At 60.4% G+C, this 115,566-nt stretch overlaps 13 protein-coding genes across 15 annotated transcripts; 5 read left to right on the top strand and 8 right to left on the bottom strand.

Annotated features, from left to right (window-relative positions):
- Nucleotides 1-8,251: 8,251 nt before the first annotated feature.
- On the bottom strand, nucleotides 8,252-18,547 carry ZMAT2 (zinc finger matrin-type 2). Its single transcript, XM_086470811.1, has 6 exons — nucleotides 18,462-18,547; nucleotides 15,678-15,771; nucleotides 15,061-15,184; nucleotides 13,843-13,916; nucleotides 10,570-10,715; nucleotides 8,252-9,087 (listed from the first exon to the last, which is right to left on the bottom strand). The coding sequence occupies exons 1-6, from the start codon at nucleotides 18,477-18,479 to the stop codon at nucleotides 8,944-8,946; spliced, it is 600 nt and encodes a 199-aa protein (XP_086326937.1). The 5' UTR covers nucleotides 18,480-18,547; the 3' UTR covers nucleotides 8,252-8,943.
- Nucleotides 18,548-18,646: 99 nt separating this feature from the next.
- On the top strand, nucleotides 18,647-23,439 carry LOC104343845 (histidine--tRNA ligase, cytoplasmic-like). Of its 2 annotated transcripts, XM_086471264.1 has the most exons (12): nucleotides 18,647-18,853; nucleotides 18,946-19,065; nucleotides 19,489-19,584; nucleotides 20,300-20,425; nucleotides 20,594-20,701; nucleotides 20,855-20,953; nucleotides 21,279-21,372; nucleotides 21,486-21,613; nucleotides 21,714-21,956; nucleotides 22,203-22,319; nucleotides 22,591-22,737; nucleotides 22,957-23,439. In XM_086471264.1, the coding sequence occupies exons 1-12, from the start codon at nucleotides 18,647-18,649 to the stop codon at nucleotides 23,011-23,013; spliced, it is 1,542 nt and encodes a 513-aa protein (XP_086327390.1). In that variant the 3' UTR covers nucleotides 23,014-23,439. The 2 variants fall into 2 exon arrangements, with proteins under 2 accessions (XP_086327390.1, XP_086327391.1); XM_086471265.1 differs by lacking the exons at nucleotides 18,647-18,853; nucleotides 18,946-19,065; nucleotides 19,489-19,584 and having other exon boundaries at nucleotides 19,725-20,421.
- A 389-nt stretch (nucleotides 23,440-23,828) lies between these two features.
- On the top strand, nucleotides 23,829-40,625 carry HARS1 (histidyl-tRNA synthetase 1). Its single transcript, XM_086471266.1, has 13 exons — nucleotides 23,829-23,906; nucleotides 24,788-24,877; nucleotides 26,652-26,771; nucleotides 26,953-27,048; nucleotides 27,389-27,514; nucleotides 30,965-31,072; nucleotides 32,593-32,691; nucleotides 35,310-35,403; nucleotides 35,517-35,644; nucleotides 35,745-35,987; nucleotides 37,274-37,390; nucleotides 38,928-39,074; nucleotides 40,129-40,625. The coding sequence occupies exons 1-13, from the start codon at nucleotides 23,829-23,831 to the stop codon at nucleotides 40,186-40,188; spliced, it is 1,506 nt and encodes a 501-aa protein (XP_086327392.1). The 3' UTR covers nucleotides 40,189-40,625.
- A 1,085-nt stretch (nucleotides 40,626-41,710) lies between these two features.
- DND1 (DND microRNA-mediated repression inhibitor 1) lies at nucleotides 41,711-44,620 on the top strand. Of its 2 annotated transcripts, XM_086470950.1 has the most exons (4): nucleotides 41,711-42,545; nucleotides 42,666-43,127; nucleotides 43,880-44,278; nucleotides 44,556-44,620. In XM_086470950.1, the coding sequence occupies exons 1-4, from the start codon at nucleotides 41,957-41,959 to the stop codon at nucleotides 44,570-44,572; spliced, it is 1,467 nt and encodes a 488-aa protein (XP_086327076.1). In that variant the 5' UTR covers nucleotides 41,711-41,956; the 3' UTR covers nucleotides 44,573-44,620. The 2 variants fall into 2 exon arrangements, with proteins under 2 accessions (XP_086327076.1, XP_009948055.2); XM_009949753.2 differs by lacking the exon at nucleotides 44,556-44,620 and having other exon boundaries at nucleotides 43,880-44,441.
- Nucleotides 44,621-46,681: 2,061 nt separating this feature from the next.
- On the bottom strand, nucleotides 46,682-48,401 carry LOC147414730 (UDP-glucose 6-dehydrogenase-like). Its single transcript, XM_086471189.1, has 6 exons — nucleotides 48,332-48,401; nucleotides 48,186-48,246; nucleotides 47,743-47,800; nucleotides 47,539-47,576; nucleotides 47,107-47,279; nucleotides 46,682-46,854 (listed from the first exon to the last, which is right to left on the bottom strand). The coding sequence occupies exons 1-6, from the start codon at nucleotides 48,399-48,401 to the stop codon at nucleotides 46,682-46,684; spliced, it is 573 nt and encodes a 190-aa protein (XP_086327315.1).
- Nucleotides 48,402-50,272: 1,871 nt separating this feature from the next.
- On the bottom strand, nucleotides 50,273-52,267 carry WDR55 (WD repeat domain 55). Its single transcript, XM_086471188.1, has 8 exons — nucleotides 52,250-52,267; nucleotides 52,033-52,175; nucleotides 51,820-51,920; nucleotides 51,652-51,739; nucleotides 51,256-51,435; nucleotides 51,030-51,129; nucleotides 50,759-50,928; nucleotides 50,273-50,588 (listed from the first exon to the last, which is right to left on the bottom strand). The coding sequence occupies exons 1-8, from the start codon at nucleotides 52,265-52,267 to the stop codon at nucleotides 50,273-50,275; spliced, it is 1,116 nt and encodes a 371-aa protein (XP_086327314.1).
- Nucleotides 52,268-52,772: 505 nt separating this feature from the next.
- Nucleotides 52,773-61,868, bottom strand: IK (IK cytokine). Its single transcript, XM_086471281.1, has 20 exons — nucleotides 61,822-61,868; nucleotides 60,936-61,002; nucleotides 60,613-60,705; nucleotides 60,072-60,131; nucleotides 59,344-59,511; nucleotides 59,145-59,259; nucleotides 58,837-58,907; nucleotides 58,678-58,724; nucleotides 58,263-58,426; nucleotides 58,035-58,143; nucleotides 57,569-57,608; nucleotides 56,911-57,172; nucleotides 56,546-56,564; nucleotides 55,988-56,066; nucleotides 55,675-55,755; nucleotides 55,113-55,170; nucleotides 54,585-54,673; nucleotides 54,172-54,280; nucleotides 53,443-53,477; nucleotides 52,773-53,017 (listed from the first exon to the last, which is right to left on the bottom strand). The coding sequence occupies exons 1-20, from the start codon at nucleotides 61,835-61,837 to the stop codon at nucleotides 52,990-52,992; spliced, it is 1,710 nt and encodes a 569-aa protein (XP_086327407.1). The 5' UTR covers nucleotides 61,838-61,868; the 3' UTR covers nucleotides 52,773-52,989.
- Nucleotides 61,869-62,055: 187 nt separating this feature from the next.
- Nucleotides 62,056-64,128, top strand: NDUFA2 (NADH:ubiquinone oxidoreductase subunit A2). Its single transcript, XM_086470899.1, has 3 exons — nucleotides 62,056-62,162; nucleotides 62,251-62,357; nucleotides 63,935-64,128. The coding sequence occupies exons 1-3, from the start codon at nucleotides 62,056-62,058 to the stop codon at nucleotides 64,024-64,026; spliced, it is 306 nt and encodes a 101-aa protein (XP_086327025.1). The 3' UTR covers nucleotides 64,027-64,128.
- Nucleotides 64,129-64,317: 189 nt separating this feature from the next.
- TMCO6 (transmembrane and coiled-coil domains 6) lies at nucleotides 64,318-73,206 on the bottom strand. Its single transcript, XM_086470898.1, has 12 exons — nucleotides 73,125-73,206; nucleotides 72,323-72,447; nucleotides 71,962-72,071; nucleotides 71,648-71,831; nucleotides 70,292-70,396; nucleotides 69,577-69,662; nucleotides 68,892-69,008; nucleotides 68,106-68,217; nucleotides 67,843-68,017; nucleotides 67,603-67,697; nucleotides 65,113-65,280; nucleotides 64,318-64,605 (listed from the first exon to the last, which is right to left on the bottom strand). Exons 1-12 carry the CDS (start codon nucleotides 73,204-73,206, stop codon nucleotides 64,441-64,443), a joined length of 1,524 nt encoding a protein of 507 aa, XP_086327024.1. The 3' UTR covers nucleotides 64,318-64,440.
- Nucleotides 73,207-76,460: 3,254 nt separating this feature from the next.
- On the top strand, nucleotides 76,461-77,810 carry CD14 (CD14 molecule). Its single transcript, XM_009956981.2, has one exon. It carries the CDS (start codon nucleotides 76,461-76,463, stop codon nucleotides 77,808-77,810), a length of 1,350 nt encoding a protein of 449 aa, XP_009955283.2.
- An 8,954-nt stretch (nucleotides 77,811-86,764) lies between these two features.
- SLC35A4 (solute carrier family 35 member A4) lies at nucleotides 86,765-87,782 on the bottom strand. Its single transcript, XM_009952122.2, has one exon. The coding sequence runs from the start codon at nucleotides 87,766-87,768 to the stop codon at nucleotides 86,821-86,823; it is 948 nt and encodes a 315-aa protein (XP_009950424.1). The 5' UTR covers nucleotides 87,769-87,782; the 3' UTR covers nucleotides 86,765-86,820.
- Nucleotides 87,783-87,829: 47 nt separating this feature from the next.
- LOC147414729 (SLC35A4 upstream open reading frame protein) lies at nucleotides 87,830-88,955 on the bottom strand. Its single transcript, XM_086470998.1, has 3 exons — nucleotides 88,934-88,955; nucleotides 88,715-88,813; nucleotides 87,830-88,548 (listed from the first exon to the last, which is right to left on the bottom strand). Exons 1-3 carry the CDS (start codon nucleotides 88,946-88,948, stop codon nucleotides 88,351-88,353), a joined length of 312 nt encoding a protein of 103 aa, XP_086327124.1. The 5' UTR covers nucleotides 88,949-88,955; the 3' UTR covers nucleotides 87,830-88,350.
- A 10,501-nt stretch (nucleotides 88,956-99,456) lies between these two features.
- Nucleotides 99,457-104,783, bottom strand: STING1 (stimulator of interferon response cGAMP interactor 1). Its single transcript, XM_086471187.1, has 6 exons — nucleotides 104,539-104,783; nucleotides 103,742-103,922; nucleotides 102,731-102,839; nucleotides 102,335-102,573; nucleotides 100,531-100,717; nucleotides 99,457-99,650 (listed from the first exon to the last, which is right to left on the bottom strand). The coding sequence occupies exons 1-6, from the start codon at nucleotides 104,781-104,783 to the stop codon at nucleotides 99,457-99,459; spliced, it is 1,155 nt and encodes a 384-aa protein (XP_086327313.1).
- Nucleotides 104,784-115,566: the final 10,783 nt, after the last annotated feature.

Raw genomic sequence — 115,566 nt, 5'->3', positions numbered from 1 at the left:
ACAGGATAGTCCTATCCTGTTCCTTTTCCTCACCTTTGTAAAGCTTGGGATCTCTTCTTGCCCCCCCACCCCAGCCACCACGATTCCGAGGGACCAAGGTCAAAAGCGGGGGGCTTGAGAGGGGATACAGGCTTATCCCGAGCATCCCTTTCCTGAAGGAACCGGCACGGGCTGGAGGTACTGCAGAGGGATGTGGGATCCAAAAAAGAGCCTTGTTGGGGGTGGGGGGTGGGGGGGCACAGCAGAGGAGGGTGAATAGCAGGATGGGGGACATGGCACAGGGACAGTCCGGCACCCCAGCTAACACCCCACTTCATGTCCTGTAGATTTGAAGTCCCCTCTTGTGATGCAGGGGAGTGTTCAGCTGCTAGCCCTGTTCTCTCTGGGTAAGGAATCAGGACGCAGCTAGAAGCTTGTTTTTGGAAGATGCTGGAAGGTAGAACTGTGTGTGAGGGGTCTCTCTGAGATGTCTTGGCACAGGCGGACGGGTGGCTGGTTGCTGCAGGTCAGCACTGATGTGCCTTGGCAAGGCCAGCCAGAGAGATCAGGGTGGGATGTAGCAGGAGATGCCGCAGGTTGAGCTGCCTTGGAAAAGCCACGCAGAGAGCAAAGGGTTGGGGGATCGTCACCCAGCTGCCTGCAGGCACCAAACCTCACCCAGCCACCGTCATCACTCCATTTTCCTGCCCACTGTGTTCTGGGGCGGCAGGAGGGTCTGCCAGAAAAGCTTTCCCTGCCAGACCACACAGCCCTTCCCCCAGCTCCCCAAGGCGCCCATCTGCCCAGCCGTGCATGTGGGTTTGCTGGTCCCTTCTTGCTCAAAGCGAGAGCAGTTATAGTTTGCAGTGCCCAAGAGGGCAACCACAGCGGAGGTGGGGGGTGTCTCCTGACTGGAGATGAGAGCAGCCCTGGCCCTGTGGCTGGTAAGTCACTCCCGGGTTGCTTGTCCAGGGTCAGGCGCCCGGGGCTCGGTCTTTGAAGTCACAAAGCTCTGTGCAGCAGGATGCCCTCATCAGTGCTCCTTCCCCTTGGAAGCTTTGGCTCCCTGCCTTCCCTCGGGAGGAAAACCCAGTGCCCTGAAGGGGATGCTGGCCGCCTCCGCGGGTTTAGCAGGGATGGTGGGGCACTCTGCCTGCCCTTGGGTGCTGGGATGCAAAGCATGAAACACGCCCAATCTCCTTTCAGAGGTGCGCAGGGACAGGATGAGAAGCCACGAGCATGAGCTGCAGAAGGGAAATTCTTACTTGATATTAGGGAAAAAAATCTTCACCATGAGGGCGGTAAAACACTGGCACAGGAAAGGGGCAGGAATTGCCACCCTTGGAGATCGTCCTCAGCTTTGAGCAGGGGTACACCAGGGACCTCCAGAGGTCCTGACTGACCAAACCCATTGGGTGATTCGGAAGGCCCCAGTCTGTAGCAACCCACGCTCAGCAGAGGTGAGGTGGTCACCAAGGCAAGGGAGATCGCTGCCCAGAGAGCCTTGGTTTCAAGAGAGCGCAGATCCTCCGTTTGTCAAGGGACCTTTTCTTTTCACAGATGCCTTGCCCAGAAGTGGGGTATGGAGCAACGAAGGATACTGGGGCTCCATTCCTATTGGAAGTTCTAGTCCATGGGCTCTGTCCTGCAAGGTGTTTGAGTTGCTCAGCACTCTCCTATTCGCTGGCAGGGGCACAGGTAGCCCTTTCACACCAGGCAGGTTTGGAGCCAAGGTGTGTCAGTAAAGTTTTCCTGAAGTTCCATGTGGTTTCTAAGTGAGAAAATGTAGCTGAGGTGACCAACTCAAGGACCATGCCTGGTAGACTACACTGGGTTCTCTCAGCCAGCAACACATAGGAAAAAATCCCCCAACCTATCCTGCCTGGGATAGACAGAGGCTGAAACACGGGCTCGGCTCCAAGCAGACCCTCTGTAGCCATCATCGACTTTTGAGTATTTTCAGGGCACGGGGGGCCAGGCCTGCTCAGCTTCTGCGTGAGCCCGTTCCGGCTCCTTGTAGGACACCAACTTCACTGGCAGCTCAGGAAGCCATCTCTGCTCCTGCTTCAGAGAGGGGGATTTTCTTGCAAGCCCAAGCCTGCAAAGGGAACTGCTTTCATGGTTGGTGTCTTGTTCCTCTTGAAGTAAGAGACCTTGGACCCAAAGCAGAAAGGCTGGGTCCCCATTATCCTGAGAGCTGGAGCCTGGGCATCGTCTTAGAGGCTCTCCCTGTCCTGTGGGAACGTCTCTTCTCCTCTGGACAGGACTGAGAAGGAAAGGGGGTTGGTGAGCAGGAAAGTACGGGTGGGCAATGGTGTGATGCTTGCATGGGGGAAAAGCAGAGGCTTTGGGAGAGAGGAGGTAACACCTCTCCTCTGTCAGGCACCTTTGTGACTGATCTTAGAACACTGCGTGTAGCGCCTGCGCCTGAAGTTTTGAAAGAAGATTAAAACAATTATTTAAGGCTTGGAAAAATACCTTACAGGGAGAAGCGTAAGTGAAACTGCCTGAACTCTGTGCAAAAAGAAGCTGGAAGAGGTTTGATGGTAAGGCCAGGGAGGTGTCACAGGAGGGAATCCTGGGGATGGCAGGACAGTTAAAGGCCTCAGACCCGCGTCCGAGGCAGCTTCATGCCCTGGGCAGTGAGAGGGGATCGAGCTGCCAGAACTGTTGATGGTGTCTTTGTCTCTTGGTGTCTGCAGATCCACATGGAACAGAAGATGTGGGTTGATGAGGCCCAGGGTTCCATAGTGTGTCCTGATGAAATGGGAAGACTGGCCCTGGGGAGAGGGGTTCTGATTGACCTCACCTCCTCTAGCCAAGAAACCACTGCAGCTCTCCCCTCCATGTGGGTGATCCTGCGAGAAACTTGACCTGCTCTTTCCTATGAGAAGAAGGACCTGTAGCCACAAGGAAGCATCCTATCAGCTCCCAAAGGGCTTCAGGGAAGGGGCTGTAACCCTAACGAAACCCAAACATAACACTAACAATGTCCCTTGGCCTCTCCTCTCCTCTCCTCTGGCAATGTGCTAAACAGCAGCTGGACATGTTGGAGCTGGGACCCCAGCGAGGTGGCCAAGAGGTGGGAGTTGGGGTGGATGTTTCCTTGTCATCTCCCCACACACGCCTCCTCGCATCAACGCCCAAATAACAAATGGGTGCCTGCATTTCACTTTGAAGTCCCACACCCCTGGGCTGTGTTGGTGGTTTCAGAAGGGAAAGGTAGAAAAAGGCATGTTCTCCTCAGTCCCATCTCTGGTTTTCAGCCATCTGCTTTTATGGAACCATCCTGGATCTCTGGGGATGCATCTCTGGCGAAAGAATTCCAATTCTTCCAGTCCTGGACAGATATGGGGATGTTCCCCATCTCCCCTTTCACTTAATTTCTCTGTCCCCACTCCTAGGATAGGGACCACTACCTTCCCACCCTCCCCTAGCCCCTGCTGGGGACTGTGTTGCCCACTGAGACACCCCCAACACCCCCATCTGCTCCTGGGAGCTTTGCAAATCCTCCAGGTCTCCCTTTTCTCCCCCACCAGCCCTACTTCTTTCCTCTCTGTCTGGGAGATCAGTCATTGAGGGTGTCGACACGCACGCACCCGACTCCCCCGGGAGGATGGGGAGCGTGAAGCTGGGGGTGGTGTTCTGCTGCAAGAAGGCAAAGCTGCCATCAGCAGGCGCTTTGATCTACAGACAATTACAGACGAGTGTAGGACCTCGCTCCGCTCAGCCAATAAATAATGGAATTTGTGTGTTGACACAGACAGATTTCCCCCAAACTGTCAGAGAAGGGGAGACGGAGAGTGAGCGAACGGGAGCCCGAGCAGCTGGAGGGAAGGGGAGAGGAGCGGGCAGGGGAAGGGACGAGGAGGGCCTGTGGTAGAACAGGGAGAGGGGGCAAGGAAGGCAAAAAAGAATAAGTTTTGGGAGGCAACGCTGATGGAGGAGCTGGGCAGGGAGGAGAAGGAGCCTAAGGAGCATATATTTGTAGAGGAGAAGGAAAACCAAGACAGAAACTGTGGGTGGAAAGGGGGGGGAGGGCTGCATACGCAGCAGGCTGGATGCAGAGGGGGAAAAAAAAAAAAAAAAAAAAAAAAAAAAAGTGAAGGTGGAAAAGAAAGAGAAGGAGGAACAAAGGCATGGCAGTGCCCCCCGGGCTCCCCGGCTGCCTGGCAGATCACACGCTCTCCGAGCAGGGACCATACTCCCGCAGCCCTCCGCAGAGCGGCCCTGACCCCCCTCGGGTGCTCAGCGCTGGGAAGCTGGCGATGGGGAGGCACGCGTGAGTTGGTGAAATGGTGCCACTGGTGCGCAGCCAACAGCAGAAATTCGCTCTGAGATCACAAGTCCCCGAAAAACCTCCTGCGGATGCCCTGTCCCCACGCTCCCCCCCGCTCCTCCCCGCCACCCTCCCCGTCTCGCCCTCTCCCTGATCCTTCTCCAGCCTGAAGCTGTTTGTTCTCTGGCTGATGATGGTTTTTTACTTTGCTTGCGACAAAGAAATGCCTCCCCTTTGCTCAGGAGCCCCACCACCGAGCCCAGCAGGAACCATCCAGCCTTCCAGCAACCCTCCAGCCCAACGTGGCGGGGGCAGCAGATCTGACAGGGATGGGGGGAGCCACAGGGACCATCTCCTTCCTCCCGGTTTGGAGCACTCGAGCAGTTTGTTCCCTCTTGGCCCCATCTGTGGCCTGACCTGGCTCAGCCCCGAATATTGAGCCTGTGGAGAGTAGCCCAACTCGGCGAGGTCTCCAGGCCAAGCGCCACTTCGCTGTCGGTGTCCCCCACTCCCTGCTTGGCCCTTTTTGAAAACCGGGTGTCCAAGTTTCCCATCCAAGCTCCAGATGGGAAGCAAACACCTCCCAGCCCAGAGGACCATGACACCCTCCCCCCCCCCCAAGTCTCTACCTTCCCCTACCCCAGCCCTCAGTCCTTTCCTGCTCCCTTCTGCAGAAACACCAGCTCCAGCCAGGGGCTGGACCTTTGCCCTGGCACGGATCAGTCTCGCCCCTGGGGACCCCTTGTCCCCCCAGGTGAGGAAGGCAGGACAGGTCACAGGTTGGGCCAAGAGGTGACTGGTCGGGGTGGCACTTAATAAACTGGGTGTCCACAGAGCTGGGGGCGGGCAGCAACACTGGCTCCCGGGTTGTGTGGGATGGTGCGGCAGCAGAAGGTGGGCTGACGGGGTGGGGGAGCCCCAGGACGCCCCCAGCAGAGCCGGGTTTGGCGGTACACCCTCCCGGCACCGCCGCACCGGGTCAAAGCAAAGCAGGAGTGGGGGGTTCCGGGGATATCGCCTGAGGATGTTGTTTAGCTTCATGATGGCAAACGGCAAGAACGGCTGCCTAACTGGGGCAGCAGTAGCTTATGGCCTGAGCAGTGGGAGGACTGGAGCTCCTGCCAAGCTCTTAAACCTCTCTTTTGGGAGGGCGGGATGCGAAACTGGTGTAAATCACTACAAAGCTGGGCCTTTTTGCTAATAAAGTCACTGGAGCAGGTAATGATTCAGCTGGCCAAGGCAGAGTAACGCAGGGGGTCAGGCTGGGACCCCTTCTTCTCCAGAAGCACTCCAAGTCCCTGATCCCAGTCATTTTACTGGGATGGTGGGAATGCTGGGCTGGATCCAGCGGCTGTTGCTCTAGTCCTGAGCAAGACCTGAAGAGTGAGGGGAAGGTGGGCCAGCAGGAGAGGGCAGGGTTGAGGGGGTGCCCAACAGCCTCCCAGGTTCCTCTGAAGGAAGCGAAGGGGAAAAGCAGCTGGGTGGCGGTGCTCAGCCCCTCCGTGAGGCTTCAGCCCTCCTTCCCAGGATGAGACTCGGGAAGACAATGATGGCTGGGAGAGAAGCGGTGGGGGCAAGAGAGATTTGTGTTTTCTCTAGGGTCTGCCGTGATGCCTGAGCACTTCTCCAAAGACTGCCATCCATATTTAATGGGATGGAGCCATAGCAGCCTGGCTCAGGCTGAGCACGGTCCCCAGCTTGGCTGGGACAGAAAGGGTGCAGGTAGGTCTGCTGAACCAGGAGAGCCTTCCCCCGGGTCCTCCACACGCCACGGGGAACCGCTCTGTGGGCAGGGCAGAGCTTTGCACTCTCTGCCCAGGCACCAAGAACAAGCACCAAGTGGCTCCAGGCACCTCACCACACTTCTGCAGCGAGACCAGGCAGGATGTTCCAGCCTGGCTGTGGGAACCACGAGAAATGCCCCCCCCCCCCCCCCTTACACCATCAGATCCCAGTTTTAACGCGTGGAAGAGCTGCGTCCCCTTTTGGCAAGAGCGAAGGGAGAATCAGCAGGCACAGAGCACCCCGGCCCAGTTTGCTGGTGGGGGGAAGCGGGAAGCAGAGCTGGGGCCTCCCTCTCTCCCATTAAAACCCCAAGCCCAGACCTCCTCCTCCACCCCGGGGACATCCAGCACCAGCAGCCTCACAGCTCAGTGTGGAGATGGCGAGCGCTAACGAAGAGTCACGGGGAACCACTGCTACAGCGCTGGGGCAGCGAGCAAAGGGTTAACGCCCCCCAGCAGCACTAAGCAGCGGTGGGAGCAAGGGGTTAACGCGGCTGGTGCAGGGAATATTATCTGCCTCTTCTCTAAATATTATTTCCTCCCATGAAACCAGCTTTTCATCCTTGGCTAGAGGCAGCTCCCGCTGCTGCTGGGAATCCAGCGAGAGCTTCTATCTGCTGCCGCACACCCCAGTGCTCCCAGCAAGCCGCCGAGACAAAGAGCTGCGCTCCCCCGGCGAGAGCAGCCCCAGCTCTGGGCCCAGGCGGCGGCGCGGAGATGCTGGGGCTTCGGCCCAGAGGACGCCGATGGCCTCGGGATGGAGCCTGGGGGCGACGGGCTTTTCTCCCCGCCGAGGCATCTCGCTCCCGAAAGGCCTCTCCCGCTCCGCTGCGCCGCCGAGGGATCGCCTCCCCCTCGCCCAGGGACAAGGGCAGCAGGGTCGGGCCTGGGCAGCGGCGGCAGGAGGCCCCAGAACCCCGGCCGTCCCCCCGGGAAGGGTCTTTTGGGGGGCCACCCATTTCATCCCCCACCCCTTGGGTGCGCCGGGATGGCCAAGAACCTGCGGGACGTTCCGTGGGGAAAGCCGAACAGCAGCCACCGGCTCCAAGGGCACCCGCTGGGGAAGGGGGAGCGGGCAGGGCAGCCTCTGCCCCTTCCCCGGCCGCACAAACCGAGCTCAGGCCGCGGCGAGGGTCTGGCTGTGTGCAGAGCTGGTGGCTGGGATAAAATGGCCGCTGCTAAACCTTCTCTGAAACGTCCTGAACTTTTAATGCACACAAAACCACAGCAGCTTCCCTTCTGCACCCCGGAGGGCACAAAGGCACGAGCGTCTCCTCTCCCCCATCCAGCCGGAGCCACGTGCTGCAGTCTGAACAGCGGCAGGGACGTGGCTGGAATGAAAGTCGCCCTTCCAGCTCGTGTGCTCAGAGAGCGTTCGCCGAAGTCAAAGGATTGCCAAGTTAAAAGGGTCAAACCTCCAAGGACAGTTGTATCTGACTGGCTATATATCATTTCAATAGCATCTTCAACGGGGATTATAATCTGAATTGAAGCGGAAAGACCTGAGGCAATGAAGCTGTCAGCAGTCTAAGATTAAGGAATTAAAACAGCAGCACAACATTACAGGATTTGTTCTAGATGTATTAGAAAGAGCAGGCTAAACACACGGCAGCCTTCCTCGGGTCGGAAATTTCATACGAGTACAGAGAAGGGCAAGAGCAAGGATTTCATCAATAGACATAAAAAGAGAGGAGAGTGAGACAGAGCTATGGAAACGCAGCCACGCAAAATACCAACCCTAACTGCAGAGGCACATGAGTCACACAAGGTCTGACCGAGGTAAATAAAAGCAGAAATGAGGTGGATTTAGGGGAGGGCAGAGGTGGAAACACTCCGATAGCCAGCAGTCAGGAAAAAAGTGACCCTTGATATACTAAGGCTGGTAAATTCTGGAAGGCAGCCCAGCCTGCTTTTGGGTTGCCCGATGGAAATGTGGGGCCCCAGTCCTGTCCTCCCTTTCCCCTTCCCTTCCCCCCGTTCTTCCCCCCATCTCCAGAATGACTGCGAAAAGCCAAGAACGACGGTAACCGCCTGCGCAGGGCGGCTGAGCCAAGGGAGAGGCGGGGGGCACAAGCCTTGCCTTTGCCTCTGTCGAGGTGCCCAGGCGGCCGCCACCAGCTCTGCGCAGCTCGGGAGGTTCCGGCAGCTCTTGCCGGTGGGAAGCAGAAGCTCTCAAAACAAAGAAGGAATCAAACTCCCACCACAGGACTCATTAAAACGATCCATTTATTTCTGGCAAATTGCACACACCTTCCTTTCATTCGCTCTATCCTAGCTCAGCTGTGGGGAGGAACTTCTCCCCTGCCTTAAAGAGACCAACGTTACGGGAGAAAACACCAAGAAAGCAGGGAAGTGTCCCCGGCAGAGAAAACACAGAGGAAAGTTTCGGCGACCCAGACTCCATGCAGCCCCCAGCTCTGCTCAGCACAAGCCGTACAGAGGCAGGTCGTTCTGCTCCACCCCGCTCGCTGCAGCTCGTTCCCTTCAGTTACAGGATCCAAAAGGACCCGGAATCCCTCGGCCCGGGTGACAAGGAGAACCACCGGGGCCCGGCACCGCGCTGCCCGGTGACAGCGAGAGGAACGCTGAACCCGGCTGCCTGCACAGAGCTGCTGCGCTCGAGTGACACAAAGCTGTACCCGGCAGAACACCTCCCTGCACACACGAGGCCACAGAGCAGCGACGAGCAGCCAGATCTAGGACGCGGAAGGAGACGGGAAGCTAATGACAGGCGGAGCTTCTTCTGCAGCACACGTAGAGCACGGAATCGCTTTTCGACTCCTCCAGCCAACTTCTACTGGGAGATTTACATACAAGTCCTCAATCAAGTCTTTTAAGAGTTATCCAGAGTCCCCTGGGTAAAAACAATCTGTTTCAAGAAAGAGGAGAGTCCAGAGCTGCTCAGTGATTCTTTTTGGTTGAGCCGAAACCAGAGAAACCCATCACAGCCGCCATTTCATCATCCTCTTCGAATGTCAAATCTTCCTCCGCTCGCCTTTTCTTCTCTCTTTGCTTCTCCTTCTTGTAGGCTTTGGCCTTCTCCTCCTGCAGCAAGGGACAAAACGGCAAAATGATCTGAACGCCCCGAGCTGAGCAAGCTTTTGGGAGAGCGGGCACTGCAGCGCTAACCCAGCAGCACCCAAGTTGTGTCTGAGGGACAGAACGGCCAGCAGAAGTCCTGGCCTGCAGCCTCTGAGGAGGAGGTTTCCCACTGTCTCCAGACCACCCCACGAGCAGAGTCCCCCGCACAAGACGTAGCCAACGAGAAGTGTCGCGGAACAAACGTCACAATTCCCATCGGGATCAACGCCGAGGCCGAAGGAGCTGGTTGAAAGCAGGAGGCCTCCCCCTCACACAACGCCCCTTCCAGCGGCCGCGACGCGGAACGTCGCTGCCCGTCGGCTTTCAGCCCGGCAGAGCGACAGCTGCTCGCTGGAACCGCCGCGGAAGCTTTGAGCCGCTTGGGGGGGGGGGGGGGGCGGTTTGGCATCAAAGAGTTTGCGCTGCTCTCATCAAAGCGGTTCGCTCCGCCAGGATCACAAGCCCTGGAACAGCGCCGGGCTCGTACCGGGCGACGCGGGAGCATGGATGGCTTCGGCTCCCGACTTAGCAACTGCCCCGCCACTCCCACCGCCACGGCGACTGGAGACAGCTCTGCCCTGCAGAAAGCTACACCGAGAGCTGCTGCCGAGCTCTTCGTTGCCACACGTTGACTGGCAGGAGGTCTCCAACCCACAGCCCTCCCCCCGCTGCTGGGGCACCTCTCTCCTACCTCCCCCAAACAGGCGGGGTGCAGCAGCACCCAAGCCTGCTCGAGAGCAGAGCAGAGGGCTGCTCTGGGGGCACCCGGCAGGGCACCCCTGTGGTGAAGCAAAGCTCAGGGCTGGGGCGGGGAGGCTCAAGCGGGCAGCAATTTTTAATGTTTCATCGTTAACGCGACGGCTGGCGGAGGAGAAGCAGCCCTACGCGCTCCTCAGCCGTCAGAACTTTGTCAGGTTTTCAAACAAACTTGATCTTCCTGTCAGGGAGCTGATACCCAAGCCCAGGTTTGGGAGGAACCTGCTGTCTCTCACTGCCTCCACACACCTCTCACGCCACAGCACACCACTCACAAAGCCCTTCCACGCTCAGGGAGGCCACACGGAAGCAATGTCCCATGTGGAAGAGGATCCCAGCAATCCTGGGAACCACGGAAGATAAGGAAAAAAGACACAGATCTGCTTATCAGAGCACGCAAGTTCAAACACAACTAACGTGAGACAAAAAATGCGTGTGCTGTCAGGCTTGTGCTGCTCTCAGCGGAAACACGAAGCATCAAAAGTTATCCTCACACAGACAGAGGGGAAAAGGGCTTCCAAGGACAGCAGCAGAAACCTATTCAAAAAGCAAACAAGGAAACAAACCCCACTCCTAGCAGCAGACGAGAAGCCCTAGGCTTCTGAGGAACAAGATTAGGAACCAGCGCCGATTTCCTCACAAAACGTGTTGGGAGGGGGCTCTGCTTCCCCAGCTGTTGCCCAGACTCACCTCCTCGCGGAGTTCCTTCATCCTCTCCTCAAAGTCATAGTCCTTCTGCTTCTCCTCCATCTTCTTCTTGTTCACCTCAAAGCGCTTCTTCACCTGGTCCAGCGTGGAGCGCTCCACCCGCATGGACATGCCCAGATTTCTCTGGTCTAGAAGACAGGAGCAGCACCAGCCGTGTCCAGCCATGCCCGCAGCCTGACGGGCTGCACACAGTCCCCGTCCCCGATCCCAGCTTGAACCCCTCAGCACAGCAGCCTCCGCCTGCCTGTCATCCGTCCCCCCCCCAGGGCCGCTTCCCGGGCCAGGCCACACACCCTCCAAGCTCCGTGCTCCAAGCCCACCCGCAGGCCGCCCACCACTGGAGGCACTGGGAGCAGCGCTCCCCGTGTCCCTGCGCAGCAGAGCCCGGCACGGCAGGTACCCCTGTGCAGAGCTGCAGCAGGGCCTCCTCCCGCCGAGGGGCAGGCGCCTCCTGTCCTCGTCTGGTCCCACGCTCCTATGCAGGTTGGGATTTTTTGGCATTCCCCAGGGATCGGTGCTGGGACTGGCAATGTTTAACATCTTTGTCGGTGACATGGACAGTGGGAGCGAGGGCGCCCTCAGCCAGTTTGCTGACGACACCAAGTTGGGTGGTGAGGTCAGGGTGCTGGAGGGAAGGGATGCCATCCAGAGGGACCTGGACAGGCTGGAGAGGTGGGCCCAGGCCAACCTCATGAAGTTTAACAAGGCCAAGTGCAAGGTCCTGCCCCTGGGTCGAGACAATCCCAAGCAGAGTTACAGGCTGGGCGATGAGTGGATTGAGAGCAGTCCTGGGGAGAAGGACTTGGGGGTGCTGGTGGGTGACAGGATGAACCTGAGCCAACAGGGTGCGCTTGCAGCCCAAAAAGCCAACTGTATCCTGGGCTGCATCAAGAGAAGTGTGGCCAGCAGGTCGAGGGAGGTGATTCTGCCCCTCCACTCTGCCCTCGTGAGACCCCACCTGGAGTACTGCGTCCAGCTCTGGAGTCCAGCTCAGGGGCTGGAGCAGCTCCCCTGTGAGGACAGGCTGAGAGTTGGGGGTGTTCAGCCCGGAGAAGAGAAGGCTCCGGGGAGACCCTGGAGCGGCCTTCGGTGCTGAAAGGGGGATGCAGGGAAGGTAGGGAGGGACTGTTCATCAGGGAGGGTGGTGATGGGACGAGGGGTGACGGTTCCAGATGGAAGAAGGGAGATTCAGGTTAGATATTGGGAAGAAATTCTTCCCTGTGAGGGCGGTGAGGCCCTGGCACAGGCTGCCCAGAGCAGCTGTGGCTGCCCCCTCCCTGGCAGGGCTCAAGGCCAGGCTGGATGGGACTGGGAGCAACCTGGTCTGGTGGGAGGTGTCCCTGCCCGTGGCAGGGGGTTGGACTGGATGGTCTTTAAGGTCCCTTCCAACCCAAACCGTTCTGTGATTATTAAGTCAGAGGGGATGGGCTCTAGGGGGACACCATAACCTAAACCAGGCAGTGACTACAATGATCTGTACATTACTTGTAACAAGAAGGAGGATGCAGTGTATTCTTTTAAGGTTCCCTGTGAGGATGCTCCCCATCACGCTGGTGTTCTGACGCTTCAGGAGATTTAATCTTGGACCAGTGGGAAAAAAAAGTTGTGGTGTTGAAAAACGGGCCAGAACAAAACTGGCAGGCTGGCATCTCTCAGCTGGGGGAGGAGCTAAGCGAGGTATCCGTGGCTCTCAGCAGGAGCTCCTGCTCACACGGGACATTTCTAGCCAAAGCAGAGACACGACACACCAAGCCAGGCCGCTGGTTCAGTGGCTCTTCAGAGCAGATTGCCAGGTTTCTGCTCGTGAGTAAGCCCAGGTTGAAGGGGCCACCCCCGCAACGTCTCCAGCCCACACTGCCTGGTGGATCCCCCCAGCCTGTTGACCCCAGCAGCCGGGCACAGGTTTGTCCCAGGGATGCAGCAGCACTCGGAAGCTCAAACTAGGCACCAGGAACGAGTCAAAGGGCTGCCCAGAACCAGCAGGTTTCAGCCAGACCGAGGCACTGGATCAAAAGCTCCCAAACTTACTCTGTAAATCGTATCGTACCAAAGAGCTGGGCACCAGCCACTTCCCAACCCCAGCTCGAGCCTTCACCACAGGCCCACGCACAGTCAGGCCAGGGTTTTTGATTCCAGCTGCTCTCATCCGGACTCACTGCCAACCTCCCAACGCGCCCAACAGGGCGCTTGAGCATCCTCCTCCCACTCACATAAAAGCACGGGGCTTTAACACCTTGGGTTTTCTTTTCCTCACTACAGAAAGCGGGCCCTCGGGTCCTCTTCTGCCCCTGCCCCGCCACTTCTCAAAGGTTCCAGCAGCCAGGCGTGCCGGTCTGGGTCACATACATCACCGCCTTTTTGTCACGGAGCCGTTTCTGATTTCCACAGGGAGCCAAAACCATCCTCAGGAGTGGAACAGCACGGCAAGAGTGTGTCAGTGGGTCCTGCTGCTCCTTTGCTTTCTCCGCTTTCCCCGCTCTCTGAACACGCCAAGGAGAAGCGATGCCCACAGCCGTGAAATCAGAGCCAGTCCAACGAGGGCACAGCCCTCTTCTTCAAGTTCAACGCAGCACAGGAACAGACCCACTAAACTGCTGATTTTTTCCCCATGCCTCTACCTTGGTCTAAGCTAACTGCACCATTACAGCAACGGAGAGAAGAACCAGAGATGGGTAGAGGACAGTAACACCACCACACCGCTGGACTCCCCTGCAGGGTCAAACTGCCCCACTCCTGTCTCCACGCATCCTCAGCAATCCACAGCCTCCACCCTGGAGCTCAGAGACCAGCTAGTTTTGAGCTTCATACTCAACTTCTACAAAGAGAAGCTCCTGATCCAAAAACGGGCTAGTCCCATACCTTTTACTGATCCACGAATATCTTTAAAGTTTCAGCTGTAAAAAAGCCTCTCTCCCAGCTTTCAGGAGACATCGGGATGTGCTGACCCTGGGCTTCCCACAGTGCGGACACTCTGAGTGGGGAAGATACATTCCCCTAACCACAGTAAACCCATTACTGTTTCTTCTGGGCTTATTCCATGAAAATGGTCCAGCACCCCGGAAGGTGCCAGGAGATAAAGGCAGCGCCCTCACAGCTCTCACAAGAGAACACTGCCTCCACCCTCATCTCCAAAGCACACGTTGATCCCTGGGTCAGTCCCCGGACACTGGTGATGCACGAAGGGAACAGCCCGGAGTGCTGCAGCAGCCCTCCCACTCAACCAGCCCTGCAACAAGACAGAAAAGTTCTCCTTACGTTTCTTGCCATTGATGTGATCCAAGAAGTTAATGGAGTCTTTCACCACGCAGTCACACACGTTACAGTAATATCTGGCAGGAGGGAGAGAAAAGATTAACTCCAAAGCACGAGACAAACCTCATCTCACAGAACAACTCTCTGAGATAATCCACAATGCGAAACCTGCGTGTCACACGGGATACAGGTCCCTTCCCCAGGGAAGAGGGAGCCTCCTTCCCTGACAGAATGCCCCAGGGAAAAGAAAAGCCCAAGGGCACAGCCCGGACTGGCAGAGCTGCCCGCGTTAACGCTGGAGGTCCCACCCCTTATGGTGACGCCACTCTGACCGATGACAGGAACCCAACGACGAGCTGACCTCTCACACGTCACCCACAGCATCTTCCCCTTCCAGTGCCAACCAGAGGGTGGGACGGGCTGTGACAGCGGGCTGTGACACTGCAGGCTGTGACACCGCAGGCTGGGCTGCCCTCCCCCGGGGCGGGGCTGGCCCCGCACCCGCGTTTCCCAACGGCAGCCTGCTCAGGGCTCTCCCCTGGCGGCGAGGTTCCTCCCCCCCTACCGCCCCGCAGCAGCAACCCCCCGTGGGGGGCGGCAGGGCCTGCTGCCCCTCTTGGGAGCTGCTGCAAAAACCCAGCCGGGGCCTGTGCTGCCCCCCCCCCCCCCCCGATGCCGTTCAGGGCCGCGCATCCCGCTGGCACCAGGACGGCGAGACCCTCAGGGGCTTGCCCTTAGGATGGCACGAACCTACCGGACTCTTTCCAAACCCTGGATGGCTTAGTATGAGCTGAGGGTCCCTTCAGCCTTCAGCCCAACACGATCCACACAAACAGCGCCCAAACACCATTCCTAAGGACAGGCATTTGCCCGTTTCTCCCGCTCCCAGCGTGCTCCGACCCAAACCAGAGACTCCAATCGACAGCAGAGCGGGTCTGACGGCACAGCGGCCTCCTGGCTGAGCAGAGATCTGCCCCCGCTGTTTCCGCAGGGGGGCAAAGCAACGCTGGTATCAAGCCGTAACACCGGAAGGGGCTCACTCTGCCACCTCTCTTCCGTACGCTACCCCAGAAGCCCCCGTTTGGGGGTACCACAACGCAGCCCCAGGCTCAAAGCGCGGGGGAAACCTCCGCCCGCGGCACCGCAAGGTTCCTGCCGCTGCGTCGCAGCCCCTGCTCTCACCAGCACAACTCAGACCCCACCACAAAGCCCAGGACCTACCCTCCCATCTCCGACTGAGGGGTAGTTTTGGTGATGACGATGGTTTTCCCCAGCTTCGATTCCAGGTCCACCTTGTAGTCTCGGTGCCGCAGAAGCTCCCTTTTGACGGGCTGAGCCGGTTTGCCTGGAACGAACGCAAAAACCCAAACGGTTTCTCAGAAAAGGTCAAGCTCGACATGCTGGATTTCACGTTGCCCTGGACGAAAAGAGGGGCCTGCTGGGAACCTGGGAATACTTGAAATTGCACCTTTTTTTAAAATCAGTAAAGGACACATCATGTCCTCCCCACTATTTCCTGGTTCTTGTTAGAACCAGGAAAGTATCTCCAGCTCTGACGTGGGTCATACTCCGAGATCTCCTTGTTTCCAGCAGCTGAGTGTTCCTCTCCCTCCCCAAAGGACAGGCAGACAGAGGCAAAGGGTCTCAGTAATTACTTTTGCCAAACAAATATATGCAGTGGCAAGCACGGGATAAAGGACTGGAGCACACCGGCCTTGAATTGCCGCTATTTCCCTCCGGGATTTCCCTTCTAGCTGCTGTCTCCCTCTCACGCTCAGAGGGCCGGGGTGACTGCTGCCAGAGGAGCGAGGCTTGCCTGCCGTCAGCACGCTACTCACCATCTTTCTTTTCTCTCTCTTCTGTGAGGCGCTTCTCTGCGAGTTTCTCATACTCATCTTTGTCCCACTTTCGGCGGAAGTCCAAGTTCTTCGTCTGAGAAGGAAACAAAGGCGTGAACATTCATTACACCGTCTGACCAGCTCTGAGGGGAGACGGGCTCAGAGGTGGGATCACTCGGCCTGAGGCCACAGCAGTGAATTAGGGGCGCTACGTTACAGCCCCCCATGTCTTCTGTTTTCATCTCTAGGAATCAGGGATGCAGCTTTAGAGAGCAACGCTCAGCACGCCCGGACCTACTGCTTCGAGAAGGGTTTCAAAGCACCGAGGAAAGTAACGAGTTTCTCTTCCAAGCTCCTGCGACGATCACCCAGGCCTGCGCTCTGGAAAGCGGGCACAAACGGGACCGAAACCCGCTGACCGGAGACCTCGGAAGCGCCCCCTGACGAACCCGGCGCAGTCAGCAGCAGGTTACACACGCTGCCTCCAGACGTCAGCTAAACCCAGGTTGCAACTATCAAAGGAGGAAGCCCTGAAACACGACATGAGCGATACAGAGCCTGAAGAAACGCCCCTGAGGCAGACTGGCCCTTCGGCAGCTCCCCAGAGCTGGGGCCGCGAGGGGAGAAGCCGCAGGAAGAGAAGCTGAATTCAGCTGAAGTTGGCACTGAGGAATACAAAATTCTTTCTAGGGGGAATTTTTACCGAGTCACCAACGCTGAGGAAAGAAGCGATCGGACGAGGATCCCATTTCTGTTCAAGTCTACTCTCAGCAAACCAGCACGGCCTCCTCCCAGTGTCTGCCCCGTGCAGCCAAGGCCCCTGCACTCAGTAATGGCCATGGCTTGCAACTCAGACACTGTTTTCTTGAGAAATTTCTACAAAGCTGCACTGCACTCGGCACAGCAGCGAGAGGCTCTCGGTTTCATATTAAAAAAAAAGGCTGGATGTATTTTAAAACACCTCTGGGAAAGAAGGACACCCCCCCCCCCCCCTCCGCCTTCTCCGTTCAGCCAAATCAAGAATCCAATCACAATCCAGAGGAAATAAATCCCATTTGAAGCTACAGCAGCAGCACAGTCATTTAGCGTTTTCTCCTCTGGCAACCCTTCAAATGGAACGAACAACTACTGATAGGAATGAAAACGCCCTAGGGAGGCGTAGAAAAATTCTCATTTATTCCCAGAGCTTCTTAAGCACTTTAAGCATGTCATAGCAGGTTTTATTAACCACCCTGAGCAAAAGAAAAGAAAATATCATGGAGTGTAAATTAATGTTTGGGGGTATTTTCCAGAACCGAGGCTCCCCTGCCTACCAGTGCATTATCACAAATCATAGCTGGTGGGGGCCCAGGGAAGGGGCGATTTACTTGCTGCTTCACTCTCCTCTTGTAATAAAAGGAAAGAGCCTTTTGCAGCTCTTTCCCAATCTTCCTCGTTCAGGCACAGGGAAAGAAATTAAACCCAACTGCCTAACGAGATCTTGGCGAGACATTATGCAAAGGAACTTCTCTTAACTGGTCTGGTGGAGGCAGGGGTGGCTGCAAGCCCTAAAATCTTCATCTCAGAACTGCTTTGAGTGACACAGCGCGTCTCCCAAGTAAGTAACAACAATTAAAACCCAGAAGTGCCCCGTAGCCTCCTGCTCCCTCGAGAGGTGGGCACTGAGTGACCGGCCCAATATCATCATCAAAGCCTCAAGTCAAATGAATAAAACAACACAGGAGCCTCAAGTCCGGCTTGATCCAACAGGAACACAACCTGCAGCAGGCGAGAACCAACCACAGGCCCCATCTCCCTCCCAGGCAGACCTCCTGCTCTCGACCTCTCCCAGCACTGCTCGCTTCTCAGCGAGCGGCTTCAAGGGAAGGCAAGATTGGCCAAGAAAGCAGAAAAACACCGACCCTGCGGTGCTGGCAGCTGCTGCTGGAAGGGTTTAAACTGGTCTGGCTCTCCAGCCGGGTTACACCAATGGCATCCACCTCACTCATCTGGTCTTGGCATTGCCCGCATCAAACCCTGTGGGTCCACAGAGGCAGAAAGACCTCACTGCCACACCACACAAACTGAGCGATGCCAATAAAATAATCAAGTCCCACAGGAGCCGCTGGAGACTCCAGGTCACGGAAAGGGCGGGTTTCCCACACAGGGCAGAGGGCAGCGAGGGGCAACTCCAGCAGGGCGGCGTGAGAGCCAGCCGGGAAACAGGCACCCCCTGCCCAGGGGAGCCGAAAAGCAACGGGGCAGGACGAGAGGGAATGGAAGGAGGGAGCTGCCTCCACCCCCTCATTGCCCAGCCCCAGGAGGCCCCTGGGATGGGCTGGTCCCCCCCCGGGGGGTGGGCTGAAGGTGCGTGGGCATCCCCATCTCGGGGGCTGGGGCAGGTTGGGCTCTCCCCACGCTGCTTGGCCGAACGAGGGGCTCCCACGGGGGAGGCCTGGCCCTAGGAAGGGCAGATCGGGGTGGGATCCGCCTCCTTTCCACCCCCGAAGGCATCGCGGCCTCTCAGGAGGTCCCCGAACCTCCCACCGCCCCCACACCAGCGGTGTGAACGGCAGGGAGGGGGCCTCCCCGCCCACCCGGGCATCCCCGGCCCCGCCACGTCCCCACCCGAGGGGGTCCCTCACCCCGCGGCCTGGCAGCAGGCCCCGAGCGCGGCGCGGCCCTTCCCGCCGCCCGCCCTCCCGGAGCGGCCTCGGCCGGCGCAGCCCGGCCCCCGGCACAGCCCAGGGCCTACCGGGCACGAGAGAACGCGGCGGGTGCGGCCCCGCCGCCGCCAGCACCTACCCCGCTGCCCGACGCCATGTTGAGGGTGAAGGCGACAAGGGAACGGAAACCGTCGCGCGGTGCCGCCCCGGCCGTAAAGCGAGGCAGTCCGCCGGAGCACCAACGAGTGTCCGTCGCTCTGGCCTAGAGCGCCGCCAGGCGGTCACGTGGCGCCCCGGCCACTTCCGGGCTCCCCGGGACCGGGCATGCTGCGGCTGGGGCCGCTCGCCGCCGCCGCCGCCGGGCGCCTGCTGCCCGCAGGGCCCCGCCTTGGGCCGCCGCCGCGGGGCCGGGGGAGTCTCTCCCGGTCCTGGCCGGGGCCGTTCGGTGACCGGGGCCTCCCGTCCCGGCAGGTGCGGGCGGCAGCGGGCTCTGCCGGCGGCGGGCGCGGCCCGGCTCTGAAGACGCCCAAGGTAACGGCGGGGAGCGCGGGGTCGGCGCCGGCGGTTACCGGGCGTTGTTCCCCCGTCCCCGCCGCTGACGGCCGCTCTCCGTCCCGGGCCAGGGCACCCGCGACCACCCCCCCGCCCACGTGGTGCTCCGCGACCGGCTCCTCGCCGCCGTGGTGGCCTGCTTCAAGCGGCACGGGGCGGCCGCCATCGACACCCCCGTGCTGGAGCTGCGGGTGAGGCGGCGCCGGGGCCCCCCGCCCCAACCTCCTTGGTGCGGGGGGTGAGCCCCACCGGTGCTGTGGGATCGCTCTCTGCTCCCCCGGGGGGTTGCGGGGTCCCTCCTCCTCCTGCGGCGCTGGGGAGCACCCCCTTTCCCCGGGGCTGAGGGGGCAGGGCGACCCCCCCGTGCTGGGGGCGGGGGGGGGGGGGGCAGCCGTGACAGTCCCTCTTGGGTCCCCGTTGTGTGTGGGGGTGGGGATGTGGACCCCCCTTCTGCTCCAGGTCAGAGGGGGCTGGAGGGGGGATGTGTGTCATGCCCCCCCCCCACACACACTGTGCTCGACTTTTGGGGCTGGGGGGAGGTGGAGGTGGGGGTGGGCTGTGAGCTCTGTCCCCCCGCCCCAGCGCCACCCTGCCAGCCCGCTGCCTCTCCCCAGGAGACGCTGACGGGGCGGTACGGGGAGGAAGCGAAGCTCATCTACGAGCTGCAGGACCAGGGCGGGGAGCTGCTGGCCCTGCGCTACGACCTGACCGTATCCTGCGGCTGCCGCCGAGGCGGCGGTGGCACACCGCGGTCACTGCCGCCTCTGCCCTCTCGGGTCACCCTTGCTCTGCCCTGCCCGCGGGTCCCAGCGGGGTGATGGAAACCCCCTTCCTGCCCAGCAGCGGAGACCCCAGCTGGTCCGGCTGTCGTCAGCGTTACCCCACCTCAAACCGCCCCACAGCCAGTCCGGGATCCGCAGCAAAGCGCCCCTTTCTTCCGCGGGCTGTGGACGCGCACCAGTATGCTCCACTGTACTGGTTTCACCCCCTCCCAGTTACAGTCCTCACCTCTGTGCGGTCCTGTCCTGTCCATCCCTCTTTTCCAGTGCCCCGGGAGTTGTTGGGAGAGAGCAGCAGGCTGTGCTGCAGGTACAAAGCAGGATTCCATCCCGGGCCTGCTCCACCTCCATGTCTCACCAAAATCTCGCCTCTCTAACGTCTGATCCCACCATAAGAGGGTGAAGTGACCTGGCGAACGTCTGTGTTTGGGGGTGTTGATGTACTGCGCTTGGGAAGGAGAGGGAGTTGTCCCGGGGTTGGAGGAGCTCCGCGTGGCTCACCGTACCCGCCGTCACCCTGGGCTGATCTCCCGAGCGACCGGGAAGCCGCTGGCAAAGCAAAAGGGGGGATGGGGGCGCCCGGGGTTCAGCTTCCTGCAGCTCGGGGGGGTCTCCACGTTCCTGCCCTTAACTCGTCAGCCCCCAGGTGCCCTTCGCTCGCTACTTGGCCATGAACAAGATCACCACCATGAAGCGCTACCACGTCGCCAAGGTCTACAGGCGGGACAACCCGGCCACGACCAGGGGCCGCTACCGGGAGTTCTACCAGTGCGTGAGTGCTGCGGGGGCTGTCGCACGAGGGGCAGCGGCTGCTCGGGGCAGGGGGGGCGGGTGGGTTTGTACTGGGTTGCCTCCCGCCGCTGCGGGGCGGCGCGGTGTCTTGCGGAGCTGAAGCACCTCGAGCTGTGCCGGGAGCCTCCGACGCGGCTTCTGCCCCCAGGACTTTGACATCGCCGGGCGGTTCGACCCGATGATTCCCGATGCCGAGTGCCTGAAGATCGTGCACGAGATCCTGAGTGACCTGCGGCTCGGGGACTTTCTCATTAAGGTGAGATCAAAGCTGAGCGGTTTTCCTGCCTCTGCGCCTTGCCTTCCCGTGGGAGCGAGGTGCTGGGGATAAGGCACAAGGAAGCGCCGGCAGCTGCAGCTCCCGGCCCCTCTGGGGATCCCCTGCGAGCCCAGTCTGCCTCTCCGCCCCCAGGTCAACGACCGGCGGATTTTGAATGGTGTGTTTGCCGTCTGCGGCATCCCGGAGAGCAAGTTCGTGACGGTGTGCTCTGCCGTGGACAAGCTGGACAAGGTGGGCGTTGTGCTCGGGGCAGGGGGGATGGCTCCTGGGCGCGGGGGGTGGATGTCTTGGGCCGGGCAGCGTTGTGGCTGTTCTCATCATCAAGAGGTTCACAGCGGCGCAGCTGTTGGTGTTTGCAAAGGCTCCGGGGAGCTTATGGGTGTGGTTAAGAATGAAGACTGGTGTTCCCAGCGGTTTCTGCGAGCAATTCCTGTGAGAGAGATGCAGAGCGTCAGCGGGGTTGCTGCCCGCTGTCCTCCCGCACGCGGTGTGCGTACGTGGGCCAGTGGAGAGACCGTCCTGCAGCGACAGCTGGTGTTCTTCTGTCCCCTCGCAGGTGCCGTGGGAAGAAGTGAGGAGCGAGATGGTAGGAGAGAAGGGGCTCTCCCCCGAGGCTGCGGATCGCATCGGGGCCTACGTCCAGCTGCACGGTGAGCGCGGCGGGGCCGAGCCCTTGGCCTCGCTCTGCCGGGCCGCGCCGGCCGGGCCCGCGGCGGCGGGGGCGGCTGCGCTGGCGGAGCTGAGGCAGGGCTGGTTCCCGCAGGTGGCCTGGACCTGATCGAGCGGCTTCTGCAGGAGCCAGAGCTGTCCCAGAACAAGGCGGCCAGGGAGGGGCTGGGGGACATGAAGCTGCTGTTCGAGTACCTGACCCTGTTTGGCATCACCGGGCAGGTGAGGAGGGGCGGGGGCGGGAGGGGGCGCTGCCGCGTGGCCGGGCAGCCCGGGCCCCCCCGAGCGCGCCCGGTGACGGGGCTCCCCTCGTGTCCCCCAGATCTCTTTTGACCTGAGCCTGGCGCGGGGCCTGGACTATTACACGGGGGTGATCTTCGAGGCCGTCCTGCTGCAGCAGGAGAAGGACCACGCGGAGGAGCCGGTCAGCGTTGGGAGCGTGGCTGGCGGCGGTCGCTACGACGGGCTGGTGGGGATGTTTGATCCCAAGGGACGGAAGGTGCCCTGCGTGGGGGTCAGCATCGGGATCGAGAGGATCTTCTCCATCCTAGAGCAGAGAGTGGAGGTAGGTGCTGCAGGCAGCGCGTGGGGGAGGGCTCTGGGAAGCCACCTACCATTTATTAGAGCTCTACAGCTCCGCAGTCTTTGAGGGGAGAGAATTTTGGAGGAGAGGGTGGCTCTTCTCATGCCTGAATGTCTGTGCACAGAAGACAGAGCCCTTTTCTGCAGCCCATTGGGATGCAGGTGTGGGCAGCTGAGAGCAGCGTTGCCTCAGAGCCAGTCCTTCCCATGAGCGTGTCTGTCCCTGCAGGCCTCTGGGGAGAAAGTTCGAACGACTGAGACGCAAGTGCTGGTGGCGACACCTCACAAACACCTACTCGCTGCGAGACTGAAGCTCATCTCTGAGCTGTGGGATGCAGGGATCAAGGTAAAGTAAGGACTTGGGCTTGGCAGAGGTACAGGTGAGGGAGGAAGAGCCTGGAGGGAGCTGTATCGCAGCAAGACCAACTCCGCTACTTGTGTGTCTCTTCAAGATTTGGGCCTGCCTGAGATCTAGCAGGCAGGGAAGGAGAACAGCCGAGAGCACTAAAGGCAGAAATAGTGAGGCAGAGTTTTCTGTGGGGTTTTGGTGCTGGCTGTTTTGCTCCAAGAGTCTGCAAATTTTGTGTTAATGATTCACCTTTTCCACTCCCTCCTAGGCAGAGATGCTGTACAAGAAGGATCCTAAACTGCTGAAGCAGCTGCAGTATTGCGAGGACACGGGGATCCCCCTTGCTGCCATTGTAGGAGAGCAAGAGCTGACAGATGGAGTCGTCAAGCTGCGCGATGTCGCAACAAGAGAGGAGGTGAAAATGCCTTTTTACACTGGGTTTCAAAGGTGTTCCCAAAATCTAGAGATTACTGAAAGGCTCTGGGTTTTCCCTCAGTGACGTTGTTCCTTTGGGGAGCCGTAGCACAGATCTGTCAGGTGACTGCTCTACCAAAGCAGTCCTTAGGACCAGCTCAAACCATGCTATGCTCGGGGTTCCGGTGTTGCTACCTCCTCCTCTCCATTTGCTTTGTAGGTTGATATCCCAAGGGAAAAGCTTGTTGATGAGATCAGAAGGCGGCTGGAGCCCTAGGACTTCTCTGGCCAGAGCTGCTTGACTGAACTTCTGGGCAACTGGAACCCTCTTAGCCATTCACTTCCTGCCAAAGTCTGGTCACCAGCCTGAGACTCATCTGCCTGGTCTGAGGCAGTGTCGACAGAGGGTGTCCGCTTGGAAAGGAGCAAGCGGGTTCTAAAAGCCAAGGACGGTGCTGTCACCAGGTTAACCTTTGGTTAACTGCTCTGAAGGATGGGTCAAGCTTGTGGGTTCCTCGTGTTGCAGTCCCTGTAACTGTACAGCTGTTTCCATCCGCTGTGGGTGGTTGCGGTGGTGGGCCGGATGGATGGGGTGCTACCCACGCAGGATCAGGCCGAGCTCCGGGGTTCCGTGAGGGGGAATCCGGCGTGTTGGGCACCCACAGGCTCGGGACGCAGGGAGCCGGTGGCAGTGGAAGGCCGCCCCCACCCCTCCGAGGGCCAAGGGCCAGCCCCGGCCTGCAACCGGGCTCTGCCCTTGGGCGCGGGGCCGGGAGCGCTGGGGGCTGCTGGCGCGGGGGGGGGGGGGGGGGGGGACGGACACGGCGAGGCCGGAGCTGCCGCCGGGGCGGGCGTGGAGGGACACTGTACTTTTATATATTAAAGAAACCGAACCGAACGGCCGCACTCGCCCCCGGGCTGCCTTCGAGCTTCGCGGCGGCGCCGCCTCCCGCCGCTGCCCGCCTCGGCGCCGAGCTTGAGGCGCGGCAGTGCGCAGGCGCGCGCCCGTCGCCGCGGCAACACGAGGGCGCAGGCGCAGCTCTCGGCGCGCGGCGGGGCGCAGGCGCGGCGGGGCGCAGGCGCGGGCCGGCAATGGCGGAGGAGGTGGCGGTGCGGGCGCAGGCGGAGGCGGTGCGGCGGCTGAAGCAGGATAAGGCCGATAGCGACGAGGTGCGGCTGGTGCCAGAGCGCCTCCTCCCCCCCCCCCCCCCCCCCGCCCCCGCGAGGTTTGGGAAAGGGTTGGCGGGGTTTCGGTTGCGGGCTGGGGAGGGAGGGGCTCGGGGTTGTTGGGAATGGGGTGCTGGGGGAGGACCAGTGTGACTGGGGGACTGGTGTGGTTGGGGGAGGGGGGGGGGGGGGAGCTGGCCTGAGGCGAGGGGACTGCGGCACTGGGGGTGTTGGATGGGGAAGAGGGGCTCGGGGGTACTGGTGCTGGGCTGGAGAGAGGGCTGCTGAGGTGATGGGGGTTAGTGGGCTTAGCGGGAGGGTGCTGTGGGGAACTGGGAGTACTGCGGCAGGTGGTGCTGGGCTAGGGGCGGTGGCACTGGGAAGAGGGGCGTGGAGCAGATGGGAGTACTGGTCCGCGCTGGAGAGCGGAGGGGCTGAGGTGCCTGGGGAGAGGGTGCAGCGGAGACTGGGAGTGGGAACTGGTGACACCAGTGTTAGATTGGAGAGAAGGATGCTTGGGGCTGTTGGGATTGAGAGGAGGACGCTGGAGACTCCCGGTGCTGGGGTGCAGGTAGCAGGAGCTGGTGGTGCAGAGCCTGGTAGGCCGGGGGGGTGTGGGGGCTGGGGTGGCAGGTGTTGAGGTAACGGAGGTTGTGGGGGCCGGGGAGTGGTGGGGATGCTGAGACTGGGCTGCTCGCAGCAGAAGTGGGACGTACTGGAGAGGAGCAAGGAATGCCCCTCTGGGTGCTGTGGGAGACTGGGAACAGCGGATATATGGAGGCTGGGGAGTCTGGGTGTGCCGAGGCTGAAGGTATCAGGGAAGGCCCGTGGGCTCGGCCCGGCGGGGAGGCTCAGCCCCAGCTCCCGCCTTGTTCCCTCCCCAGATTGCGAAGGAGGTGGCGAAACTGCTGGAGATGAAGGCGCAGCTGGGGGGAGATGAGGGGAAACACAAGTTTGTGCTCAAGACCCCGAAGGTAACTTCCCCCCGCACCCACCCTCGCACGCCTCTCTGCATGCCCGACCTCTTCCCTCCACGCACCTCTGCGTGCAAAACCTCGGCACAGACTTGCCTGTCTTTGGCCTCGTTTCTGTTTCCCTTTTAGCAGCAGGGGAGAGAGGGGTGAAAGTGTCCCTGAGAACATCCGACCCAGACAGCCAGGCTTTCTGGTGCTTCTGTGACAAGGCAACCGCTAGCTGGTGTGGTCAGGAAATTAAATGCCCTTTTGGTCAGGCTTTGCCTTAGCTGCCCGGTGTGAGAGGTCTCATCTCTGCTTGGGTTGTGCTGTTTGAAGTAAGGTCATGACTTGTGTTGCCCCGGTGAGTTTAGGGTTAGGGCTCTGCAGCTCTAGGAGCACCGACCCCATGGGTACCTGCAGCCGTTGGCCCTCACGGATCAGGGATCCTCAGGCTGGTCCCATTCCCTGTTAACCTGGGCAGAGGATGGAGCTGCTGGGGGGTGGGGGGAGCACGGGGCGCAGCTCTGCTGGTGCGAGGCTCGTTGCGGGGGGGCCGCAGGGCACAAGCCAGCCGAAGGAACCCAGGGGCCCGGCGGCGTTTCCCGGGGGTGCTCAGCACGTGGTGAAACGTGGGGAGCGAGAAAGGTCTCGAAGCTCTTGATCTTGCCTTGGCCCGTGGGGGTGGGTAATCCCGTGTGCCGAGCGGGCCTGGCCAGCTGCTGGCATTTCTGTGCCCTCTTGCAGAAGGACCCTTCCTACAGGGGCAGCTTGGCAGTCTTCAGGCCCCTGCAAACAGTGTCCACAGTGTGATTTGTGCTGAAATTCTTTTGTAACCTGAACATCTCATCGCTAGCAGCTGACCAGAGACCAGCTGTGCTTCCCCACTGGGGCAGGGAGGCAGTTATGGGTGTTGCTCACAAATAAACAGGTTGTGTTAATGCTGCTGACTTCGGAAATGGCTCAAAACTGTCTCCCTTGTCCATTTTCTTTATCGTATCTTCTGGTAAATGTGATTGTAGTGTGAGACCTGGAAAGGGGAAGGGTATTTCACTGTTTAAAGATGTGGAGAGAGGATTTTGCAGCTCTGTAAGTGCCAAGGAGACACAGCTTGGGTTTCCAGCCTGTCTCAGCCACGTCAGTGTACTGCTGAAAGCTGCTCTTCACTGTGCGACCTGCAGGTGGGGTGTTACGAAGTGCCTGCCCTCTGCTTCCTCCTGCCTCACTGCCCGTCCCTGGAAAATGAAAGTGGGAGGTCTGGTTAATTAGCAGCGATTTACGCGTTGCTGAGGGCCTAAAGGCGGTCACCGCAACAATTCAGTGACTTAACAGCGATTGAAAGGGAGCACGTCCCAGTGAGCAGTAGGTGGGCACCTCACAGGTATTGCCCTTTGAAAAGATGGTTTCTCTGGGTGTGTTTGGAAATTGTGGAGCTGCTGGTTGTTCCACAGCTCCAAAGGGTGCCTGTCCTCTGATGCCGCCTCTCAGGGTGGCTTGTTCTGCAGGGGTCTGGCTACTGCCTCTGAACTGGAGCTGTGGACAGATCCTAGCTGCCCTGCCCTGAAAGCACTGAACTCTCGACTGTTGGATCTGTGTTAGCTCCTTTGTTTCCTGCATCATCAAACTCCTCCTGACGTAGATTTAGCTCTGCAGACCATGGCAGATCGTGTCCGAGTTGTGTCCGGACGTTTTCCCGTGGGTTTTGGTGCTGCTTTTTACTGTCTCTCCTGATAATCCGGGGTCTGGACCTGATCTCTCTGGTGATCACACCTGGCTCTTCCTTCCCTCACCCCAGGGCACGCGGGACTACAGCCCCAAGCAGATGGCCATTCGCGAGAGGGTCTTCAGTGCGATCGTCACCTGCTTCAAGCGCCACGGAGCAGAAGTCATTGATACTCCAGTGTTTGAGCTGAAGGTGAGGGAGGGCACAGCACGCTGGCTGAGCTGATGAGGATCCTGCAGTTGAAAGCTCTCCATGTGTTGAGGGCTCAGTTTCCTTCTTCCACCTCCTCCCTTTCTCTCCCTGTTTTCTGTGTGCCCCGGGACTGACCCCTCTTATTGAAGATGCTGTTTGTTCCTGTGTCCTTTTGTTGTAGGAGACGCTGACAGGGAAGTACGGTGAAGACTCAAAGCTCATCTACGATCTGAAAGATCAAGGAGGAGAGCTGCTGTCCCTGCGCTATGACCTGACTGTATCCTGCCACGGCCGGTGCTGAGGGGGCTTGTCACCCTTGCTGCCCTCCTTTGGGGCAGCGCTGCCCAGAGGGCAAGGAAGGAGGAGGAGGAGGAGGAGGGAGGACGGTCTCTTGGCTCTGACCCCGTACCGACAGGGAGAGCGTGAGCAGGCGGGGTGGTTCGGGGGGGCAGAGCCCCCTGTGGCAAGTCCAGCCGTCTCTCAGCGGGTGCTTTGCCCGCGGGTGTGCACCCCCCTGCGCTGGGTGGTGGGGAGATAGCGAGGGCCCAGCGCTGCCTGCGCCTGATAACCAGGCGGGGCGAGCCCTCCCGGTTCCCACCCTTAACCCCCCGGCTCAGGTGCCCTTCGCTCGCTATTTGGCCATGAACAAGATCACCAACATCAAGCGCTACCACATCGCCAAGGTCTACAGGCGGGACAACCCGGCCATGACCCGGGGCCGCTACCGGGAGTTCTACCAGTGTGTGAGTGTGGCCGTGGCAGGGCCGCTGCGGGGCGAGGCTGTGGGCTGGGCGGCGCTTGCGGGGACGTGGTGCTGTGGAAACGTAGGCCCAGAGGCTGCGTTCCCTGCGGGGGCCTCCCCTGGGGCTGGGGAAAGCCTGGGAGGATCCGCTGATCTTCTCCTTAGCGCGTGCCCTTGGGGGTGTGAAAAGCCGCTTAAGAGCGGGAGAGCGAGGACGGCTGTGACAGAGGGTGCTGGTGTATCGGGGAACTTTGCAGTGCAGCCCCCAGGTGTCTGGCCTGCTTCGCCCTGTGAGAAGAGCAGCTCCTTGCTCCGTCCCGCAGTACTTGCCACCTGATGGGGGAGAAAAATTTCCTTCTGATCCCAAATCTGACAACAGTTGAACTCCTGGGGGTGTTAGCGGGGCAAGTGAACCAGGCGAGCGAGTGACTCTGCCACAGCCTGTGCTACTTCTGTCCTGTGCTCAGTCGGTCTTAATTCAAAAGAAGGGCCAGAGGCCAAATCACAGAACAGGTAAGAAAGCAATTTCCTCTGTGGCTTTCTCAGCTGAGTGGTAGCCCCAAGGAATGGCTTTGTTCCGCTGTACTGACAGTCCCCAGGGCATCGTACTGCAAACGAGTTCCTGTTGGAGAATGTTCCTGTTCCAGCATACAACCCCTGTGGATACCTTCCAGCTCCAGCTTGGTGAATTCCCATTTCCAGACAACTGGGGGTCTTCACTTGCTGTCTCATCTGAAAGGCTGTTCCAAGATTTCACTCCTAGGATAGTCTTCTATCTAGTCTAGTCTTCTATCTAGAAATAGTCTTCTAATATCCAGGCTAAACTTCCTTGTGTCTGACAGTTTACTTTTCCTGGTGCCAGTGTGGCTTTTTAAATGGTAGCTGTTGTCCCTTGGTATGGATTCTTCCCCTTTCCCAGATAAACATTTGGGAAATGTTTAGAGAAATCTTCCCCCCCCCCCTCCATAAATCCAGCTCTGCTACCTTCTCTCCCTGGAGATACTTTGCTTCTTTGCTCAGCCCAGCAGCTTCTTCTGCATCTTTTCTCAGACACAATTCACCAGCCCTCGGTTGGGTTTTTTCAGTGAGATTTCACCTGTGCTACGTACAGTGGTAGTGGCACTTCCCTGACTGTACCAGCCCTTGCCCAACTTCCATGGGGATTGCATCAGCCTTTCTTGCACTGAGCTGAGGGGGATTAGCTGATGTGATCTCATCTCTTTCCTTCTCCATTGCCCCAAGTGATTTTTGGAAGCTTGGTGGAGCCGTGTTGAAATTTACCCACTTAATTAAAATTATTCTTGTACTCAAAATCTCATTGAAGACTTTGCATTTGGGGATTCATAAATGGGAGTCTGTTGCTTCTGTGTTTTACTTCTCTCTGAGCAGTGATGTTGTCTTTGCTGTTTTCCATTCATGGGGTACCAGCCTATTGAAACGTCTCCTGTTGATCTTTAGTTCTACGTGCTAGTTCATCTGGTAATCACTGGTGGACACCACCCAGGCTTTCTGATTTCTTTTTCTGTCTTGACAGCTGAAACTTTAGCTGTACCTCAGTTGAGATCGCTTGCCTTGTGTTCTTCCCTGATCATTAACTTGATTGGCGTATGTATTAAAAAAAGAACATCCTAAGAATCATATCATGGAATCACAGAATGGCTTGGGTTGGAAGGGACCTCAAAAATCATCTAGTTCCAACCCCCTGCCGTGGCAGGGACACCGCCCACCAGACCAGGCTGCTCAAGGCTCCATCCAGCCTGGCCTTGAGCACTGCCAGGGAGGGGGCAGCCACAGCTGCTCTGGGCAACCTGCACCAGTGACTCGCCACCCTCAGGGTGAAGAACTTCTTCCTTGTATCTAGTCTAAACCTGCCATCGCCCGGCTTCCAACCATTACCCCTCATCCTGTCACTGCAGGCCCTTGTAAGAAGTCCCTCCCCTGCCATCTTGTAGGCCCCTTCAGGTACTGGGAGGCCACTAAGAGGTCTCCCTGGAGCCTTCTCTTACCAGGCTGAACAAGCCCAACTCTCTCAGTCTATCCTCATAGGAAAGGTGTTCCAACCCTCTGACCATCTTGGCAGCCCTCCTCTGGACTCTCTCCAACAGCTCCATGTCCTTCTTGTGTTGGGGGCACCAGAGCTGGACGCAGGATTTCAGGGTGGGTTTTCACGAGGGCAGAGTAGAGGGGCAGAGTCGCCTCCCTCGACCTGCTGGCCGCACTTCTCTTGATGCAGCCCAGGATACAGTTGGCTTTTTGGGCTGCAAGCGCACCCTGTTGGCTCAGGTTCATCCTGTCACCCACCAGCACCCCCAAGTCCTTCTCCCCAGGACTGCTCTCAATCCATTCTTGCCCAGCCTGTAACTCTGCTTGGGATTGTCTCGACCCAGGGGCAGGACCCTGCACTTGGCCTTGTTAAACTTCATGAGGTTGGCCTGGGCCCACCTCTCCAGTCTGCCCAGGTCCCTCTGGATGGCACCCCTTCCCTCCAGCATGCTGACCTCACCACCCAACTTGGTGTTGTCAGCAAATGTGCTGAGGGTGCACTCGCTGCCACTGTCCATGCCACCAACAAAGGTGTTAAATAGCACTGGTCCCAGTACCAATCCCTGAGGTGTAACACTGCTTGTCACTGGTCTCCACGCAGACATTGAGCCATTGATCACAACTCTTTGAGTGCGACCTTCCAGCCACTTTCTTATCCACAAAGTGGTCCATCTCTCAAATCCGTGTCTTTCCCATTTGGAGACCAGGATGTCATGCAGGACAGTGTCGAAGGCTTAGCACAAGTCCAGACAGGCGACATCAGTTGCTCTTCCCTTGTCGATTGATGCTGGAACTCCACCACAAAAGGCCACCAGATTCATCAGGCAGGATTTTCCCTTGGTGAAGCCATGCTGGCTGCCACCAATCACCTCCACATTTTCCGTGTGCCATAGCAGAGCCTTCAGGAGGAACCACTATCAAGGCGAAACATTTGGCATTTAGGTCATACCCAATAATAAGTAGCTTTCTCCTCCCCTTCCTCGTTCCTTTGTTCTATTTATTAACTGCTGATGATTGCTCTCCTGTCTCCTTTGTGTTGTTTTTCCAAGATCTGGGTTTCAAAGTGTGTCGCACAGCAAAGTGCTGTGTCAGGCGGGGGGCAGCCCCGCACCTCCCGAAGCAGAGAGCCGGGGGAAGCAGAGCGGCTTCTCGCAGACGGCGCTGGCCCCGGCGCAGGGTGCAAACGCTTTGCGGGGCAGCGGACGCGAGAGCGCTGCTGCCTTCACGAGAGAGGGTCACAAACCACACGCTGTCCCTTCTGAATCCTGCTGGCCAGGGCCAGGGCTCCCCTACATCCCCTTTCTGTTGCTCTTTGGAAGCAAGCTGCTGTCGATGGCAGAGCTGAAGCTGTGTGGCTGCGGCCCTGCCAGCGGCGCAGGATTGCTCACTGCCCTTCCCTCTGCTGCAGGACTTTGACATCGCCGGGCAGTTCGACCCGATGATTCCCGATGCCGAGTGCCTGAAGATCGTGCACGAGATCCTGAGTGACCTGCAGCTCGGGGACTTCCTTGTGAAGGTGGGGCTGGGCGGGTGGCTCTGTGCCACGGTGGGAAGCGGCCGCCGTTGTTCTGTGGTTTTACCAGCAGCGCCTGGTCCTGCTCTCATGCCCACCAAGGCCTGATCCAGAAGTTCATCCCACCTCATGGGGCGTGTGCTGAAAGGCTGGACCTCAGCTCGGACTTGCCTTCAGCTGGGGAAGCAAGGAAGTTTCCTGAGGCTGCAGTTAGCAGAGGTCTCTCTAGCACTAACCCCAGTCCCCTGCAGACCATCCAGCAGCCAGCTCACCGGGTGACTGTCGTATTCCCGGCCTGCAGCAACGCAGGCTCTGGCACAGGATCCCTGCCCTCGTCCCAGCTCCCGATGCCCCCTCAGGAGGGACATCTCGGTGTGTGCCGTGTTGTCTGCAGACTCCTGCCTTCCCACCAAGTCCTTTCTGGGGCTGAGGCCTCTTGCAGAAGAAGAGTCGTGCCCTGCTGTAGGTCGAGCTTGCTGTTTGCTTCCAAACGCCCGTTGCCTTGGTGCGGCAGCCAGCGGTGCTGGGGGTGCGGGTCAGGCAGGATGGGGAGGAGGGTGTACAGCAGTAGGAGAGCAATGGGGAGGAGTGCCTGATGCAGGAGGGTGGTGGGATCTCCGAGAGGGACCCCGAGCTGGGTCGTTGCTGGGCTCTGCAGGGGAGGTGAGCAGTGTGGGCTGGGTGTTGCACTCCTCTGTGCAGCGCCCGCTGAGTAGGGGGGCGCTTACCTGCCCTTGGACCTGTCTGGGGTGAGCTGAAGAGCTGCGGACAGGAACGGCCCATCCAGCTACCGTGTGCCTGGGCAGTGGTGAACGCGGACGCTTTTGAGGGTGAGAAGGCACCCGTGCAACGGGGAACAGCAGAGTGACCTGCCCGCGGTCGTTCTTGTCTTCCACGAGCCACTGTCGGGGCCGTGTTGGTGCTGGAGGCTTACCCGCTCCCCGGCAGTCTTTGTCTCTGGCAAATTTAGTTGTAGCTGTTCTCACTACGCATGGAAATGTTGAGTCCAGCTGAGCTTTTGGCCTTGATTACCTACTATTGCAGTGCATAATTAAACTATGGAATTCGCTATACTATACTATAAAAAAACCCCAACAGTTGTTAGTGAGGTTTTACCATAATCAGGTGTCCCTTTGCTCTTACACTGGGAGCAGGGTAACGCACTGAATTCACCTCTTTAGTCCGTGGTTTGTTCCTGAGCTGTTTTTATGTGTCCACCCGAGAGGACTCATAGGCCCTGTTGGTTTTTCTTCTCCATTCAGTGGAGATGTCGGTGGCTTCAGAAGAAGAATGTGAGAGCTCTGCCCAGGACTGGAGGAGTCAGTTGTGCTAGCTGGCCTGCTGCGGGCAGGGAGGGCTTAGCTTCCCAGGGGCGGGAAAGGGACAGAAACTGCAAAGGGCAACACATCTCCGCAGACATCTGCTGGGTTCTCTTCTGTGCTTAAAGCTAGAGAGGAGAGAGGCCGGACCCAGTGAAGCACCTGTTTGGGTTCACGGTTAATGAGTTGCTGCCTCTCCCCCAGGTCAACGATCGGCGCATCCTCGATGGGATGTTTGCAGTTTGCGGTGTCCCAGGCAGCAAGTTCCGAACAATCTGCTCCAGCGTTGACAAACTGGATAAGGTACGGGCTGGAGCCCTGGGCTGCAACTGCTGCTGCTGGAGTTTCAGTGAGTCTCTGTCCCTCTGGGCTGCTCTTACCATGGTCCGTGAGAACTGGCTGGAAAACGTTGAGTTGTTCTTGTTCCCCGCCCTTTCTCTGGGGGGGGAGGCGGGCAGGGCACAGTGGTCACGTAGGAAAACTGGATCCTGTGCTTTCCCTTTCAGTATCCCCTGAGGTCCTGACAAATGGAAAGGAGGGAGGGGAAAAAATGCTGTTCACACTGGAGGTTCCACATCCCAAACCTTAGCCGCCTTAAGGCGCTGCTGCTTATGAACCAGGATCATGAAAACCTGCCCCCAGGCTGGGCCGTGGTGTTGAAAAGCCTTTCCAAACGCGTCAGGTTCAGTCGGGTGGCGTGAGGCATCACAGTTGTGTCCTGGAATCGTAGAACAGCCCAGCCTGGAAGGGATCTTGAAAGATCATCCAGTCCTACCTTCACAAACACTTCAGAGCTCGGTCATGAGGCGAGCGTGACATTCACAGTAACCCTCCGTGGCAGCGCAGGAGGGGAGCAGTGCAGCCCTCCGTGACGGCCCGTCAGGCAGTCGGCTGGCAGATGGCGGGGCTGAGGTGATGGGAATCCAGAGGGGAGCAGGCTGCCAGAGCTGTGTGGCCAGGGCCCTGTTTGCCAACGCTGTCCTGCAAGCCGGTCCGGTGCTGCCCTCGCTGGGCGCCGCGATGCCCGGCGTCCCTGCCGGGGACACGGAGTGCGCAGCGAGCGCGTGGCCGGCCGGGCCGTTCCAGCGTGAGCCGGGCACCACGGGGCAGCGCCTGCCGCTGGCTGCTTGTGGGACCCTCGGGAGGTGGTGAGGAGCGGCAGGGAGGTGGCAGAGAGAAGGGAGGTGGGTACGGGTGAGGTTTCTCTCTTTTACCTGTAAGTAGAGAAACGGATTTTGAGGGAGAAGGAGTAAGAAATCAGAAACATGGATCTGAAAAATAACGCCAGCGGCACCGTCCTGCCTCCGGGGCAGGGGAAGGCTGGTCTGTTTGGTGGTGTGCTGCGCTGCATGCCCCCACAGCATGTCTTCACGCTCATCTGTGGCTGCCATCAGGGCAAGCACGCTTTGCTGGGAACGGGGCTCCGTGGGGCCGGCCTGGACTCTGCGGCATCCTGGCAGGGCAGACGCGGTCACCGCGACAGCGTGCTGCTCGGTGCCGTAGTCTCTTTTCCAGCTGCTGTGAGCTGGTGGTAACCTGTCCCACCTCTCCTGGTCCCTTCCTTCACACCTCTGCCGATTTGGGCACGCGGCACAGGTACTTTTGCAAAACGTGCTGTGTGTAGGCGTGGCTGTTTGCGTGGCTTACTCGGGTGTGGTGTGACGCAGAGGAGCCCACTCTGTGTGCAGCTGCTCCTGTAAGCCACGAGGCAGGAGGCACCCACAGGTTTGTGCTCAGCAAGCTGCCTCAAGAGCACTGGCTGTTGTGAAGGTTTCCAAGGGGTTCAGGCCCTTTGGGAGGAGGGAAAGGTGCCAGTGTAGTTACAACGCTTTATTGGCAGCTGATTGTCTCAACTGTAGGCCCTGGTCAGATAGAAGGATGCTGCAGATGGGTCTGTAAATATGTGCACGGTCCTCCACTAACAGCTAAGGAAGAGGAACCTTAAAATGCAGTGCGACCTAAAAAATCAGCTTTCTTGGCTCAGGGTCTGAAGCAGAGTTTGGAGGCACATTCCTGTGTGTGTTCGGAGTCATGTGGGGGACGCTGAGCTGCTGCTTGGAGGAGCGCTCCTGACCTTCCTGCGAACCCCTCTTAAAGCAGCTTTGTGTCTTGTCTCGTGTGCACGTGGCCTCGTTCAAGGATGAACTTGCCTTTTCCTTTGGAGGCCTCATCTGACGGTCAAAGGGAGTGAACTAGAGGAAGGCTCTCTTAGGTCAGTTAGTGAGACCTATCGCAAAGGCACGACCAAAGCGTAGGTTTTGGGGCTCTGTATGCGTGGAAAAGCGGTAGGGAGGGAGGATTAGGCTTTTTTAGAATGGCGTCACTTCTTTGCTTTCGTACTGAAGTGCTGTGATTTACCTCGGTGCAGCTGGATGTGATTGAGACTCTGGTTCTCTTTTGACCCCTTGGCCAGTGGGAAAGCTGCAGCGTAGGCTGCTTACAATGGGTGTTCTCATCACCCAGCCATCTCCTCACACCTTTCCGGGTGGTAGGTGTGACCAGCAACGCTTTCTTGACTGGTGTTTGTAACCAGGGAACCCATGACAGCAAGACATCTCTCGAACTCGGTGTTTTTACAGTCCCCGTGTTCGGTTCTGGCCAGAAATCAAAACCACAGTATTTGTCCTGGGGCTTCAAGTCTTTGGGCAGCTTTGCTGAGTGCAGGGTTGGGACACAAACAGACTGTGCAGAGGTACAAGGAATGGAGTTGTGACCATGGGACCGTTCTCTGAGAGCATTTGATCTGCTGCTTCTCTCCTGCACCTCGGAACCACGCTGACGCCGATGGGGTTCTGCCCTGTAAAGGTCCGTTGAGGGCAGATACGGTCTGTTCACCTGTATGGGGCAGGACCACCAGAGACCTTCCCCGGGAGAGACCACATCCCTGGAGCAGTGGCTGATGTTCTTCTGTCCCCTCGCAGGTGCCGTGGGAAGAAGTGAGGAGCGAGATGGTAGGAGAGAAGGGGCTCTCCCCCGAGGCTGCGGATCGCATCGGGGCCTACGTCCAGCTGCACGGTGAGCGCGGCGGGGCCGAGCCCTTGGCCTCGCTCTGCCGGGCCGCGCCGGCCGGGCCCGCGGCGGCGGGGGCGGCTGCGCTGGCGGAGCTGAGGCAGGGCTGGTTCCCGCAGGTGGCCTGGACCTGATCGAGCGGCTTCTGCAGGAGCCAGAGCTGTCCCAGAACAAGGCGGCCAGGGAGGGGCTGGGGGACATGAAGCTGCTGTTCGAGTACCTGACCCTGTTTGGCATCACCGGGCAGGTGAGGAGGGGCGGGGGCGGGAGGGGGCGCTGCCGCGTGGCCGGGCAGCCCGGGCCCCCCCGAGCGCGCCCGGTGACGGGGCTCCCCTCGTGTCCCCCAGATCTCTTTTGACCTGAGCCTGGCGCGGGGCCTGGACTATTACACGGGGGTGATCTTCGAGGCCGTCCTGCTGCAGCAGGAGAAGGACCACGCGGAGGAGCCGGTCAGCGTTGGGAGCGTGGCTGGCGGTGGTCGCTACGACGGGCTGGTGGGGATGTTTGATCCCAAGGGACGGAAGGTGCCCTGCGTGGGGGTCAGCATCGGGATCGAGCGGATCTTCTCCATCCTAGAGCAGAGAGTGGAGGTAGGTGCCTTTGGTGCTCAACCAAGCACGGAGAAAGGGCAAGAATTTGCATCTCCCCCATGTACCCCCAGTCCAGCAGGTGCTGAAGTGAGTCTTTGTTGCTGCAGTCTTTGATGGAAATGCCAGCCAGGCCTCTACTGAGCTCTGCAGCCTGAGTCAGAACCAGGATGTAGTCTCCAAATTTCTCTGGTTCGGGAGATGATCTCTGGGGCTCCCAGAGAGACAAGACCCTTCTTCCAGCAGTCCCCAGGCATGGCTTGTTCCGCTGCAGCTGGAGGGGGCACTTTAATCCTCAGCAGTACCGGGTGCCCAGGTCAGGTGCCTCGGTGTTCCCCATTGCGTTAGGCACCCGTGTGACCCCCTGGCTGCTCTGCCAGGGGGGCAGGGGGGCAGCAGCCTCGCGCGTCTACACGTCCTGCCCAAGGCACTGCAGAGACCACGCAGGGATCGCGTGTCCCAGGGCCGGGGGCACAGTGCCTCTGGGGGTTTCCCAGGTCCCTTTTTCCTTATTTCCCCCTCCTCAGAGTTGCTGTACCAATGTCTTGTCCTCCATCCCGATCAATGGGTGCTAAATAGGTCTTTGTAGGCTCCCCAAATGCTGCTGCACTATTCCCTCCCCCAGAGGCCTGTGGTGGGGAGTTCTTTCTTGGCAGCCAGACACAATTGGGATTTCTAAGTGGAAACTGAATTCTTCCCCCACCGCCTCCAGTCCTGGCCAGGTTTGTTCCTCTGCAGGTGACCTTTTAAAGGCTTCTCCCGTCAGTGAACGCAGCAGCTGGAAAATGCCACTTTGAGTATCCAGCCTCTGCCATGGCAGCAGGTGACTCCTGACAGTGCGGGAGCATCTCAGCTCGCTGTTGTTAATCTAACCCACAGTTACCAGCTCAGCTGTAGAGCAGGCAGCTGCCTCTGTCCTCTTCTGCTGGGCTTGCTGCTCCTGAGCTGCTCGGAGCAGATCTCTGGGAGGCCCTTGGGTGGGGAGGAGCAGTCTCTAGGCAGAAGGTGGCAGGGGAGTTGCTCATTCTCAGCGTATGCTCTGGTGTGTGCACACCTGCGGCGGAGGAGGGAGGTGGTGTGAAGCCCTGATGATGGAACAACTGCAGAAGATGAGATTCTGCTCCAGGATGGGGCCTCCCCGACTCTCCTGAGTTTATGCTGTTCATCCCATGGAGCCTGCTCTCTTCACCACTAAATTCATGGGCCTGGGGTGGTGACCCGTCCTGCTCATAGAGTTTCAGGTATCTCTGTATGTCCGTGGCCTGTTTTGAATCTCGTCCCTTCCCTAGGCCTCTGAGGAAAAGATCAGGACAACAGAGACGCAGGTGCTGGTGGCCTCTGCCCAAAAGAAGCTCCTTGAAGAGCGTCTGAAGCTCATCTCCGAGCTGTGGGACGCGGGAATCAAGGTATGACCAAGTGATGGCGAGGTCAGGAGCTGCCCGGTCCACTGTGTGCCGGGAACGGACCAGATCTGGCTTTGCTTTGGGAGGAAGGCGTCCCGGGGAGGAGGTGTGGCAGCAGACTGCCTTCCTGCACGGAGCCGGCCTCTTCTCGGTGTCCTGGCTCGGGTGTTCCCCGGGAGGGGCTGGGCAGCGTGGCTTGGTTAGCCCTGTCACGCTGCAGCCGCTGCTCTGTGTCCGTTATCTCGGTGGGTTCCCAAAGCGGGCAGCACTCCAGCCCCTGCAGCTGCCAGCAAAACCCCGCGGAGCCTGGCAAGGAGCGGGGAGCGGGGCAGGGAGGAGCCTGGGCTGTCTTCCGCAGGCCGAAGGCAAGCTGTGGGGCAGGGCCCAGCTCCCTGCCTGCGGGGGGGCAGATTCCCTCGATGGCCGAGTGGAGGAGAATGGGTGCTCTGGCAGGCTCCTGGCCCTGCGGGGACACCACAGGTGGTGCAAACCTGCAGTGGTGAGAAAAACTTCTCTACCCAAAGTTAGATGAGTAGAGACGTCCTTTATTAGCGACACGCACCGGGGACATGGGATCCTTCCCAAAGATGTCCACCGTCAGACCTAGGCAGTCTGTACAACGCATATTTATTACCATCCTCTCGATGATGGTTCTTCTTTTCTCGCTTCTGATGCAAATGAGCGCGCAGCCTCTGTCGTAGTCTTGTTCCCTTGTGAGTAGGGGGTATAATTTGGGTGGGTGGTCCGTGAGTCGGAGGTCTCGACCACTCCTCGAATTGACTGTGTTCGGTCAAGGCACATGTCCTTGGCTCGCAGGCTCTTGGCTCGTACCTGCTTTGGTCACGATTCAAAGATTACACACAGTGGGCACCATCATAAATCCTGTCCAGCAGACATCTTGGACTGCAACACGTTGTCCTTGTTCCTAACCACTAACAGAGCATCGGTTAATGAATAGCTCAGGTCTGGGGCTTTACAGGGGTCTGCTAGCAGCATTGGCAATGCAGATTTTATTTTATATTTGATAATTTATTCCATTTGAGACTTATTTTCCCAAAATAATATTAGTCTCTCCTCCTAATAGCTACTAATTAGAATTCTTGATACTCAAATCAAGATGGGAAAATTAAGGGGATTCCTAAGCAGTATCCTAAAATCCTAAATCTGGTGCTTTCTGCAACAGTGTCAGCCCTGGTCTGACACTGAGGAGAACTAATGACCTGGTGCTTTCCCAGGATCAGCAGCGTCTTGTGAGTAGCTCTGAGCTGTGTGGCGTTACTCGTTAGCTGGAACGCCCAGCCTTCTCCATCAGCCCGTCTTCTCCCCCACCACAGCCCCCCACAGCCTTCTCCATCAGCCCGTCTTCTCCCCCACCACAGCCCCCCACAGCCTTCTCCATCAGCCCGTCTTCTCCCCCACCACAGCCCCCCACGCTCACCACATGGCAATCAGCGGACTGGCCCAGCAGTGCCTGGTTGAGGGGCTGCTGAGGAACGGGCCTGGGGGCTGATGGTGGTGGTGTGCCCTGCTTCTCTTCCAGGCAGAAGTGCTGTACAAGAAGAACCCCAAGCTGCTGAATCAGCTGCAGTACTGCGAGGACACGGGCATCCCTCTTGTGGCCATTGTGGGCGAGCAGGAGCTCAAGGATGGAGTCGTCAAGCTGCGGGTTGTGGCAACCCGGGAGGAGGTGAGGCCCCGTGGTAGCTGGGTGGGAGGGGGATGAGCTGCTGGAGCCTTCATCCCAGCTCAGGCCAGCGCTCCAGAGCCATCTGTACCCTGCTCGGCGGGGGTGCCAGCGGGTCGTACCCAGCAAGGTGGCTTTGCTGGCCCGCGTTTTGAGTGTAGCGCCCAAAGGGGAGATCGGAGGCGTGAGACACGGCCACGGGAGGTGAAAAGCCTCCAAGGCTCCACGAAGCTGCAGCGAGGGGCAGGCTCTCCCCGCACAGTTGGGCAGAGGGGCGCGAGCCAGGGCTGGCAGACTCCGGGGGGGGGGGGAGGCCTGTAGACTGGTGGTGGTGGCCTTGTGGGTGCGCTTTTGGAGACTGGGTGAGTTTCCTCAGCCCCTCCTGACTTGCTGTGGAGCACGTGCCCTGCTGCCAGTTTGCCACCAAGCCCCCTAGAACAGGTTCTCGGGGTTTTATACGTTGGCTTCCTCATTAGATCTTGTCAAGCAGTGGTCTCTCCAGGGACTTCTGTAACACCTCACCTGCCAGCTCCTCACCCCGTGCCGTTCCCCGGCGCTGTGGAGCACTCTTGTCTCCAGCTCTGCAGTTTCCCAGCATGTGGCCTCCTTGAACTCCTCCCGGTTCGGGAGCCTGGGACGGGGAGGGGCAATTCGCTGGGCTGTGTGGCTGCTCGTGCTTTTTTGCCCAGTGGTTCCACCATCAGTGGTGAAGGTCCTGGAGGTGCTCTCTTGGAATGGGTGGGACCAGTGCTGGTCTGTGCACTGGTCTTGGCTTTGGAACCAGTAGGAAAGAGTGGGAAGAGCAGTTCTGTCACGATTGTTGGGCAGGAGAGGGCTTGGCAGGGCTGCAGGCAGGTGCTTGCCTCTCGCAGGTTCAGCTCCGCATACGCTGCAGCCCACGTGGTCCCCATAGAGGGGCTGGCGACAGCACCACGCTGTGATCTCCTGAGACACGGCCACGACGGCGGTGCGGGCCAGCCCTCTGGGACCGGAGAAGGTCACGGTACATCAAGCTGCTTGTGTTGGATTGAAGCAACTTTGTGCTCCCTCTGTGTAGGTCAACGTTCGCAGGGAGAGCCTGGTTGAGGAGATCAGGATGCGAACGAGCCAGCCTTAAACCCCTCCCGGACACGTCTGCTCGTGTGTTGGATTCAGGCTGACAGATTTCCTCCCGTAAATGCCTTCACCAGGCCGCGCCGCAGCGGGTGCAGGGTCGGGGGGGGCCTTTGGAAGCTGTATTTATTCTTGTCTCGTGCCCTCCCTTTCCCGGCGGCAGCAGCGGCTGCACCGACTCCCGCGACGTGCCCTGGCCCTCGAGTGTGTCGCTGGGAAGATGTTTTGCGAGCGGCTCTGGCGCACGCCGGCCTGCCGTCGCTGCGGTGACACCGGGAGCCCTGGGCTGTCACCAGACCCCGGGGGTCTTGGCTGCAGCTTCTTGTTCCCGTCGCTTTGAATAACCATCCCCGCCCCGTCTCTCTGCTCTGGCTGCAGGGAGGTGACCTTATCCCGAGCCAAAGGGGAAGGCTCTGCTCCCAGAAACAGAATAAATCTGTCTGTGTCCGTCGTCCCCCCCCCGTCTGTGACTCCTGTCCCTCCTTTCTGCTCGGGGCAGGGATTTGCTCACCTGCACGGCTGAGCGGCGGCTGCTGCTGCTGCTGAAATGTCACGGCCGCCCCCCTCCCTCCTGGCCTCCGCTCCCACCGCTGCTGCTGCCCCCCCCCCCCCCAAAGCCCCCCCCAGCCAGGCTGGAGCTGCCCCCAGCCCTTTGGGGGGGGGGGGGGGCTCCCCGCTTCACGGGTGCACCCTCGCAGAGTGCCTCGGGGTGGCCCCAGCTCCCCTCGCTGCCCCCCAGCTTCGCGCCCCGAACCGGGCGGGGTTTGAAGCCCACGGCCGCCTCCCGCCGAGCCCCGGGGCAGGGGGGGGGGTCGTGGGGGGGGGGCGGCGGGGGGGGTGGGGGGTCGTGGGGCGGGCGCTGCCGGCGGGACCCCCCCCCCTCCCCCCCAGCCCCGCCCGGGGCGGAGCCGCCCAGGCGCGAGGGGCGGAGTGGCGGCGCTGGAACCTTCCAGAGCCCGGCGAGGAGCGGCGGCGGCGGCGGCGGCGATGGAGGGGGAGGTGGGCGCCGTCGGGGGGCGGCCGGGGGCGGGGGGGGCACGGCGCTGGGGGGGGGGGGGGGGCGCGGAACGGCTCAGCTCGGTGCGGCCCTTCCCGGGGAGGGGGGGGGGGGGGGTGTCTCTCGGTGGGCGCACGGAGCCGGCGGGCGGGGAGCGGAGCGGAGCCCCCGGCACCCGCCTCGGTGCGTTGCCCCGTCGCGGAGCGTAGGGGGGGGGCGGGGGGGTGGCGGCGGTGCCGAGCTCGGTGCCAGCCCCAGCCCCGGAGTCGCCCCCATCCCACCGCTTGCCCCCGGGGGGGGGGGGGGGGGGGGGAGCTGGGGCTGTCGGCCCCGGTGCCCCGCGGAGCCCCTGGGGTGGTGGGGAGCCCCATTAGCACCTCATCGGGGGGGGGGGCTCCGCTGGGGCCCGGCACCTCCCCGGCCAGCAGCAGCCCGGTGCCGGGGGGCGAGGAGGAGCCCTGGGCTGGGTGGGAGTCAGCCCCGGGAGCTGCAGAGCCGTGGCAGGAGGCTTTGTGGGGTGCGTGGCTGGTCCTCCCGTGCCCTCTCAGCAGAGGTTTCCCCTGGATGGGTCCCCACCGCCAGCCAAAGGTGTTTTCTGGGCTTTCGGGGAAGGTGAAATTCCTTGGAGAATGAAAAGTGCCAGCACCTGGGGATGCACCTGGAGACGTGAGGAGCAGCCAGGCTGCCCTTTGGCCTGAGCTGGGGTTAATCCCACTCAGTGTGCAGTTTCAGAGGCCCTAATGAGACTTTGCAGTACTTAACGAGCTACAACTTGATGCTGTTGCCACACGGGTGGTATCTCCGGGTCTTCCGTAATGTCCTCAGAAGCCTGAAGAGATGCTGGTGGAAGAGAGTTGGCTGTCTTGGGGTCCCAGCCTGCCTGGGATCTCATGATGTGACGGATCACTTTAGCTCTGCACTCCAGCCCCCTCTTGCAGTGCCTGTGTCTTGGCTTTCAAAGGCCTTGCAGGCATCCGTGGGGGAACTGTTGGTGTCCTTGTGCTCTGCCAGAGTTGCTGGACTTTGTCACCTGGGGCAGCCTTGGACAGTGGGTAGGGTAGTCCTTTGGATGTGCACTGTGGAGAGGCTCCTCGGGTTTCCTGAGGGCGGAGGGGTTCAGTGTTTGCTCCTCCGCTTGCTGGCTGGTGCTAGGACTTGCAGGTGCTTTATGGGGTCGGGGTGCCCCCAGTTGGGAGGTTGGAAAACTCTTTGCTCAGACGAGCGCCAGCATCATCTCCTTCCTCAGATGTGGACCAACGGCATCAACCAGGCCAATAAGATGGCCCTGCGTGCCTGGACGAAAGAAACTGGCATCAGCCTGGTGCAGATCAACGGGCAGAGGCGGTATGGTGGCCCCCCACGAGGTATGTGAGAAGAGCGTCTCAGCACCGTGGTGCCCTGGGAGCACGGCCCACAGGGTGCCCGGCAGGCACAGAGGCGAGGTGGGTCTCACCCGTGTGCACCGTGTCGCTGTGTGCCTGCAGGCTGGGTGGGCGACCCCCCGCCGGCTGGGACGGAGGTGTTCATCGGGAAGCTGCCCCAGGACATGTACGAGAACGTGTTGATCCCGCTCTTCCAGAGCGTGGGGAAGCTCTACGAGTTTCGCCTCATGATGACTTTCAGTGGGCTCAACCGGGGCTTTGCCTACGCCAAGTACAGCAGCCGGCGCGATGCCAAGGAGGCCATGGCTGCCTTGAACAACTTCGAGGTGCGGGAGGGCTGCGCCATCGTGGTGTGCAAGAGCGTGGAGAAGTGCGAGCTGAGCGTGGATGGCCTGGCCACCTCGGTGAGCCAGCAGGAGCTGGAGGCTGTGCTGCGGCAGGCCACCGAGGGGGTCCTCAGCGTCACCCTGTACACCAGCCCCTGCCAGAAACAGGCCCAGCTCGCTGTGCTGAAATACGGCTCGCACCAGGCTGCTGCCAAGGCCAAGAAAACCCTGGTGGAAGGTAAGGGGGAGGCCGGGGTGCTGTGGGGTGCTGCTTGGGCCGGTCTTCCTCGTGTCTCTAAGGAAGGACCGATCCCACCTCCGAACTCAGCTGCGCTGTGACATCAGCCTTGAGACGTCCCTTGTTCTCTCCCTGTGTCCCGAGGGAGGCCAGCTGTCCTCAGTGGGGCTGATCCCCAGTAGTCCTTGTGCAGCCCTGGTGGTGGTGAGGCCAAGGGGCTGCTGGAGGTCTTCAGGCAGCTGCTCGTTCAGAGCAGGAGCATCACCAGTACCAGTCCAGGGCACCCAGAGCTTTGATCGAGTTATTAAACCCTACTGATGGAGGTGCCCTACCCCTCAGTGCTCCACCCTGTGATTGCACTGCCCTCCGGTGGGACGGGCTCCCCAGACGTGCAGTCAGAACCTCCAGAGTCCTGATTTGTGCCTGTTTCTGCCCCAGCTGGGAAGCATTTGGCTTTGACTTCTTTGCACCTATCCCTAAAGGCAGGCTGCTCCTAAAATCCCCTGAGCTTTGCAGCCCTCAGCCCGCCTTGGTAAGCAAAAGGAGGTGGAGAAGCAACTGCCCTGTGGCTGCGTGAGGGGTCCTGGAGGCAGGGGAAAGGGTCCTGCGCAGTTCGTACGCTGTGGGTCAGTGCCAAACCACCCGTGGGGGTCACTGAGCCAGGTGCTGGGGGGTGGGATGGGGTGGGATAGGGTGATACTGGAGGGCGGGTGCACGAGCGTCTCCTGCCAGCCGGTGCCGGTCTCTCCTAGGGAACGTGAGGCTCGGGAGGGTGGAGATGAGGGTGGACTGGCTGAAGCCCGATCTGAAGCAGAAACTGCAGTCATGCAAGGAGAAGCCGTCGTCCAGCCAGGTGCAAAGGGGCAACTGCCCGGGGGTCCCCAAGCAGCCGCCCCTGTTTCCAGCGCCAAGCAACGTGCTGGACTGCCTGAACGCCCTGTGCCGGAGGCGGTTCCTGGGCACCCCCCTCTTCCTCACCAAGTGCGTCCGGGCGAACCCCGACGGGTGGCTGCAGTTCTGGTGCCGGGTGGTGATCCCAGGGTGCCCTGTGCCCTTCAGTGGGTTCACGTGGGTCCGGCAGGATGGGCCAGGCGGGAGCGGGCACGAGAAGGCGAAGGTTGCAGCGGCGCTGCAGGTTCTCTGGATGCTAGGTGAGTCGTGGCACGGCATCGCTGCCCACCCCCTGCCTTTCCCAAAGTCTTGGAGCATCTTCTGGGAGCGTGGAGCTGCGGTGCTTCTAGTGCCTGGGGGGACCCAGCCCGACAGGCAGGGCTGAAACACTGTCACCCACCCACCAAGTGTGACCCTGGTGGCTCTGAGCTCCAGGTGGGGTTCCTGGTCGGAAGCAGAGGACGCAAGGGGAGGGGGTTTTGGGGTGCTGGTCCTCGCAGCACCGCGCAGAGCCTGACGCTTTCCTCTCTGCTGCAGGATGCCAGCAGACGTAGGCAGCCGTTCTGCCCGAACCACGAGTTGAACCTGAGCCACCAGACGTGGTGCTGCTGGCCACAGAAGTGGCGTGCGAGCCCTGCTGGGGACCTGGTCCTGTTCCAGCTTTGCTTTGAGTTTGTTTGGGTTTGTTTTGAGAGCTGGCTCTGGAGGGTAGGGCTGCTGGCCTGGGCCGTGACAGCTGCCCTGTCCCCGGCCGGCCCGTGGGAGTGGTTCTGGGTTTTGGGGGTGTAGGTTTACCTGCCCCAGTTTGGCTTCTTTTAAGTTGGTTTGTGTTGCGGTGGAGGGACCCAGTGCAGCTCTTGGGAGAAGCAGCAGCTGCTTGGAGAGGCTGCCAGTGTCGGCTGGGGAGGCAGAGGGGATGTTGGGGGGCTGCCTGGCTCACTGGGGGACCATCTCTCCTTCTCTGGCGTGCCTGTTTCCTGAGGAACAGCCTCAGGTGAGGACAAGGCCACACACGGGGACTGTCCCGGTGGATGGGGGACGATCCGTGGGCTGGTGGAGCTGGTTTTTTAAGGAGGGGAGTGTCTGTGGGTTCTGGGAGGTGCAGGGCTGTTTGCGCTGTGAGGAAGCAGCCGTGGGGTTCCTGGCTGCCTATGAATGATTTCCTCAGGACCAGGAGGTCCGGCTGCATGCTGTTCACTTAGTAGTAAAGTAGCTTGGAAAGCACCGGCTGTGTCCCGTTGTCTTTTGTCCCCACACCCTCAGCTCCCTGCCTGTCCAGCACCATCTCGGTGCGCTCACCCCACACCAGGAAGCCTGTCTTCTCCAGTGGCAGGACAAGGGACGGCGTGGGACTTGTAGCCTCCGTGCTCTGGAGCCACAGCCTGCTGGGACCCTGAAAGCGGCCTTTGCTCCTGGGGGATGCGGCGGTCCCTGGCACCCCGAGCTTTGGGTCCCCAGCTTCTCACCAGGGTCTTTCTGACTGCCTTTCGCTATGCCCCAGGCTCCTCCGAGCACCTCTTGCTGAGCCCCCGGTGGTCTTTGAGTGCCTTTGGGTGCACCTCTGGGACATTGTAGGACCTTTATGCTCTTCTCCGGGGCCTCCAAGTGCCTTTCAGCTTCTGAGGAGCACTGGGGTCTTCCAAGCGCATTGCAGGGCATACCTGGGGGCTTCCAAGTACAGAGCTCTGCTAGTCCCTTCTCCTGTGCAAAGGACCCAGGTGCCTTGCTGTTAGCCCCCGGTGGCCTCCAAGGGCCTTTCTGTGCTCACTGTGGTCCCGCGTGCCTTCTGGTGTGCTTAAGGGGACTCCATGTGCTTTTCTGTGCTGCCCAGATGCCTCCCGTGCAGCACCAGGGGACTCCGAGTTGCCTTCAGGTGTCCGCCACTCTGTGCTCAGTGCTGATGAACCAGTGCCTTTTGTAGTGCCCCAAAGGCCTCTCAGAGCTTTGGGGTGTAGCCCATGGGGCTCTGAGTCCATTTGGTGCACCTCAAACGGCCCTGCACGCCTGTCTGCTTCCCAGAGCTCTGCCAGTACCTTGTGACGCACATCTGGACCTACCGAGTCCCTTTGGGAGCACCCAAGTGCCATCCTTGCTCCTTTTGGAGATCGGCAGGGGAGATCCTGCAAGAGCCTTTTGGTTCGCCCTCAGGTGCCTTTTTCGTGCTCCCTGGAGGTCTGTCCGTACCTTCTGATGTACACCAGGACCCTCACCATCTCTCTGCATCTGCAAGAGCCTCCGAGTGAATTTTGGTGTCTTCAGGGTGTTTCTCATTGCGCTGCAGGGGCTTCAATGTGCCTTTTCTTGTGACACCCTCTCTGGGGCCTCTGTGGGCCGTTCTGTGCCCCCCAGAGGTCTACTGCCATTTGAGGCACCCCAAAGGCCCCAGGGACTGTCAGAGCCTTGGTGTGTCTCAGGACCACGTGGGAGTCTGCGATTGCCCAGGAGGACTGGAAGAAGGGTCACCCCAGCTCCCAAAGCAGCCAAGTCTTTTTATTAGGACAGTCTGGAGTGAGAGACACAAGCCCGGCCTCGGTGAGTGCCCTGGAGAGGGGGAGTCCCCCTTCCCTGGGCAGCCAACCCATCTGCATCCACGGTCAGCAGCACCCACCGCGTACGGATACACCGCATCTTCACGGCTGTCCTAAGATGTATCTACAGAAACATCATTGCTTCATCTTCTTCACAGGAGGAGCCTGGATGTCCAGCTGGGCAATGGTGCTGGTGGTGGTGAAGGGGCAGCACTGCCTGATCCTCTTGCCAGTGGTCTCCACCTGGAGCACAAGCCAGCAAGAGCCTAGGGGCACCAGCATGGCCCAGTAGATTCGTAGTCCAGCTCCTGGAAAAACACCTGAAGGGAGCTGCTGAGGGTGGGAACCAGGACTGAGAGCATCCCTGGACTGCAGGGAGCTGCTGATGGGAAATCCCACTGGTTGTGGAGGTAGAGGCTCTACAGGGCAGATCAGAGCTGAAGGGTGAGGAAGAAGCAGCCCCACAGGGGAGGGGAACGGGCAGAGCTGACATCTGAAAGGACTAGCCCCAAGGGCACTGAGTCCTTCCTACTGCCGTGGCCAAGGCTGGAGCATCTTACCTTGAAGATGTCTATGTGTAGCTGTACCAGTGCAGAAGATGATGGCACAGATGTTGCCACAGGTTTTGTAGGGGTCCGAGGCAACGCAGACCAGGCTGAGCAAGGGCTCGGGAGGAGAACAGCCAGCACAGCACATCTTCAGCGCCACCACCAGCTCCAACCTGTCCTTCCAGCTGTGGCAAAGGGCGGGCAGTGGCGACCAGGCAAGAGGGAAACCGGCACCGGCACAGCGGGATGCTTCTCCCAGGGACACACCTCACCGGGGACCTGCTCCAAGCCTCCACGCTGGGGACTACCAGTGGCTTGTGGTCCTGGCCAGCCCAGCTGTGCACTGGCCCTGCCCCCTCAGCTGAGGCGGTGGAGTGGGACATGGCCTGCACAATTGCTTCACCTTCACCCTGAGGCCCTAAGCGTGCAGGTAGGCACCCTCACCCATCCCGTGCCAGCTGATGGGGGTGCTGGGTGACTTCCTGGGCCAAGAGGGGAAGTTGAGCTGCACTGGGGCCCAGCCTGTACATCCTCCTCCTGCTGCTGTGCTGAGGTGGAGCTGCAGAGATCATGCCACCCATCGCATATGTGACTGAAGAACAGCTGCAGGCAGGGGAATGGTCTGGCTCAACCCTGTCCGGCCAGTACCTGGTGTTTCCCCGTGTCCATTTGGAAGGTGAAGCCCAACAGCATGAGCTTCTTGGCCCTGACGGTGTTGAAGAGGCAGGTGACAATGTGGGCAGCAAAGTGGTGGCATCAGCACCCGTTGATCTCGAGAACCTGGCAGGAGGTGCGGCAGCAGGTCAGGCCAGGAGCTGAGCTGCCAGGGCTGCGCCGCCTCCAGCGGCTGAGAGCCACGGAGACAGACCAGGTTGAGGACATCTTTCTGGAGATGGCCACCCCTCCAAACCTGCTCTGGCAGAGCACCATGGCCAGACAGCGCCAGCTGGGGACACCACAAGTTAGGGACGGTGACACTGCAAGCCTCCCCTCCACCTCCAGCATCCAGAGGGAGGTGACAAGCTGGAACCACCCCAGGGGCCACCAGGGATGATAGGGAACAAGCCAGCTGCCAGGTAGATCTGTCCCACCAGGCTAGATAGTGTCCCAGCCTGGGTGGTGGTGTGCACCCAGGGACCTTCTTTGTGCTTCCTGGGACAAAGCAGCAGGGACAGCCTAAGCGCAGCACGTGGGCCCCGGAGGGGACGCTCATGGGGACAGACGGTGCAGGACCCACCCACGCCGCCCTTGAGGAAGCGGTTGGTGACGCCCTGGTCTGTGCCAGCGGCATGGGCCGCTTCCTCCATGTTGGCCCCGGTCACCTCACCCGGGATGCTGGTGGAGTTTGTGCTACTGATCCTCCGAGCCAGGAACGTGATGGCAGCCTGGGCCGGGGCGGTGTGTGGGACCCTCAACTGCATCTCCTTGTGCCAGCTGGGGGACAGGAGCACAGACCAGCTTGGAGAGCCCCGAGGACCAGGCATTGTGTTTTGGGCACCCAGTGCACGTAGGTGATGCTGAGGGTGTCAATGGGCCCCTCGAGTGTCTCACTGCTACCAAGGAGGACACAGTTTGGGATCTTCTGGTCAGAGGTGGCCTTCAGCCAGGACCTCGACAAGATGCAAGGGGCATGAGATGGCACGGGAACACTGCAGCCCCACATGCCCCTTTCTCCTGGTCTGTGCTGCCCGTCAGCCACCAGTGTGATACCTGGGCCACCTTCTGCCACCCCGGAACCTGTGGTCTCCCAAGGTCCCTGCTTTGCACTGGGACAGGCTGGACTCGATGTTGGCATCGAAGAGCTGCTGGATGCTCTCACTGCTCGTGCCACGTGGGTCAACGAGCTGACCCTTGCTGCGTCGAGAAGGTCAGTGCCCTCCCCAGGGCAGGGTCTGGCCCCTGGGCAGGAGAGCTGGGTGCTGGTGGTGACCCCCTTGCTGCACCCAGAGCCTCGCTTACCTGGAGACGCCCAACCGCTGGGCACAGCTGGCTCTGCAGCCCAAGGCACCGCCCGAAGGTGACACGCCATGGCTGAGGGCAAGGCGCTGCTGCTGGCCAGGGCCACTCCGGGGCTGCAGATGTCACCCAGCCTGCAGGCTCCCCCATGGCAGGGGAAGGTGGTGCCTGGTCCTTGCCCCACTCCATGCCCCCTGCAGCCTCCCTCAGGCCACCAGCCACCCTGCCCAGCTGGGCATTCCTGGCTACTTGGGCCTCCCCTGGCTCCCTCCTAACAGCAGCTACCAGTCACGACAGCCAGGCGCAGGGCGCTCTCCCCACCCCCCCCGCCCCCCGTGTCCCCACCACCCCTCCATCCACATCCCCAGCGCCCTGCAGGCAGGTCCCGGGGGCGCCCGGGAAGTTGGGGCGAGCCAAAGCATCGTCACGAAGCGCTAAGAGCTGAAAGGCACTGGGTTTATTTGCAACGGAGCTGATGTCTGAGTTAATTAACAAAGGCTAATTGACACACCTGCTTGGACACCACAGGGCAGGCCCTCATGAAACGGATGGACCTGTTTGCCCAGGCCAGGCACCACAGGACCCCATGTCACCCCACCCCACCCCCTGAACAATGTCCTGCTTCGCCCTCTCCCCCCCCCATCCCAGGACCCCCAAATACACCAGCAAACCCCAGCCTCAGCCACCCTACCCCCATATCTCAGAGCCAACCCCCCCCCCCAAATCACTAGGCACTCCCAGCCACGTCCTCCCCTCCCTTGACCCCCCACATACCAGGGACCCTCAGCCCGCCCCCTCCAGGACCCCCCAATACCGCCCCCCCCCCCCCCCAAGCCCCTCCTATGTCAGAGGCACCCCCCTTCCCCCGGCCCCCTCAGCCGCGCTGCCCCCAACCTCTCCCCCACCCCGGAGCCACCCCCGGGCTCCCTCCCGGGCCCCCGACGCCCCGTAAGCGCTGCCCACCGCGGGCCACCAACACCCCACCGCACGCCCTGTCCCTTTAAGAACTCGCCCGCAGCCCAGCCCGAGTGGCAGCCCTGGGAGCCAATCAGGACACCCGCCCGCCCCCCCCCCCGGCCCGCCAGCTGCGGCGGCTCCTCCCCCGGGGCGTGGCCGACCGGAGCCCCGCCCCGCCCTGAGGGGTGGCCGCGCTGCCGGTGGCGCCCCCCGCGCTGGGCCCGGCCCCGGCCCCGGCCCCGGCCCCGGCCCCGGCCCCGGCTCCTCAGTCGCTGCCGTCGCTGTCGCTCCCCGGCGCCGCCTCCGGCTCGGCCTCGTCCCGCAGATCGGCGAAGAAGTCCTCCCCGCTGCCCACCGCCTTGCTGCTGAGGGCCCGCAGCGGGCCCCCCTTCTTCTTCTTCTTCCGGTAGTCGTCCACCACCAGCCCCGCCAGGGCCGAGACGTCCCAGAACTTCACCTTCTGGTCGTGGGCGCAGCTGGCCAGGAGCTGCCCGCCCGGGGCCACCGCCAGCTGCTCGATGGGCTCCCCCAGGTGCTGCCCGACGCAGCCCAGCACCCGGTTCGGCAGGATGTTCACCGCCCTGGGCACCGGGGGTGGCCCCAGTGAGGGCCTTGCCGGGAGGCAGCGCCGCGGGCCACCCCAAGGCCACCTGCCCGCCCCGGCACAGGCTTAGCATCGCCTCCCTTGCCTTGTTCCCAGCCAAGGCCGATCTTGGCCCGCACCCTCCCCGGCCCGGCTCAACCCCCTGACCTGATGACTCCGTCCAGGGACCCCACGCAGACGATGCTGTCCGTGATGGGGACCATGCAGTCGACGGACTCGGCCCTCAGAGCGAAGCGGTCGCTGGCAGCCCCGAAGCCATCCCAGTTGAAGAGGTAGATGGTGCCTTCGCTGGAGCCACACGCCACTTTCTTCCCCCGCTAGGCAAGACGGAGGACAGTAAAGCCGAGGCAGAAGAAGAATCCCAGGATGTGGAGAGGGATCCGTCGGATCCTGCTCCATGGCAGGGCCCACTGCCAACCTTCAGCAGCACGACAGACGTCAGGTCCCCGTTCTGCGGCTCCGAGAGCAGCTCAAAGCGTCGCCTCTTCACGTTGAAGACGCCCAGGGTGCCATCACCGCTGGGGGAGATGGAAGGGGCATGTCATGAGCATGGGACACGGTGCACGGTGCTTCCCCCAGCCCTAAGGGATGGCCCTGCGTGGGCACGGCAGAGCCCAGCTCCGGCACCACGGAGCCCCCAGTACCTGGCAGTCAACAGGATCTTCCCGTTACCATCCACGGCCATCGCACTGATGTACTCCTCCTGCTGACGGGCCTCCAAGATGGCATCCCCCTTGCGCAGGTCCCACACCTTCAGTGCCCCGCCATCATCGCCCGTGGCAAAGACGTGGTTATCGATGGGCAGCACGCAGTTGAGGGCCGAGCTGCAGAGACCCCAGCCCCACGCCGGCACAGTCACGCCTCATGCCATGGGCCAATGGCTCCCAGAGCATCACGGACGATGCTCCAGGCTCTGCCCGCCCAGCCCAGGGCTGCACGGCCCCGGCAGGGGAGGGAAGGGGACGCTGCCCCGGCACTCGCTGCCCGGCACTCGCTGCCCGGCACTCGCTGCCCGGCACTCGCTGCCCACGCAGACCTACCCATGGGCTTTGGGGAAGCGCGTTTCCAGCCGTCCCTCCTCCACCGTCAGGACGTGGACAGACTTGTCCTTGGACACAGTGAAAAGCTCTGGAGAGCCGTGTCAGTGGCCCGCAGCCCCAGCGTCCCCTGCCGCGCCCCAGTGCCACCCCGGGTCCCCCTGCACTCACTCTGCCCGTCCTGGGAGAAGGCCACGTCCCGGCACGACTTGAGGTGATGCCCCGAGGACCAGAGCTGCCGGTTCTCCCCCTCGGTGCAGGAGTACGAGTACCTGCCAGCACCGATCCGGGCTCACCGGGGCCCGCGGAGGGGCGGGGAGCCCCAGCGGCCGGTGCCCGGCGGTTCCGACACCCAGGACCCCCCGGCCCCCCGGCCCCACTCACAGGTAGACGTCGCCGTCCACGTCCCCCGCCGCCAGCAGCGGGCAGGCCGGGTGCAGGGCGATGGCGTTGGCCGTCGCCTCGAAGCAGATGTCCTCGGGGGTGTCCCGCAGCCGCGGCTCCCTCCCCGCTGGCTCCGAGCACCCCTGGGGGAGAGCGGGGCGGTGGGGCCGGGGCCGGCGGGGCCGGCGGGGCCGGGCCGCCCCCGGCGCGTGCTCACCTCCTCCGGCGCCGCCATGGCGGCTGGGCGCGGGCGCCCTCCTCGTTTGCATAGCGCCGCCCTCCTCGTTTGCATAGCGCCGCCCTCCTCGTTTGCATAGCGCCGCCCTCCTCGTGTTCTCCCGCTGCTCAGCCGTGGGAGCCCCAGCCCAGGCAGGGGCCACCAGCAACACCCCCATCCTTGCCCAGAGTGGCTATTCCCGCTCCCTGTTGGCCCCATGGCCACGGCCGTGACACAGGCAGCCCCCCTACCGCCCCCCCCGACTCCTCTGCTTCAGGCCATTCCTCTTGCCGCGTCCCACATTTCTTCCCCCCCCTCGGAGGTGCAGGGGGGATTATTCCCCCCCACCTACGCTTACTTGCTGATTTTATCTGGGCCATGCCAGGGGGTGCCTGCCCCCCACCCCAAAAGGCTCCCCCAGCCAACAGCCTCAGGCGGGGCTCAGGCCCTGAGAGGCAAGAGGACCAGCTGAGTGGGAGAACAAGCCCAGCCTGAGCACCATCTCTCTGCCCACACAAACGGATAGTCCTGCAAAAAAGTTTTATTCCAGCTACCCCATTTACACAGCACAGGCTATACAGCAAACACCGGAGGGAGCCCCAGCACAGCCCCGCAGCTGCCCAGCCCAGGGCAGAAAGCGGGGGGGGGGGGAGGTAAGGAGAGCACACCAGCAAGCTCCAAGGAGGGCAGCAGCCCGCAGGCCGGGTTTCCAGGAGCTGGAGAAGATGACAGTGGAGGCATCAGTACTTGGGGCGTTTCACTTCAACCCTAGAAGAGGCAGAGGAGCAGGACGGTGGTGAGAAAGCATGGCTGACAGTTCTGCCACCCTCCCATCCAGGGCTCAGCACCGAGGTCCACAGTTCCACCCCCCAGAACAGTGTAGGTGGTACAACAGCTCCTCAGGGCACCCGGCTGGATGGGGCAGAACGGTCTGGTCAAGGAAGAGCCCCAACAGGGCCCTGGGGTCTGCTCAGCACCCACCCCTGGGGAGAGGGGCACTGCAGGCTCTGCTGAGCAGAGCAGGGCAGGAGCACCCTGAGGGGAACAAATGTGCTCTACTCCCCTTCCAGCCCCGCTACAGAGGGCCAGCAGGGAGGTCTCTGCCCCCTGCAGCCCCTGGGTGAGGTGGCAGGAGGCAGCCAGGCCCCATCCTGCCCTGTGGCCGAGCCAAGAGCAGAGACAACTTTACTAACCCATCAGCCTCCAACTTCTTCCTCTTCTCAATGATCTGCAGAGAAAACAGAAGGCCCATTACCCTCAGGGTAGCCAGCTGCCCACAACTGCAGCTGAAGGGTTGCAGAGTGCAGGATACATCCAGCAAGAGCTGTAGCCAGGCCATGGCAAGCTGAGGCGAGCTAGAGTTGTCTACGTGCTGCCCAAAGTGCGGAGAAGCTTGGGCTGTTTCCACTTTGCTCCATTTTGGCCACCAAAGACCATTTGTTTTCACCTTCCCCGAGCCCATCCCCTACATTTGGGGTGCTTGTGGCCAGCTCACCCTGCCAAGACAACCCCCAGCTCTGCCAGTGAGGAAACAAGGAGCCACCAAACATGCCTTGCCCCCTCCAAGCCCCTTTGGATGGCTCCAAGCTGCCGGTTTTGCACATGTTCATCGGCTGCACAGCCTGGAGGAAAAAGCCCCTGAGCAGGACTGCTCCCAGGGCAAGAGCTGCAAATGCAGCTCCAGCTGCCTCTGCAGGCCTGAAGCCCTAAATATTTGGCTGATGCTCTCGTAAGGAGCAAATGCAGCTTCTAGAGAGCGAGCCCTGCTGCGGACGCCCACCAGCGGTGCCCGGCTGCCAGGACGCAGCCTGGACTGAAGAGCCGTGAGCAGGACAGCAAGGGCAGGACGCGGTGGGGGCTCTCCTGGGCGACACTGGCAGCTCACGGCCTGCGCGGACGATACCCCCGCCCCGGGCACTCACCGCGCTGATCTTCTTCCACTGCCGGTCCAGCTCGGCCTTGTCATTCGTCTCCTTGAAGCGACGGGTTTTGCGTCCCTCGGACATCTTGATCCCGTACTGGAAGGCCGCCCTGGGGAAGGGGCGAGACGAGAGCTCAGTGCTCGCAGGGGATCCACAGCCTGCCGGGGGAATGGACCCCTCTGCCCCAGCCATGAGCCCGTACTCGAGCTGGCTCGGGCCCCTGGAAGCAGCAGCTGGGCAGGAGCCCTCAAGAGTGACACTAAGAGCAGAGACAAGGCACCAGGCCCAGGATCCACATCTCCTCCTCAGGGACTCACCGGGGAACCCCCTCCTTGCTTTAAGCTCTCCCAGGAGCCAGCACGGCCACCCCAACCCAGAATCCTCGCTCGGCCCTTCACAAGGGCTGCACTCACTTGGGCAGGGCCTCTTTGTTGTTCATGTACTCGCTGTACTCCTCCTGGGTGTCGAAGTCCCAGCGGCCCAGAGGTCCCTTCTTGTTACCCTGCAGTGAAAGAACGACTCAGAACAGCTCCTCGGCTGACGCTGCCCAGGGCTCCTCACGCAGCCCCATGCACCCAGGCAAGATCTCCATCTCCCATCGGCCCCAGTTCAATGGGCTTCTGCACCCAAGTCTGGCCTCGGCTCCGAGATCCCGTCCCTGAGGAGCCCCAGACAGGAGAGTCTGTGGGAGCCGAGGGGGACTAGCACGCCTCGCCATCACCTCTCAGGCAAGTGCCAGAGTCGCACATTTGCTCCCTGGGACAACAGATCCTGCCCAGACCAGGCAGACAGCAGATCAGCAAACCCCAGAACACATCCAACACCCAGCTCCAGGGCGGTCAACCCCTCTGCCCAAGCCTGCTTCTCTCCAGTGGGATCCTCTCCGCCTGCAGCGGTGTGCCTACTTCACTGGCTGGTCCTAAAGGCTGGTGCCAGCATACCTGATCCATTTTGCTGTAGTCCACCTCTTCATCGCTGTCCACAGCCATGTCGTCCATCCTGCAAAAAGCAAGGAAAGGGTTCGGAGTGGGTCTGTGGGACACGGATCAGCCTCTCGTGGCCTCAGCCCAAATGCACCCAGTTCCTGGACCAGAGAGAAGTTCCTCCAACTGCAAGCTCTGCAGGTGAACTGTACCACAAGGGCACCCAAGATGGCAAACGGTCCTGAAAGTCACTCTGCAGGCTGAAAGTTGGTTCCTCTTCTGCCGAGGGACCGCCTTGCAGCCAGAGCTCAATGAGCACAAATCCCACCAGGGAACCCAGCAGACTCCCAGCCACCTCAGCCTCTCCCTGACACCGAGGGGCAGCAGACTAAGAAAAGGCCAGGTCTGCCAGAACCAAGGACTCAGGAAGCATTTTAACAGCAGGCTGCAACCCCAGACAAAGCCAGGCCCGCTCCTCCCAGCACGTACTGGGGCTGATGTTCAAGTTCTCGCTGCCAGAGAACAGCCGCCCCTCGGGCACACCCTTCTCCCAACCCGCGGCTTCTTGCTGCTTCCTTACGTAGCAGGGTAGCACTCGGCGTAGCTGTTCGACATGCCGAAGAAGTCCCCCAGCTGCTTCTTGTCTTCTGGCTTCTTCAAGGTGACCACAGTCAAGGGAAGCACCACCACAGGGCCTTAGGGGCAAGGGCCGAGCGCAGCCAGCCCAACGGCCACCTCCCGCCCCAACAGAGCCGACGAGCAGCGAGGTCCGGTGGCTCCTCTGCCCTCCCGAGTGAGGAGGGGCAGCCACGCAGCCGGGCTCGGGCAAGGCCTGTCCGCAAGGGAGGCCCGGCCCCGCAGCCGGCCAGGCTGGCACAGGCAGTAAAGGATATGACTCTGTTCCCTCCCAGCCAGCGGCTCCCGCAAACTTCTCGTTGATGGACTTGATGAGCTCCTTGGCTGAGCCGGGTCCTGGGGCAGAGAGAGCAGCAGGCTGAGCTGTGGGGGAGGAACAGCTCAACCGCAATACGCATGGGGCTGGGCAGAGCCCCCCTGCTGCATGACCAGCTCCTTGGGAGGGGGTAACAGGCAGGATGGGCTGCATATGAGGTAGAAGAGGAGGAAGGCAGAACGGGAGCAGCAAACCAGTTCAAGCACAGACAGGGGCAGGTTGATCTGGGGAGATTCTAAACCCTCCTCAGCTTACAGCCAGCAGAAGGCTGTTTGAGCTGGTTTGCTGCCAGGGAAGGACCCGCACACACACACCCCCACACCCACCCCCCGCCCAGGCAGCAGGCAGCCGCCTGTAGGCACAGGGCTCTTCACCCCGAAACCCTCCCGGCAGCCAATTCCCTCCGTCATAGCAGTCCCGGGGAGAACAGGGCGCTCGCCCAGGCCAGCGAGCCACGCGGTTCCGAAATCTGTAACCCCGTCCACACCGCTTGACTCGCCTTTGTCCAGGTCTGTGGGCTGCAAAGAAGAGGGAGAGATACCATGTCACCCAGGAGGGCTGGAAGCAGGCAAGTGACAGTGCCGCAGGACTTGCAGCTCTGCTTTAAGCCTCTACAGCGAGCACACACAGCTGACCCAGAAAAGCTACTGCCTTGTGCTAGTCCTGTCTTACTAGCCGAAGGAGAGGACGAGCACCCAGCCACCCACCAGCCCCTGGCTGGAAAGACAAAGCTCAGCAAGAGCTGAACACTGCTAAGTGTGGGAGCACAGCACCCAAAGCCACCAGGGTGACCCCACCAATCCCACAGCTGCACTCCCCAAAGGGCAGAGAGGGACAGTCCAGGCTTCACGAGCAGAGGCTCACCTCATCATCAGCCTTGGGCTTCTCAAAGTAGCTGTGCCTCTTCTTTTCCTCCTCCCGCTCCCGGTCGCGCTCTCGGTCCCGGTCACGTTCCCGGTCCCTGTCGCGCTCTCGGTCCCGGTCACGTTCCCGGTCCCTGTCGCGCTCTCGGTCCCGGTCACGTTCCCGGTCCCTGTCGCGCTCTCTCTCACGGTACCTCTCCCGCTCCTTCTCCCGTGGCATCTTTGCAGTGGAGGGCACATAATCCCCAATGTCTTCAAAGATGCTAGAATTGGAAAAGAGGCTGCAGTGACAGGTGCTGCAAGAGAAGAGGCCGTAACCACCTCCCGTTGAACTGGAACCTAAGAAAGGAGCAGGCAGCACCAACACCGAGAGCTAAGGACGCTGCTAGAACCGGCTTCTACATCTGTCAGAGGGATCGCTGCGTTTCTGCTCCCTTCTGCTGCCTGGGCCTGCTTCTTGTGGCCCAGGACAACAGAGCCCTTGCCCGTCTCAAGCCCGAAATAAAAGACAGAGCTTGCCTCCAGCCCTGTTCTACAAACCGCGGGGCAGCCCGCTCCAGAAGCGCTAAGCCCAGCCCTCCCCAAACGTGGTTGTCAAAAAGCGATTCCTCAGGGCACAGAGCTGTGACCCCGCAGCCTGGGGGCAGGGAGGCACTTACTTCATATCCGCTTCAGGGGGCTTCTTCTCATCCAGCTTCCCTGCAAGGACACGACAGCAGTGAGAGGGACCTCATCCACTCCGCCGCCTGTCCCCACACTGGCTTCCCAGCCCCAAGAGCAGCAGGCCTGGAGGATGTCCCGGCTTCCTCTACGGTTACCACATCGTGTCTATCCCCCTCAGGAAGCCAGTTTGTCCCTCCCCAACAGAGGAGGCTTCCCCAGGGAACTAAGCCTTAACCAGGAAGGGCAGAGCAGCTCTAACTTCTCAGCAGCGAGCCCCCTGCGGTCCTGCCCCAGAGCAGCCCGCCTCCAGGACGCAGGGCTCGGGGAGCTACAGGGACTCGCTGTCCTCCGAGGCCACCATGGCGCAGGGGAAGGCAGCAAACCCAAACCCAAACCCATCTCATTCTCTCGGGATATGCTTCAGGCAGTAAGTCCTACTGCTTGCTTCCCTTCAGCTCCTACCTTTGTCCTTCTTCTTGAGCTTCTTGTTGCGGGTCCCTTGCCTGAGATAGGAGAGGATCTGTGTCAGTTTGCTGATGACAATGTCGTTGGTGGTCAGCGTGGTCTGGGCCTGAAAGAGAAATCCCCGAGGAAGCGTCCAGCTCCCCGCACAGGGAACTCCTCCTGACAAGACCTGCTCTGGCCAATTCACACCCAAGCGGTCAAGCAACCTGGACGCTCGCTGGGTACCTCCATGGTGGGGCAGTCAGCCTTGCTCCGGATCAGCGTGGTCGGGATGTCGGTGTCGGCGTACTCATCGTCCAGATCGACCACGTAGGCCATCCTCCCCGGCAGGAAGAGCTCGTTCCGCTCGTAGGCCTTGCTCTTGAACAGGATGCGGTAGATGTTGCGACCTGGGGGGGAGGGAACGCGGGGGAAAGCCGCTCTTAACAAGAACAACGGACAAGCCCACAGTGAAGCACATTCAGTTTACCAGAAGCATCAGAATCCCCTCCCAGGAGACACATTTCCTCCAGCCCTGACACCTACACCTCAGACTCGCCCCCTCCAACGCTAAAGGTCGTTTCTCACTCGCCCTCCAGGATTTCTCCCACCTTCGTGGCACAACACAAGGTGGGGAACAGCCACGTCCACACAGTCTTACCCAGCCGAGTCTTAAATTCAATTTTGTTCTCAGGATCTTCATCTTTCCTGAACAGAAAGAGAAAAGAAACAGAAGAACGATGCTGAGCACACGCCTCCTCTGCATCCTCCGCTCTGGGAGGCAGCTGCACTCAGGAGCGCCTAAACCTCAGCCACTCACTTAGTTTCTTTCTGGGGCTTCTCCATCATTTCCTCCTCTTCCTTCTCCTTGCTGGCAATCTCAGCCCGTACCTGGCCACAGAGGAAATCCATGCATGACAGACCAATCCATCCCACTGCTGCCCATCGGAACCAGTAAGCCCACTTCCGCCACCTCCCCCAACCTTCCTAAATCTTTCCCAGAAAGAAAAACCCACACTGACAAGGCTGAAGCCCCCGTAAGTGGTAACTACTGCCCTCTGCCCGCCCTCTCTGCCTGTTGGAGCATCCAGGACAGGAAAGCAGCAGCACGGCAGTATCTCTGCTCACCTTCTGCAACAGGGCAAAGTCCAGACCCTTCACCAAGTGAGTGTGCTCCATGTCACCACCCAAGAACTTGGACTCCTGGATCAACTGTCTCCTCTTCTCCGCAGCGGATTTATCCCTGCGCAAGGAAAACGGCGCCAGTTACGAGCCAGCCCGCCCGGAGCAGCCGAGCCAGCCAGGGCCGTGCCGCAGGCTCACGTACGCCTCTGCCGTCGGCCCCACAGCCCTGTAGTTGGCAGTTGTGCTGATCAGCTCCGTTTCCTCGTAGTCCTTGTTCACACCATCTCTCCTCTCCTTGGCTCGGTCCCGGTACTTCTCGGCCAGCTCCCTCTCGCGCTCTATCTCCTGCTGGCGCAGCTTGGCGTAATAGCTGGGGTCGGAAAAACAGCTCAGTGTTAAGAGTGACCCGTCACACTTCTGGTGCAGCGGTCAGGTAACAGCCCCCGAGGCCCCACACACGCCTGTTCTGCTCCCAGCCCCTTCCCCAAAAACCCACCAAAGCACCTCCACGCCTGGAGGACAACAGACAAGACGGAACCGCCGTACTGAGGCTCACTGAGGAGGAGCTCAGTCTTCCCTTCCAAAGGGAAGGGGTCACGCGCAGTCCTGCTGCACAGATGTGCCTCAGCGACACAGTCACCGGTGCAGATGTCCCACCACTGCCCTGCTCTGCCACACACCCACAGAGCCTTTCCTGCTTCTTCTGGACGTGAAGCTTCACCCCAGCCCTGCTGCCGCGCTCCCACCTCTGTTCCCACAGGCAGTGACAGTCACTGAGCCTGAGCATTTCCCACTCCGCTTGGCTCCAAAGCCCCAAAATAATCCAGGCCACTCAGGGTTCTCTTTGGTAGCCCAGAGCTCGGGAGGTGCTTCCACAGGAGGGACGTGGTATAAGACGACAAGTCCTGATGCATCGCTTTTCCCATTTACCTTTTCTTCTTCCTCCTGCGAGCTGCTGGGTCTTCATCTTCATTGTACTCCCGGGGCATCCTGGAAAAGGGTGAGAAACCACAGGTACAGTCTGCAGAGCCACGCAAACACAGGCAGCTGGACAGAACAGCCCCTCAGGCACAGCAGGGCACTGAGGACACTCAAAAGAGGGGAATGGTACAGTCCCACTTCTCCCTAATCCCACTCTGTCAGCAGGGAAAGGAGAGGAAAGCACCGATTTTCACAGAGCAAGAACCTGCCTCCCGCACAAAGCAGCTTAACAGCCACGCAAGACTCGCTCTGTTATTTACAGCAGCCCTGGCCCACCAGTTTCTCCACTTCACGCCACAGGTACAGCTTGCACAGACCCAAGCACGAAGCAAGGCTGAGGTCTACTCCTCAGGCCCTGCCTGCACGCTCGCTGGCAAAAGCCCCTTTAGACAGTCCACTGCAGAGCGCAGGGGGAGAGAGTCAGGCAGGAACGGAGCCCCAGAGCAGACGTGCTTTGTCCCCCAGTCCTGTGAAACACAGTCCTACTCACTCATGGTGGCGAGATTTGGACGGTGGCGCAGATGTTGGCGCAGCCCGCGGGGTCATGAGAAGCTTCCTGAAGTCTTCATTGGTCAGCTTGGACCTGCGAGAAGAAAGGGAACAGAAATTGTCATCCTCCAGCCAGCTCGGGCAGCCCGACGGCTTCTGAGAAGGCAGAGGCCTTGCCAGCACGTCCTGTGCGACAGTCGGACACGGGGTCCCTGTGGACAGAGCCCTAAGGCTGCACTGCACCAGTCACTCCCAGCTTCTCGACAGGGGAATCACCCTTGGGCCCACAGTCCTGGCCCAGTCCCGCCCCAGTGCCATACTCACTGGTGGAAGGAATGTGAGTCGTCCACATCGTGGCCATCAGGGGCCAGGGGGTTGGAGAACGGTTCATCTGGGGGACAGGAGGAAAGAAAGTGCTCAGAGTCTGCCCTGCCTGCGTGGCTGCAACCTGCCTCCAACCCCCACAGCCCTCCTAGCCCGGTCCCTGCTCAGAGCGGGGAGGGGAGCAGCATTCACCCGCCACCCCGCTCCTCCGCCAAGCCCAGGCCGCTGCCACCCCGGGGTGGCCTCACCAGGGCGTGTGGGACGAAGGGGTCCTGGCGTCACTGCCCGCCACGAGACCTTGCTGCCACCCCAGCCCGAGGAACTCTGCACCCTCCCGGTGCGTGTTCCAGCAGCTCCCCCGGGACGCGCCCTCCGTGCCTCCCCAGGGGTGTCCCCTCCCCCGTGTCGTCGTCGTCGTCGTCCCCCCGAGACTGCCCTTACATCCCCTCCACCCCCAGAAATGCCCTACCGCCCCATCCCCTCAGCATACCCCAGTGTAAACGCCCCGCGCAGAGCTCTACCCACAAACACACCCCCGGTTTGTCCCCGCGTACCCCCCCTCGCCCCCTGGGCTGCCCCGGAGCCCCATCCCGGGATGTCCCCGCCCTCCGACTCCTAAGGCTGTCACCGCACCCCTTCCTCCAGCAGGACTATCCCTCTCAGCAACACGGGGGTGCGCCCGCGTCCCCCCCCCCAGGGGGGTCCCCCCGCTCCCCCGCCGCAGCCTGGTGCCCCAAGCGTCGGGTGGGCCTACACCGCCCCCCCCCCCGGGCCGCTCCCCCGCCGCCCCGAGTGCCGCGGCACAGCCCACCCGAAGAGCGGACGCCCCAGCCCCCGGGGTGTCCCGGAGCCCCCCGGTGCCCCGTGTCCCCCCCGCCCCGCTCACTGTCGCGCTCCGGCATCGCGCCCCGCTCCGCCGCCCGGCTCCGCCGTCCCTCAGCACCGCCGCTCCCCTTCCCAGCACCCCCCGCGGCCGGCCGCCCCGCCCCCCCCCCCCCGTCCTTATTGGCCGGCCACCGACCGGTGGGCGCCGCGATTGGCGGGCGCCGCGATGGGCGAGCTCTGCGATTGGCGGGCGCCGAAGCCACGACCCCATGTTGTTGTCAGGTGCAGAGAGAAGATGGCGGCGGCGGCGGCGGTGCGGGGCATCGGGGGCGGGCTGGGCCGCGGCCTGCGGGAGCTCCGCATCCACCTGTGCCAGCGCTCCGCGGGCAGCCGCGGCGTCAGGTGAGCCGCGGGGCCGGGCGGGGGCAGCGGGGCACCGGCCTGCCGGGCCTCAGCCGCGGGGACCCGCTGTTCCTCCTTCCCTCCGCAGGGACTTCGTCGAGCAGCACTACGTGACCCTGAAGAAGGCAAATCCCGACTTCCCTATCCTGATCCGCGAGTGCTCCGGTGTCCAGCCCGTGCTCTGGGCTCGGTACGGTAAGTCGGGGGGTGCCCGGCGGGAAGGAGCACCTGAGGGCGGCTGGGGGCGAGCGCCAGGGCCTGCGGGCTGCAGCGAAGCGGGGTTCAGCCGTGACGGGGAGGGACGCGGACGGAGAGGGAGCAGCTGCCCTCGAGGCAAGGCGGGGGCTTGACTTCGGAGAAGCGTGTTACTGCTGCGTGCCCTGGGGGGGAGGCAAAAACGGGACGTGCGGCTCAGAAGGTGGTTTGACAGCTGTGATCTCCCACCCCCCCGTAGGACTCCTGTTCGAAAAAAATGTTTGTATTCTTTCTTTCTCACTGCATCCTCAGCGAAACGCCAAGGAGGGAGCAGAAAAGCTCCTCTGTAAGGCTTTGTTTTCTCCCAGAGCCCGTCTGGGCTGGACAAAAATAATGTAGAAACTTTCTTTCAAAGAGATGCAATGAGGCTTTAAAGCACAAGTTTCCCAGTGCACGCACACGGGCCAGCAGAGCCTGCTAGCATAGCGTCTGTGAATCCGAGAAAACTCACTAACAACCCAGTGTTATCCAGCAGGGATTCTTTATCGCGGCGCCGGGCAGCACAGGGGAGGGCGCCTTCCATCCCTGCGCGCCCAAGCGTTGGGATTCTTGCCTTATATTTACAGCTTTCATGTTTATTCGTTGCATTTCTAAGAAAAGGTTGGGTTATTCTCATTATTTCCAGAAATTCATGAACATAAGTTCCTCCCATAGTGCCGCCTCGGCCCGCCCAAGTTACACCCCCCCGTTGGGGGTCCTTGGTGGTCGTTGGGGATGAAGGTCCGAGTCTTCCTCACGGTTGAACTTTTGAACTTGTCCTGGGGCGCCTGCCCTGCACCATCCCGGGGCTTTTCCAGCTCACAGAACCAGCTCTTGCTCGCTGCCTGCCCTGTCTCTCCTGCTCAGTCCTTTGTGTTCCTTGAGCCCCACGGTCTGACTGGAGGATTCCACCTGGTGTCCTTCGCTGGGCGCATTCTGCTTCATTCTTATCTTTAAAGTGTTTTGTTAGTCAGCAATGGATCTGTGCGTAAGGGTCAGTACAAATCAGCCTCCCTCCCTGTCTCTAAAGGCTGGGCAGCAGTTCTTTTCTAAAGGCTAGTTTTCTAAAGGCTAGTTAGCCATTCTTTATTACACCTGTCTCTTGTCTGTATGTGACTTGCAGAGAAATACACCCCCCGGTAGGGGCTGCTCTAGGAACAGCAAGTTTTTCAGCGCTATTTCTCTGAGGTGTTGCTGAGCACCTTGATGTGAGCAGGCCGAAAGCCATCAGGCTGCTTTGGGATGGGGGGGGGGGGTCTCTGCCCGGCTGCTGTGCAGTAAAAGGTAACAAAGAGAGGCAAGGAAACGCGTTAGGCTGCGCTGGCTTCTCCCAGCGGAAAGGCTGAGAATAAAGAGAAGGGGGAAACGGGAACTGGGGCACAGGGAGGCACACTGGGGCGCGCGGAAAGGTGGCGATGGGAGCCTGGGCTGTGATGCCAGCGGCACTTGGGAAACCTAAAGGAGGGCTTTGGGTTGCCCTTGCACCAGAAAAGGCCCAAGGCACCTGCCCCCTCTCTCACCCTCTGTCTTTCCTGCAGAGTTTGGCAAGGAGAAGATGGTGCCGCTGAACAACCTGACCGTGGATGAAGTGGCCAAGGCCTTGGAGAACGTTGTGAAAAGCAAGGTGTGAAGACAGACAGCAAATAAGCACGTGCTGGAGACTTGTATGATCTTTAATGTAAAACGTGTCTCTTTAACTTATCATGGCATAAAGGCAACGTGCTTACCCTGAGCTCCCCAGGTTGGGTTTAAAGCCACAAGGAGACGCTGGAGGGAACGGCCAATCCAGCAGGGTTTACCCACCACCTCCCGGCGGCAGGAGCCCGTCTGCCCGGGGTGCAGCTTAGCTCTGCCCCTGCCCCCAGCTCTGGGGAGCTACGAGGTGGCGGCAAGGACGGAAACGGCCGTCTCTTGCCAAGGACCAGCGTCCCCGTGCATCCAGCCCTGGTGCTTACAGCCCTGATCAGCCCCTGGGAGAGCAGGGCACGGGCTGAACAAATGGTTTCCTCCTCCTCCTCCTCGGAGCGAAGGGAGGTGGCGCGGCTTAGGAGAAGGCAGACAACGTGGCGTGGCAGGGAGTGACGGTGGAGGCTCCCGGGGGCTGCCCGACCATGGCCAGCAGTGCTCGTGCCCGCTCCTGGAGTTCTGGGGTGCCCTGGTGCTGCTCGAGGGCCTGCTGCCCGCCTTGCCTGACGAAGTCAGCAGCAGCCTGCGCAGGAGGAGCGGGGGGAGAGCTGCCTGGCTGCCCCCGGAGTGGCTCCTGCAGCTGATCCTGGCTGCCCCAAGCCACCACTCCCCAGCCCCAGGGAACAGGGCTGAAGGACTCCCCAGAGCCCTACCAGACACTAAAGTCCCCAGCCAGGTACATCCAGCCACGCTGATCGCTGGCCAGGGGTGCCCGGAGGAGTGCTTGAAGGAAGCACAACTGAAGCGAAACAATCCCCCCAGACTAACCTCCAAGGGTACAACCAACCTGCCCAAAACCCAGTCGCTGGCAATGGAAAGGAGCTCCCCAGAGCCCCAAGAAGGGCTTCCACCCCCTGCGCCACACCAGCGCCCCCCGCTTCAGGCACGTCTCTGGGTTCTGAGGAGCGGCGGGGCCCAGCGTGGCAGCGGCTGAAGGCAGTAGTATTTAAATCATCACCATCATCATCATCTCCATCCCTGGCTTTATGATCTCGTGCTTGATTCTGGGGCAGATACTCCCCGCTCTTACCTCCGGGCAGTGCAAGAAGAGGAGGTGCAGCAGCTCGAGGCACTGCCCCACCACGTCGGGGTCGGGCAGCGCGAGGGTGGGCAGCAGCAGGGGCAGGGCAGGCTGCTGGTGCAGCTGCTGGCAGTAGGCTGGGCCCTTCTCCGCTATATTGCACAGAACCGTCAGGACCTGGATGGAGAAGCCGTCAGAGGGAGTGAGCAATGAACGCTTCACAGTGTCACAGGAGGGTAGGGGTTGGAAGGGAGACCATCTAGTCCCAACCCCCCTGCCAGAGCAGGACCACCTAGAGCAGGTTGCACAGGGTCACCTCCAGGCGGGTTTTGAGTATCTCCAGGGACGGAGACTCCACCACCTCCCTGGGCAGCCTGTTCCGGCGCTCTGTCACCCTCAGAGTAAAGAAGTTCCTCCTCATGTTTAGATGGAACCTCCTGTGCTCCAGTTTGTGCCCATTCCCTCTTGCCCTGTCACTGGGCACCGCTGAAAAAAGACTGGCCCCATCCTCCCGACACTCACCCTTTTAAGTATTGATAAGATCCCCCCTCAGCCTTCTCTAGGCTAAAAAGCCCCACGTCCCTCAGCCTCTCTTCGTAAGAGATGCTCCAGCCCCCTAATCATCTTTGTAGCCCTTTGCTGTACCCTCTCCAGTAGCTCCCTGTCCTTGAACCGAGGAGCCCAGAAGTGGACACGGTCCTCCAGCTGAGGCCTCACCAGAGCTTCGTTAGTGGGCAGATCCCTGACAGGCTTAGGAAGGCTCCAAAGAACTCCCTGTGTCCTCTCTGGAGGTCCTGCCAGGTACCTCCTCAAAGCCACGTGCCCACCAATCAGCTGGATTTTGAATGCTCTTTAAAAGACTTCTCCATCCCCACCCCAAGGCACTGGTCATCCCTGTGCCAAGCAGATGCAACCATTACCACCCACCCCTTTGCAGAACATCCCCTCAGGGCCCCCTAAAGCTTTGGAGTCTTCCAAAAGAAGGTGGCAGCAGCTTCCCCGGGCCCACACCAGGTGCTGGCAGACTTTGCCCCAAGTTAACATCTGCCTTGGGACCCCCACCTTCTGCCAGGACAAAACTGTCAAGGGTAAATAAAATCATAGAATCATTAGGTTGGAAGAGACCTTTGAGATCATCAAGGCCAACCGTTGACCCAACACCACCGTGCCCACTAAACCATGTCCCAAAGTGCCACATCTACACCTCTTTGAACACCTCCAGGGATGGTGACTCCACCACCTCCCTGGGCAGCCTGTTGCATTGTTTGACCACTTTCAGTAAAGAAATTTTTCCTAATGTCCAATCTAAATCTCCCCGGCACAACTTGAGGCCATTTCCTCTTGTCCTGTCACTTGTTACCTGGGAGAAGAGAACGACACCCATCTCACCACAGCCTCCTTTCAGGTGGTTGTAGCGAGCAATAGTGTCTCCCCTCAGCCTCCTCTTCCCTAGGCTGAACACCCCCAGTTCCCTCAGGCGCTCCTCACAGACCTGTTTTCCAGACCCCTCACCAGCTCCGACACCCTTCTCTGGACCCGCTCCAGGACCTCAACGTCTTTCCTACACGGTGGAGCCCAAAACTGCCCACAGCACTCAAGGTGGGGTCTGACCAGTGCTGAGCACAGGGGCACGATCCCCTCCCTGCTCCTGCTGGCCACACCATGGCTGATACAGGCCAGGAGGCTGTTGGCCACCTTGCCCACCTGGGCACACTGCCGGCTCATGTCCAGCGGGCTGTTGACCAGCACCCCCAGGGCCTTTCCCGCCAGGCAGCTCTCCAGCCGCTCCTCCCCAGCCTGTAGTGCTGCTGGGGGTTGTTGTGACCCAAGGGCAGGACCCGGCCCTTGGCCTTGTTAAATCTCACGGCATTGGCCTCAGGCCACCGATCCAGCCTGTCCAGGTCCCTCTGCAGAGCCTTCCCGCCCTCCAGCAGATCAACACTCCCACCCAATTCAGCGCCATCTGCAAACTCACCGAGGGAGCACTCAATCCCCTCCCCCAGATCATCGATAAAGACGTTAAACAAGACCGGGCCCAATCCTGAGCCCTGGGGGACACCACTTGTGACCGGCCACCAGCTGGATTGAGCTCGTTCCCCACCACTCTCTGTGCTCGGCCGTCCGGCCACTGTTTACCCCAGCGAAGAGTGCAGCCGTCAAGGCCGTGAGCCACCAGCTTTCTCAGGAGAATGCTGTGGGAGACGGTGTCAAAGGCTTTACTAAAGTCCAGGTGGATGACATCCACAGCCTTCCCCTCACCGACTAGGTGGGTCAGCTGGTCATAGAAGGAGATCAGGTTGGTTAAGCAGGGGATCAGGTTGATTAAGCAGATGTAGTGACTTCAGGGAAGGGGGCTGGCGACTACCACAACATGAGACCTTCTGCCAAGCTGTTGCTAGTGCCCCAAGTCATCCAACCTGAGCACTGTGTGTGTGGGATTCATGTTGCTCAAAGCCCAGCACTTTTCCCCCAGACCTGGGGCAGGAGGCAAGGTCTTACCAACACACTGGCCTTCTGGGAAGATGGTAGGAGCTGCAGCAGGGCTGGGAGCAAGTCCAGGGAAAGCAGAGCAGAGCAGAAGAAGGGCTTGTCCGCTAGGGCGAGCAGAGAAGGGAGGTGTCAATAACATCGAAGTTTCTGAGGGGGGTCTCTGTAGACAAGACACCACGAGCCTGCCAGCAATCAAGGCAGGTCCTGGCAGCAGCTCTGGCTCTGCCGACAGCCCCGCTGGACACTCACCCGTGAGGTTGTTCAGCAGCCAGAGAGACTCCTGCGCGATGAACGGGTGCTGCTGTTGGAAGCGCCGCAGGATGAGGAAGAGGGCGAGGAGCAGGCGCTCGTCCTGGATCTGGGCTTCCCAGCTCGTCTCCTCCGCGAGCAGGTTGGCGAGACAGCGCAGCACCGGGCAGATGAGCTGTGACGGCGGGAAGCACAGAGCCCTGCCGCCGGACCGCATCCCCACAGCGATGCCGGGGCCAGCCAGCACCCCGCCCGCGTCTTACCAGCTCCAGGCCCTCGGGAGCATCTTGGCGGATTTCGGAGGCCAGGTCGAGCAAGAGCGAGGTGAGGGCAGGCAAGGCCCCCAGCGACAGCAACGCCGCGGTGCCTGCGGGGCTGCGAAGGGAAGGGACAACGCGGTGGCACTCGGAGAGGGAAAACTGCGGCAGCCCTCGCCAAACAGCGGGGCCTGGAAATTCGGAGCGCTCCCCCTGAACCACCAGAGGGCTCGTTTCGTGTTTGACTGGCAGGTTGTTTCTGAGCTTATGGGAAAGTTTAAAAGCTCATAGAAAACAGATCCACTGGAATGATCTGTGTGGGTCTGGAAACAACAGCCCCGATCCTTCTTTGAGTACCCACGTTCCTTTCTGCTGGGGCCGCTGAAAGAGATGGCACGGGGGCGGCCACGCCAAGGCAGGCAGAGCTTGTTGGCAGCAGCCAGCCCGGCCGGGTGACACCGGGCCAACCCCAGAAGCGTGAGGATTCGGGGAGCGTGCCTCTGGCAGTGCAGGGGACAACTCCAGACACGGGGAGGCGACCAGAGGCCTTTCAGAGGACTGGGAACAGCCGCCTCAGGTTCCTCACCTGTTAGCGTCCTGTAAAGGAACTCGGTGATCCCGCACACAGCACGTGCTCAGACAGGAGAGCGGGAATGCCCAGGATGGCAGGGAAATTGCTTTCGAAGGGAAAGGGACAAGGGGAGGCAATCCAGGTCCCCTCACCGTAAGACTTCGTGCCTCTCTGTTTGGCTGCCCCCAGGGAACTCAAAATGAGGAGAAAAGCGTATTTACCTACAAACGATGTAGTGGAGACACCACGCGAACTCCACGGCTGCTCCTATCCCAGCCTTGAGGCCAGAGCAAACCAGTCGAAGCATGTGCTGGGGGAGAACAGAGTCCAGAACCAAGCTGGGGTCAGAACAGCAGAGTTAACGGAGGCACAGGCCAGAGCACAAACAGGACAGACAGGGGACGGGGAGACACAAGCCCTGGCCACCGAGCAGGGAGCTGCTTCCCCCGTATTGGGGGCCACATGCTCCACAACCACACCTGGAAGAGACTCTTCACCAAGGGCTGCAGCATCAGGCGCCACTAATGCCCAGCACAAGCTCTCCCTGTCTGTGGCAGGGCCTGGGGGCGCTCGGGACACCTTGGCTGGGGTCACAGTTTTGGCACTGTGGGCTGTCAAGCTGATCATCTCCTTCGCAGGAGGAATACAGCCAGAATTTCCCTGCGAGCCTACCCTGCTCACGCTGTCCTTTACCGAAATACCAGAGCTGTCTGCTCAGATGAGGCTGAGCGAAGAGAGTCAAGCCCCACGCCCTGATCTGCAACAAAACCTCCAGAGTTCTGGTAGGATTCTGCTCTGAACTATTAATATCACCGGGATGGGAAAGGCACCGCTGTCCCTGGCACGCAAATACCACGCCAGGCCCCAGGGCCCATCCTGACGCAGGGTTAAGAGGCTCGGACTCACGGTATGATCTCTGTGGGGGCTTCCTTGGCTTGGAGGAGCTGCGAGAGGACATAGCCCAGACCTTCCAGCACAGCCTCGTGCGGGGACTGCAATCAAACAGAACAAAGCTAATCCCTCATGATAGAGCCAGGGGATCTCAGGGTGCCAGCTGCCACGCTGGCGAGCGGGCGATACCTCTTTGTAACACCCAGCCACGCAGCTGAGCGGCGCAGTCTCTCCGTGCCTGGACGAGAGGGGGCACAGCAGGGCACCGGGAGCGAGAGAGCAACACGTGGCCACACCAAAGCTGAGCTGTCCCCCCTCCCCACAATCACAGGGGCTGCAGCTGCAGGGATGCAGGAGCTCGAACGCAGCAGCAGTGCTGCTTTGAGCATTCAGAGCTGCAAACGACAGCCCCGCGCACTGCGTTGGCCTCATGCTTGCTGGACCCGAGCTGTGCAGAGGGGAGAAGCCTCCAGCTCCCCGTGTTACAGGCTGTCTATCAGCAAGCCACGGTTACAGACGTGAGAGATTTAGCTGGAGGAGAGCACAAGAGCCCTGACACTGGGAGCGCAGGAGAGCCCATGAGAGACCCTCAGCCTGCAGGCGAACAGCCCTCTGCCCCTGGAAGGAGGGCTGGTAACTCAGCACTGTCAGCCAGCACCTAAAGGGCCTAAGAAAAGGCAACTTTCTAGGGCAGGGCAGGGGAAGAGCGTGGCTGAGCTATTTCACCCACCTGGATGCAGGATGCCAGCACTGGAACGATGCCCTGAGGCAGAAGCTGCTTCCTCACAGCTTCACTTTCTACTACCAGGTTCCCCAGCGTGTACAAGCACAGTTCCTGAAACACATCCGAGAGAGCAGGTCACCCCCTCTGCACTCCCCAGTGGGACCCTGGGCAGCCAGCAAGGCCCCTAGGTCCCTGCACCCCGGCACGAGGGCACATGCTTCCCCCGAGCGGGGCAGAAGCTGGCTCCGGAGGGGTAAACAGGTGGATACTGGTGGACTCTCCAGCTACCTCGTTCCCAGCTGTATCAGCTTCAATTTATTCTTTTTCTATCTGGCTCAGGTTGGGTCTGATCACTTCTACTTCAGAGGTTTTTCAGGCTTCTAATTATTGCTATGGCGTTTCCCTGAGACCCCTCTAATTCCACAGTATTCTCCTGGAGACTGCCCGTGCGCCGCCTTAAAACGCGATCACCACCGTGGGGTCGCTCCCGCCTCGGTCCTTAGCTCTGACCCCGCCTGCTCCTCACGGGAGCACAGCGCGCTCCGCAGGGCACCGCTTCGCAGGGCACGCTGCTCAGCCGCCGGCGAACCGCACGGGTGTCCCAGCGCTCCCCGCTCCTTCGCCCGCATCACACTGCGCAGCTTGGCGCCGCGGGCGCTCTGCTCTTCCTCCCGACCTGGACGAAGGCCTGCCTGCTTGCTGCACGAAGGGGAGCTGACCAAGTGGGCGTCCCTGCGCCCCAGCCTGCAGCTGCTCATTTCTCTCACTTCTCTAAGATCTTTTATGAGCCCTAAACCGACCTCCATCTAGTATTTCTGCTTTACCCGCCACACAGACACCAAGGTACCTCCCGTCCAGACCCAGCCTGTGTCAAGATGCCAGACCAGGAATCTGATGATGGAGCCCAACTGCCACAACCTGCAGTCCCTGCTTCCCCAAACGCAGCTTGGAGCTGGAAAGGAGGAACCCATTGCAAACCGGGCAAACCGCTGCATCCTGGGCTGCAGCAGGAGGATTTGCCCGGCTCGGACGAGGCTTGGGAGCGTTTAAGGGCAGGCTGCAGCTACCTGGAAGGAGGTGCAAACATGATGGAACCAAACTCCTCTTGGTGTTGGGACGGGGCACAGGGAAGAGGGTCTCCAGATTTCCAAGATTTGGCCAGACAAAGCCTTGCTGCCCTGGGCTAGCACTGGGGACAGTCCTGCTCCAGGGGGAAGGCTGGAGACTTCCAGAGGGCCCCTTCCCACCAGCGCTCCTACGTGAGCCACGTTAGGCTAAGACTGGCCAAAAGAGCCAACACCCAACGGCTACCAAAGGATTATCAGGTGCCAAAGCCCTGGCAAATGCAAGCACAGATCTTACCGTGAACTCAACGCTGTGTCCTGAGAGGTAGGTGAGGAGATAGGAGGTCACTGGCAGACACGCCTCAGCCACAGCCGGGTCACTGGAGTGGGAGAGCTCGTGGAGGCAGCGGGCTGCCTCCATCTGCATGTCGGCCAGGCTGCTGGTGAAGAGCCCAATGAGCGTCCGGATGCTGCCGTCCAGCCTGGTGGAACCCAAAGGGTGCTGTCACCTCCAGCCTTCCCACCCTCGGCCACACACCAGCTCACCCACACGATGACTGGGACAAAGGGCTGCTCTGGACATGCCCTTGATAACAGCCAGGCAGTGCTGACCTGATGAACTTCTGCTGAGTCTCCGTGTTCTGCAGAGCCCGGCGGAGGCAGCTGAGTGATCTTCTCCTGTCCTCTGAACCCCTCTGCACACCTCTGAGCAGCTCAAGAACCTATCCGGAAATTAAAAGATGGGTGAATTTCCAGCGGCGCCAGGGTTAAGATATATCACCCTGTTCATCCTGGAGGCAAAGAAACCCAGGGTGCAAAGATGGCCACAAAGAACCTTACTGTTTCTCACCATGTTTGGCAATGACTCAGAAAACACTCCCAAACCCACCTCCACCCAGGCTCCTCCACATGCCTAGAGGCTGGGGAAGACCCCAGGGACACCCATCACCACGGAGAACATCACGCTCTTCACCTCAGCCTCCGAGAGAGGGTGCGGCACGACCTCTGCTCCATCCTGTCCACCCTCTTCTGCTGCGGTGTCCTCCCGCAGAAGCCTCTTGCTGACCAGCTGCTCCTCCCGCCGGGCTTTCCTGAGAGCTGTGATCGAATCGGTCCTTGTCACCGCCCGCCTAGTGTCAAAGACGCTTTTCCATCCCACCACAGAGCCTTATTCAACAGGGAGAACCTGCCAGCTCCTCCTTGTGCGAGCCGCAGAGGGACGCACGGGGCAAGGGCCGCGTTTGGACCTCGCGCGCCGCAGGGCTGCAGGGCCTGGCGCGTGCCAACGTGCGAAGCCACGGCCGGGCAAACCCGCACAGAGGCAGGACAGAGGCGTGAGGACCAGAGCGGCCGCTCGGGGAGGGACCCAAGGCTGGCTTTACATAGTTGAGACCTGGGAAAACCCAAACCGCTGCGAGACAGTTGAGGAAACGGGACATCCAGGGCGCGCGGATTAAAAAAAAAACAAACCTAAAAGCCATAAAACGCTTCTCCGAGCGGGCAGGAGGCCCACAGATGCCAACCACCCTGCGCGCCCCGAGGATGGGCGGCCAGGCGGGGTGGGGGGCCGGGGCAGAGCCGGCGGCCAGGGGGGCTCCCACCAGCGGCCCCACCGCCTACGTTGAGGGGAAGGTCCACAAACCCGCCCGGCCCGAGGTCGCGGGGCCCGGCCCCGTCCTGCCGCGCTGCCCCCTCCCCGCCCCGCCCGGACAGGCCCCGGCCCCGGCCCCGGCCCCGGCCCCGGCCCCGGCCCCGGCCCCGGCCCCGGTGCGGACCTGCCTCTCGCTCCCGCCGCCGGGCCCGCAGCTCCTCCGCGCCGCCGCCGGGCCGGGCCCCGCGCCGCCGCCGGGCCCACATGGCGGCGGGGGAAGGAGGAAGGCGGGCCGCGGCCGGGCGGGGAGGAGGGCGGGCAGGGCCGGGCCCGGGGCGGGGCAGCGGGCAGGGCCGGATCCCGGAGGCCGCTGCTGCCGCGGCCGGGGCCCGGGCAGGCCCGGGGAGGCCCGAGGAGGCCCGAGGAGGCCCGGGGAGGGGGACCGGGGCTCAGCCTCCCCCCCCCGCCCCGCCGAGGGCTCGGCAGGCCGGTCCGCCCGCAGCCCGGGGGAGCCCCAGGGCCCGGGTCCCCCCCCCCCCCCCGCGCTGTGTCCCCAGCTGCCAGCCCAGGAGGACCAGGATCTGCCCTCCCTGGGGCAGGGGCTCTGCTGGGGCACCCCCGCCATCCTGCTGCTGCTGCGGCAAGGAGGGAGCCCGGCCGGCCCCGCTGCCTGGCTGGGTGGTGGGGAGCGTGCGGTGACCCTCTTCGGTGCGGTCCGCGGCTCCAGGGATGGGGCGCAGGGCCTGCAGACGGGGACACAGACACGAGTGTGCACGGTGCGGGGAAACCAGCCAGAGGACGAACTCTTCTGGCCTTGCAGGGCTGAAACCGGCCAGCCTCCGGGCTCAGGCAAAGTTACTGCTCCCACAGGGCTGGATTGTATGTTTATTGAAGCCAAAAAAGACCAGAGACTCACCAGAAATGTAAGGCAGTGGGTCTTGGTGTCCTGGGATCTTCCACGGTGGCCATGAGAACAAGAAAATCATCACCCAAAAGATGCCTCCAAACCCCCGTGTTTCTGAAGCAAGGTGTGGCTGGCCACCGAGGAGACACAGAAAAGCTCATTTTTCCCCACAAAGGCAGTTGGGGAAGGTTGCAGCTGGTGGCCAGGAAGGAGCAATTAAAAGGCTCAAACAGAGCTGCTGACCTCACCAAAAGGAGTAGCGAGGAAAACTCAGAAAAGCTGTTACGATTTTTCCCCATAGCAGCAATTTTGTGTAGCCTGAGGATGGGGAAGAGGACTCACAGCATTGCTGAGCCCCTCTGCACAAGGAATCGCTCAGGGAAAGGCAGCTCTGCACCTGGGGTGCCAGGAACAAGACGATGAGCTGCAGTAGATGTAATGACCGAAAGGAGACCTTCCCTTCACCCATCCCAGCAGCAGAGTGCCAGAGCCCGTGGGACAGGCGGCTCCTGCCCCAGCTGTTTTCCCACTGATAGTGTCTCTCTGTAATGCTGCGTCAACAACGACAAACTGGGAATTGCATCTTCTAGCCATGCAGTTCTGTTGCCTTTCTGAAACCCTTTCTGAAACCCAACATAGGCAGAGAAGTTCCCAGGGAAGAAAAAATCCCTGACAAACCTCTCCAAATGCCTTGTGGTCTCCGCTTGCTGACGGAGAGCGTTAACATCTTGGTGTAGGCACAGCCACCAGCTGCCAAAGCAGCACGGGGCAAGTGACGTGAGTTCCTCAGCCAAGCCAAGTAGCCAGCTTGCCAAGGAAGCCCAGCCTTGGCTGAGGAAGCGCCCTTTGCAGCATTGGGCTGTGCACACAGCGGATGGGAATTTGTCCCGTCCCCATCCCACACGGGACACAGGCACCTGGGGATGGTCTGGATACTGGCATGACAGTCCTGCGCCCTTCTGCATTGCCTCCTGCAGGGTGTTCAGCACCCAGTGGACTCAAGGCAGAGCAAGCCCAGAGCATCTGGAAGCAAAGGTGTGTTTGGGCTGGCCCTGAGAGCGCGATTGGGGCACTTTGACTGTGCTCTCTTCCCTCGTCCTTCCTAGGAAAGTGAGCAGCCTTGGCACTTAGACCAAACCCCTTCCCAGCCCGCAGCCACGGGCAGCTGCAAGAGCCCTTTGCTGGAGGGAGGCGAAGCAGAAGTGACTTGGGCGGTTGCTGCGCGGCGCGTTGCTTCCCGTGGCGCAGCTGGCCCCGTCCTGCTCAGGAAGTCAGGCAGTGGGAGCGAGGGCAGCGCCTGGGAACCTGCCTCCCCGTGCCTGCCAGCCCCCACAGCCAGGCCTGAGCGCAGGCGGGACGGGCCGCGGAAGCACCGACGGCAGCTGGGAGACACTTGCAGGCACCGAGGTCCCATCGGGCTGGAGGCGGGGGAGGACTGGGCGCAGGAGAGAGCGGAACACTTGCAGAGCCTTTGACACCGATAGCCCTGGATTTGGCAGGAGCTAGAGGAAGCGACGGCGGGGCAAGGAAGCATTTCGGCGTGCGCTGGCTGGTGAGTCACTGGACAAACCCACCCCTACTCCGAGCTGTGCCCCGGTGAGGGGGGCTTCGCGCAAGTGCTTCTCCCCAGGAGGGTGGTGCAGCCCCGCGGCACACAGAGAGGCAGGAGAGCTCCGTCCTCGGAGATTTTCGAGACGCAGCCAGAAAAAGCTGTGGCTGATCAGGGCTAGTGCCGGCAAGAGACCGGCTCGAAGCAGGAGGTTGGACTGGAGACCCCCGAAGACTTCTTGCCACCGCCCTGCCCGCATGCTCGGACAGAGCTGAGTCAGCGCACGCTTAGGAGCCTTTAATCTCAGCTTGCTGGTTTTTTGCGACCTGTTCATAAGCCTCTCCTGTGAGCCGGACAGCAAGGCAATGCTTGGTGCTGACAGGGATGAACACAGACCCTCAGAAATTATTTTCTACCACCCCCTTGGGAGCTGGTAATAATTAATCAAATCGCTGGGTGTGAAAAAGGAAAATACAAACCCATCTGTTGCAATTTCCTGCTCCAGATTACAGAGTGTGCCACACAGAGGAATAAATAGAGCTGCGGCTCTCCCGTCCGGCGATCAGCCTGCTGTGTCTGGCTTCACTGTCCGTCACTCAATGTTCCTATTTTCTCCTGATCCGTGGGATGTCCTGGTTGCTTAGGAAAGGGAGCCCGCAGCGGGACAGCCCAGGCAGGAAAGCGCAGAGCCCAGCGGCTGCCGCCTCAGGAGGAGCCACGCTGCTTTGCTGAAGCCCTGCTTTTGGGGTGAGGTGAGACCAGTGCCACCAACAAACTGCTGAGGAGTGGGTGGTGCAAGTGTAGCTCTTGGGTGTTTTGCTGGTGATCTGAGCTTTGCCCTGAGTCACAGCTCAGTAGCCGGGCGGGTGCCGACGGGGTGCGCTGGACCCGCATGAAGGGCAGTTGGGCAGGAGGGATGAGGGCAGCGCTGCGTCCCTGAGGGGTGGCTCTCCGGGACGGAACCTGCCCAAGGCAGCCCTCCGGTCAGCTGGATCTGAACCGTCCCCTGAGCTGCCGCCAGAGCGCTGCCTTTCACTGTTGCTCTCCTCGTTTATAAGTTGTTCACCATGAACGTGGCTGTTCTCCTGGGGCTGGGGCTGTTGGAGGCAGAAGGCAGGTGTTTCTTCAATCGCACTGAGGAGCACTGTGTGTGCTACAACCTGACTGAGGAAACTGTAAGCAGCGTCATCCAGTGCCTTGCAGCCTCTGTCGTGGAGTTTCGGGGAGGAGAGCTGCAGAGATACGTAGCCTTCCCCATCAGCGACCTGGACTCCTCCACCATTAAAATGCTGGACTCCCTTGTCATCAGGAAAATAATTTTTGGTGATCTCCTGGTGCCTGAGATACTCCTCGCCCGAGTCCTGAGGTTCTTCTCCTACACCCAGGTACAGGAGCTGGTGTTTGAGAGCTGCGTTTTTGAGGGGAGAGGCAACTGGAATGAAATGGCCGGCCAGGACTTGCCCATATTGTCCCTGCACTTCCACAACGTGACATCTGCCCCGCTGACGGGCCGCGAGAGAGACTTCTCTAGTCTGAGCAGCTGGCTGGGGACGCTGCGGGAGCTGGCTGTCACTGGCTCCCGTGTCACCAGCCTGCCCTGTGGCATCGGAAGGGAGTTCAGAGCTCTGCGCTCCCTGGACATGGCCCAAAATGGCCTTGGGGATGAGAGCTTGATGCCTGCCTTCTGCCAGGGGGCTTTTCCTCAGCTCCAGGTACTGAGTCTGCAACGCAACAACCTGACATCCTACCACAGCGTGTGCGAAAGCGTGCGGCTGCTGCGTGGGCTCCAGCGCCTAGATCTCAGCCAGAACAAGCTCGTGGCAGACCAGTCCTCCTCCTGCCAGTGGCCAGTGTCCCTCCGGATTTTTAACTTGTCCGACACTGGCTTGGATGAAGTCCTCACACCTCTGCCTCCCAGTCTAGAAATGCTGGACATGAGCTGCAACCGCCTCCGTGCCGTAGACATCTCCCTCAGCTCCCTGAAGAAGCTCTTCCTGAGCCAAAACATGCTGCAGGCTGCCCCCTCCATCAGGAATTGCCCCATGTTGGACACCCTCCACCTAGACAACAACTCGATTACGGAGCTGCCGTGGGATGAGGTGAAGCTCCTGGGGAACCTGCAGGATGTGGCTGGGGCTGGGAACCCCTACAACTGCTCGTGCTCTGGGGCTGGGGGGCTCCAGGCGCTGGCGGACAGGGGGCACCTTGGGCAGGGCTGGCCCCAGGGCTACGTGTGTCACTCCCCACCTCTCTACCAGGGCAGGCTGGTGAAGGACGTGCCGGTCTCAGCGCTGCAGTGTAACGTCGCTGCGGTGGTTGCCCCTGTCTGCATTGCCCTCACCCTGCTTGGCATGGCTGGGGCCGTCTACTTGGTCAGATCCAGGCCGGGGCTCATCCAGCCCTGCCACAGAGTGTGAAGGGAACGTTCCCGGCGGTGCTGCCCCACGGGGGCTCAGCCCCGGGGCCTGCAAGGCCAGGAGCTCCGTGGGAGGACTCACAGGACCCGCAGGTGCTGGTGAGGGGCTCTCTCCGTGTCCCCAGTCCAGGCTCCCCCGTGGAGCAGGACTGTTCCCAGCATTATCCCACAGTGGCTGTGGCTTTGCCTGTCCGTGTTCTGGGGAGCCCCCCAAGCAGAGCCCCTTGCCGTGCTCTGTCCCAGGGCTGCCGCCTCCCACAGGGGTTTCCCTAGTGGCCAGCTCTGACTCCCCAAGCCCCAACACGCAGCCATTGCTCCTGGATATCATCTGCCGTGGGCAAGAGGAGTCGGGCTCCATCATATTCGTACCGCTGCAGGCAGTGCTTGGATGCCCTGAGCCTCACTGGGGTCTGGTGCGGGCACCTTGTAGCCCTGTGCCCCCCGGCCCAGCCGTTAAGTGCTATTCAGCATAAAGGAAAAACCCACAAAAGACAGGAAAATGAATAAATTAAACACCCCTATGCACAAACACTAATGAGTGGGAAGCAACAGACAGAGCAACCAAGCTCTCGAGGCACTGGTTGACAAACCCCTCAAGTGTGACCTTGGAGAGGTTCAGCTAGAAATTTTTTTGACTGATACGAGGAAAACAGGTTTATTCCGGGTTATTCAGAAAACAACTCATAGGGAAGAGGAAATTGATTACGGGGTGCTGAGGGAGATCAGGGGAACGCAAAACTTGCTGGGGAACGCTTATGGGAAGGATCAGAGAGAGGCTGACTGCGGGTGGGCGGGGAAGGAACAAGCACGGGACGGTGGGGACGGGGAAGAAGGGGGCTGGTCATAGGGAGGCAGCGCTCGCCTGGCCCAGCCTTGTGCTTTGTCCCCGTGGGCTGTCTTGCCTTCTCATTAAAATCTGTTCCTGGATATTTTCTGTGTCGCCTCACTCTGTTCCGTCCGTGCCCATGTGCACGTGGCTGCGACCAAACACAGGCGGGGCTGGCCGGTGGGTGGGAAACCGGGGCGGGACACCCGAGGCTGGAGCTGGAGAGCAGCTCAACAGGGTCCAGCCGTGGATCCATGATGGACCTGGGGTGTGCTGAGTGTGCAAGGGCCCAGGGGTGCGCACCTGCCTGTGGGTCGAGGGTGGGGCTGCGGGGTTGGGCCAGCGGCCTGCGTCAGCCCTGAGCCGCTGGAGAGGCGGGATGGGGCTGTGCCGCCCGTGTGCTGGTGTCCGTGGGCGCGCTGTTGGCCGTTAGACGGTGCTGGCAAAGGCGCTGCTTGTGCTGACCCGTGTGGACGTGTGTGCGCCGGGTGTCTGCATTTCCATCCCGGGGACTGGTGCTCAGCCTTGCTACTGGTTGGTCCTGGGAACAGGGAGCAGCAGCTGCTGTCTAATGGATGTGGAAGGAGAAACCCCTCTGTCCCCGAATCCTAGGACTTGCTTTCCCTTAGCAGCACCCACATGAAGCACAACCCCACCCCTTGCTCTGCTCCCGACGGAGCCCCGGGTGCTGCTTGCTCCGTTTGCAATGAGGGCTCGTGCCCAGCCTGGCGTCACCCTCATGCCCAAAGACATTTGGTGAGGCTGGGGCTCGGGGGGGCCGGGGCAGCCTTGTAATCGCATTCTGTAGGGGGAATGGTGGCAGGTGGAGGGACACGTGTGCATCTCCTCATTGTGCCTGTCCAAACGCAAGGGGCAGGGGCTGGGACCTCTCTCTCCTGTCTCCCACAGTTTGCCTTTCCACAGACCGCAGAGATCCTTAGCTTCAGCATTTCCTTTTGTGTTTTCACCGATAAAGGTGATTCTGTGGTTCGTGTTGCTTCTTGTGTCTAGGAAACCTTCATGATAGTCCAAGATCCCTCGTGTCCCATCCCCAGCTTGCAGAGATGTCCCTCTTGGAGCCAGGAGCATGCCAATGGTGCGAGTGGGTCCAGGCACCCACTTGCCTCCTATGGTCCTCTCAGGGCTCAGCCTCCAGAACACGGTGCCTCCAGGCTGGGACTGACTCTGCCCGGCTCTGCCCACGCGCCTGTGCCTGCCATCCATTAATAATGCAGGGGAACAGGATCCTCCCCGTGTAACCCCATCCCCTGCCCTGTCCGAAACAGCAGCTCAAGGGCTGCTGCTGCTGAGCTGGCCATGGATGCCAGGGAGGTGAGTGCCATCATGGGAGACACCCATCACAGGGTGGTTTGGAGGGATCTGTCCCCTGCGTTCAGTGCAGCGTGTCCAGGCACTGTCCAGCTCCCCAGGGGCTCATCCAGCTCCTGGCAGGTGCTGGGTGCGCGGGGCAGGACCCAGCTCATTCCCTCTCTGCCCTGTGCCCCGGCAGGCCGAGCGGGATGTCTGCGTACGAGCAGCCGTGGGACTCCACCAGGCAGCAGGTAGGGCTGGGGCTCAGCACACCTGCAGCGTCCCAGTGCCTTCAGTCCGAACCCCCAGGCCGGGGAACCAGGCTGGGCGGCAGCCACAGCTGTGGTGGCACTGGGACCACTGGCCATGCTGGTGGGCCTGGCCTGGGCAGTGGTGATGGGGAGGGGGCGTCCTCCCCACCCTGGTGGCTCTGAGCGCCGCGGTCATAGCGGGAGGGCTCGGGAATGATGTGAAGCCCTGGGACCTGGCCCCAGGCTGTGGCGGGGGTACAGAGCTGGGGCAGGTGGGGTGACCCCCAGTGTTTTCAGGGCCGGGGGAAAGCGGGGCGGCCAGCGGCGAAGACCCCCTGCAGCTTCTCTTTGCTGGGAAGGAGGCCCAGGTGAGAGGGGCAGGGACATGGGCATCAAGGGGACGAGTGTCCCTGGGGAACCAGACGAGAGCAGGGGGCTCTGTCCCAGCCACCTGCCATGCTCGGGACCCTGACGGGTGCTGAGGTCTTGGGCTGATCCTGCCCCACACCCCTATGGGCCCCTCTCTTGTGGGGGCTCCTGGGAGTTACCAAATAGCAGGGGAAGGGAAGGGCTGTCTCCCCACCCTTGCCTGTGCCAGGTCCTCCATGCCACCCCTGCCATCTCCATCCCACTGTGCCCAGTCCTTCCTTTACCCTGCACTGGTCATACTGGGATGGGGGAAAGCTGAACGTTATCACCCTCCCTCCCTCCCCGGTGCCAGGACAGCTGCTTGACTGTTGATGGCGTCTTCCGCTTGGATGCAGGACAGGTACTGTGGGCCCCAAACCCTCCTTCTGCACACCTATCCCCAGCCCCGTGAGCCAGGGACATGCTGTCCCAAAGCCGTGGGCTGGGGCACCCAGCTGTGGTCCCAGGGCCACTGTGCACCACTGCCAGCTCGTCAGGCCTGGTCCTATGTGTGGCTCTGCTGGTGTTTCTCACCGCTTGCCTGTTTCCTCTTGGGTGCTGGGACGTGGCTGCCGTGCCGTGCCGTGCCGTGCCGTGCCGTGCCGTCTGTGCCTCGTTGCCCATGCCATGCCCTCTGGCGTGCCGTGCACCATTGTGCCACGCCGCCCACGCCACCCACGCCACCCACATGCTGTGCATCGACACCGTGCCATCCGTACTGGGCTGCCTGTGCTGGGCTACCCGTGCCATACCATCGGCGTTGTGCTGCCCGATCCATGCCAATGCCCTCTGCGCTGGGCCATCCGCACCGTGCTGCCCTCGCCATGCCACGCTGGCTGTGCCGTGCCATCCCTGCTCTGCTAGCCACGTCTCTCCTACTAGGAGAAGGTCCTGGAGTTGGCAAGACCCCAGCTGGCCCTGGTTCCCCTTGGCTACAGTGTGTCCCTGCTGCTGTGGGACCCCCATGGCCCTGGGACCCAGCTACCCTTCCAGAGCATCATCTGGCAGGTGAGGGCGTTGGGCACGGTAGAGGAGAGGTGACAGTGCAACTGCACGGTGTTGGGCTCTTGGGTCATCCAGCTGACCCCAGTCCTGCTGGTACGGCCGTGAGACCCAGCCATGGGTGCCAAGAACCAACGGCTCCCAGCTTGACCGGCTTGTCCCCAGGTGATCGACACCATCTTCCAAGAACTGGAGGCCTTGTGGGGCGATGCACAGAGCCTGCAAACTGTCAGCCTGGTCCAGGTAGGGCAGGAGCTGGGCTGGCCAGGATGCCCTGGGGTAGGGGTCCTGTTCCCTCTCTGCCACTGGCCAGACCCTGCTATGCCAAGGGGCGTGTATTGCCCCAGTACTGCCACCAAGTCCCCCATGTCGGAGGGTGACAAGGGGCTGGAGACCTTTGGGTCCCAGGTTTTCTCACTTTGTAGGGCTTTGCAGGCGCGGGAAGCCTCAGCTGCCCACGGGGTGTCTCCCGGGCTCCAGCAGCATGGTGGGAATAGGAAAGCCCTCTAACACCCTCCTGCCCACTTCGTGGCTGGGCTTTTCCTGCCAGCCACTGCTCTTTGTGGCCTGAAGGTCCCTCCAGTGTGTCCTTGGTTGGCACAGGAGCGATGCCAGCTCCTGCCACCAGGCTGGGCCCTGCCCTTTGGCTCTGGGTTGCTGCCAGGGACCTGCCAAAATACACACAGGGCTTGGGTGTTCCCAGGGCTCTGCCTTTCCCTGGCCCCAGGCCTGGAAAAGCTGGAAGTGACCCCAAGATCTCTCCCTTCTCGGCCCTTACCTGGGCATGGCCACAAGTAACCTGGGTCTGCGGTGAGTGTGGGGTGCCAGCAGCCCCCTCTTTCTGCCCCCCCTGCCTAACACAGCCCTGTTCCAGGTCCGTTCCCATGACAAAGCCTGGGACCTGCTCCGTTCCAATGGCCGAGCTCTCCAAGTGATGGTTGTCACGCCCCTGGGCCTGTAGGTACCTGATGCCCCGTGGTCGGGCAGGTACTCCCGGGGGGCTGGTATCCCAACGTCAAGCGTGGGGCTGGGCAGGGAGCACGGTGCCCTGCCAGAGGACGGCCAGGGGTTTCCCTTCGGGAGCCCAGGCACGCAGGAGGCGGGTGGACGTGGCCCTCCTCTCTCACTCTCATCTCCCTCTGCTTCCAGGATGGTGGAGGAGGTGATGGAAATTGCCGTGCCTGATGCCCAGACTGCCATCAGCGTCTATGCCTGGGGGCTGGGTGCCATCCCGGCACCGTTCCAGGGGTGTGCGCAGCAGCCCCCCGCCGATGGGCGCTCGGCCGTGCAGGGGTGAGGGATTTGGCAGATATCCCTGCGGATCAGGAAGGATCGGGCCGCGGGGTGCTGGGGCTGGCTCCGGGCATCGCGGCAGCCCCGCTCCCGTGCTGGCCTCTCTCCCCAGGGCCGGCAGCCTCTTCACTCTCACCGTGGAGCGGGAGCTGGAGGGTGGCAGGCACCAGCGCTCGGCCCTCAGGATCCTGGTGTCCCCTGGGGCCACTGGGCCCTGCCCCAAGCCGTACGTACCGGGCTGCGGCTCTGTGCTGGGGCTGAGCCCCGTCCCCTCACCGGCACCCCTGCAGTGCCTGCTGGCGGGGTCGGAGGGGGGGGATTCGGCACCCAGAGGTGAAGCAGGAGGGACCCTGACACCCCGGTGGGAGCCTGTGGCTGGGAGGCAAGGGGGTGCCACCGCCCCTTGGGAGGTGGGCTTGCTCCCAGCATGGCCAGCCTCTCCTTGGGCTCCCGTGGGTCGGGGCTCAGCCTGCCCGGCACATGGGTCCCAGCATCATCCCCCTCCCGGGGTGTCTCTCGCCCCATGCGCAGGGCACCGGGCACCGGGCACCCCCTGCCTGACGCCGGCTGCCTGCCCTGGATCGTTGAGCGGCTGCTGGAAGGGAACAGCCTGACGTTCCTGCTGCTGTGTGTGGCACCAGGTACCCCCTGGGAGTGGGACACTGCTTTGGGGTGCCCCCTCCCTGAGGTTTCCCCCCATCCTGCCCCACACCTGGCCCTGGGTCCCTGGCTGCTGCCTGGGGGCACCCACAGTTGTCGGGAGCTGGACACCGGCTCCACTCATTCCCGTCAGCCCTGACGCTGTGCCAGGCACCGGGACATTGCCGTGCTGGTGGACTCCCGTGGCCCCTACCCAGGGCTTGCTGCTCCCCCAGACACCTCCAGAGACGAGATCCTGGCGGCGCTGGGGCTGGCCGAGCGGGTGAAGGGGCTGGCCAAGCCGATCTCTGCCACGCTTTGGGACCCCGCGCAAGAGATCACGGCACGTCGGCGGGAGATCCGAGGGCTGCGGATGGAGCTGCTGGCTGGAACCGGCCCCCCCGAGCAGAAGACAGCTGTGGCCCAGCTGCGGAGAGCCCTATGGGAGCTGAAGGTGGGGGAACATCCCTGGCCACCACATGGGACCGGGATGGCACTGATCTCCCCCTGTCAGATAAGGCCCAGGCTCTGTCCTGGCACTGAGGGCAGGGGCTGGGGACTGCCTGCTGGGGGCAGGGGGCGAGACTGGGGGGGGGGGTGGGACATGTCCCTGGAGCTGTGCCATGCCTGGAGGTCTCCAGGACCCCAGCATGGACCCCCAGCTCCTTCTTTCAGGTGCTGAAGAGCCAAAGGTGGGAGAAGAAGCAGGCAGCTGCCGAGGTGCTCGGGACAAGCCAGATGCATCAGCCCAGTGCTAAGGTGGGCACAGGTCAGGTCACGGACCCCTTATCCAGGGACAACCAAGGTGCGGGAGAAGCCCCGAATCCTGGTTGTGTCCCCGTGACTCCCACTCCCAGGTGGGTGTCTCTGCAGAGAAAAGAGCGGCAGGCCAGCAGCCTGGGACCCAAACGCCCCTGACAGGTGCCAGCCTGGAGCCAGCAGGTCCGGAGCGCGGGGACAGACACGCGCCCCACGCCTGGGTGGCTGATATGTGGGCACGGAGCATCGCTTTACACGGTGGGAAAAGGCTTTGCCGGGGCTGGAAGGGGCCTCAGTCCCTGGTTTAAACCGCTTCAGCCACACCACGCCATGCTCTTTCTGCTTCCCTCTCCCCACCCAGGATCAGGTGCCAGCGAGGGCAGCCAGGGCGGGGACAGCCAAACCCCGGCAAGTGCAGGGCAGGCTCTGCTGGAGGAGCCCTCGCTGAGCAAAGCGCCACGGCCACCGACTGGGAGCGACACAGTGAGTGGCAACCCACGGGGTCCTCGCTGGCCGCTCCTGCGCCGGGTCCCCCAGATCCTGGCCGAGCCTGCTCTGCTGTCTGCCAGGCAGGGAGCTGGTGCCGGCCGTGCCCATCCCTGGAGGTGCAGTACGCCCTGGCCAAGGCACAGCGGCAGCGGCTGCGGGCTCAGCACTGCCTGCTCCTCCAGCGAGAGCTCGGGGACCGGGCAGGGCCAGGCCAGGAAGCGAGCAGGGAGGTGGGCACACACCGAGTCCATCACTGCGGGCTCCACGCTCTCCTCTTTCCCTGGTGCTTCCTCCCCCCCGCCAGGGGAAGGCAGCCCCAGGGAGCAGAAACACCCCACGGCTGCCCTGTCCTCATCCCTGTCCCCTGCAGTGGGACACAGCCCGCTGGCAACAGGAGGTGGCCGCGCTGAGCCTGAGCCTGGAGGCAGCGCGGAGGGAGCGGGAGGCGGCCGAGGGGGACCTGGAGGCCTTGCTGCAGAGCCATCGGCAGGAGACGCAGGCCTGCAGGCAGCACCTGCTGCAGGTGGGCAGCGAGGGCCGGGGATACATCTCCAGGCTGCCGGGGCTGCGCCAGGCAACCCCAGGCATCCCTGTAGGTGCTTCGGGACCAGCAGCGCCTGGCAGAGGAGCAGAGGGATGCCCTGGACCGCTGGCACCGGGTGCTGCTGCAGGAGGCGCTCCGGGATGCTGCGGAGCTCGCCACGCGCAACCAGCAGCTGCGGGATGCCCGAGGGCTGGGCTCGGCCGATGCCACCACGCAGACACCCTGAGCCAGCATCCCAGGGTGGTGGGGACAGCTGCGCTGGCAGGACGGGGTCCCTGCAGACCCCCGCCACCTCAACCCGCCTTCCCTGGAGCGAGCCACCAGCCCTGGCGGCGGCAGGGCGCCGGCACAGCACTTCCACAGGGCAGAGGGCTCCTGTCCCGCCTGCTCTGCCTGCAGAGCTGCTCCTGGCAGAAGCCTGGCCCCAGGGAGGGTGCTCGGTGGCAGAAGCAGGGGGTGCTTCACCCCTCTGCCCCTGTGGGGAAAACCCTGCTCTGCTGCTGGGCCTGCAGGAGCATGAGCGCGGGCGCAGCCCTGCAACAGGAGCAGAGGGGCACAGCGCGAGGGCTGGCGGCCCCCCGGCCGCTGCCACGTGGAATAAAGCAGGTGCCCCTTCCCCGGTGAGCGTCGTCGTGCTCGGACGTGCCCCTGGCCCCCAAACCTCTGCCAAGCAGCACAGACACCTTCCTGCAGGGAGGACAGACAGACACAGGCTGCTGAACTGCAACTTTAATAACCCCGGCCCGAGCCAGCTGCGCCTTCTGCCGGCCAGGAACTCACTGCCTGCAGCGCAGGGACAGATTTGGGCGCTGCCTCCCTCTTGGGGAGCAGGTGAAACCGCTCCCACACCCCTCCCTTCCCCACCTGCCCCGCACCGAGCACTGACACCACGCCCGGGAAGGGGAAGCGGGGCCTAAGGAGAGCAGCCCGTCAGCCAGGGGCAGGGGCGAGGGGTGGGCTGGAAAAGTGCAGAGGTGGGAGGGACGCCCCCCGACGCAGCGCGAGCCTGGCAGCGACGGGGCCGCAGGGCCGCGCCCGCAGCACAGCCGAGGCAACGGCTGCAGGAGCGTTTACAGGCACAGGAGGCAGGTGCACTCTGGTGCACGGGAGATGGTGGAAGCAGCTCAAGAACATGAGATGCCCCAAGGCCAAGGGGCTCCGGACCCACCCTGGAGGCTGGGCAGGTCTGCTCACACGGCAGTCCCGCGGCACAGAGCCTGGCCGGGCTGAAGCAGGGCCCAGCTCCCCCCCTGGAAGCAGGGCCAGGGCACTCTCCCCCTCAGCACTCCTCCTTCAGGGGCTCCTGGCTAGTCACGCACATACCCACCGGTAACGACTCCCTGCCAACACCAGGGCAGGGAGGACGATGGCCAGAGCACCGCGGTGCTTCCACCACCAGCCCCAGCGCAAGCACTGACCCCCCCCGCCCCCCCCGCCCCGAGGGACAACTGCAGGGTGCCCTGGCGCACGCAGGGCGGGAAGGCAGCAGCTACGTGACCCCATAGTACAAGTGAACGGCGAGGCCGATGCACGAGACGGCAACGAAGAAGAGGAGGGTGAGCTGCAGATTGAAGAGGGCGACGGACAGGAGGGCGTTGACCAGGATGGAGCAGGAGATCACGAAGAGCCGGGTGATGTTGCTGCTGTGCTTCATGACCACGGACATGATCAAGCCGTTCAAGGCCTGGCTGACCACAATGACCAGCACCCAGGAGGAGAAGCCGTCCAAGAATCCGCCCTCTGCGCTGCTCCAGAAGTAGCCCATCAGGTTGAGCAGGACCCCAAAGAAGTAGAGGAAGAGGTTCTGCAGGCTGAGAGGCAGCGGCTGCGTTTTCAGGATGGCTTCCGTGTAGACAGCAGACAAACCCGAGATCAGGCAGTACACAGAGATCAGCAGCAAGCCCACCAGCGTGACGTGCAGCTGCATCTTGGAGGGGCTGCCGGGGTCCTGCAGGCCGCCGCAGCTGTAGCTCACCCCAGCGGCCACCAGCAGGAGAAGAGCCAGCCACCTGCGCACGCCGAGTCTCTGGCGCAGGAAGAGGCTGTAGAGGAGCGCAGTGCTGACGATCTTCAAGTTACTCAGGACCTGGTAGGTGCTGGGATCCATGAAGAGCTGCATGTGAACCACCAGGTTGTTGTTGGCAGCATAGAGCAGGGCAGAGAGGGCGAAGGGGGCAACGTGGCGCCACGACACCGCGACTCCCAGCAGCTCCCGGTCCCAGGTGAGCAGGAACACGAAGGATAACAGCAGCTTTGTCAGCTCGACAAGAACCACGACGGACGCGGAGCTGAAGGGGATCATCCCGTCCACCTTGCACTGGGTCAGGAGGGGAGCATGAGAGCCGTATATGGCTACAGACAAAACCAGCATCAGTCCCCACAGCCCTCTCCGGAGCATCCAGTTTGCAGAACCAGCAGCATTGCTAAACTTCACCATTTTCAGGTGGTAGACAGCAAGTGCAAGCTGCTGCCAGTGCACAGAGGCCAGACTCGCACCCTAGAACATTCAAGAAGAGACCAAATACCACGAATTTAATGAGCCTGACTAAAACAGGATGTTTCCTGTTACATTTGTGAGGCAGTAGAAGAGAATGGTTTTGTCTTTTGTTAGGAAGAGACCTACAAGCCTCCCCAGGAAGCCACACAAAGCAGGTTCCTAGGGCAAAGCGTGCGCTCAGCAGCGGGGCGTACAGGTGGCGAGCGTGACGACACGCCACGGGCAGCCTTTCAGTCCGCAGGGCCACGGGGAGAGAGGCGAGGGGAAAAGGCGGCTGGCAAACCGTCGGCTACCGGTGCTTCCAACCTCCTGTGGGTTAGTGGAGTGATCGCTGCTGCCATGATGCTCTAACAAATACGCCATAACCAGACCCACTGACGGCTCCCAACGGTGCGGTGTAAAGCCCTTTTCCGGTGGAAAGCGACAGTAAATGTGACGCGCCTCCGAAAGCCCTAGGAGTCTTCCGCACCCGCTAACCAAGGAGCACCGTTCCTACAGGCACTGCTGCCGCAGGGCTCCTCGCTAGTCCCGACCTTTCTTCAGCGAACTGAAATAGTCCCGGACCGTCTTTTCAACATCAGGGACGGCGTAGTTCTGAGCGGCGTAGATCCCTGTGCAGGTCCCAGCCACGAATCCCAGGACGGCGGAGAAGCGAAGTTTGGCTACCAGGTAGCCCGCCAGGAAGCCTTTGAGAAAGGGCGAGGCCAGCAGAGAGCCATCCTGCGGAGAAGAGCGCAGCGTGAGGCCAGTCCCGCACATGGGAGGCGGAGCAGGGGCGCGCCCGAGGGCTTTTATTCCATTTTTGAACACCGAGCCCCCTCACGGCGGGTTGGGGGGCCCGCCCCGAGGCACACGGGTCACCCCCGCGCCGGGCGGAGCGCGTTACCTGCCCCACGCCAGCGTGCACCTCGTCCTCCACCCTGCGCTGCAGGCTCTCCAGCTGGTCCTTCAGGAAGGCGAGGTCCTTCAGCTTCGGCAGCGGGTCCTGGGGGAGACACGCAGAGCTGACGGCCGGCGCCCCGGGCGGCCCCGGGGGTGGGGGGGGGGGGGAGGCAGAGCCCCGGCCCAGCTCCCCCCAACCCCGCACCCCCCCCACCCCGCTCACCTTATCGTCCGCCATCTTAGCGCAGGCCCTGCACCGCCGCGCAGGCGCCGCTCACCGCTGATTGGGCCGCGGCGAGGCACGTGACCCTCCCCGCCGTCGGCCCGCCCGGCGCCATCTTGAGTCGGGGTTGAGGGGGGGCCGGCCGGTTGCCGCCCTGATGGCGGGGGCGTCCTTCCCTGCTGAGGGCCGGCCCTGCCCTGGGGGCGGAGGCTGGGGCTGGGGTTGGTCCCAGTACCGAGCCCCGCAGAGCGGCAGGAGCTTGAGGGAGCGCCCGTGGAGGAGGAACGGGAGCTGGGCTGCCAGGGCCCAGCCGCCTTGCCAGCCGCCGGGGTGCGGGTGGCCTGGTTGGCTGGGGTGGAAGCAATGGCCAGCTGTGCCGGGCAGGCTGGTGGCGGTGTTGAGTCAGCCAGGGCAGCTGAGCCGAGTTAGCGCCAAGGGTAGCCCGTGCCATAGTGTGGTGGTCATGACAGAGGGGGAGGTTTGCTGAGGAAAAGAGCTTCTGCGGGGCTCCTGCTGGGGGTCCTCCTCTGGCTTCTCCCGCTTCCCGAGGACTGCTCTCTGGTCAGCTGCAACAACTGCTGAGTATAACTCTCTGTATCTCTGTTGGTATCGGTGTTCTCTCATTAAAATCTGTTCTCACTTCCAGCCACAGGTCTGCTTTCCTTTTTCCTGATGCTCTTCCATGGGGAGGGGTTGATGGGTGATAGAGCGATCGTTACAGTTTAGCCCCGGATACAGGCTGAACGTAGGCATTGGGCTCTGGCTGCTGCTGGCGGGGAAGGGGCCCAGTGGCCTTGTGGCGGGGCGGGGGGCAGCTGCTTGTGCCCGTGGCCCAGCGGCACCCCGAGCCGGTGGGAGCTGCTGGGGGCGCGTGTGCCATCGCTGTCCTGGGACGGGTGGGGCACAGGGTGGGCGCCCACCGGGGTGTCCTGGCCCAGCGAGCTGGCAGAGGGGAGTCCCAGGGGCTTGCCAGGCCTTGGCAGAGCATTTGTTGGAGGGCTTTAAGTTGTTTTTCCATTTCTTTGTCTGCTCACCTCTCTGTGAGACCCGAGTGCTGGGCACCATATTCCGTGTAACGCGTCTGTTGAAGATCTCAGCGCAACACGAACTGCAGCACTTTCAGTGTGGGGAACCGGTGCTGCAGAACTACGAGCAGGACTGAGGAACTGTGAGAAATGCATGTTTCAGATGCTTGGCTAACAAGTTAATTAAAATTGGGATGTTGAGGCCCCCCCCTGGATGTTACACAAGGAGTTAAAGGTGTGAATTTTCAGGTAGAGCTGTGCACTAGCACAGGCAATGTGCGAGAGCATCGAGACAGCCCTGCAAAGGCTTCTGGACTCTCAGGCTGCTGGCTCTCTAATTTAATTTATAGACGTTCCCCATGTATATTATATTGTTCCCACTAAGCCAGTGGGAAGAGGAAATGAAAGGGACTGTGGAGTCAGTAGCAGGTGTAGCAGAAAGCAGAGGCAGTTAATTAATACCCAGTTTAAGCCCAAGAGGTGTGAGAGTCCGGCTGTCGCTGATAGTCAAAGTGCTGAGCCGCTGCTTTCCTCGCTTTGCGGGATGCCGAACCCGGACCGCAGGCAGGCACGGACTGGGCGAACCTGCCGCCTTCCTCAGCCGCCGTTCAAGCAGGATGTTTACTACGTGAATGGTAAAAAAATAAAAATAATAAAAAAAATCGGTGTGACTTCAAGGGCCGTCCTGGGAGCCCAAGCACAGGTGTTGGGACGCGCCCCTCGGTGCCGGCTGACTTTGAGAAGTTGGCTGTTGCTGAAAAGCAGCGCTTGAGGGCAGCGCAGCGCTGCCGAACCGCTCCCCTGCTGTCGCCGTTTCCCCGCGAAAGGTGTGCCCCCCGCCAGCCACCCAGGCCCTTCTCTGCAGAAGGCGATGTGCGCACCCCTCGCCATGGAAGCACCCAGCCCTCCCTGGCTGGGGTGCCCACCCCTTTGCCGATAACTGGTTTTATGTCAGCCTCACGAACTGACTGCCGCCGCACGAGCCTGGCGTAACGCCTCGGCGCGCACAGGTATCGACCAGACTGACCTGCTCTGTGGTAATTACATAAGTATAAGATTTAAGGATACGAATAAAAGTAGGTCCCGATGACTCTTTTTAGCTGTTGTCAAACTTCAGCAATAGTTACTTTTCTCTTCTCCCCTCCTGCCCCAGACGCAGAAGGATCCTGCATTTGCAAGGCTCCGTAATTGGACCTTTTCGAACAATCGGCAAGTTTCTCCTCAAAGGCTTCAGGGCCCAAGTGCCGGGACGGGTTTGTAGCGCTCGGGGCTGGAGGGGTGGGAGCACAGAGGGAGCTGAGAACGCCGCCTGCCTTTCAGCCTCAGAGATGGCCTTGCAGTGAGTCAGGTTTGGGGGTCTTCTACAAGATCTGTTTTGTTACTGCCAGCATTTATATTAAACCCACTGCATACAATTTTTAAAGCATCAAAATTCACTCTGGCTCTTCCATTAGTACGAAAAGTTACAGCCAAGGGGTAGACTTGGCGTGGGACTTCAAGACAGTGGACAGTAGTTACCAGGAATGTAATAAAAAATGATCTCAACACATTTTCCATGATCCAGTCGCTATCCACCGGCATTATAAGAATGCTCTCTGCACCAGCCTTTGCAGAGATAAGGCCCCACAAGGCAGCTGCTCAGATCCACAACTGAGTAAGGGAGAGTATAGCCAAGAGCAAAGGCTGCTGCGTCGTTTCCTCTTTGTTCTTCTTTTAAGCTGCTGATAATGATGCGTGAGAACATAAGCATTTTGTACTTGGTCGACTCCAGTTCCCAGCACAGATTGAGTGAGTTTAAATGACTCCGGAAGGTCTTCTGATTTTGGGCAAAGCAGTGATTTAAGCACAGTCTTGTGGCCAGAGAAACGGTGTCAAGTCTTAAATCTGGAGACAAAAATGGTCATTTCCCTATGGCAAGTAGCAGTGCACCTCCAGACTGTTTAAGTGGTGCTGGATGGCAAGGAGTTAATACCTAGACACGTTTGAGAGGACTTAAAAGAAGTCGGTGCTGAAGCAGCCAAGAGGGATTCCAGACTGAAGGAACAGGTTTGCAATAAGGGACACATTTTGTTGTTGATGAGCAACACAAGGTGTCGTTTTAAAGCTTCTTTGCTGTTGAGCACTGGAGCAGGAGCAACCCCAACGCGCCTGAGGTGCCAACATCCACCACAAACCAGCAAGAGAATGGATGAAATTCCCAGAAAAGCTGGATGACATTTCTGGCTCCCAAACCGTTGTGTCTCTCGCAGAGAGCATCCCGGAGCAGGGGGCCCTCGGTGCACAGCAAACTGGATGCAGTTGCTGCCGTGGCCACGTGTGACACTGCTCTGATACTGCTCCCCGTGAGCACCTGCCGTATCAGCAGCTGTTTCTGTCTCTCGATGTGGGTCCCGCCTAGTGCAGGCTGGAACGCGGTTCTGCACCACCTCCTGCGCGAGGGGATCAGCAAACGGAGGCGTCTCCAGTTTTGGTGTGTTCGTGGCACGTTCGAAGTGGAAACTGGCCGGTTAAAACAAGCAGGTGGCTGCAGCAGAGATGACAGTTCGCTGTCTTTCGTACGAACCAGAGCCCGGATGCGTGGCTGGGTTTGCTGAGGTCAAACAGCAAGGCCAGACCAGTGCCACTTCCCAGAGATCAGCGGCTCACGGTGGTGGCAGGGAACCCCGTCCTCCCACACCGAGCAAACTTTACCAAGAGAAGGATGAGACCATTCCCGGTTCTCCAAAGCGGCAGAGAAAAAACAGCAGGGAAATTTCTCTGCTGATGTTCCAGCGCTTTTTTGTACCAATTAAAGAAGCAGGAAGCTGGATGGCGTGGGGCATCTTTTAATTATTTAGCGCTGAGCTGAATGATGGCGCCTGCTACCGCTGCCATTTGCGGGGACAGGCTCTCAGTAGTCGTAAGACACCGACCTCTCAACCCCAAATCCCAGCAGTGAACCAGAAGCAGACGAACTTTCCTTCCTAACCTTAAACCCAGAGTCACAAAGGTGTCAGCATTGGCTGGGAGTTATGTGCAAAAGAGCTAAAAAAATTCCCCAAAGGGCGCCTGGGAAAGGCAGCTCCTTAGAGGTGCTTCCCTGCTTTCGGCAGACGCAGCGTCCCGGGCCACGTGCTCGCCCTCCTGAAGGATGTTTGTGTGCCTGACGCCAGCCTGGGGAGAGCGCCCAGCGCTCCTGCTGACTTCTACCATCCACCGTGGCCATGTGGGATGGAAAAGGCTCCTGAGCCAAACCCGCTTCTCCTCCTAAGCCCAGCGAGGGCAAGGCAGCTTTGAGCTCCACCCTCTTCTTGAAATATTGGTCCCTGTAGCTGGGGGCAGCCTGGAAATTCCTGGGACTTCCAGTACCGTGGTATTTGGTACACACATCTCTCCAGAAAGAGTCCAGAGAGATTTTAGGCGGTAAGGGGAATGTGACTTCCATAAAAAGAATTCCCTAATTCACCATTCCCAACCCCGAAGGCCGGGATTCAGGAGCGCTCTTTCTCTATCCTCCCCCTCCGTCTGACCCAGACAATCGCTGTATTTGTGCAACTGGCAGGTCAGACTGCGCTGGTGGCTTTTCGTTCGAGGTCAAGGGGAAGACGTACAAGGGCAGGAGTAAAGACACTCTTGTAACAGCCCATGTATCTCCTGCAGAAGAGCGGAAGATCAGTTTTTTGAAGTTCATGGCAAAAGCCCGAGTACCTGCTCTGCAATGGGTCTTTGAGGCAGCTCACACGTCAGCTGTCCTGAGCTTAAAAAATGAGTCTTTTTTTTTTGCGTGGAGCAGGATGGACGGGTCACTACAGACAGTTAGTAGTGATTTCTGGGCACCCTCAAGGAGAAAAGGCCCACGGGTGCCTCAGAAAGGACTGCTGACCTGACCTGTGGTTGCGAATGAACAGGAGCTGGGCTATCCGCATCCCGACGGCACTAACGAAACCCGATGGGAAAGCGTCTAGGATGGGAGGAGGAGCTGTGAGAAGCCTCCTCCTTGCTACACCCAAGGTCAGCCCTGGCCCCAGCCCTGGCTGGGGGGAGGATGCAGCCATGCTGTGCCTGGCTCTGTGCCTTGCTCACCCGCACCCTGAGCGTGAATCTACCTCCCTGCCTGGCCTAGGGCCTGCCTCGCTCTTACTGGGTGGTGGTGGATCTTGGACCTGCTCAGCTCACCTTGCTGAGGTATGGTGGCATGGCTCCTCCTTATGGCCCAGGTAGGGGGCTGCTGCTCCCTGACACCTCTCCTTCATCCTGAGGACAGAGAAGAGTTTCTCAGGCTCTGGAGCAGTCCGGGTGTTGGGGAGAAATGTTCGGCAAGACCACCCTGCTGCTGGTGGGACTGATGCCTGTGACTGGCTTGGTCTTTACCTCTTGGAGGCCAGGGTGCATCAATCCCGCTACAGAGCTGGCCGTAAAGCCCAGCTCCTCATCCCATACATCTCCCCCCGAGCGGAGAAGCAGTGGAGAGAGGACAAGGTAGGGCAAGAGCTGTGCCAGCCGCCTCTCACTGCTGCCCCGAGCCCCTCCATAAGCCACCGCTGTGGCTCTGTGCTTGCCCCAGTGACGAGCAATAGCTGGGGCTCGTAGCCCTCTCCATGGTGGTTAGGCTTGGGGCCATGCTGCTGTTCCCCACGGCTTGTGCTTGGGAGGCTGAGGTGGAAGACGCCCCTGAAACCAGCTCATCACCCCTCACAGCCCTGGCAGTCCCTGCACGCCGGGCTCCAGATGGCGGTGGTGCCTGTGCCCCGCTCACACCTCCGCCTCCCGCTGGCAGCCGAGGCACTGGAGCGTGGGGCATCACTGAAGCAAGGCCCTGCCCAAGCACTGCGTGGTGACCAGGGACATCCGAGGCTTTTGCCTCCTCGTGCTTGTGGCAACGAGGGCACGGGGCTGCCGGGGGGACACCGCTGCCCTGGTGGTGCGTGCCAGCTCTGGGCCCGGTTGCATCTGCGCTGCTGACACCCTGCAGCACCTTCAGCGTCCCCAGGAGCTGGGGAGTCCTGGGTCAGGTCTGGTTTGGAATGCTGCAACGGGTGGAAAAAACCGAGCTGGTTGGTGCCGTTAGGGAGCTCAAGGGGAAACGGGATAACCTCTGTTTGCCAGCCTGGGCAGCAAGCTGCCACTTATTCTGAGGTTTGATTTTCCTGCCTCTGATTCAGCTCTACGCTGCTGGCAAAGGCTTTCACCTTGCCGTCTGTTTGGCCCTGGCTTTGCCCTTGAGCCGTGGCAGGAGCTGAGCCTTTGGCGGGCGGCACCGTTTGCTGGAACAAGGTTGCGCTGTCGGGTTTCCTCTGGGCTTGTGCCTGCCTTTCTACCTGTCCCCTGCTAATATCGGCTGAGCTTATCAGCCATCTTCAGCCCAACCTGACTGAAGGAGGTGATGGGCAAGATAAGAAGCACCCATAACTGGGAGCAGGGTGTCAGGAAGGAGACGGTGTTTGTGCCCTGTGAGGGTCTCCAGTGGATTTGAAGGTGCAAACCCTCCGGGACGGTGGGGTCACTGGCTTTGCTGTTCCCATGTTGCTCAGCACAGCCCTGATGCATTTACCTCGACCCCCAGCAGGTGCCCTCAACCTTTGCTTCGTGCCAGAAGGAATGCTGCTCTGAAGCAGGAGGTGGGCGAGCAGGACCCGTGTCCACCCACCCATGCTCCAGGGCTGGACCCCGCGGGTGCAGCACTCTGGTCCCTGCACCCAAGGGTGTGCGTCTCCTGCCACGAGCAGGAGGTCCTTCACCTGCAGCAGCACAGCTCTCCCCTCTCCCTCTCTGCCAGCGCAGCACCAGGCGCTTGGCACATCCTGGAGGCCTCAGCAAAGATCACCAGCGCCCCTGCAAACCAGCAGGCCGAGGGGAGCTGGCTCTTGGCCGTGGCCTTTGCTGTCACAAACCCTCCCTTAACAGCCCTCTCATCTGCCGTTTTGTCTTTTGCACAGATGCAGCACCCAGAGATTAGGCTGCAGCTTAAGGTTTTACTGAATCCTGAAATGGGTTCCAATTCCCAGTCCCAGCAGGACCAGCGTAGAGCCGAATCACCTCTGAAAGCTTGCTGGGCTGGAGCTGGGGAGGGGCGTCTCCCACCATGTTCTCCCATATGCATGAAAGATGGAGCCCTGATACCTGGGGTGCTTTGTTGAGAGGCAACTGCCAGGTAAGAGCAGTTTTATCCTGGGAAGGAAAGTCTGGGAGAGACAGAAGGAACTGGAGCTGTTTCAGGAGTGGCTTTAGATGAGAGAGGAATAAGCCGTAGCTGATCTCACTTCACTCGGGATTGCCCTGGGGGCAGAAGGTCTCAGCAGAGAGCACAATTCCAGGCCAGGAGAGTGACACCAGCCTCTGAAGGCCAGAAAATAGTGTCCTACAGGGCTCGCAGGGCTCACGGATGTCCCTGGAGCCTGGCCACATCAGCCCTGTGTGAGGGGAACGCTGTGTCCAGGTGTTCACTGACCGTGGGCTTCCTATTGCCTGGAGCCCGAGCAGGTCCTAGGGGCCTTTTGAATTCCAGAGGCTTCAAACGGTGGTTAAGGAGCTGGGTTATAGGCTCTCTGTGCCTGGGTGTGCCCGAGGGGCTGAACAGCACTGCCAGGTCTCCTCGGGTGGCTGTGAAGCCCTTGGCTCTGCGGGCTTCTCGTGGCTGAGCTGCTGGTGGCCCGTGGTAGCTGACTGCAGGGTGAGGGTTTCCCAGGCTGCTGCCTTTCCAACAGAAACTGTGGTCATCCAAGCTTTCACCCAGCTGTTCAAAATCGTACTCCCAGGTTTTTCTTCTTCCACTCAGAGGGGAATACTGGGTGGTGTCGCTGCGCTTCTGAGGAGGGCCCAGTGAGCTGCCTGTGGAGCAAACAAGGCTGAAGCAGCCCGGTCACGTCGGAGCCCTCGGAGCTGCCCTTGGAGGCAGCGCAGGCAGGCTTCCCTTAAACCGGGCTCCCAGCAGCACGTGCTGCCGTGCCACACTGCCCACCGGAGCTGCCCTCTCGCCTGCTGGGAGCCCTGCGCCCGCGGCCCCCACCAGCGCCGGAGCTCTTGTAGCAGGTCAGTGAGGCAGCGGTGACATAGATGTCCAGCTGTGCGGGTTGCCTCAGGGTTTCTGCCCGGGCACCTCCGCCTCTCAGGCTGGGGGTCCGCCTGGGGCGCCCGTCTTCCTGCCGAAGGGTGGAGCGTTGGCCTGTGGCTTTTCCCAGCTCAAGGAGGTGACAGTTGTCCAAGCACGACCATTCCCTTGGGAGCCATGGGCAGAGGAAGAAGCATCCAGCGTCTTCGGGATGGGAGCTGCAAGCCCAGATGGTGATCAGGCCGAAAGGAGCTGGGGAGCCAAGGGGAGGAGCAGGGGGGTGGGCTCAGCGCCAGCCTGTGCCCATCCAGCCCTTTCCATCAGCTTCTCTCCATCCTGGGTGAGCCTGCTCAGCCACAAACACTTTCGCCTTGGCCTGGGCACGACAGAGAAACCCAGTGCCCTGCCGTGATCCTGACAGCCGCGGCTGGCTCTCTCCTCTTGGCCGAAATGTTTATCCGTGCAGCGCATGACAGCCCCTGCACGGGCTGTGCACTTTCGGACCAGTGGCCGCCGGGCTCCTGGAGGGAGCAGCTTGCTGGGTGCTGCTGGCAGGAGCCATGTGGCAAGGACACGGTGAGGCTGGGCAGCCAGGGCGCTGGTAAGGAGCCGGAGCCTGCTGTTAAAGAGAGCGCATACCTGGCACCAGACAGGCCATTGGCCAACAGGTCCAGGCAGGACCTGAGGGACACTAACCACACTGGGAATATAGTGGCAGGGAAGCTGGCTTAGCTGGAGGCTCACCAGTATCCACAAAGAGAGGCAGTAGCGTCCCCTAGGATGTTTTTGAGGGCCTGGTTCCAGGCAAAGCCACCCAGGAAGCAGTGAGCAGGGCCAGGAGGGAGCCGGGCACAGCCTTCTTGTCGCCACCCTCAGCCATGCAGCCAGGTCACCTCCCGTGTGCCCCTGGACTCTGCAGTCCCCTCGGGGTCTCTGTGGGAGTTGGGAGGGACCAAAGGGTAGGGATGCTGCAACATCAGAAGGTGACCAGCCAGCTGAGCTGCCTCCTTCCCTCCCAGGGCAGAACTGCCTGGCTAGATCCTCCTTCGGCTCTGGGAAAAAGGGGAAACTGAGGCACGGAGCAGTGGGTGCACAGCTCTGGCCCCTGCTCTGTGGCCAAGCTGCACCACGGCAAAGCTCTGCCATGGTCTCTGGCAACAAGCCCTGGGGCCACCATCCTGCCCCGTGGCACACAGTTCTGGCCACACGGCATCACTCGCGCTCGGTAGCCTGAGGGTGGCTGGCTCGCCTGCCCCATGGCTGGCCCGGGTCGTGTGGGGCACGTTGATTTTGCTATCCTCCCGACCTGGAAGGCTTCTGGCAGCAGCCCACCATGGAGAGTGTATTTCTCAGCTGCTTCTTTGGCCCTGGCAGCCCCTCAGGGGTAGGCTCCATCCCCTCGCAGGCTGAGTCTCTTCAAGCGTGGCCCTACGCAGGGTGCCCAGGCATTGGGCTGGCCTGGGAACAGCCCCTTTTTCAGCCTAGGCAGATCCGGGCAGATCCTGGAGGAGCAGGTATGTGGGCAAAGCCAAGAAATCTTCTGTCTCAGAGCCACGCTGAGGAGACCTGCTGCACGTCCTCTGCCCTGCTTCTACCTGACCATACGGGCCCCAAGGAGGTAGGGAGGGTCTGGCTTGCTGGGGGTACCTCACCCCAGGCACGGAGGGCTGAGCAGCCCAACATGTGATGTCTTGAACGAAAAATTCCGTGCTGAGTTGTGCTGAGAGTGCACCCTGCCCCTTTCCCAGAGCTCCAGGGGGTCTGGCACGCCCTTTGGGGCTGGAGAAGCGCTTCTGCAGAGCGCTTGGGACGGATGTGGGCACAAAGGGCATCAGCAGGCACTGCAGATGCCTCTCAGCGTGAAGTTACTCCGTGGAGCAAGGGCAGGGAGGTTTCTTGCACTGTGCGACCGCTGAATGTCCGAGTTCCCCAGGCCTGACCTCCTCCTCTTCTGCCTTCACATCCCGAATGGCTGGAAAGGGAGGATTTTTGTGTGTGACTGCACAGCTGGTCCGTCAGGCTGGAGGGTACCCTGGCAAGTCCTGCACATGCTCCTTGTACCTGCAGAAGCCATCAGAGTAGTTGGGCCACGCCGGATGGATGCGTTGGACCCAGCACGCACAGACACACTCGGGGCTGAGATTTCCAAAGCCCCATCCGATGCCACAGCGTGCCCAAGGACAGCCTGCACATCGCGCCCAAGATTCAGAATAACGCCCCATGCCTGAGAGGGAAATGCTTTATATGATACAAACCAAGGCAGATTTAAAAATCATCGCCCATAGATGAGAGAGAACGTAACACAGAAAATGGGAAGCGCGTCACAGGACTGCGGTTTGACTCAGCTGCTTTCCGTGACCACGATGCGCAGGAGGTTCTGCTGGGCGGTTCCTGCGGGAGGTCGGGGATCGCTGCCATGGGCAGCACTTGCTCGCGCAAGGGGGCCCGCAGGGCTGGGCAGCGCTGGTGCTTCAGATGCAGTCACTTCGCAGAGGCTGCGGCAGGTCCGACTCACTTATCTGGAGGTTGAGCTCTGTCGAGTTGAGGGTCGTGGATGGGTGGTGCAGGTGGTTCCCCTCGCAGATGGCGTACTCCTCGTGACGCTGCTGCTGGAGGTGCCAGAGGATCTCTCTGGACAAGAAGTGGGTCTCTGCTTCTCCTGACTCTGGAACAGAAGAAAGACAAAACCCCACCTTTGCTGGTCCGGCCAGAGGCAGGGTCTGGGCAGGGAGCAGAGTCTCTGGGAGATGCTCTAAGATATGCAGAATTTCCTGAGGAGTCAAAGTGTGGTTCTTACTTCCCCCTTTCAGCACGCCAGAAGAAAGGCATTAAAACACAAAGTGCAGGAAGGAAAGTAAAGTAGAGGCACTATGTGCTGGATTCCCAGTAGTGCTTGCTGTGATGGGAATTACCTTGCTGGATAGAAATGCTTCTCCCCATCAGGGAGAGCACTGATTTTCCTCTGAAAAACAGCAAGATTCATTTCGGCAAGCAGCAGCGAGCTGTTTTCAAGACCTGCTGCTCTGGCGGAGGTGAGGAGAAGGGAAACAAAAGGAAGATGGGAAGAAGGAAAAGCTTCACTGCTTCCCATCCCCTGTCAGGAGGACTGCCACTGAGCCAGCACACACTTGTCCACCCATCCCACTTCTGGGGAGGGCTTGACAGCCGCAGGCACACCAGCAGTGAAGGTTGCTGCTCCTTCCCCTGAGAGCCCACTGTTACACTCAATCCTCGAGCGAGCGTTCTTGCTTCCCAGTGGAACACTGCTTGTCTCAGGTGCCTTTGGGGTCTTCCACAGGGACCAGCTCTGCCCGCATCCTCCCTGCTCCTCTGAGACCCCCGGCAAGGAGTCCTTCTGTGTCGGGAGGCAGCCCCTTCCTTCCACCGCAGCAGGGACCCCCCATGGCCATCTGAGTGGGGGTATCAGCCAAGCACGACACAGATCCTGCCTATTTCCCCTTGTTCGCCCCGACCCAAGGTCGCTCAAGGGGCTGGGAGAGCACAGTGCTGGGTGCCCCTACCCTCTCCTCCTCCTCCTCGCTCACCCTCGTATGCGATGAGACGGTAGGAACCCGCACACTCCTTGGAGCCTTTCAGGATCTCCTCCAAGGTCCTGTAGAAAAGCTTGGCCTGCTCCAGGCGGTCCTCCCGGCTGAAGGCAGCACACTCGTCCTGGGACATGGCGTAGAGGGACTGCAGCGGGGTGGCATACTCCACGGCGCAGTGCCAGAGCTGCAGGGACGGAAGAAAAAGACATGGGGACAGGAGGACCAAGCACCTGGCAAAGAGCTGTCGAGAGACCCCGGCCCTGAGCAGAGCCCTCGAGACCCCTCGGCGGCTCCTTGGCCTGCCCTGCACTGGTGCTGTGTGCTGGACCACTGGGACAGTTCTGGTCCCAGTGTCCCCCCGTTCTGTATCGAGCAGGGAAAGAGCAACTGGCCTGGCAGGTAGGCAGGTAGAGCCATGCCCTGTGTGCTGGGGGGGCTCAGGGAGCGGCCTCCGTCGCTCCCATGGGGCCCCAGGGTGCAGCCACCAGCTTTGTCAGTGCACCCAAGCCACAGCCTGGGGGGTGATTTCCCTCGTGGAGTTTGGTCCTCTCGGGAGACACCCCTTCCCTGTGTCCCATCACGCCTTCTTGGCAGCTTTTCTGCCAGACAAGGGGAAGTCTGAGCATCCTAACGGAGAGCAGGAGAACGGAGGAGAGGATAAATGCTGGCAAGATGAATGCACGGCTAGGAGGAGGCTGATCAAACCAACGAGGAGAGATTCCAAGGAGGAGCAGGGTTACCAGTATGTCTTACACTGGGTAAACTGGAAAGTTTAATAAAGTGTGTTAGCAGGAAGAGGGACGGGTAAATGCGGAGTAGCAGGAAGAGCTACCGGCATTGGGGCAGGCAGTCACCCCAGTGAGCCGGAGCAGGGATGGGCGCTAGCTTTGCTGCCGGGCAGCCAGCTGAGGGACAGATTTTACTGACAACACGCAGCAGGTCAGGCCACGTCCAGGCTGCAGAGCTGCTGGAGCTCACTTGGCGCCGAGTGACTCAGCAGGAGACCGGCAGACGAAACACAGCATCAGTGTTTGCATCGTAGCGGGAAAACCCCGATGCCGACTGTACTTCCCCAGGAGCAGGGCCAGGAAAGAGGCTCTGGAATCCCTGCAGACAGGGCTTTAAAAGCGGCAGCTCAGTGCTCAGCCACCATCAAAGGGCAAATTACGGGGACCCAGGTGAGAAGCATCGCTCTGCCGACGCCTCCATCCACAGCTGCATCCGCAGGACTGGTGTGTTCCCTCCTCCAAGGGTGCAGGGGCAGAGGCCCAGCTGCCTAGAGATGTGGAAGGAGATGAACGTGATGTGAGACGGTGGGATTTAAGGCTCGCCAGCCTGGAAAAGAGGTGACTGGGGGAATGGGAGAGAGTCAAGTTATCTAATGATTCACACAAGCATTTTCAGGTACCTCTTCACAACAAAAAGAAATATTCATTTGTCCCAAGGGAAGTGATGCTCTGTACCCCACATCTGCTTTTTTTTTTTTTTTTTTTTTTTTTTTTTTTTTCTGCTCAGTTTTCTGCTGTTTTCTGGACTTAAATCAGCTCCAGGAGGGGTTAAGTGAGCTCAACATCCCTGCAAGGGCTGAGTCTGGGAGGAGGCAGCCAGGAGGAAGGGGTGCAGATGGCCGGCTCGAACAGGACCTCTCCATCTCACGGACGCCTGCAGAAAGCTGGGAGTATCTAATAGGAGAGGGGGCATCGTCCTGCCCTTATGGCCGCTTCTGGGTCAGGCTCTGAGGCCAGGAAGACCTTAGGGCTGATGCAAGCCGACTGCTCTCCCGCCGTTGCGCTCAGCATACCTTATTGTCTTCATCCCTGATTGCATAGAGGCTGTGTTTGTAGACCCTTTTTTTGGTGCCAGCTCGGGTCAGGGTGGTTTCGGTGAGGTCTGTCAGGTACTGGATATTGCTGTCAGCTTTCTCCAGGTCATCATAGACATCACAGCTCAGAGGGACCAAGATGTGGAGCTTCCAGGTCTCCCTGCAGGGCAGCACATTGGGGTTGGCTCTGCTGAACTCCTCCATCGACTTTTTCAACCCTGGTGGAAGACAGCGTCAGGCAGAGGTGCCTGGTGTGAGTACAGCTGCTTTCTAACTTGCTCCCCATTTCCCTGCTAACACCGTAAAAGTAGGAGGATTGTTATGAGGAGCTATTTCTGTCTGTAGGCATGATAATGCAGGGAAACAGCTACGTACATGGCAGGACTATTTTTAGGTACCCGATGTAATAAGACCAGGCAAGCCCATGAGCGACATTCTGCTTGGACCTCTCAGACATCTCAGACATTTCCACAGCTGAGGGCTTCTGCAGAGGGAAGGAAAGACAGACCAGTGCTGATGAAAGCGGCCACCTGGGCTCTTCTGCAACGATCGGTTCTCTACAGGGACTGGAGAGCAGCTGCCCCCTCCAAAGAGATCTGGGGAGGGAGCAACCCTGCTGCCCCCTTCCACCACCGCGGTGGGCAGCAGGGCCAGGAGCCCTCAACAGCCCACACAGTCTCTGCAGATGAGGAAGCTGATGCTGGGGTGAGCCAGGCACTTTTCTGGCTGCGCCCTCCTTTGGGATCGTGTGTCCCAGTGTGGCTTGCGCGTCTGCCCAGTGCTTCCAGTCCCAGCACCTGATGGTGGGATTTCCAGGGCCACCAGTGGCACCTGCCGGCTCTGTGTTTTCATTTAGGTGGGAATGGGTGCTCAGTCCCCACAGACACCGGATGGCTGCCCTCCCCAAAGTACCTTTCTGCAGCCAGTGTGACTCTTCTCCCCTTCCCTCTCTGCTGGGGTAAAGCAGAGCCCTCCCAGTGCTGCAGAGGTACCCAGAGCTTGGCTCTGCTGCCCACAGGGCACCTGACCTGATAAATAACCCTTTGGAGACCACATAGGGTACCCTTTCCCCTCAAGCACCAGCTTGACTGACAGATTTAAAAATACCCCTGTTTTTGGTGTCAGCAGGGCTCTGGCTGCGGCAGGGCTGCTGCCAGTGCCTGGGGGTGACTGTGCTCATTAGAAGGCAGCCTGGCCCTCCTGCCGATCTGCGTGGTGGCATGGGGCCGAGGACATCAGCTCTTCAGGGCTGAGCTAACGAGCGTTCCTCCTGCCGTGGAGCTGCACGCAGGGGCTGCGCCGAGCTGGGCCACGTGCCCCCACGACTGCTCAGGGCTGGAGCGCTCCCTGGGAAGCTGGCGACGGTTGGAGGTGTTGGTGCCTTACGTGGAGCCCCAGAGCGAGGTTGAGGAGCTGGCACAGGCTGGCCAGGCCAAGGTGGAATCCGAGAGGCTGCCTGTCTCCATCGACAAGAGCCATGTAGGCTGAGCCACAGACGAGCAGCATGGGCCCGTGCCAGTGCAGGGGGAAGCAGGCGCTCAGGGCCCTCCGGAAGCTGCCGTGGTGCCTGGGTGGGAGAGGGAGACAGGGGGCAGGTTGGCAGCCACCTGCCTGCCATCTGCAGCCCACGGGGCACTGGCCACCTCCCTGCCAGTGCCACTGTCCTTCTAGAGCAGTAGGGAGGCAGGGAGCCCTGTGGGACCCCGCTCAGCACACCCCGGGTGCTGCCATCCAGGGGACGCCTTGGGTCTCTTGCAGCACCCGTGGGTCTCAGAGGGGAGCAGATGCAAAGTTGCCCTGGACAGCAAGGGGAGACTGTCTCCAACATCCCTGTGCCCTCCGGCACTGGGTGGTGGGGAAAGACTGTGGGCCGAGATCTGTTCCCCAGGGAAAGGGCACACTAGGGAGTTACCACGGAGAGGAGAGGGAGAGGTTTGTAGACACACAGCGGAGCTGGGCAGGCAGGAGAGGGCGAGAGGAGGAGAGGGAGGGAGAGCTGAGGGAGGCGGGAGGCTGACGGAGAGCAGCGTGTGCCGCTGAGGCACAGCGGAGCGTTGCCACGGAGGGCACAGGTAGGAGCAGAGACAAGGAGCGGGTACGGCACAACGCCTGGAGGCTGCTACGCCCTTGTCCCCAGGGTGGTCCCAGGAGCCTGGAAGACGGATACCCTCAGGCTGTCTCACCTGGACTGGAGGTGGAAGATCTCCTCTGCCAGGTAGCAGGTGCCCTTGAGCAGCACCCCGATCTGCAGGGCCACGAAGTGGAAGGTGAGGCTGCGGGCAGTGGGCACGAGGGACTCCCCAGCGAGGTACAGCGCTGCGGCGCACAGAGCCAGCAGCAGGTACGCGGCACGCTGCGCTCGCCCTTCCCGGGCCTTGGGGATGACCAAGGCGGTGGGGTGGCTCGGCCACCGTGATTCCCGAGACATCTGTGGCAGAGACGGAGCGGCGGCAGCAGCGACTGTTGTCCCCGGCGCCCTCAGCAGCACTGCGGGGAGTGGAGAGGGTGGGGGCACACGCACAGGCAGCACTCACTGAGCACCCCAGGGCATGCAACAGGGCCATCCCTTGGCACGCCGCTGGAACGCAGCCGCTGCTGGGGAGGTTCTGTTGCGTGCTGCCCAGCCCACCTCGGGGCTGCCCCCGCGCCCAGACGGGCTTGGCAAGACAGAGCCTGGCTGGCCACCCCACTCCCAAGCGGTCGCCAGCCCTCCCTGCTCCGCAGCCATGGGGCCGTCGCTCCTCTTGCCGCACTCACCGGAGAAGTCACCGGCCGCTGCCTGGGTTTCCTGCGCCGCGGCTGACGGGCGCTGGGCTTCAGCCTGGGCAGCCCTGGCTCCTTTTTGGAGGCTGCTGCTGCAGACAGGGACCCGGAGCCTCTGCACTGTACAGGCTTCTGGCGCCACAGGTGGAGCCGCGCTGTTCCCAGCACCGAGAAAAATGAAAATGAAAATGGAAGGAGCCGTTGAGGCTGCAGGCAGCTTGTGGAAAGCACCAGAGCCCTCCCACGCAGGGCACTCGTGAGGCCTCCCAGCCTATGGGAAATGCAGGCGCTGGGCAGCGCTGGATGGATGCGGCGAGTTTCAATATCTGCAATCTCACACCTCTGGAAAGCCCCAAACATACCTGTCGGGTCATAGTGGGGCTGGGCTGAGCTGAGCTGGAATGAGGAAGGAAACCAGAATTTATTTAGATTCAATTTATTAAGTGCAGCACATTTCAAAGCTTGATTGTATTAAGTGCAGCAGGTTTCCAGGGGCAAAACGGAAGCAAATTCCTTCTAGCAGAGAGGGTGACTCATGGCATCCTGGATCCCCCCTACCCCACGCAACTCCAGGAGATGCTGGCTCAGAAGGCAGTGCCCACGGGCACCGACAGCACAGCAGGGGCTTCCTGCAGCCCCTCACGCCTCCCATGTCCCTGGTCCTAGTGACCACAGACCCAGGGCAGCCGAGGTACTCAAAGCCTTCTTTGACTCAGTTGTTATTGCTGAGGTTATTCCTCAAGCCTCCCAGGTCCCTGGTCCCAGCAGCAGAGCGCAGCAGTGAGGTATTACCCATCCTGGAGGAAGGGTGGCTCAGGGCACCCATCCGCAGCCCGTAGGAGCAGGTGGGATGCACTCGGGGGTGCTGAGGAAGACGGGCGATGCCCGGGCAAGGCTGCTCTCTGATCTCTTTGGAAGTTTGTAGTAAGTGGGAGCTTCCTGGTGAGTGGCAGAAGGCAAACATCACACCCAGCTTCCAGGAGGGCAAGACGGATGGCTTGGTGAGCTACAGCCTGCCCAATGTCACCTCTGTCGCTCGGAAGGTGATGGAGCAAATCCCCCCAGCAATCACTGCCAAGCACCTGAGGGACAAGAAGGGAACAGCCAGCGGGGATTTACAATGGGCACATCACACCTGACCAGCCTGAGCGCCTTACGTGATGAGCCGACTGGGCATGTGGATGAGGGGAGAACCTTTACTTCAGCAAAGCTTTCAGCATGGTCTCCTACAGCCTCCATGTAGCCAGACTGGGTAGATATAGGCTGGGTAAGGGGGTGACTGTCCAGAACGTGCTCTGGGTCCAATTGCTTGCTGCCCAGGAATGCCCCTGGATGCAGGGAGGCTGCCAAGAGACCCTCGCCGTCCCCACAGACCCGCAGGCACCTTGCCAGGGCTCTCACAGGCTGCAGAGGGCCCAGAGCACAAGGATCTCGATTCGGATGCGCCCGCAGGTCCCATTTAACATCCAGAGGGTGGAGGAAGGAAGAGATGCCCAGAGGGAGTGGCAGTGTGCTGCTCGTGCTCGTCTCGAGGTTGTCAGAGTCTGTTTCGGTGGCGCCTTAGAAACGCCAGCAAACCCGCTTTACGGGGTATCTGACCCGTGTTCCCAGCCTGGGAAGGGCTTGTGGATGCAGCCAACGTGGTGTTTGCTTCTTCAACACAGAGGCTGGCTAAAACACCAAGCAAATCAACTCCCCCTCCTGCGCTGGGCTGTCCCTGCCAGCCGGGCTTCACCGAGCGGCTCCAGCTGGCTCTGGCGGTACGGCGGGGGAGGTTACCCAGCTCCCCAGCCCCAGCCCTCCAGGCACCCTCCCAGAAGCTGGGTGCCTCTCCTGCCCATGGAGCCCGGCCTCCTGCTTTCAGTTCTACCTTCGGCAGGCTAACACCCATGGTGGTTCTGCCTCTTCCACTCCTGCTCTGAGGAGCCTTTACCCCAGAGCCCCGGGCCTGCCCTGTGCATAGCTGTTGCCCGGGCGCTAATCACAAAAAGCAGCACGGAAGGGCCACTTCGTCTGCCAGAGCCTGCAGAAGCAGACGACAGGGCTGGAGGGAGGTGAGGATCCGAGCAAAGAAGAACTGCAGCTGCAGCTTTCAGGTCAGCTGCAGACTTGGGCAAAACGGGAGCTCCCATGCTCCACGTCACATCACTTTCACACTGCTTTGCTCTTGAACAACCCTCCCAGCCGCCCCCCAGCCTTTCCAAGCTCCCTGCCGTGCTGCGGATGGGACTGTGCTCGGAGCAGAGCTGTGGTGCCCAGTCCAAGAGCCGAGCCTAAACTCCAGGAATGAGATCTGAACGTTTCCGGCAGAGGCTGGACATCCAGGAGGTTACCTGGGTATGGAGGGCCCAGTGCCTCTGCAAAGCCAACAAGAAGGGGCAGCGCCGAAACTGCTCGCTTTGTCCTCCCTGACCTTCTGCTCTAGCCAACAATTTGCATTTCCAGATCGTGCCTTGATTGAAGTTTCCTCTTTCCTTGCTTGCTGGTATTCCCTCAAGTGGAGGGAACAAAGAGTCACGCATGATGCCAAAAGATTTGAGATGCGTAAAGAAACCAGGCGAGTGACCTCCACAGACCAGTGCCACGGCACTTCCAAGCAGGCTAGTGCGGACACCTCTGTTTGAGATTTCGCTGGGCAAAGAAATGACCTCTCCGTAAAGCAGTCTGTAAAAGGCACCTACACTGCAGACCTCGCTGAGATGAGTAGTTTCTCACCGCAGAGGTTTTTAAAACACCGACGTGCCGTGTGCCGTGTGCCACGGCTTTTTACTAACCACGGAGCAGCACGTGCATCAGCTGGTGCTTGTTGGACACACAGGGCAGCCTCACCTTCCCCTGTGTCTTGGGCCACGCCTGTCCTAGGGCAGTGTCCTGGCAATGCAACCTTGGGATGCTCCTGATGCAGGCAAATCACAGCAAAACCACCTCATTATGTTACTGGAGGTGCCCACGGTCATCTGTTGGCCGACTGACTCGTCAGCACCAAACTAATTAGGACTAACTTCCCACCCCAGCCTGGGCTTGCTGGTTTCCATACTGCTGCTGTGCTGCTGTGAGTGGAGGCGGGCCAGGGCCAGGGTAGCTCCATGGCTGGGTGTTAGCTGGGTGCTGGTTCTTGGCCCCTGCAGCCCGCTCTGCCTCACCTTTCCGGGCACCTGAAGGACCCTCCGGCATCCCTCTGAGCAGCTGCTCCAGTAGTGTCCACCTGGGAAGAGATGTAGGAGCTTGTGGTCCAGACTCGCTGTTCAAACCGCCCACGGTTTAATCACTGTCCAAACACAGCAAGAACTAAGCTGTCTGCTGAGCTGGTAGAGGGGCTTGCAAAGGCAGAGAAAGACAACTTCCACCCTTGGAAGCATCCAAAGGAGCTGAGCTGGCCCGTAACCCAACACAGGCTGGTTTCTAGAGGGGTCTTGGCGTACTGGTTGGGGCTGGGGAAGGGATCAGCCTCTCCTGAGATCCCAATGGCCATGGGCATGGTGGACAGCTGTAGCCGGGACTTGGTTTAGACAGAGAAGGGTCTCGGGGAAACTCCTGAGAATTTGCGATAACCTGGAAAAAGAACGTAAAACTCCCCGCAGTGACAGGAGGTAGGGTCCCTTGCAGGTAGCCAGATGCTGTGAATTTTCTTGAAGTCTCTCCTGACCTCTGGAGGCCCACTGGCTCCTCTGTACGTGGTGCCTTCAGTATAAGGTGGATTAACCTGGGAGCTGGCCCTGGGCAAGGCTGAAGGCAGTTAGGAGCCGGTGCTGGGTGCGTGTGACATGTCCCCGGTCAAGCCAGACCAGGAACGTGATGTGTTCCCTGGTACCTCCTGGGTCAAGGGCTGCTCCTGCTGCAGGATGGGCACGGCAGCAGCGCTCGCTTACTCCCCTTTGGTTTCGCATCATGTGCTGCTGCCCTGCAAAAGCCGGCAGAGCTGTTGGCTTCAGCCGAAAGGCACGCTGCCCAGGGACAGCTTTACACCGGGGACGCCTGCGGGGACAGGGTTCAGCTGCCAGGCTGGTGTTAAAAGTAGCTTTGGTTCCTTGGCTGGGGAGTGCTGCAGTCGGTGTTTTTAGCGCTGCAGTTGCACCACCAGCGTACCTTCAGAGGTCCTGCGCGCTGCCGGGGCTCGCTTTGTTGCCCACCCTAGCAAAACTGAAGTTCTCTGCAACGTTCTGTGTGGCACTGGGCTGTGTGAACTGGACCAGTCTCTCTGGTGCAGTGAGAAGCTGCTCACAGCCCTAGATGCCAAGTAGCGCTGGGTGAAGGCAGACATAACTTTTGGATCGGGTGATCCAACGTAAGCACAACGCATGTCAGAGAGCAGCTTGCAGGGTGGGGCAGGACTGCTGCTCTCAGCAACAGTTGGTACCGAGATTGTTTAAAGCCGTTTGTGAATTTGTATCTTCCGCCTCCAACGCCAGAGACTGCGACGTGTAAAACCACACAAGGAGAAGAGTTCTGCCCTGCCAGGTGAAGCTTGTTGCAACAGGTCCAGGATATCCAGAGTCCTAAGAGAGCTAGAGATGGGCACCGTGCCTCTGCCGGGACAACAAAGTGCCGCCGAGATTTACAGTTATCATTGCCTGCCGGAAATTTTCCCGTGGACAAGGTCGTGGTGGTAACTTGTGGATTTTGCTTTGTGGTTGTTTCAGTTTGTCCTTGGCCTTTTTTTGAAGTTTAAGATCCCAGGCTGTTTTGTGGCAGGATGCTAGACTGGAAGAGTTTATAACAATGTGTTATGAGAAATCCTAGCCACCTTCTATGTTCTGACACTCAGCAATGTTTCGGTCGTGTTCAAGCCTGGGACAGCTGGTGCCACAGGACAGATTAGCAGAGACCTCGCTGCTGTGTTGCCTCAGTGGGTGATGGAGGGCACATCTGTGTGGCTCGGGCAGCCGGTTTCACCTTCCTGCCATACACCAGCACAAACTCAGGGCTCCGTGACTGTTCCCAAGCTTCTACTTTCAGTTTTGACTTGGAGAACAATCTTGGAAGGAGTCCAGTCATTTTATCCTAAGACTCATCTGCGTATTTCAAATGATTCCACATATTTTCTTCCTGGTTGTGATCTCCTGTGTTCCACTGACACACAGTCATGGACTCATACTCCACAGGATGGGGCCAAGGCTAAAAAAAGCATTTCTAGAGCTCTTCACCTGGGCTGAAAACCCACGATATTAGCTCCTTGATAACTGTTGCTGTGGATACTGATCTGTCCGGTCTCTTGGTGGAGAGGACAATGGAGGAGCGATGCTACCGCTGACTTACAGGTTGCCCCGGCATCTGAGTACAGCCAAGCCTAGGACTTGCAGCAGGAGAGGGAAAAGGCATGTTTTATGTGGTGGGAGTCTCCATGTGACATACACGACAACTTATATATATAAGTTCAGTCCAGAAGATTTTTTTTAGAAACACTTTGAATCAAGGTGCCAAAGAAGCGCCCCCTGAGACTGAAAGGCTTTTAGCTGCTAGCCTGGCCAACCCACCCCAGGATCTGCGAGCTTCTGCGCTGGAACCGCCATGATTCCTGCTTCCGCGGATAACTATGAACCAGACTGGACCTTGGCTCACTCTCCCGGTGGTAAATGACGCCGCAGGGCACAACTGGGGTGAAACTGTACGCTCGGGCGGTACCGCTGGGCAGAGCCTACACAGCCGGTCCTGCTGTGCCGCCCGCGGCTGAGAGCAGCCTTTGCTACGCCAGCTCTTCGGCCCGCAGGTCAGCACACAGGGCTTCAGCGGCTCCTGGAGGGAACACCAAGGAGCAAGGGGAAGAAGTGGCCTCTGTGCCTGTGTTTTAAAGACACACAGGGCTCAGCAGCTGTGGAGGCAAGTGATTCTCCTCCGTTCGTGGCTGCAGAAAGGGACGCAGGTCCTCTGCTGTTTGCTGAGGGGCAGAGACAGAGCTTTCTTCTCCCTAACCCTTCACTTCCCTTTCTCCACTGCTCCAGGTCCATTTTTTCTGGGAGTTTTTCTTTGAAGCTTGCCCACTAGTGTGTGCCCAACATCGGTAAAGTGTGGGGTTTTTTCCTTCTCCAGTTGCGTCTCATCACCTTTAGAGTTATCTTTTTTCACCTTCTAACAAAGGCTTCACCGGTTACCGCAGCCTAGAAAAATCAGATTCAGCCAGCTAGGCTGGGAAGTTTGTACTCCTGTAAATTTTTGTGCCTTTGCCGAAGCATGTCTAGGTTTTTTTCCCTAATACAGCACTGCGACCTGAGCCTGTTGAGCAGAGCTGCTCAGAGGAAGATGGTGAAGGAAAGGCACACAGAGGCATCTGAGGCTAAGGCAGGACTCAGCTAACTCCTCCAGTGACACTCTGCTCTTTTGTACGGGTGACGTGGGCACGGGGTGATGTTGGCACGCACAGACAGCAGACGCCTCAGCGTTTCGCTCTGCAACAGAAGCTAAGAGCACAGTGGTGTCCCTGGGACAAGAGACCACAGTACCCCACAGTGCCCCGGGTCAGCTGGACCAGCTCTCTCCCTGCGAGAAAGGCGGCAGAAAGCTGCAGGTGGAACACCTAAAATGCTTCAGTGGGGTGCTGCGCGAGGGGCCGGCAGCACCCGGCACGGGGAGGCAGCATCTGCCAACTGGCAACGCTTGCGCTGCAGCAGGGGCTGCTACGGGCGCGGATTTTCAGAGCAGATGCAGCCCAAAGCGTCTTCTTTGCTGCTGGTGACCAGAACTCATCCTTTCAGAGAAGAGGACCGGCTGTGGGATACAGAAAAGCGCGTATGGGTCAATCCCACCGTGTCCATGTTTGGGCAGGGGCGGGAAGAGACTGAAAGACTGAAATCCTTTTGTGCCCGCACGTGAGGTGGAAGAGAAGCAAGGGAGAAAGGCCGTGGGTGGGATAAGGAGGGAGAAAGGCCGTGGGTGGGATAACGAAGTCCTGACAAGAGAAAGTAGGAATCAAGACAGGCAGTAAGAAAGTACTGCAGGCAGGACCGGGAAGGGGAAATCTAAACAACAGACCTCAAGCACAGAGAGAAAGCGAAGGGGAAGACAATGCAAAGGACATGGAAACCCCAGTGCGAGAGGGCGGAAAGCTGGGAGGAGAAATCCTGACCTTGAGCTCAACAGGCCCAGGGCTTCCCTGGCTCTGCTGCCTATGAGCTTAGGGTAACGCTCTTGCCTCTCACGGCATCGTCAGACGTGTCCGAGCTCCAGTGGAAAGCATTTAATCTACTGCCACATCAAAGATCTAACTGTGAATCTTGAGGAAAATACCTTCTGGATAAGACAAGGCCCCGCCTCCAATTCCCTGCAGCCCATGCCAAGTGAACATCTCTCCGTTTACAGCTCCAGGCCAAACGTCAGAAGCTGCAACCGAGATTAGCCTTTCAGCAATTCCGAGGGGACTGACCTTGTGAATGACAACAACGAAAATGACTTTTCTACTTCCACTCCCGATCTGGTTCACGTCCATCTGGTAAGAAACGGCAGATCAGAGGTATCCCTGGCACTAAAACCACAACAAAACTATTTCCTTTCTTTTTTTTTGTTTCCAAAATGGTTTATTCTCTGGATTCAGTTTTACGATGCTTTACTACTCTGAGAGGGCTTTTCAAAGCTTGACGAGGAAAAAGTAGCAATCCAGACTGTTTCTGTTGCTACCGTGAGCCAAAAATAATTTTCCAGTTTGGGGACAAAATCTAACACTTTTCCTGAGAATACTGGAAAAAAATTACTTTACTCTTGGCTGATGTGCAGACCTCTGAGAAGTGAAGTTCTTAGAGGCTGTGACTCGAAGGTACTTGGAAAACTGCCCCAGAAACAGGAGAACGTTGTTTCTGGAGAGATGCCCCAGGAGAGGGAAGCCTCCTGTGCCCCCAGCAGTCACCAGTATGACCGCACACAGGTCCAGACATGATGTTTGCCCTGTTGAGAGATGGGCCCAGCTGGAGCGAGGGGCAAAAGAGGAACTAGACGAGTCACTTCTAGTAAGTGGGCTCAGACTGCCTGACCGAGGGCAGGTGTTGGCTGGGCAGCAAGAGAGTAAAGCAGAAAATGTTGGAAGAAAAGCACTTTTGCCTCTGCCCCAGGCCTGTGGGGAGTCTTAAGGGCCAGGACTACGTGGGACTGGTATTGGATCATTTCCAGGTCCCCGTGCTGGTGGAGACTGGTGTGGTAAGGAAGGACCGCAGGCTCCCTGGCGCTGGGGGTGGCAGAGCAATGAGCCGGCACAGGGTTGGCATCTGTTCTTCTGCAAGCGAGGGGTGTCCAGCAACCCAAAAGGTGACAGAAAAGAGGGGAAAAAAGCAAGAAGCCACGAAATGAATAAAGGTAGTTTTTTTTTTAAAAAAAGGCAAACAGAAACCTGGTTTTATGACTCTGTGATTTATTTTCTCCATACCAAATGAGGAGGAGGAAAGAGAAATGGATTCAAAACACACCCTGTGCTAAAGCCACCACAAAAGAGATCTTGACGTGCTGCAAAGGCTGGCAGCAAAGTCAGCCCGAGCACAGACCACAGCTATCGCCAAGAGGCAGCAGGCCCTGGGCTCCCGAGCGGCCGGGGTGAGCACGACCAGCGACGCTCCCCTCCACCCCGAGCAGCAGCTAGGTGGGCAGGAGGAAGGAGCAGGTGCTTTGGGAGGAGAGGGCACGGCCCATCATCATCAGCAGCGCGGCGCTTCCAAAGCTTGCCTGCTCAAAGGCAGCAAGTGAATTAATTAATCCTGTGGGTAGCTCTGCCGGCCACAGGGACCAGCTGGCAGAAGGGGGCTTTAGCAAAGGAACAGTCTGACACCAGGGGGAGTTTTGGAGCTGAGCTGAAACCTGCTTGGAGTTGAGCCTTTTCCTTACCTCGGAAGTCTCCTGTTTAAGCTTTTCAACCCTCTCTGCCAAGAGACGCACGGGAGGTGTGGGATTGACAAAAACACTGGAGAAACACCCTGCTGCAGTACTAGGTGAGCAGAAGACAGGCGGCAACAGAAAATCATAGTACAGTTCTCTCAAAACGTCAGTTACACACGGGAAACCAGGCTTTCCTGTAAAGGAACAAAACCTGATGCCTTCTTGGAAAGTCTTACGACTTCCAACCCTCATTAAAAATGCTCTTGGCATTTTTCTTACTTGACTCGGTAGCAGGACTGCCAACTCGGAAGGGTCCAGAGAGCACAAGGCACCAGGAGCCATAAGCCCAAAACAGAGGGGCAAGCGTCAGGTCCCACATCCCGCTCCAAAGCCGGCAATGGGAAGAGAAGCAGGACCGACACAAGAGACTCCGACTTGATGTGCATTTTTTTAAAAAGTCTTACTGTTACAAGATGACCCGTGGGTTTGTGCACACACAGGCAGTTCGGTTGTTCGGCTGAACTCCCTGCAGAGGTACTTGCTGGAACGTGTGCACCAAGTCTTTGTCCCAAGCAGTGTCCTGTTCCCACCTTGTTCGCTCCGTTTCTGACGGTTCAGACCTGAAGGGAAGTCGCCCTTTTGTTCAAGCTGGCTGTTAGGCGATCGCCCATTCATGCTTTGATCCGGCTGTGAACACAAACAGGATGCGGTTACAGGGCTCGGAGGTTCGCTGGAGCTGCGCAGAACCCTTCAGCTCATTGGTTGCCATTGGAAGGATTATTTGATGAACTTTTGATAAAAACTGACAACAGTGGGTTTTTTTGCCCATATCAGTGTTCTCCATGGGGATGCTGGATTGGAAATGTGTTTTTCTCTCATCTCTGGCCACTGGGGAGATGGATGGTGTCGCTGGTGGAGAGCCTTCACCTCCCTCCGTGGTGCCGCTAGCCTGCCAGGTACCGAGCCCTCGGTTGCTTGCTGTGTGCTCTTCACTCCACACTGTGGATTTGGTAAGCCTGGGATTTGAGATACTTTGCTACAGAAATAAAAGCCTGTTTGATGGTTCAAACCTTTATTATGCAGCCACGCTGTCATCTATGCGGTGCATCTTGCCCACGCGTCCTCCCGGGCCTAAGAACGCCCCAGCCCCGTGCCACTGCCCGCGGGGAAGGGCTGCCGAGCCACACGCCACCCCTGCCACCTACAAGGCGTCACCGGCACCGCTCTTAGTGCCACTTAACGTGTTCCCGGAGGGCCCTTGCCTGTCACGGATGTCCTGCCAGCCTCCCCGGGCAGGGAACACCGCCGGTCTGCACCCCGCAGGCCCCGGCCCTCTGCCGAAAAGGGGCCTCGGGCCGGGCACCTGAGGCCGGGCACCATCTCTCGGGGCAGGGGGCGCCGCAGGAGAGGGGGCGGCGGGTTCCCACCAGGCTGCCGGGCCGCGGAGTCCCGCCCAGGCCGCCGCCACCGCCCCGGGCCCTGCCCCGGCGCCTCAGGCCCCCACCGGCCCCACGGCGGCGGCGCGGCCGGGACTTCTTCCCGTCCCGCCTTCTCGCGAGAAGCTGCCGTCACGCGCTCCGCGGGCCAAGCCACGCCACACGCCGCGGCCGTATGCTTCCGCGCTCTCCCCCTCCCCCTTCTGGAGAGTTCTGCACGGC

The sequence above is a fragment of the Leptosomus discolor genome, chromosome 10, assembly GCF_034619465.1.
Source record: "Leptosomus discolor isolate bLepDis1 chromosome 10, bLepDis1.hap2, whole genome shotgun sequence".
Lineage (NCBI taxonomy): Eukaryota > Metazoa > Chordata > Aves > Leptosomiformes > Leptosomidae > Leptosomus > Leptosomus discolor.
The sequence above is the reverse complement of the archived record's forward strand: the minus strand, read 5'-3'. Positions and strand labels throughout refer to the sequence as shown.

Excerpts from the sequence above, each read along its gene's own strand:
- LOC104343845 (XM_086471264.1), top strand. The coding sequence starts at position 18,647 with ATGCTGCGGCTGGGGCCGCTCGCCGCCGCCGCCGCCGGGCGCCTGCTG. Across the intron at positions 19,585-20,299 it reads CCCTGCGCTACGACCTGACC|GTGCCCTTCGCTCGCTACTT; the intron begins GTATCCTGCGGC and ends GTCAGCCCCCAG. Across the intron at positions 20,954-21,278 it reads CCGTGGACAAGCTGGACAAG|GTGCCGTGGGAAGAAGTGAG; the intron begins GTGGGCGTTGTG and ends GTCCCCTCGCAG.
- LOC147414729 (XM_086470998.1), bottom strand. Across the intron at positions 88,549-88,714 it reads TGCACGCTGGCGTGGGGCAG|GATGGCTCTCTGCTGGCCTC; the intron begins GTAACGCGCTCC and ends TCTTCTCCGCAG.
- CD14 (XM_009956981.2), top strand. The coding sequence starts at position 76,461 with ATGAACGTGGCTGTTCTCCTGGGGCTGGGGCTGTTGGAGGCAGAAGGC.
- LOC147414730 (XM_086471189.1), bottom strand. The coding sequence starts at position 48,401 with ATGGAGGAAGCGGCCCATGCCGCTGGCACAGACCAGGGCGTCACCAAC. Across the intron at positions 47,801-48,185 it reads CTGGGACACTATCTAGCCTG|GGCCAAGAAGCTCATGCTGT; the intron begins GTGGGACAGATC and ends CAACACCGTCAG. Across the intron at positions 47,577-47,742 it reads TGGACACGGGGAAACACCAG|GAAGTCACCCAGCACCCCCA; the intron begins GTACTGGCCGGA and ends CTCTTGGCCCAG.
- HARS1 (XM_086471266.1), top strand. The coding sequence starts at position 23,829 with ATGGCGGAGGAGGTGGCGGTGCGGGCGCAGGCGGAGGCGGTGCGGCGG. Across the intron at positions 35,645-35,744 it reads TGTTTGGCATCACCGGGCAG|ATCTCTTTTGACCTGAGCCT; the intron begins GTGAGGAGGGGC and ends CGTGTCCCCCAG. Across the intron at positions 35,988-37,273 it reads TCCTAGAGCAGAGAGTGGAG|GCCTCTGAGGAAAAGATCAG; the intron begins GTAGGTGCCTTT and ends TCCCTTCCCTAG.
- WDR55 (XM_086471188.1), bottom strand. Across the intron at positions 51,130-51,255 it reads AAGATCCTGTTGACTGCCAG|CGGTGATGGCACCCTGGGCG; the intron begins GTACTGGGGGCT and ends CATCTCCCCCAG. Across the intron at positions 50,589-50,758 it reads TCCCTGGACGGAGTCATCAG|GGCGGTGAACATCCTGCCGA; the intron begins GTCAGGGGGTTG and ends CCCGGTGCCCAG.
- IK (XM_086471281.1), bottom strand. Across the intron at positions 60,706-60,935 it reads GACTCACATTCCTTCCACCA|GTCCAAGCTGACCAATGAAG; the intron begins GTGAGTATGGCA and ends TTCTTCTCGCAG. Across the intron at positions 58,908-59,144 it reads ACTTTGCCCTGTTGCAGAAG|GTACGGGCTGAGATTGCCAG; the intron begins GTGAGCAGAGAT and ends CTCTGTGGCCAG.
- ZMAT2 (XM_086470811.1), bottom strand. Across the intron at positions 15,185-15,677 it reads AGAGAGAGAAAAGAAAGATG|GCAAACCGGCTCAGCCCGTC; the intron begins GTGAGTAGCGTG and ends CGTTCGTTCCAG. Across the intron at positions 10,716-13,842 it reads TCACATCAATGGCAAGAAAC|ACCAGAGAAATCTGGGCATG; the intron begins GTAAGGAGAACT and ends CCTGTCTTCTAG.
- DND1 (XM_009949753.2), top strand. The coding sequence starts at position 41,957 with ATGCTGTTGCCACACGGGTGGTATCTCCGGGTCTTCCGTAATGTCCTC. Across the intron at positions 42,546-42,665 it reads GTATGGTGGCCCCCCACGAG|GCTGGGTGGGCGACCCCCCG; the intron begins GTATGTGAGAAG and ends GTGTGCCTGCAG. Across the intron at positions 43,128-43,879 it reads CAAGAAAACCCTGGTGGAAG|GGAACGTGAGGCTCGGGAGG; the intron begins GTAAGGGGGAGG and ends GGTCTCTCCTAG.
- STING1 (XM_086471187.1), bottom strand. The coding sequence starts at position 104,783 with ATGTCTCGGGAATCACGGTGGCCGAGCCACCCCACCGCCTTGGTCATC. Across the intron at positions 102,574-102,730 it reads CCTAAAAATAGTCCTGCCAT|GGTTGAAAAAGTCGATGGAG; the intron begins GTACGTAGCTGT and ends GTCTTCCACCAG. Across the intron at positions 100,718-102,334 it reads TCAGGGATGAAGACAATAAG|CTCTGGCACTGCGCCGTGGA; the intron begins GTATGCTGAGCG and ends CCGTCCCTGCAG.
- SLC35A4 (XM_009952122.2), bottom strand. The coding sequence starts at position 87,768 with ATGGTGAAGTTTAGCAATGCTGCTGGTTCTGCAAACTGGATGCTCCGG.
- TMCO6 (XM_086470898.1), bottom strand. The coding sequence starts at position 73,206 with ATGTGGGCCCGGCGGCGGCGCGGGGCCCGGCCCGGCGGCGGCGCGGAG. Across the intron at positions 72,072-72,322 it reads ACCCTCTCTCGGAGGCTGAG|GTTCTTGAGCTGCTCAGAGG; the intron begins GTGAAGAGCGTG and ends ATTTCCGGATAG. Across the intron at positions 69,009-69,576 it reads GCCCCCACAGAGATCATACC|CTTGGTTCTGGACTCTGTTC; the intron begins GTGAGTCCGAGC and ends TTCTGACCCCAG.
- NDUFA2 (XM_086470899.1), top strand. The coding sequence starts at position 62,056 with ATGGCGGCGGCGGCGGCGGTGCGGGGCATCGGGGGCGGGCTGGGCCGC. Across the intron at positions 62,163-62,250 it reads GCGGGCAGCCGCGGCGTCAG|GGACTTCGTCGAGCAGCACT; the intron begins GTGAGCCGCGGG and ends TTCCCTCCGCAG. Across the intron at positions 62,358-63,934 it reads CGTGCTCTGGGCTCGGTACG|AGTTTGGCAAGGAGAAGATG; the intron begins GTAAGTCGGGGG and ends TCTTTCCTGCAG.